Below are 144,179 nucleotides of genomic sequence, written 5' to 3'. Positions count from 1 at the left end.
ACATTGGAACAGCTGGGGACAGATCCACGACCTCTTATAAATCAGGCAAACTTACTTTTTCCAAGCGGAGCTATAGCCAGTTTTCCCTCACTGAGCATCTGGACTACTGTTTTTAAATTACCTGAGTGTAAATTAATGATGGAAGTGTGGAGCCATCCCCAAAAGACTATCGCCACTAAAGTAAAAACAAGTGTAATTGTCATAGAATCATAGAATCATAGAATCATAGAATCATAGAATCATTGAGGTTGGAAAAGACCTCTAAGATCATCGAGTCCAACCGTCAACCCAACACCACCAGGCCCACTAAACCATGTCCCTAAGCGCCTCATCTACATGTCTTTTAAATACCTCCAGGGATGGGGACTCAACCACTTCCCTGGGCAGCCTGTTCCAATGTTCAACCACTCTTTCAGTAAAGAAATTTTTCCTTACATCCAATCTAAACCTCCCCTGCCGCAACTTGAGGCCATTTCCTCTCGTCCTATTGCTTGTTACTTCGGAGAAAAGACTAACACCCACCTTGCTACAACCTCCTTTCAGGTAGTTGTAGAGAGCGATGAGGTCTCCCCTCAGCCTCCTTTTCTCCAGGCTAAACAACCCCAGTTCCCTCAGCCGCTCCTCATAAGACTTGTTCTCCAGACCCCTCACCAGCCTCGTTGCCCTTCTCTGGACACGCTCCAGCACCTCGACGTCCTTCTTGTAGTGAGGGGCCCAAAACTGAACACAGTATTCGAGGTGCGGCCTCAATCAATCTTGTCAGATTATTGTCCAACCTGTTCTTGAAATATTTCAGTCACTCTGCTAGGGAAGTGAGTAAAGTCTTCCAGAATCTGTCCAAAAGACTTTATCACCCATCTGCATACCATTAGCACTTGTATTAACTGAAGTGGCCTTTGAGTCAGATCCATAGATCCATTTATCAACTTCACAATACAATATGCCTCTTCAAAACTCCCCAGCACAAGTAATACCCTTCAACCTTTATTTACCAGGAGAACCAGGATGGCTCCCAGGGTTTGCAAGAGGGTTGAAAAGCAGAATACATCTAGTATGCAATATGGATGTGACTAAGATACTTTTGAGGGCACATAATATCAGTACAGATAGGGAGGGCACCATCGGAAATCTCCCCAGCACAGAATAAACAAATATTTGCTTTTTTTCCTAGCCATGTGATATTGTTGTCTCTCATCCTGTTGTGAGGCACTCCAGTTGTTGGTCTGCCACGTGCCCAGATCGTTCCTCCTTTTGTGTTTGTGATGTTCTGCTCCTGTGCAGTATTGTGCAGGTTTCTTCTTTGATTTTCAGCACACTAAATTTTGACCATTCTTCCCATTTAAAAAGATTAGTGCGAACTGTGATCCTTTTCACCGAAGTATTTGTGGCTGCCCACAAGTTTTTAAAGTATGATTTCTATTGTACTGTGCAAGTCATTATGGAAACATTAAATATAACTGGATACAGAAGACCCATGGCAGAATCGCATCCACTTGAGATACTTTCTTTGTTTGGTGGGGAATCACTGATAAGTAGATTTGAAACCAACTTTTTCAGCCAACCTTATCTACCTGACGGTGACTATACCAAGATTCTGCTTCCCTCTGAGAACGCCATGTGGACAATGACAAAGCTTTACTGCAGCTGAAATACAGCCTATCTTCTGTTTCTTCCTTCTATGCTACGTCTATTACCTATCAAAGAAATAAATTAGTTTGGTTTGAAGTGAGCTGTTCTCGACACACCCTTGTTGCCTGTTTTTAACACTTCATTATCTTTAGGGCACTTGACATGGATTGTTCAGTAATTCGTTCCAGGATTTTTATAGACTGAGTAGTTTATGATACTCGGCATCTTCACATCTTCCTTTCTCCCTCTTTAAAAGGCTTCTGCCCTTTCTCATTTTCTGGAGCCTCCTTTGTCCTCCCCAGGTTCCCACAGGCAATCACTAATATTTGGGAAAGTATCTTGGTTAGTTCCAAATCAGCTAGTTCAGCTACTTCCAAGTTTTGCTAGTTTTATCTAGAGTAATTTTCATCTAGCTTTGCCAGCTAGAACATAACTCACTTATCTAAATATGCTCTTTAACCTGCTTTTTCTGTGCTCTGTCTGGTACTCTTCTGTCCTTGTTAAACTATATTTTCTTCCAAGTGGCTGATTGCAATTTATCTTTCGTGTGTGTGTGTGTGTGAAGCCATGCTTGCTTTCTTCCTACACTATGCAATGGATCTACACATTGTTTTCCTCTTCTTTCTAATACATTCACAGCTACTTTTTTTTCTTGCCTTTTATGCCTCATGATAATTTAAATCTGTTTTCCACCTGAGGTTTTCTGATTTTTCCCTACTTGATCATGCTTGGAAATAATGCTTATAAAATAATATGCCTCTCAAGAGCGCTTGCTGTAGCAGTGGAAAACCTAACCTGAAGGCCAGGAAATACAAGTTTAAGTATTACTTAACTTGCAAAATAATGTTTCAAAAGCAATGAGAATTAAAGCGAATGGGAAACAGACTGCAATCATTGTTCAAAAAGAAAGTGACCTCTTCATCTCACTCAAAGCTGAAAACCAGTAGCTGTATATTATATGGCATTATGAACTAACTTGAAGATACTGGATAAAATATTTCTGGTTTTAGCCTTTGTCTTTTAATATAAGGAAATTACAGAAAAAATAGTGACTGATGTTATTAGGAAAACAGTGTTAAGTTTACAATATATTTTTTTTTTTCTATAGAAGATTATATTGTAGGTTTGACATAGGAATACTATAGCTGTATCATGAGATGGGTTGTGCTGATCATGTAACTGACCTAAAATATTTGAAAAGTGTCATATGTACTTCACAAATAGCTTCTGTGAATACTTATTGTCCCTTGTATGATCATGCACCTTTCTCTCTTCTGTTTAGAAGCCTAGGCTTTTCTAAAGAGGCTGTGTTTTCTTTTAAAAGCTGCCGTGATATGCCTTTGAGCATGTTTCATTTGCTGTTTTGACTGGCTTGACTTCTCACTTCGACAATGCAGCTGAATTACAAGTCTTGCATTAATTTTAATTCATCCGTTTGACAACATTAATAATAAAGAAGTCAGTCTTATCAGGGGTGAGGATCAAGGAGGATTAAGAAGCTGAAGCACGTGGGATAGAACAGAGCATGAATCAGGTCTGCCAGATGGAAAATGAAAAGATGAAGAGAGAGGAGTAGGGGGTGGCTCATGAAATAGAGGGGGATGAAATTGGGGAGCAGGGTACTGTGAAACTTCAGGCTTCGTGGGAATTCACAAGCTACCAGACTTGCCTTCAAACATCCCAGCCTTTTCTTAGAGGCACTATGAGTACAGGCACTGCAGTTCTGGTATTGATTACAATAGAGAAAGATGGCTACCATCGTTACTGTACTGCATGAAATTGGGAGCAGGTCACATGTGGCTGCTATGGTGAGATCACGCGATACGAGTCTGTGCTGGGGTTTGAATTGCTAAGTACTCCAGGATGCCTAGAGTAAAAAGGAGAGGAGGTTCAGACACAGGCTGCCTCATGACTCAGCTCCAAGCCCTTTCCCACCCATTCCACGGGGCAGTGGTGGGACAGCTGAAGGAAAAGATGCTTCACCTCCCACCTGTCACCACATCCTCCCCCGGGATCCCTCTGCCTGTTCTCTGGAGATACATACTGAGCTTATTGCCCTTGGCCACATGCAGATTATTTTAAGTGGCCTGAAGGAGCAGGAGAATTGCCTGCAGCAGATGGGTATCATACAAGCCAGGTCGAAGACTAGCTATGAATTTCTGGATGCTGACATTAACTTAAAATAGTGACTAAGTTGTTAGCATGTTACTATTCATACGGGAATTTTCAAAACACTGAAGGGCAGTTAGCGCCTAGTCCCCAGTGAATGTCAATGATGGCTAGACACCTGACACTCAGCTGCGCCTCCCTTCTGAATCGCTTACAGGGTTGACAGAAAATTAAATTAGGGAAGAGGTAGACTAAGGAGTGTTGCAGGGGTGAGTAGGAATAAAAAGGGGGAAGACAGGAACAGCAAAGCTTACCCACATCTTGGACTTAAAGGAGTAGTACATTGACAGGGATTGGCAATCAGCAGTGGGAAGTATGGGAGGCAGGAAAACAATTCTGCATGCATCTGTGGATAGAAGTAATTTTTTAAACAAAAGAGTATTTCATGTAATTGCAGGTTTCATGTGTTAAAATCAGTTGTTGCTTCATTAGAGTGTTTGCAGTGTGGCTGGTCAATTTGTAGATGCATATAGATATCCTTTGGAGTCCAAACAGCTTTTCTCTGACTTCTAGTGTTATGTTTAAAATAGCACGACGGCTGTTACTATAACATAGCTTTATCATGTGCACTATTTACGTCTGCCAAAATAAATGGGGATATAAAGGAAAGAGAGGGACGGTGGCTGACTGAGTAATGTTCAAACTGTCAAATTCCTTATGAACAAATTAGCTGATCCTAATCTAGTTGACATTGGGAAACCATCCAGGATTTTTTTTTTTATATGACTTTTTATTGGAACTGAAATAACTGCTTCCTTGGCTCTGATTACATCCTTCCTCACCACAGAGTGCTTGGTATGGCTAGCAGAGAGAAGTCTTATTCCTTGTCTTATGCATCCTGCCTGTGCATCAGTACAAAGGGTTTGGGTCTTCACTGAAGGCAGCTCAGAGAGGAAAGCCTACAGTAGGCTGATGTAGATGTGAGAATGCTAAAGCGTTGCTAGAAGGCTAAGCTAGAGCCGGGCCATTCCATCATACAACACCAGGCAGGATTTTGTCGTGATCTTTCTGAAATGGGTCCTTTCCTTTCCCATCTACTTGGAATAATTATGTGCTCATATTTTGTCCTCCTTGAATCTGTTGGAATCAAACCCCTGACAACAAATGCATAGAAGATAACTTCTGATGTGAAAGACTTCTGTTGTTGAGTTTTGTGGGTGAGCTGTGCCAGTTTTCAGTCGTCATGGGAAATATCTCGGTGTGCATATGATGTGCTTAAATGTGGTGCTTGGGAGAGCTCTTCAGAAGTCTGTTCTTCAAGTTTTGTTCCAGTTCCAGCAGGCTGGTCCACCAGCTCAGCTTTCTGGTTGAAGAATGAACAATTTGTTACTTCAAATACCTTTGGGTTATAGATTAAAAGTGAGGTTTGGCTAAGTATCAGTGGATGGTTGCTGGATGCTGGGGAACTAAAAGGCTACAACCAGAGGGAAGAGAAGGAATCTCACATCTTCTGTTCAGAAACAAAGACAGAGAAAAAAGGAAACCCTTGAAAGGGGAAAATTAAGAGTTACAGCAACCACATATTAGAGCTAATTGCCCGGACACTTTACGAAATTTGATTTCAGTGTGTGGGGAACTTAATTTGCTCTTGGCAATAGGGTAGAATGCTTAATTCAACTTAACAAAAATACGTTTTTTGAAAGAGGAAACAAGACTGACAGAATTCTGGCATGTCAACAAAAGGCAAGAATACAAAAAGAAAAGGATTAGTGAAAATGAAGATCAAGAAAGGATCAAAAATATATTGGCTAGAGTCCAGGAAACATTTGTTACATTTTATAAGCAACACTATTCTTCCCAAGTGTGTAGAACAGAGGAACTAGCTGATCTTTACCTAAAGCGATATTGGCCACCCTGCGTGCTAATGAACAGATGTCCCCATAGGAATCAGAAAAGCGTTGATCTCCATACTGTAACCGAAATGGCATAAACTGCCAGGTCCACATGCATTAAAAACAAATGGAAAATTCAGTAAGGACTTGCACAATTATATTGATTTATAAGTAAACAATAATGCCTAATACATTAAATATGACACAATAAACTGGTTTTACATTTAATAAAAGCTTTTCTTGTCTTCTACTTCTGTTTCTTACAACATAAGGACGTGAGCCACTCCATAAAATGACCAGGCAGCAGGCTTAAGAGAAGGAGAGTATTTTTTCCATGATGCTCAAGTGTATTGTGGCAAAACCAGTGCCATAGGATAGCAAGAAGGCCAAAATATAGATCAATTAAAAGAGGTCAGTCAAATCAGCATAGGATGGGTCCATCGGGAGGTTTCAGATTGAGAGACCCCTAAACTGCTGATTACTGACTGCTGATACATACCAGCATCACTCAATACTTGGCCTTGTTCCTTATATCCTCCCCTTAGCACTTTTGCTAGTGGCCAATGCAGATGTTGAATACTGAGCTAGATCAGTCTTCGGCCTGACCCAGTATGAATATTTTTACAGTCTACTCTTGCATTCCTATAACCTGATTGTATTTCTGCCATATTTTTCTAACAAACAGCTTAGCAAAAATTTACTCTTAGCTGCGATTCCCAGCTGAGACTTGGTAACCAAATATATAAGCATTCCTTTACGAAGTCAGACAGATTAGCTCAAATCAGGCTCAGAGTGGTTTAGTTAGTAGTTAGCCTCTTCGATATTGCACTGAAACGGACTAGGAGTGTTCACACGGTCAGCAATGATATGAGCAACAAATAACTCAAGACCAGCTTTTTTTTTCCATGTGGTTGCAATCACTGATGTATGCCTTGGAATAGAATAAAAATTCAGAGCAGAATTACTGGAATAATTATCTGACTATTGGCATTTCCCATCCAAAATTTTCATATTACCTACCTGTAATAAGATGCAGAATAAACAGACTGAAGAAATTCTCCCTGTGGTCTAAACTAGGAAGTGTATCATTTATTTTATTCAAATAATTTATCTGCAAAGCAGATTAAACTTGAATGACTTTCCAAAACTATTCAAAGCTATTCCAAAGCTGTATAATGTCACTTTTCAAGTGTTGCCTGCAAAATTTGTCTGGATACCTTGAGACTGCTGGGACTTTTTTTTACCATACCTAAATTCAGATCAAGTGAGGAAAGAAAAGGTTTAGGACACAAGACTGGGAACTGTCAAGAGGACTAATAATTATAGAGCTGAGTCTTTCACTGCTAAACTCTGTCCACATGGGCACTGCTGAATGTGTCAAATTACTTTGATTTAGCTAGACTCAAACAACCCACAACTGTCTCTTTCTGATATGGAAAAACATTTTTTTCTTCAGTTTATATTATGTCATTTGGAAAGGGATTCATGCTTGACTGGGAGGAACGTTCTCATACCTGACAGAACGTCCACTGAGCTATTTTTATCTGAGCAATGATACTGTGTAAGCAAGTGACTAAACACTCCTGCGTAAGTAAGGCACGAGTCACTAGAGGCCATGTCAGTAACCAAGAGACATAATCTGGTGGCATTCCAGTGGTCTACTAGCATGAGCTCTGGTCCCTTGGTCCAGTTCCTGGGAAATCACCACCACCACCGGAATTACAAGTAATTTACAGTCTGAGATGGTGCAGTCAAGATCTTGATGCTCCTCACTAGAAATGGCCTTCCAAGATACGAGGAGCAAGAAATACAAGCAATCTTGACCTACTACAGCCCACTAATACAGCTGTTTAGAGGCTTAAAAAGAAGAAAACTAAATTGCGGGCTTTTGATATGAAAAGCTGCCCAAGCCATATTTTTGCAAAAAAAAAGAAAAGTTTTTGGAAACAACTAGAGAATGTTATCAGAGTTTTAAAAAATGGCAGTGAATCATCAGAAGTCACTTGCAGTGACTCATACTGTGGTCAGAGTTTTCGTATGTCAAGCAGGTATTTTTCTCAAAGAATACCTTCTGGTGTTTCTTTTTTTATTTTCAGTTATTCAGGATATTACCTTGTATTTAGTCTTCTACAGCAGTCCATACTGCGAGCACATACGGTTCAGTCTGTCAGACTAGCTAATCGTGCAACGCTGTGTTCCGTACCCCTTTCAGTTCAGCTATTACAAGCTTTGAATAGTCAAAACAAGCAGAGCTGAACTCACCTTTGGATTACAGTGTTTTGAGAGAGAAATCTATGTGTAGGTACCCAAGAAAGAAAGACTCTGTTGCCGATTGCTGTAGGATGGGTCGTGTGGGCTTCTTCCCTTCCCAGGCCCTGAGTGCAGCTTCTCTGCCTCGTGCAACCTGGACCTAATCCAATGCCCACTGAAGCCCACTCACGTTTGACTTCACTGAGCTTTGGATCTGGATTCTCATGTAGCTTGTAGCAGCAATATTGTTCATTGACATTACCGCCTATAACATTGCCGGGAGGATTTTAGCTGTCTGCTGGAGCAATGGTAAAACTCTTTTAAGCAGAAGGATGCACTTGTGCTCCAGACTTCGTTCTTAGCTCCTGCCTTATTAACCACCTGTGCAATGGCAGTTCTTAGAGGTTCAACAGCAGCTAGGTGCGTAGGATTTCATTTTCCTGTAATGCATGATTTAGTGTGGTACCATGCTACTTCCTTCAGGATATAAGCCTAAAACCACTCCACCCCATTTTCAATAACACCTGTTAATTATTCGGCAGATTTTTTTATTTTGACTGTACTCAGTCTCTGGGGACGAGTCTTGCTGCTGATTTTAAAGATGATTTTCCATTTGGCTTGTTTTTTAATCTTCTGTATTGTACGTGACATGCTTATCTTTGGAATTTTTCATCATTTTAAATGTTAGTGCAGAATTGTACCTAATAAATGTCATCTATCAATGTTATTCCTTATACCTGCAGTCACATCTGGAAGATGTGAACATATATAATAAAAGGGCCAGAAGTTTCTCTGAACATTTCTTTAGAAATTAAAAATATATGTAAAAAGCATTTTTTAAAGTTGCTGTAGATATTTTTAAAGAAATTCATTACTGATTAATTTTAAGGTAATGACTTCATTTTAGAGTAAGTAATTGCTGGTTTGTTGATCTGGGGAGAAATATTCTTCACCAGTACAACAGTCTTTTACATAGGGGGCCTGGTCCTTTATGCAGGCTCAATTTAAAATCCATAGTGCAGTTTTGCAGTGAAATCCAAGGGTTTGCCGTAGGTGGAATAAGCACATCTTGGGGAACAGCTCCTGGGGCACCACAGCGTCTCTGCTGGATAGAGTGGCCGGGAGCACGGGCTAATCTGCAGCAGTGACCAGGCTGACTCCCCACTGCCCTTGTTAATGCTAATCTCGTTTACAGACCGTTTTGCCCTTTCTCTGACTCACCAAGGCTTGCACAGAGTGGCACGTGGCTGGACTTGAGGAAGCAGTCATTTTGATTCTTCTCTTCTGGCATACTAGAATAAAGCTCTGGAGGCACATATGAAACAGCGTGGTCTACGGATGTGTTATCTCTTTTCTGTTGTTTGACAGACTTTTGATCCCCTGCTGACTCATAAAAAAAGAGTTGGCAGAGAAGCCACGATGGACCATGTGCCCCACTGGTGATAGCAAGGAAAAAACAGTGTCTTGGACTGAAAGTTTGTTTCAGCTTTTGTTTCCGAAGATACCTTTCATTATCAGTCTTTGCTTTGAAACATATATTCTTACAATTAATTATGTTCAATTTTGGTCTTGTACTAATTTTGAAAGTCTTACTTTGGTAATTATATATATACAATATATTAAAATACTTCTGGGACAGTTATTCTTTTTTTAATTGGACTTGAGATTTTTGTCAGTAGTCTGGAGAAAATTGATAATGCTAATCAAACTGAAATGATAATCAAATTTTCTGGGTGCCTATATTACAAGTGCTGTAATTGTACATTGTATTTGTATATGCAAGTAAGCATTTGAATGTTTAGAATTGATGCATAAACATATCAACATATTCCTTAGCTATTTTGTACACATATTTAATTGCATTTAAAGATGCATTTGGGGTACTTCTTCATGCATATGCTTATTGAATAGCCTACTGCATGCTGAATATTTCTGATTGCAGGGAGGTTTTGTATGTGTGATTAATAGGTGGTTCCATAAGCAAAGGAATTGCTGGCTTCCTACAGATTTGAATCCTTTGTCCCTTAACCATTTCCACCACAACAGCCCCTGCTCAACAATAATTCCTTCAACACCTCCAGTGCGAAGGAGATGTTGATATCGTGGCTGACCTGGAGATATTGATGTGCTTGGTGGTCAGCCACTATGTGCAGGTTCATTGGCCAATGAGGCAAATATTTTTTGTAACTGCTGAGTTCTCCTTCCTTTTGCTCTACTGTAGTATTAATGTGGGATGCTATTCCACCTAGGATTTGGCTTCCAAGAAACACTAAGGATCATAATTATCATTAAGATACTTGTCACACTTTGAAATTTCTGGAAACTGGCCAGTGAAATCTGAAGGTATGGGCAGGAGACATACAAAGGAAGAGATAGACAGACCTCTGGACAGATAGCACAATCAAATCCTCATTTCCTTAGGAAATCAAGCTAAAAAATAAAGAGAAAATTTATGACATTTGACTTACAGTATCTACCCTAACTTTTCAACAACTCTAGGACTGTTTTCTCCCCAGACCCTGTGGTTGCCCTGGAACCCATGTCCTGAAACTAAGTTTTCACTGAAAAAGCAACAACTAAAACAACAAAGACAAAGTGTTGCACAGCTTTTCTGTTGCAAGCAAAACCTTCCACATAAAGAGCAGTAAATCAAGTTTTTTTCTACTTAGCCCTAGAGAAAGTCTGATGTAATAGAGTAGGGAAATCTTATAACCACGTGAAGATACGGGCTATAAATACATTATTCTCACATAGTGTTTCCTCTGGTCTAGCCAGAATGACCTATAATTCTCTTGGCTTGGATTCTTTTTACCTTGAAAATAATTTTCAAAACTTTTGGTGCTTTTGTATCTCCTTGGCCTAACTTTAGTCTTTCTTTTCTTTCTTTATTTTTTCTTTGCTTCTAGTATTCAAAGTCTCTTAGCACCTGTTGACTGTCTCATTTCCCACACTTTGTGTCATCATGTGATAACACCAGCTGAAGGGCTGCTTCTAAAACAACAACCACAAAGACAGACTGTGGTTTTGAAAAAGGCACATCTTGCACAGGGTGACATCCAACACTATCATGATGCCACCTGCATCTATGTTTGAAGTAGTCTCAAAAGTAATGTGAAGCATGTCTGACTTTGTATGAGTGTCAGAGGTCCAGTGTAGAACCTTAAAAAAAAATTAGCTGGCTTTAAAGAAGCTAGTTACTAGCTAGCAAAAAGGAACATATTTTAAGCACTGAAGTCAATTACCTCCATTAAGGCAATTTGAGGCCCTAGCCATATCCTCACATGCCATGACCCTTACTCCTTAGCTCTTTCCCAAAAACTACAGCCCCAAACTCTGTACCACATTCCCATCCTACCTTGGGATCCCAGTAGCAGCTGTATCCACAGAAGGTCTTTTTGCTTGGAGCTGCCCCTCGTGAACATCTTCTTTCCTAAGACCTCATTCCCTGCCTTCAGACATATTGAGTGAAGAAGGAAGTGACATCTCCTGCCTACCTGAGAAGAAAACTCACCACCGTCATGACAGAATTATGATTGGGCACCAACAGTCAAGAACTCCCTCCTTCCTCCCCAAACAGCCAGATAAAACTAGGATGGTATCAGTAGGTGTCTCTCAATGTTCAAGTACCTCAGCTTGAAGGGTTGGGTCTTCTCACATCATTACTTTTTACTAGAGGATATGACGCTTTTTGAAAGAATGGTGCTTCTAAAAAGACCCCCAAACCATGAGAAATACTGACAAAACCAAAAGATGCTCGGATGACTAAACACAAATTTCAAATACTATTATCACCCCCACATGAATGGGAACAATGGATGGTCTCCTCTGCCCACCTGAACCTGTGGAGAAAATTCAATGCCATAAAAATTAACACTATACTCAAATTCATACTGAAAGGTCATATACATAGTAAATCTTGATTTCCCCCCCTCACAGTCCAGAAATAAGGTTGATTTTAAGACAGCTTCAGAAGACAACTGTATAAAGTTGTGACCAGTTTGTCTCCTTCAGAGTCATTCACCTTCCCGTAAATGCTCAGGATTTTCAATTCTCAAAATGCTACTTTGTCATGTTATTACATTTACCATGATTCACGATCACGTGCAGCAAAGCTGTGACTGTTCCCTCACACGTTGTTTTCAGTTGGAGTAAAACCAACCTACCATCCGTCAGGATGGACAACACCTGTCCATTTCCTCAGCACGTACAGTCAGCTCAGCTAGCTGTTAGCCTGCTTTTAAGGATAGCTACCACATCACATATCCACTTGGGGGAACAAACAGGAAACAAAATACGCAAGAACTGGGATGCAGGTTGAAACTGTAAGAGCACACATCTCGGAGATCCTGAGGCCCCCAGACTGCAGTAGGGTGTACTAGATAAGTTTATTAGATACACAGTAGTCGATACAAAGAGAAGGGAGGAGTGAAGGGAGTATGTACACAAGGAGTGTGGCATAAATGACAGAGAAGTAAATTGCAGATGGAGAAACCTAAGAGAATGACTGCAAGCTTAGATAAAGGTCACAGAGCTTTGCTTACACTTGAAAATAAAACAGGGTAAGAGCTCATACTCATGCACCCTTCTGCAGTTGCTGATACTTTTACAGTTTTAGCACACTTCCAAGCATAACTTTGGCCCTCGCCAGCTAGCACTACTACCCTGGAAAATGTGTGGGTGTCGCTAAGTGGACAGCATGTTACATGAACCTTTCCCATTAGGAGGTCTGGATAAAATGAATCTGGGATGGGGTGGTGGGGATTTTCGGACCTGGATTCAAGCCATGTCATGTGTCTTCTGGGCCAAAGCAGTCTCCAGCCTGTTTTACTTAGAAGTATAAATGTAGCCCCAAAGACCTGCCGTAGAAAGGGAGGCAGAACAGAGTAGTCAGGGGTTTTTGGATGCAGGCCTTGACCTTTTTTTTCTGGCTTTGAAGCATTTACTCATGAGAGCAGGATAAAACAATACATCTAAAAGCCATGCACTAATTCAAATAAGAACTGATTCGCATAGTTTATGTAGGGGGGCAGATTATGTGATAACATTAGTCTCTTCTTGATTTATAATCTGTAAAACGATCAGTATTCCTGGACAAGACAGAAAAGAAAGTTGGTCAGAAAGGAACAATAAACTTGCAGTGAAACCATGTACAGGTAAGTTTCATTTGCGTGAAGATGATAGCTGCCTCAAGGTTAAAGGTAGTTCCATTATTACTGAATGTGGGAGCTAAGTAGAACATCAACAGGAACCTGTGTGTGGGTCATAAATGAACATAAAGTATTGTCTTCCAGCTCTCACTGGTGTTACCAGGAAAAGCCTCACAGTCTTTACTGGCTGTTGAATGAAGCATAATGAAGTGCAATATTTCTAGTTAAACAAATCACAGTATTATTCTTGATAGATTACTTTTTGTCTTTTGCATGCAGACCAGAGGTTTCATTCATCTTTTCGTAAATGTTTTCCTGCTTTTGTGGAGATTACTGTTTCATTTTGTGATTTTTTGAGGGGAGACATTTTGATTTTTCAGAATCAGGTGGGTTGTGAGAGCAGAGATGGAAATACTGAAATCACCTCATTTTTGTTTCTTAGTGGGAGGCCCACAGGGAAGAGCCAAAACAAGTTTCCTCAGCCCAGACAAGTTTAGCAAGATAGTGTGAGGTGAGGGCTGAAACATATATTCTCTGATCATCTGCAGGCCATGTATTTGATGAGCATAGAGCCCTTATTGTTGATGGCGTACAAATCCCCCAGGAATTGTCACACTAAAATTGCATAACCAACCACTCGGTGCTCAGTAGAACAAATTTACACTAATGAATGGGGACACTCTTTGAGGAATACTGTTACGTGAATTCTCACGTCCATGAATCAAACAATGGAAAAAAAAGTTTTTTGCATATAGCTAATGTTTTTTTGATTGATGGTGGCTTAGCTATAATACTTTATCAGAAGGGACTGTCATAATTCATGATTGCACCGTTAAGACGATGGTCTTTCTTACACAGCTGCCTGCAGATCACCCACGTCTGTCCCCCGCCCCCCCAGACAGACTGACACCTGAAGGCCAGCATCTGACCCTTGCTTCTTCCTGCGATCCCATCTGACTCTCCTGCCAGTGAGCCATGGCAATATTGTCATTCTACCTCCAACCACCTCGCCACTTGAAAGGCTGGGTGCTGGCTTCACTTCCTGGTTTTCCGGGCTAAGTTTAGTTCACGAGAGGCTGCTGAACTACAAACAGGTAACATGGAGCTGGGGCTCACCGCAGTCGTTAAGGGTGAAGCCAAGGTCACTGACAAACAGCAGGAAATCACCACCTGAAGGCACAAACTCCATTAATATAAGAGCTCTGCAACATTTGGGAATGTACCTGCAGCTGGTTATACTCACAGAGGATGGATGGATGGATGGATGGATGGATGGACGGATGGACAACGCGTTCCCCAGAATGAGCACAGCAGTCTGGCTTCCCTTGCTGCTCATGCCTTCCCACCCCCTGTGGAGGACCCCTAACTCCTACCAGCAGAAAGCCTAATAAAGAGTAACTATAAGCTAATATTTGCACACTGACAACTGAGATCTACATTCTGAAGCACACGCTTACTTTTCTCCACTCATCTGCTGAGCTGTGGTTATACAAGTCCCTCTGTACTTTGTTCTTCATTAGACATTTATCCCTCAAGTTAAGAAGGGAAACAGAGTAAATAGTAAACAACTATGTATGTACTACATAGAACTGGTAGAAATGATTGATTTTTAAGTAATGATTTAATCAGTTGGCTTTTAAAAGGTGATTATTTAAAGATTTGGAATCTTTATTATTACAAATGTCCCTTTTCCTTGAAGATTCAGTCATGAGGAAAATGGGTATAGAAGAATCCATTATTCCCTCCTTCCCTGGGGCTGCAATTATAATGTTAGGCCAGATAGTACCTATTACCTGCCTGCTTCCTGTTATTTTTGGAATGATCTTAAACAGGGTGAAAGTGCTTATTCAGGGTGTGGGAATAGGAAGGTTTTATTTCACCTCTCCGAATATAAACTCTGTATTGAGCCAGTATTTTACATGACAAGCTAAGGACCAAAATCCATTGAATTTTATGTGAATCTTACAATAATGTCAAATAAATTTGGAAGAGACCCTGAAATAACAAGAATACACATCCTGTGGGGATCTGGAGGAGATGTTGCATTATCATCCTCAGCAAATGCTGTACACCATTTGGCAGTGCTTGCAAACAGCACTTTTTTCACTTTCTTACCCTCACAAAGTATTTACTGTTCACACAGTTAAGGGTGTTAGGTCTGTGTTAGGCTCAGACTATAAATAATCACTTTGCTTATAACTTGAACAGATTCTTTGTTTGAGCATTCTCACGGAATAAAACCTTTTACATCAAAGCAACACGTTCATCCATTCACCAGCTAAAACAGTATAACTTTCTTCTCAACATTGCTGATGCAAAGAGATCACATTTAAACTATATTGAAAGTCTGTGTTTTACTTTTTGCTACTGATATAAAGCACTGTAAGAGACAACTTTAGCTTCCAATCAGAGAGACAGGATAGCATGAAGAATAGCAATCTGTTTGGGTAAAACTGAACGTAGACCTAGCTTTACAGATTTTGCCCTTACTGAAGGAAATATATGCAACGATTTTGACTTCCCTTAGTTATTATATTCCTTTCTTCATGTATACATCTTTCTCAAGGCTACATTTTTGCCCTCCATTCTCATTTGTTTGATTTTCCCCTGGTTATTTTCAGTAGAAAAACATCCCCAAAAGATTTCAAGAGCTCATTTTGTGCCTTGGAAGCTCGGAACCAGTGTGACTAATTAAGGCTTCTTTAACTTACATTGGTAAGTAATACAGTTTTCTACTATTTCACACATAGCTTGGGATTCTTCTCAGAATGAGTGCATGATGTAAAAGACAGGAAAATCAGTTCCTCTGGGTCTACACCTGAGCAGAATTTTCTTTAAAAAGATATGGTAGTTGCATCCAGGTTATGAAGCGGAAGTTTTAAATCCCGCAAATTTAATGTGCAGCCACATTAAAGGTGTCTGCAGATTCAAGAAATGATTCTCATTTGAACAACGTTAATTTATTTCAGGAGCTTACAGAAGTCATATAACTTGTACAAATGCAAAACTGCTGTAAGATTACAACTGGACATTCAATAGAATCATAGAATCATAGAATATCTCAAGTTGGAAGGGACCCATAAGGATCATCAAGGCTAACTCCCTGCTCCTCGCAGGACTACCTAAAACTAAACCATATGACTAAGAGCGTCGTCCAGACACTCCTCGAACTCTAACAGGCTTGGTGCCGTGACCACTTCCCTGGGGAGCCTGTTCCAGTGACCGACCACCCTCTCAGTGAGGAATACAGTGACAGTCTTTTGGTTGGTCATAAATACATATGTGTTTATACCCGTTTCTGAGATACCAATGTTGTGTGTCAGTCCTGGAGAAGAACCATGCTGTACCCAGTAGGGTAAAAATACAGAAAAAATAAAGATGATAATTTTTCCATAGAGCTTATAACCTGAGACAAGCATTTTTTCCGGTTGAGGAATAGTTACCTTTCAACATACAAGAAGTTTTTTTAAAAAATTGAAATCAATGGATCACAATCTCTTTTTCCTCTTCTTTTTGAGAGGTGATCATTTTTCTTGATATGTGCTCAAAGATAATGTGTCAAGTCTGCTTTAAAATACTGGAAAGTGTCATGTCTTTATTCCAAGGTGAAGGAAGTCTCGTACAAGCACACAGGATTTGCTAAGCCCCTATATTTTTGTAAACTGGCAGGCTCCCTCACCAGCCAGGGAAAAAAAATCCGGTACCACACCCAAGCCTCTTTAAGGCCCTTCCCTCAGGCACAGTTTATTATCTGAAATGAAAACTTTACCAAGGAGCACAACACAAGGTTATTTCCCCTGACTGAAGCTACCCCGAAGGGCCCCTACAACCAGCACTCAATGGATCCAGCTGAGTTTCTTGGTCCTTAGCAGGACCCACTTGATGCGTTCCCTTTTGGTCAAATAATGGCTCAGGACCGGCTAGTTCCAGTGCTCCTCTCCCACCTCCTCAGGCTCAAAGGGGCAGCCTTGGTTATTCGCCTCCTCTTTGCTATGTTTCACTTTTTTTTTTTTTTACTCAATCTTGTGTTTTCACAGATAACATCCATTGACATTTTCTCACTGCCTGAGAACATAGATAAGAAATTTTCTATACCTATTATTATCTTTTGTAGCTCAGCTCATGGTTCCTCTAGCAGTAATAGGGTGTCTCTCTAAAACAATTTACTCCACTGGAACTCGATGTACAATTTTGCAGTTTTGTTCTACCAAAATCCTCTCCTTTATATGTTTTGTTGGTCTGGTTAGTGTCAAATTAATTCATGAAAGCAAATGCAATTATCTCTATTGACTTTCATGAGGTTTGGACCAGGCCCCAAATTAATGTCTGTAAAAAGATGATCAGAATCTTTTAGTTGGACGGTATTAGTAGAATTCTGCTGTAGCATTTATTGAGAATGAAATGTGGATTTCCACATGAGCACAGCTGAATTAAAATCAAGTAGGAATAGGTTTTGTTTCTATTGCAAATAATGCTCTTACTGATCCTGCTTGTAACATTTCCAATAATTCTAAACTTCCTTTTAACAAAGTTAAGTGACCAATACAGAGTGCTAGCATTCCATCATAGCTGTAAATGACGATGTCAAATTTATGAAATCCAGCAAAGCACTGATGCATCTATCTAATGTTCTGCCAGAATAAGGTTTCTGAATGGCAAGTAGATAGTAAAATTTATTGCTATGGGGTTAAATTCATTCCTGATTAAATTTCATTGAAGTCACTTTTACGTGCCTTGCCAAATAAATTATACTGACTTAATTCATCCACTCTTAACACTGCTGAGTATCAATTATTAAACACTGAATAGAAGTAATTTCGTTAACTCCTGAATATCCTACCATCAACTTAAGTAACGTGGATAGACTGTGACTATTTCTATGAAATGCTTCAGACTCGAGGAATAGTTTCTGCCAAATAAAACAAGCTGTTCCACAAACAGCGAAGGGATGAAACCTGGATTCTTCTGCACTGTATCTGTTGTCCCCCAACTACCCTTCACAGCAGTAACCAGAGCTGTCTCTATGTCTCTGTGACACCATCATCAGGCCTATACTATGGCTAATGTGAAACTCTACATACACGCAGAACAAGAAACAGTTCAATTTTAGATGTTTTTCCATCTGAGGGAGCACTAATTTGAGTCCCTCTCTTGTATCTCGCCTATGAATTTTATGAAGATTGAAGGAATATATGAAAACTGTTTTTCCATAAGCCTTGCTTCTACAGAAGTTTGCGAAAAACCCCACCCAGATTACTGATGTAGAAGGAAAATTAACTTAATTCTTGATTTCCATGAGTGCAGAGCAAAGAGAGACTTCGTTGCTGCAGGGATCCACTCCATTCAAAGATGATGTAGTTGTTATCGTAAGTCATATGTGTTAGCCTCTTCAGAGGTTGTCTGCAGCAATGATTGGTGCAAGGTACACCTGATTCAGTATAAAGTCTTGTGGGAAATTATTTTATCCATAGCAGAGGGACAGAAAAAACCATTTCTTGCCATTGTGTCCATGCATGATTTGGGAAAAATGACTTTAATGCTAACTGAATTTGGCTTACACTGCAACATTGTTCTGTCTTTCAGGGAATTCATTGCATGGATATAAACATAAAAAATACGTGGACTTCAATGCAAACGTGAAAGTTCACCACACCTCCAATCAGCAACAAAATCACATAAAGCAATTATAATTTTAAGCATATTAAGCAAAATTTTATGTAGTCAACCTGTCCTCAGAGATAGCTTAGAAAATGAGACAATCATCTTTTCACAAGGGGAAACTTTGGAGGTAGCACAATGTTTAAATAGAACAGCTACAGCAGTTAAGCTTTTGACACCACTATTAAAATGTTGATTCATAAGGCCTAAGCCATGTTTGTTTTTATAAACAGTGCGGGTATGAAAATTGGGGAGATGAGTAAGATATCTCCAGTTAAACTGAAATCCTGCCATCGCCCACGAGGTAGCTGCTGCAGCACCCTAAGACCAAAAGCTTACACGTTCCTTTTTATAATATACGGTGTACAGACTAGGGAACTTTGGACTGGTGCTGTTTTTTTTAATTGGTGTTTCTCCTTTACACTTTGTGGCTAATGTTTTCCTATTATCAAGGTCTTGCATATTTTCAGCACCCACCCAACTCTGTGGTATTATATGTATTTTTTAAAGGTCTGAGTGACAAGTACATTGATATAAGTGAATCATCATTTTGCAGGCATAAAATTTTATCAGATTTGTTTTCAAGTAGATTTATACATTTAAGACAGTGCATCTGCCATACAAGATTAGCTCATGGAAGATAGAACATTTGTTCTAATAGCGAGCGATAGAATTTTATACTTTAAACACGTGAAGCAAACTAGATAGTAAATGAGCATCTTGTTAAGTAGTTCCTGGTTATCAGATAAAGTAAACAAAACTGAACTAAAAGCATATTACTGTGCAAGATTAGGCCAAGTTTCCACTCCCTGCCAGCGTCACTGCTTTATGCTCCAGCACTACATTTGACTCTGGGATACACAAAATATAACCAGATGACAAAGCAAGAAAAGCAAAATAAAAGAACATCTGAAGTGCATTATTTCCTGTGATTGCAGGATGAATTAGCAATACCTGCTATGGGATTCTTCAGTCTTTAGTACACGAGAATTGATTGAGAGATAAAGAGGGACTTGATCATTCCATGAAGAATTAGCCCTTTAAAGTGAAAATTTTTTGGGGAAGAAAACACAGACTTTAGTCAAAGACCAAAGTATAGTATCAGTCTGAATGAAGCCACGTTTCTTATTCATCTAATGATGCTCCCTGTCACACTTAATAATACCATAGATCTCTCTTCAGCCGGACATATCCCAATTGTACAGATTCAGTTCTGAGCCTCATGTGCAAATGAACGTGATTCAGGAAAACCTTGCAGGTAGCACACTTCCGAGAAAGGTGAGTAGAGAGGGTTTCCCTGACTCAGTGGCCACGCCATCCCTGCCATTAGGATGCCTGTAGTTCGCCCCTTCTGCATCACATAAAGGTAACCGAATCTCGGGCTGCCGACAGACCGCAGACGGCTGCACAGCCTTGCAACGTGGAGGCATGGCAATGCTCCATGCTCCATGGTACGGAGGGCAGCAGACTGTGCACACCACCAGTAAGGCTGTACTCCAAATGAGCCTAACGAACGCCGCGTAGCTGAGATTTCTCTTTCAGGATACCCCACGACTTGCCCAGACCCCATGTGTGAGTCTGCGCTTCAAATAAAATGGATACATATTCGCTGAGTTTGCCACAGCCTCAATTAATGTATGAATATCAAACGGTAATTCTTCTGGATGACTTCTGGAAGTCTGAATTTATTCTTCTGCTGGAAGTCTTTGTTGTGTTTTCCATGTGTTAGGCAATTCCCCCCTGCCCCCCTCTAGGACAGCTTTTTTTTTTTAGGTCAGTAACCAGAAAGGGCAAAAAATAAGTCTCTCAGAGACTAGCATATGAAGTTTTCTTGACAACATATTCGGTCTGTTCTGCCCAGCATATATAGTTGGGTTTGCCAAAGGCAGGTCCCAAAAATTTAAAAGTGCCAAACAGAGAAAACAAAATCAGAGTAATTCTAAGATAATGTTTAGAGTTTAACAAGCTGTCTTCCCAACAAACCAACTTTAATTATGTCTTCCACAAGCATACATGTGTCTGCATTTGTTTTTAATTTAAGGGCTATATGAAGAGATTAGTCGTGGAATGTCCCGGTCAGATTTGTATCATGAATTACTTTATCCAGAAAAGTGAGGGACTTTTCAAACTGTATTCGCCCTGCTTTGACATTTGTGTAATGTTTCTTAAAAGATATTTTCCAGTATCTAAGTTAGTTTTTTCTACAGAGGCAACAGAAAAAGATCCCGCTGGTGTTACTGGAAGCTTGACTGCATCCTTATGTTCAATAAATATACCTCACCACAGACATATTGGTGAAGACACAGTTTATGGTAGTAGCCAGGATCCATGACAAACTTTTTGAAGTCCTTGCTAAATTGATGTGTGTAATCATATACAACAGAATGCTGCCATTAGATATGTATGTGAGTCATTATAATATGCTTTAGCGCAGACATGTGCATCATATTCAACCGAGTCATAATGACAGCCTTCTGTTTTGTCTCTTCCTTATGTCTGCAGCTCCCATTAATTTATCCTGTCAGTCACCTGTAACAGTTAAAAGTAGATTGAATCACTAACATGAAGAGTTCCATACCTTGCAGAACTTTATATTGATTTTAATTACTTACTGTGATCAAGTATTCTTGTCATCTACACAAGTATCTAAACTGTTTGAATGCTGCTAAGTTTTTGGCCATGATCATTTCTTCCGGCAGTGAGTTTTACAGTCTAATTCTCTGCTGAATGAAAATTGTTTACTTTTATCGGTTTAAAATTTGCCTTCTTTCAATCTCAAGGAATTTCCTCTTTTACTATGAGGGGAAAAAACCAATGGCTATTTCTGAGCCATTCCCTAGTATATACTGTGGTCATGTCCCATATTATACATCTCCTCTGTAAGACAAATTCTTAATCCTTTTAATCTTTCTTCATGTAAGAAATTTCCCATGCCCCTGATGATTCTCATCGCTTATCTCACCCTGCATCAACAATATACTTCATAGACCAACTAGAAGTGAATGCCACTCCTTGTTGTAATCATACCTTATTTTTTTATTTGCACTCAGTGGTAAAAACAATTGACCAGGGATGTTCAGTGAGTGCTTCACAGTGGCTATAGCTACCATGCTCTTGGCAACCATGCTTGAATTTGAACTCTTGCTCTCGCAGCCGTGTGGTTCAAGGCGGTTCCCCTCCTTGCAGAGACTGAACTTCCCTTTCTGGGCCGACGTTTGGGTCATTGCAGATGAGAAGCAGTCTGAGAGCCAGCAGGGAGGCAGCAGGGTGACAGGGGAATTTGGGATTGAACCCAAAGCGTTTTGGGAAGTATAGATGTAGCTAAAGTCACTGAAATATTTTATTCCTTATTGTAACAGTAAGTTTACATATTTGTGAGGGACACAAATGTGGTGGACTTGGCAGTGTTAGGTTTACGGTTGGACTCGATAATCTTAAAGGTCTTTTCCAACCTAAATGATTCTATGATTCTATGTTAAACCATCCAAAAAGCAACCTTTCCAGATCAAATCGCCATTATATTACCATTTGCCACCAGCTGCCATCAAACTTAGCTAGATCCTGTTGAAATTGTGTAAGGTCTTGACTAACATAAATCACTAACTCACATGTGAAACTTGTTGTTCTGCAGACTGATCCATTCTCAAAGAAATAATAAATATATTTAACAAGCTCATTCATAGTGTGGAAAATTGGAGACACTTGCTATTTACCATATGTACAAAATGATCATTTATTAATACTCTTTGCTTTCTGGCTCCTAAATCAGCTTCTGATCTAGATGGTGTCATTTTAAACAAAACCAGACATGTTACAAACTGGCTGCAGTTCTTTTGATCTAGTCAGATCATTTATCAGCTGAAAAAGTGCTTAGTGACATTAATAATATCTATGTTTTAAAACTTAACACCCACACCGCATAGTGTAGTATAACATCTGGAAATATGCTGTTTTTTTCCCAGACCAGTTGCTTAACTTTGGTTTAAAAGGAAACAATATTGAAATAGACTGAATGTTTTTTAACTAAGAACTTTAAAACTACTAAAAAGCTGGGTAACTTCACTTTAAGAAGAAATAACATCATTCAAAAGACTTTCTGCTTAGTTACAAGAAGTTATTAAATATTTTATTCATTGATTCTTACTGTTACAAATAAAATTAGTAGTGCTGGGGCTGGGAGTGCCCAGGAGACTGCTGAAGAAAACAGGATTACCAGTAATGCTGCCACCTGGATTGAGACTGGTGGTCTTAGTTCACTTCATGCACACGCCTTAAAGTAATATACAATCTCAGCGGGCAGGAAGGAAATGAACGCTCATAGTGTTTACCAGAAGTGACCTGGTTAGTCATTCCTCGGTCAGAGCTGCTGGAGCCAGACTGACGAGCTTCTCTGGTGGTGCTTTAATTGCTGCTGAAGGAATAGTGTTTAGTTATAGACTGCTCTGCTATCAGATGAATACCTTTCGTCAACCTTGCATTCACTTACAAATAGCACTAACTGAGGTATAGCTAGGGCTTGAGGACTAAAGCTTATTATTTCTTGAACACCTTTCCCCAAAACGTTTACACAGGTCTCAGAGTTAAGGAAAGGCAAGGAATGATCACAGTGTATTTACGACCCTTTGAAGACACTGCTGTAATATGAAATAATTGCGCTTCTGTATGAAATTGTTGTTCTTGTTTTTTTTTCCTCAGGTCTTCATATGATATAACCTACTACACTCTAAATGAAGAAAAATAGCAGCCTTCCAAGTTCACTGTTAATGCCATGGAAAGACTACATAATGTATCATCTCCTACACTGGGCTTAGATCATCCTTATATTTTTACAACTATTATTTATTTTCTTCTTTTAAATACTAATTTCAAAATCTTGAAAACAATGTTACATTTGAATATCAAGCAAATGAGATGTGGGTCATATCTGTGGAGGCCACAGCCACTGAAAATCAAGAGCGATAACATAATAAATGTGAACATAAAATTCAAACATGAAAAAATGATTATTTGATAAGCAGCTGGATATTTGTGTAAAAAGCATGAATCGGAAGGATAAAAGAAACATCTTTGCAATAGGATGGCCATGTTTGAAATGAGAAATGTCACTACTTAGAGAAAAAATGCTAAATTTACATGATTAAGATTTACTGGAGCTTTTAACATTTGAAAAATGTATGAAAAAAGTAATTTTGGAGGCTGCAAAAAGTGCCATTTCTAAGGTGAAGCTGCCTGGAGGCAGGCTGGCAGGGCGCTGTCAGGGTTGTAGTGCTACAGTGTCTTAAGTTACTTCAGTAAAGGCTCAGATAGCACATGCTGGAATCAGGTTTTGAATTTAGAAGTGTGTCCCCCTGGCCGTGTAATATTAAATCATAATGTATGATAGCAATTCTTCGCTTCTGTATCTTTGACCCATATCAGGAGATTGGGACAGATAAAGATCAACGCAACTTTTGTCAAACCTCTGCTGTAGAGAACATTTGGGTCACTGAAGGCCAACAGGACACCAGCATTAATTAGAAATCTTTGTTTCCAATTCTATTTTAATCTTAGAACCATATGAAAGATATTATATAGATGCTAAGTTTGTGCAGCTGCATGTGCCGTTCTGTACAAATTAGTTAGAAATATGCAAATAACATAAGGAAACAATCTGCACATTTGCATACAATTTGTATATGAACACAAACTTTGGCTTGTGTTTAACACACCCTGCCTCCAGCGGTGACCAGGAAGGATGTGGAGTCGCAGATAGTGACAGTTTTGGCATGTGGGCCAGGATGAGACAATAGTTAGGTGGCAGTTACAAAACCAGGGTATGTGCGTTTGTAGGGATGCGTGGCTACGCGGTGGGATATCGGAGGACACCCGGGGCATGCAGGTGGCTGCAGGAGGCTGGATTTCTGGTGTCGTCAAGACCGGATAAAAAGACGGTAAATAAAGTATAAAAGGCCTTAAAGATGGAGACATCTGACTTGAGAAATATTGATGGGATCGTCTGCCTAGCAGCTCCTGAGCATGTAAATGAATGCAGGTATCTGGGGAACAACTGGGCAGGAGGATGTCGAAGCAGCTGAGCCTGTCAGAGCTGGAGCTCAGCAGGGAGCACTGGTGGGGCCTGTGAACTGGGATCTCTCTCCCATCTCCCTCTGCCACCGAAGCTTACAGCCTTCTCTGCTTGCCCTTCTCTCTCTGACCCAGCAAGAGGAGCAGCTGTAGGGACGTTCCTTGATTACCTGGTCCCTCGGTGCTGCAACAGCCCTTGCAGGCTGAAGCTCGGTTTTAGATGGTGCCTACAGTAATGTGCCAATGAAGTCAAATCAAGACCTCCGTGGAGCCTAATGCTTTGACGTTTTGCTGCTTAACAGTGCCAACAGCAATGCTAATTCATACAGTTTGCGTTTAACTACAGCCGGCCCATTTAATCCCAGCCGCTAGTCAGTCACTGGGTTGTAATGGCTTCTGGTCACCACCAAGCCAGGTCTGTTTGACCTGTTTCAGATCCAGAACTGAAAAGAACTTGTAGTTAATTTGAAAGCCTTTCAAACTCTGCTCCTGTGGTGGTACACAAATATGGAAACGGTATTTTGAGAGCATGTCTAAATGAGTACACCCTTCAGTGAACCTAGGCCAACCCAAAATGCTACGTTGTCATCAGCGATATAACTGTTTCGAATAATCTTAAATATGCTTGCTTACATACGTGCACATACGGCTGCAGCAGTTTATCACATTTTGAGGTGCGAGTAATGATGCAGCAACGAGGGTTACACTTCAAATCCCAAGCCTGCACTTGACCGTAAGGTCAGACTCATGGCACCGCCGGCAGCGCGGTGGCTGGACGCCGGCACTCTCAGCGTCGGCTGCAGCACCGCGAGGACGGGGGTCTTCCCCCGTCGGGGGGCGGCCGAGGCGTACAGGCGTTACCGCTCGCTGGGCCGGGCCTGAGCACGCCGCCACCGGAGGCTGCGCAGAGAGACCTCCCAGCGCGCGGTGCCGCAGCGGCTGTTCCCTCACGGTCCCCGAGGGAGGCCGAGGCCGAGGCCGAGGGCGCAGGGCGAGGTGAGGGGCGCGTGCCCCGCGCCGACCGGCCTCCCCAGCCCCTCGGCCGGGCCGGGCCGGGCCGGGCGGCGCGAGGCCAGCGCCCGCCGCTGACGTGGACAACGGCCCGGCGCAGGGGCGGAGCGCGGCTTAGGGAGCCGCCCACCCTGGCTCCGCGCGACCGGCCGACCGGGAAGCGGCCGGGCGAGACGGGACACGCCGCGCATGCGCGACGAGGGCGGAAGGGTGCCCGCCGCGCCTGCGCAGGGGGATTCCGCCAGGCCCGCCGGACACCAACATGGCGCCCTAGGTCCGCCGCGCCAGCGCCACCGCGGGCGAGCGAGGCGGCCGCCGCTGCCATCATGTCCCGGCACAGGAACGTCCGTGGCTATAACTACGACGAAGGTAGTGGCGAGCAGGAGCCGGCGGCAGAGCTGCGGGGGCCGCCCCGGACGCTGCCCCAACCGCCGGTCCCTTCGCGCCCCTACCGGCCCGCACCCCTTCCCCCGGCGGGCCCTTCCGCTCCGCGAGGGCGCGCGGCGGTGTCGGCGGGCGGGAGGGTGTGCCCGGGCCCGCACGGGTGGCGGGGAAGGCGCGGGGGGCTGTCAAGGGCGGTGGGAGGGGAGAAGCAGCCCCCTCCCCTCCGCGGGGGTTGGACGAGGCTCCGTGCGAGGCCTCGCCCCGCCCTTCCCCCCCTGCCCCCCCCCGGCCCCGGCGCGTTTCCCGCCCGAGTGGCGGGTCGGGCGCACGTGGCTGCGCTGCCGCCGCCGCTGCTGCCCTTCAGGGCCATCCCCTGCTGCCGGGGCCTCCCGGGAGCTTTCGCACGGGGAAAGCGCGGCTCTGGCGCGCAGGCCAAGCCGTGGCAGGGTTTACCCGCGTTGCCTTAAGCTGCCGAAGCTGACTGCTTTTCGGGTGGGTGGGAGTGACTTGAAAACCAGCCTCAGTAGAATTGAACCCGCCCTTCTTTAGTCTTGTAAGGCTTAAAAGTTTGTGTTCCCGGTCTTAACTCCAGCAAATCGTTGCTGGTGTTCAGCCATAGATAGATAAGTGGCAACAGCCATTCCTCGTAGAAGAAATGTAGTTCCTGAAGATGGAGTTGAGCATCTAAGGAAGAACCTGTTTTTCAGACACCTTTCTGTCATATTTTACTTAAGCTTGCATGGAATGAACAAGCTCTTGTGTAAGAACTCGTCTCCTATCTGCAGTACTGCAGCTTTCTTTGTGCCCTGTCCCATTAACTTAGGCAAACTGTAAATTGCACCCTTTTTTCTCAAAGGTTTTGTTTGTGTTGGCTTGGGCTGTGGAAAAATGCACACACTTCCAGTTGATACTGGTATTTTAAAGAACCCTTTGGTATGAGAGCAGCTATTTTGTTGCCTCACTTTGTCAGATTATATAAAAAAATTGCAAGAAATACTTCTGCTTGTCTCTGGTCTTTTGCTGTTGAGTGAACAGATGCAATATGTATATATTATAGTAGCACAAATTGGGTTTTGCACTGTGATCTTGGAATTTTTGGGGAAGTCATGTAAATCCATGTGTGCCCTGACATCTGTGTGGCCTACCTTGCAAGTTTTACTAGTGCAAATTTACCTAATATAGGCAAAATCTTAGACTGGATTGGGGATTTTACTGCTTGATTCTTTCATCCTCTAGAGATCTTTTTCATCACAGACTGGTTGAAATGTTGATTTCAGCTGAATCTGTCATCTGTGAAATTGGGTGCCCAATCTGTAGAATTCATTTCAGTGTTTGTACACTCACTAGAATCTCTTCTAATGAGGTTGCTGAGATACATAATAATTTGCTGTAGCCATATGAGGCTTAAGTTGCTATTGCTATTTGAAACTTTACTGTTGCATTACATGACAGGTTTAATTAGAAGTGTGTATATGTGTGGTCTTTATACTTACACCATATGCTACTTTTGTAGTCGCATACAATCATTTCTGTCCCAAATGAAGTACACTTTTGTGTCTTTTTTTTTTTACTTAATATAATGCCGTATGTTCTTTTTATGCCACTTACGATTCTGTAATGCTTTGTCTGGCCCAATTATTTGTCTCCTTTCTAGAGTAAATATTTGCAGTGTTTTTTGGTCTCCTTTCATAGGAAGGCTTCTGAGGCCTTAGATCTTGTGGCCTTTATTTGACCATATTCTATTTCTGCTCTCTCCTTTTTGAGGTATTGTGATCAGAACTGAATGTCATATTCCAGTTGAGAGTATGTTGGTGATACAGCTGTTACTGTGGATGCTTCTGTGGCTTCTACTCTGTTCTGTAATTTCTGTCATTTTTTAATAATTATTTTTATGGTCGATGCAAGCTGAGCCGTTTTCACTGAGGTGTCTTTTAGTCTAGAAATTAAACCCGTATGGGATATACAAGTGATTCAAGTAATGCGCACTGACAAGACTTACCTTGATTTCACTTATTACTAACTGAATGTTAACCATTCACACAAGTCATCTTGGAGTTCTCCTTGACACTCTCCAAGTATTGGCCAAACTACAAAAAGTGTACTTACCTTGAAAAAAATGTATATGTCTTCTCTAGACTTTTTAGAGATTAATTGGTCCTAGCATGGAACCAGGAGACAGTGTCCCCTTTTCAACATGGTCAAAAAGTAGGTAACAATATGCTCTTTTTTTAAAGACAAAACAATCAAAACAAGCCTATAATATGTTTTCTTTATCCCGTGATACTTAGTTTCCAAAGTAGATTCCTGGGTTTTCACTAAACTTTTCATACCCTTGTGCCAGCCCTTTTAGCTACTGCTTTTGGTTGGCATTTTTTTGAAAATTACAGTGAATTATAGAGTTAAGTTTATTTTGAGATAAATTAACCTTTCATGTCCCGAATTCTGAGCCTTTTATAGATGGATACAGTGTCTGTAATGTCCCAGTTCTGTGGTCTGTAAGTTGATATGAGTGCAGATTTTTTTTAGCTGTTAGCTGCTTTTTCCTCTCACTCTTTTAAAACAACAAAGAATACGTGTTATTTGTGAAACTGCCAAGTGTATGCAATACATCTTTAAAAATAGTTCATTACTTTTTTTCATGTATTTCATTATTACTTAGTGAAAATTACAAATTTATTTTCAAGATTTACATAATACTAGGATTTTTTTTGGGAGTGTGTGTGTAGATAATTTACTTTCTCTTTGTGTTTCCTGATAACTGATTCCTGATACCTTTTTTTAATGGGGAAAGTATATGGCTATGTTTAAGTAACTGTATAAGATTCTTGCTTTTTGGCTGAAACAATTTTGCATATTCAAAGGGAATCGTGAATTGTGTTTTTGCCTTCCTGAACCTGAGCTGAAAGCTAGATGGCCATGAGGATAGACCAGAGAAGAAAACTGAGAAGTAGATAGGTATGGAGTAGAAATGCTGATCCTGAGTTGTCGGAGTAGAGATTGTAATTGAACTGTCTGTGGTTAAGATATTGAGAGGTCAAGCAGAAATATCAAGAGAAGTGCCATGGGTAAAGATTTGTGGAACTGTAGAAAGTTGGGTTTGGACTGTGAGGGCAGCCTTCTAAAGGAGATGCTGAAGGAGGAGGTGTGAAGCATGGCAGCTCTTGAAAATTTTCAGCTTTCCTAATGAATAAAATATTAAATGTTAAAATTCTGTTATTGTAACTTAGAATTTCTTACCTAGGTAAATAAACAGTATTTAACTGCACTTCTGGAATACTAGAGATGCGTAATTTCTTAAAACCTTGTGTAAAAACTACCCTTTGAATTATAATATTAAGTATTTAGAAATTGTGCAGACTAATTTTACTGTTTCTGCTTCATAGATTTTGAAGATGATGATGTGTATGGCCAATCAGTAGAAGATGATTATTGCATTTCTCCTTCAACAGGTTAGTTCAAATGATTACGTATAAGCATTGTCCATTGATTCCTGCTGTGATATTTATTTCTAGAATAAAACAATATTTAAAAGCTAGTGAAACTTTTGAAAAGTGCCTAGCAGCCATAATCCTGTTAAAGTCAGTTAGGTAGTGTTAGGCATTGTTATGCTTTTGGAAGTCACATTAGACAACTGGGCACATCTTCAGTCATACAAGTATATTATCTCGGATGGTCAGAATGTATTTGATAATGTAAAAATCTGGTTTATGGGAATGCGTTGATAGTCTTGAAACATTTGGTATCTTTTAAAATTGTTGGTAGGATCTAGCTGGGCTTAACAGTTGTGATTCTGCACCTGGTAGGTGATGTCTTTTACACAAGTTTAAGTAAATGTGGGGTAAGGAGTCTTACTGTGGGATGCAGCACTGGTCATCGCTGGCTTCTGTTGTCATACAAGGTCATGTGGAGGTAATAGGCCTTCAGGCATTTATAATGTTGCAAAGTAGGTATAAAAAATAGTAGGTATAAAAATAGTGATGCTGTGTGCTCAGGTAAGACATAATTGGAGTGGCTCAGCCCAGCTGAATTCAGCCCATTAGGTTGTGTTCTCCAGTCAAATCTCTGGCAAGATTATCAGTTTAGGGTTTCCCCAGATTTGGTGGCAGTGTTTCTAGAGCTGAGTAGGCCCTGAAAATAGTATGGCTGATGTTGATGTGAAGCTGTGCTACTGCAGGTAACTAGGCTGGATCTAAATGTACTGTGCCTGTGATGTAGTCTGTGACCTCTGGCCGCAGGTGCTTGAGTTAATTAGGCCTTTAAAAATCTGTTCCTCTGTCATCCTGTTGATTTTAGATAAGCAAATCTAGGTGTGTATTTTTATTATTTGTAGTCACATTCCCTGATTTAAATTCAGATTGTCTTGCATTCAATTTCCAAGTTTAATTGCTAGAATTTCTCAGACCTTTTCTAAGAATTAAGGTAGCCTTGTATTTTGTGATGAAAATGTGCAATGTGTTTACTTTTTAATCAAGTATAAACTGCTAAATTGCAAAACTAATCCCTGTTTGTGCACAGCATTTTTCCTAAGAATTCTTTTTACGTAAGCTTCATTTATAAAATAATCTGATCTAGATTGTATAGCAATCTCTTAATAGTTGCTTCAGTTATGGTGAATGAATATGAAATGGTATGCATTTGGGAAACAGTTGCTAAGGCTATACTACTTAACTTCTGGATATGCATATACTTTCAGTATATATTTCAGAGCTGGGGAGAATATTAAATAACATAAGGAAATTTGTTTACATTATACTTTGTACATTTCTGAGAGTATGTAATGACTGGGGCTCATGTTCAGCAAGAAGTTTTATCTGTATATGCCTTAATGTGTTGCTAAATCAGAGTGGAATTAAGCACTTGTTTAAAGTTTTGTGTGAATATACATTTTGACTCAGGGGCTGTATTTCTAATGAAATTCCTAGAAGAGAAGAATGTGTTCAACTCCATTACATTGTTACCAGTAGTTTGACAGTGCCATACTGTAAAAGCAACATTATTTTCATGCTAATTTTTTTTCACTTGTAACTGAGGTAAAAAAAATAATTGTGGAGTAAGATTCTGAAGACACTAGGTCATAGATGGTAATTCGGTATAGAAAATACTATTTTTCAAACCTGGAGTATATTCTTTTGTTTGAATGCTGAACTTTGCAGAATTATTGCATTACATGAATACAAGGATATTGCCCAGCCTGTGGTTTCACTGTGATGATGACTAGCATGAGCTGCTGTATGCTCTGTACAGTCTTCAGGTAGTAGTCATTATACAGTAGTGTCCCATCACCCCCCAAAACCACTGGAACAGGTCAGCATCCCAACTTTTTTTCCCTTTGGATATGTTTTGTTTTTAAAGGAGGAAAAAAGATTCGACTTTTTTTTTTTTTAATACTTTGTTTTTTACCTAATGCAGCAGCTCAATTTATCTACTCCAGACGAGACAAACCAGCAACATTTGCTGAGCCATTAGAAGAAGAATATGGCTATGAAGGTACAGATGATACTGCTGATTATTTTACATCCAATCATCAGTTGACTGAAGTTGATAGAGGTAATTATAGAAAATAAGTAATTCTCAGAACAATCTCTTATGAATTAAGGGCTTATTAAAATAGTCTTAAATTAATGTTACTCGATTTACACTACTCACAATTCTGTAATCTTGTAGAATAACACCCTTCATGAGCATAGCTTCAGTGGTGATTCTTCAAGTTCATAACTACCTTATGTATACTACTTGTAACTTGGTTGCATGCCTTGAAATATGTTCTTAGTTTCTTATTAGGAATAATGAGATTTGATACGAAATTCAGACATAAGAACAGCTGTACTGGCTCAGGCCAAGCATCCATATAGCTCAGGGTCTTGACTCCGCAAATGAATGCTTAGGGAAGAGTATTAGAAAAACTATTTGTAGAATGATCTTTTGCTTGTATTGCATTCCAAATTACAGCAATTAGCAGTATTTGAGAGGTTTTCAGTCACACATCTCCTTGAAACAGTAGCCAATATCTTTAGATACCTGTATCCTCTACAGTCTTTTCTTACCCTGTTTTGAATTCATTAGACTTTGGCTTCCATTCAGTCCTGCAGCCATGAGTTCCACGTTATAAGCCGAGTTCTGAGCTGTGTAGTTAGGGAAAAAATACTTGCTTTTGTTTTTTAAACTTGCTGCCTGATAGTTTAATTACATGCTTTGTGAAAAAGATTCACAAATCTTTTTCCTAACTATTAGTAGTTAACTTAGTTTTTAATGTTTTGGAAATAATCAGGGTTATTTTTAAAATGTTGATAAGCTTAAAGTGTGTTGGTGAATGAATAGACAATAAAATGCATGAATGAATTTTGCTATTTAAAACAAGTTGCAGAAAATTCAGAAACAATCTAAAGTCCATGTTAAGTAAATTGGTAGAAGCTATGCTAATGCATAGACATATGGGTAAATATGGTAAATTGGGGTGTAATATACATGTTTTCACAGCAGGAAATAATGCTGTAGAGGGCAATTTGAAAGAATTAGCCAGTATGTGGATACAGGTGACCTAGACAATATGGTACCCTGGCTTTTCAGAATGCTTTTGACAGACTCGATCAGTTAAGAATTGATATTGGAACAAGAAGGAAAGTAATATTCTGGACTAAAAAAAGATGGAAAAGAAACCTAGAAATAACCATTTCTACTGTGAAAACAGCAGCGGTCCTACAAGACCTGTTATGTTTGGTATAGCGTGCAGTGTTGGCCATTAATACAAAATTATTGATTGTAGTCAATCTGGCTGGAAAGAGTTTGGCAAGATTGTCCTTGTTGAGCGTTGGATAATAAAATGTCCAACCAGCACATTGTGTGCCAGTACTTGTTTTGCAGAGCCAATGTCTGGGGAACATTGACTTGATTACAGATGGAGGGTGCTGATTTAAGCAACCTTGAGGAAGTTGGAATTCTGTGGTGTTGAATTCCTTTAGCAAAGTTCTTCAAACATCACCATCTTTAAGGAGGTGTTCAAATAAAGAATCCGTAGTCGTCTTCCTGTTGTTCAGTTCCTGTTTTCTAAAATCTGAACTGGCAGAAACTGTGATATTCAGGAAGATTTTCTTCTCTTCTCTTGTGTTGGTATATCTGATTAGCATACTACTTCCAGTGAGTGGCAGCCTGGTGAATTTCCAGTCTCTTGTTGTGCAGCAGGTCAAAACTTAAGAAACTTATCTTAGTCAAGGCTTATACGAGTTGCAGAAATATGCTCCAAAGAAAATTGATTGCCAAAAAATGTATTACAGTTTTAGGAAAGGTAAAGATTGCAGGTAGTTTCAAACCTGGCGTGTTGATCCAGAGTTTTCAATTGATAAGGCCTGAGGCCCCTGAAAATGCTGTTTTACTTTGGGTGTTAATTATAGCATCTGTAAACACTTAAAATGTGCTGTTTAATGGGATTCCATGTTGACTTACTAAATTACTTTGGATAATTTTGAAGGTGATTATTTGTATTTCTTCTCTGCAGTGAAGATAGTTAATCTTACAACATCAAAGTATTTCAATATTGAGCTTTATAAACTAATAAATAGTAGTCAGTGATATGTTCCTTGTAGCAATATCTGAAATTAGTCAAATATTCTGCAGGGTTTGGGAGCGAAGTTTATCATGGCAATAAGTGAGATTGAAATTAATTTCTAAAGGTTTTATCTCTTACTATGATATTTTTCTCCTGTTTTTGTTAATCAGATGTGTGGTGCTAGTGGTTAGGCCGCTTAAGACAGTTTTTTGTGCGGCTTGTAACAGTAATATGTCTCTTTTAGCCCGTCTTAATTCATGCCTTGATCAAATGAGAGAAGTTTTGGCAGAGTCTGTACCAGAGCAAACAATGGTGCAAGCGGTACTGGATAGTAAATTTGATGTACAGAAGGCTTTGGATCTTGTGCTTTCACAAGGCAGTAAGCAAAATGTGAAGACCAAGAATGAGGATGCTGTGGTTGTAGGAAAGACGACAAAAGGTATATTTCTATTTAATTGTTTACATTCAAGATGATTCATTTCTATGTACAGTTTAATTTTGGCTTTACAAGCTATGAAGATGCTTGTTATTGCATTAGTCATTTATTAGAAAATTAAAGAAGACCGATTTACTCTTCTATTTCTGTGTTCTAAAAACATTTAAAGGAAACAGTAGCTTTTCTTGAGCTAGAAGTCAAAATAAAACCTTAGCGTCTGCTTAAATTCAAACTGCAACCATCTGCAGTTCACAGTAAATTTCTGATTTCTAATATATGACTTAACTGAATGAATACATGTCCTAAAAGTTGGACAACATCTTTAAGTTTTATGCACTTCCATTATTTGTTTGGTGAACCGACATCTCCCATCCCCAATACCTCCCTTTTTTTGGTAGTGCCTGTACAGTAACTTTCATATTTTGATTTATGCTTAAATCTTCGTAATGTTTACTGGCATTCTTTGCTGATTCTTAAAGTTTCTTAGGTATTTCAGTAGATACCTGTGATTTAATTGTAGAACATTGCATGTCTTTGGATAACACTTAGTAATTAAATGCCTTTTCATGTTTCTTCTTGATTTTTTTGTTGCTGCTGTCTACTTTAAAAAAAAAAAAATGGATATTTCGTTGTGACTGCACTTCCATCTGAAAATTATTGGCTATTGTAAGGTAAGGAGACTTACTTTGTTGCCCAGAAATGCGTATTGATACAGACAGTTTCTCTTGTGCAGTAGAAAATGTTGCTGACAACACCAATCAACCTGGGTTTGGAAACTTGACACTTAAAAGTGGTTCAGCTTGTTACTCTTTAATTACAAATGACAAAATGCTCCTTAATGCTGAAAAATCCAATATACCTACATCAGAAAGGAAAGGATTGAAATCCTCTTCACTTGTTCTGTCATCTTCTTTCAGTGATGATTTGTGTAAAGGATCGTTTTGTGAACCTGTGAATAAACAGGCAGAGAATCAACTACCAGAAAGTGCTAATGCAGTAAGTTCGATTCCTGGCAGTGAAGATGTTTACTTTAGCATAGGAAGTAACCCATCTGGAAATTCTTCCTTTAAGAAGTTGAAATGCAAGGAAACACGGGACTTGAAATCCTTGCTGAGGCAGACTGTGGTTTGTGATTCTCTGAGTCCTGAAGACAGCATTTCTTTTGTTTCCTCAAATACTTCTGATTGTAATAGTAATACAAATTTTTACAGTCCTCCGTGTTTAACAAGTGCTTTAGGAAAACTGGCTCTTGATAATGAAGTCAGTCATACTGTAAATAGAAAGAATGAACTTCTTGAAGATTTTTCTTCACTTGTGCAAAGTAGAAAACAACAAAGCCCCTCTTCAGACATGGCTGCTTTGCCAGTGTTAAGGTCTGGAAGTACATCATTGGCTGACTTACTTCAGGAGCACCAGGAAAGCAGTGCTAGCCACTGTTATTCTTTGGCTGATCTTTATAGCCAGTCAACAGCAAGTCTCACTGATAAGAAATTGGGAACCTCACCATTATCACAACTAGTAAGTCAACCCCAAACTTCAGGTGGGATGCCAGAGCTAACAGGATCTTTGTCTTCTCTAGCCCTCTCTAAAGTTTCTCCACTAAAGGAAGTTGAGAATTTATCACTCTCGGATTTAATAGCAGAGACTATTGAAGTAGATAAAACTCAACAAAGGACAGACGTCCCCATGCTGAATGTAGCTGAATCGAGGCCCTCTAAAAGAACCAGCATTGATTTAAGTGTCCTTGTGAAAAATGCAGGTGTATCTGCAGAAGAAAATGTGGTAGGACAGTCAAATATCTTAAGCCCCGAAACTAAACTTTTAAAAGAAAAACAAGGAAAATGTTCTGGTTTTGCCAAAACAAATAAAAAACCCAAAAGAGGGCTTACTCCTAAGAGGCAGGATTTGTCCCTTTCATGGATGAAGGCACTGCGTGCAAGACCTTCAGCTTTTGCTTTAACCTTGTGTCTCCGTTATCCTCCAAAAGGTTATAAGCGGCGCACAATTGGTATGCATAAAGCTTTCCTATACAGTAGACAAGTACAAGATGTAAAACCCAAGGAAACTGGTCCTATAATAGCCATAACGCCATTTGACTTCAAATCAGCATCTCCTGATGATATTGTCAAAGCTAACCAAAAAAGAGCTTTTACAAGAGAGTAGTGCAAAAAAAAAAAGAATCAGTGTTTGTATCTTGGTATATTAAAAACCCTCTAATTATATAGGACCTATTTATAATCCAGAATTGAATTTTTTTATTTTTTTAATTGACATATTACAGTTCTCACTGTTTGGTAACAAATTTGTATGTGAACTTTTAACCTGTTGCACTGAATATCTTTATTTTTGCCTAATTTTCACTGACAATTTAACATTTTTAACTTTTGCAAAGTCTTGAACTTTAGATATTGCATGTACAAAATTCTATAAACACCATTAGACTTCTTGAAACACCTCTTTAGGTGTTGAAGATACAGTTCATTGGGAAGAACACTGAATTATTATTTTGTAAAGCAATTTAGTTTTGCTATGTGGTGCATAGTTTGGGGAGCGGAAACCTCAGTTTATATTACGACTGTTTTATTAAATGTTCTTGAAGTTAGGCTTTCTGATAAGGTATGTTATTAAACTGCCAGTCTTGTAATTGGTATTTTCCAGTCAATGTCACTATTCTCTTCTATCTTTATACTGATTACAATATTACAACAGAAATATCTTTAGTTTTTAAAAGCCTCGCTAACCTCAGGTTTTTGACAGTTTTAGTTGTGATAGGACATATATAGTTCTTGATGGGACCAAATTTGTAGGGGAGCAAGCAATTAAAATTGTGTGCCCCCCCCCCCTGTTTATTCTCTAATCAGCTGTCAAAATGTGATATTCAGAATTTTAAAGTAGCTATTTTGTAGGTATATACATGTTGGATGTATTTCATGAGAAGTTTCACTAGGATTCTATGGTTTATTCTCAAGTCTTTCAGAAAAGTATTGGAATAACAGTTTTTTCAACTTTAGCATGAGAGCCTTTGCTCAATGGAAAAAAAAAAAAATCAGGCAAAGCATAAGTGCTGTTTGTGTCTGCCTCTTGTCTGTTTTGAAGAAAGCTTCCTTTAGTAATGGAAATATATTATCTTCTACTGTTTGCACCCATTGCTGTTACTTTGAATCTTTATATGGAAGATCAGAATCAGGACATTCTGGAGTTATTTTTTTTTAGCTGATAATTACCAGATTCTGGTGCCCCTGTTAGCCAAATTAGTACCTGCATGTATGTTTCAACTTTCCTTTTAGTACACATTACTACTTTTAATATATTTCCAGTGTCAATGTCAGTATTTTAGGTCCTGAACAGCAATAAGTGCAATAAAGGTACTGCTGCAACTAGAAAAATACGTTTGTTCATATACTGCCATACACTTCTTCATGCTAAACTTGGCAGCTAGTATGGAACAGTAGATATAATTTTCATCTAGTTTTAATCTAATTTTTGTTGAGCATGTTGCATCAAAAAGAAGACAAAAACTTTAAGTTTATTCCTGACTTCAGGTTGCACTACAATTTTGTTACTAAATAAAAATAAAACATGTTCCAGTGCTCTCAGGTACAAATTTCATGTTCTGTATATTTTTGCTTGTTTGTCTAGTTGATGCTATTATCATTTAGGACTATGAGCAGTGTGACTTCTGACCTCTTGAATGAAATTAATGTTTCTTACCCTTACTAATAAAAGTTTTATATAATGACAGTGCTGCAGTGTTTATGTTCTAGTCGACATGTTAATCTAGCCACCTGTATCCTTACCTATTCTGAGTGCCTTAAAGCATTGAAGTGTAAATAATACAATACAGTGTGCATACTATGATCTGATAAGTTCGTGAGCAGGAGCATAATTGATTTATTTCCTCAGAAGACTTCCTATAGAAGTCTGGCTGACGCTGATTGTATACTGGTTGTTTTATTAATTAGTCTTAATAGCAAATTCTGCTTTTTGAACACTTAGAAATGCTTTTCAGTGATCAGTTTCTGTGTAGCAAGTCCAAATATTAACTTCCCACTGCTTGAAAGTCCAAGTCTGTTTTTCCCACTGAGGCAAAATGTCCTATTCAGAGCGTTTATAATTAAAGTTCAGTTTTCCCCGAAATTGTATGTATCTTCTAGTACAGAAATTCTAATTTTTAAAAGTAAAATATTGTACAAAGATTGGCATCGTCATGCCGGGTATATTGTTAGGTGGTTTTGCTTTCTTACATTCCAAGTACTCTTGAGACCCTAATTAATGTAGGTAGAGATTTCCAATACATAAAGTTTTTTTAAATTTTCATTGAATAGCTTCATTTTTCCCTTATTCTTGTTGAACTTCTCTTTGGTTTTGGTCTGTTTTCTTATTCCCCTGGCTGCTTTTCTTTGCATAAAAATTCCTAGCATTTTTAATAATTTTAGAGCCTGAACTGGACATACACCTAAATATATGTCCTGTGGATTCCATTGGAAAGTATGTACAAGTAGTAGGTGGCAACGTGTAGTACCTGGAGCTCAGTTTTGCCATAGGTTTCATGCAGATTAAACTTCGAATAAGTGACTGAAGCCAAAGGGCATCAGCGTTATATGTTTATCGCAGATCTTACTGTGGGATTGATACCTTAGTAAACAACTTTGGATCTTGTTAGGTAGCTAGATTTTCATATGTAAATACTTTTTCATTTGCATTTGTCTCAGTGTTGTTAGTGATCTTGAAGAAGCAATACATGCTGTTCAGTTTATAAGGAGTAGGGGAGGGATTTTTCTTCAGTTTGCAATCCTGAATCCTGAAGTGAGTGTTGAACTAGTACAAACCTGCAGGCTGAACACTGCAGAGGTGCTTAAGTGATGGATAAACCTGAATTCCAATTAATTTTCAGCAGAGATTTTTTTATTTCCATGCTTGGAAAATTTTACAGTTTTGTTTTTATAAACAAAAGGTAATGTGTTACTCTATTTGCTTTTTAAACAAAACAGGTATTTTAATAATTTCCTTAATTATTCCTTAATTTCCTTACTGAGAACCAGGTTTGCGTCATTAGTGACAGGTTTAATTGTCTTAGAATACTGCATGATGATATGGTATATGGCATTTTTGTGTAAGTAGTCTGTGTTTGGCCTTTGCACTGAAGTGTTTCTGCCTAATGAATGTTCGAATTCTCGTTAACTATATCTGTCTATTTTATGCTTAACACAGTGAGCTTATTTTATTGATGTATATATAAAAATTCCCTCCCCCCCATTTTGCAGCTAGTGTGTATCTGTCTAATACGGGTTAATTGTGTTATTTGTTTTGGAATTCACATATTAAAATTGCAAAGTACTTGTGTTTGTGTTTGCATATGGAGATAAAAAAGATAATATTAAACTATATAGACATACTACTTCTGGTATTCAGACTGTATACTTCTAAGGTATTTTGTACATGAAATTTATTTTGCACATAATTAAGTGGCTGCTGAATATTTTTAATATAAAATTGCCTTGTGGACATTGCTTGGACCACCATTGCGGACATTGTACCTAAATAAAATGCATATTCTTAAAGGATTGACTTAATTACAATTTCTTGTTAACTTAACTGTTAGAAATAGTGTTGTGATTGAATGTTCTATAATGATTGTATCTATTGTGGAAACAGGCTCCGGTTCTTGTCTAGGTTTGTATGGGCATACTTCTTTCCATGGAAGATTCCTTTGGAGAAAGTAAGGCAAAACCTGGCATCTACTAGCGTGTCTTCACATACCATCTTGAGGCTCCAGTTTGCTTTTCGTTAGAAATGGGTTTGTAAAGCTTCTTTTTAGATCATTTTGATAGACTTCTTAAACCTTATTTGGATCTTAAAAAGGAAAGGATATCAGTGAAGTAAGAAAAAAGCAACTGTCTAAAGTTAGTTCTCAAGCTCTTTGTTACAGTAGAAATTAGAGCTACTACAGTTGATTTCTTAAAATCAACATTCTTAAAATGTCTCTAAACACCTGTTCCATTTTTCTCTTTTAGATTTCCTTTTTCTAGCTGATTTCTGTCTGAACTTGTTTTGGGAAACCAGGGCAAATTGAAAGTCTAAGTATGAGAAGAGTATGAAAATAACAACCCCCATTGGGATATCAAAACTGATAGATGCTGTGTACCCTTTGGGATGTGATTTAACTAATTATATTTAGCTGTTTTTTAATTACAACAGAAAACACTTTTGAGAAAAGTATAGAATGTTAGAAGCATAAGCTTCAGATCTAAAAAAACCCATGGGATTAAAACTTCACATGCCTGGTTTTAACTTTTTATTCAGAAATAACTATATGAGTAATTTCTCGTTGAATTCTTCAGACAGTTCTCAGGATCTTAAGCTTCAGAGGCAGCAAGCTACTTGAATTTCTGGAATTGTTGCACGGTGGTACTTCAAAATCTTATTTCTAAGAGACTAAGTGGTGTAGTGAGGTAGTCTTTGCAATTTTGTGTTTTGCCCTATTTCCTCTAATCGTGTCATTCAACTACATTTTTCAGTAATCAACAATTTCTGAAAATCTACACTTATGCAAAAAGTTAAAGAGCAACTACTACTACTGCAAAAATGAATAGCTATACAAAATATTTGTATGAAGATAGGATATAGGTTGTCTTTATGAAATGTATATAGTTTATTACAGTACCCTTATACAAGGGCAGTAGTTTAGGGTTATACAATCATTCACATCTCTTTCAAATCTAAAGTGCTCACCTTTTCAAAGTTGTTAAAGCATTTTTGATTAAATGTTGATTATGAATTGTGGTTGGGAGAAGAAAAAAACCCAAAAATTTCATCACACTGTAATTCATGCAATAAAAATAAACTTCCTAAAGTGCTGAAAGGGGATGCTTTCCTGCTTTTTTGTTTCTTTGGCAATTGAGTTGAATTTTTATGGATAACTTACAGCCTTTTTTGGTTTGTGTGAAGTGTAGACAGCTGATAAACTCTTAAGTAGATTTTATGTTTAATTCACTATGTCTAGACTGCTATTTAGATGATGAGGAAATGTCATTAGTCCAAGTTATCTATACTTCTGTGTGTGCTAATGGTTTTGACCTTACAGGATTTTCTGTGGGGAAGTAAGAGAAACTTCTTTTGTGAAACTGGTGTGTTTGGTCTGCACTAGAAGACAATGTGATGAAACAAACATCAAAGCCAGTGGTCATTATTTATTTATTTCTTGAAGCAAGCTCTTTTGGTCTTCCCAAATTGCTGTCTTAATGCAATTCAGTCGGAATGTGTCTCTATTTTAGTATTGCTGTACTATTCAGCCAGTTGCTCCTTTATGCAGACTGTTTGTTGAAGTACACATTTTTTCCAAAAGTAAAAGCTAATTGCAGTTTGTAATTTTAGGTGATTTTTGAGATGAATGATTCTTATGAAATGGTTCATGGGTTTCTGGTGTCTATGTCATCATGGAAGTGTTCTTTATCTGGTTTGTGTACATGTTACATTGCATACTTAAAAATGGCCCATTAAAAACAATTGTCAGTGACTTCTGGGATATGTCAGTGGTTTGTTGGTCAAATAATTGATTTGGATGCGTAGTGTTGGTAGGATTCCTTTAGAAAATAATTCATTGCCCTTCTCTACCACTTTCTGGTAATAAAATGACCGGAAGATGACTAGAACCCATAAAATGGTTGTAGACTGCAGAGGTTAAAATGATATATTTTGAAAGAACTCATGAACAATTTGTTAAGAATTACAGACTTATGAAGACATAGTGAAAATTGTCTTACTCTTTTTATAATGAGAGTATGGAGATTTTAGAGAAGAGTTTCTTGTGAAGTATTTACTCATCATGTCAATGTATGGAGGTAATAGCTGATGAAGATGGACATTATTTTAATATCTCAATTGGCTATTTTGAGTCTTCTTGTCCATAAAATCAAAGAAGGAAATGTTAATATAAACCTCTTTAACTGGTGATGTATGTTCGTGACATATGTAGCATTTCTCAGGCGTCCTTTGCTTGATCTCAGCAGTGGGTATTAGTGATGTTCAGAAATTGCAATTTGAAATACACTATTGCAATAACTTTGCTTTCACTATAGTCAAGAGAAGCAAGAATTTTTGTTTGGTGAAATTTAGCTAATTTGTATGGGTTCTCTGAGAAACAATTCTTAAAGTTCAAATTTCTTAAAAATGTTTATGTAAAAATGGTACCCTCTGAGTCAAAAGGATCTGCATTCTCTGCATATTCATTTCATTTCTGCTTGCTTTTTCTGGCTAAACTACATTTCCATTTCTTTTTGCCCGTGTTAGTATTGCAGAGCAAATACAGATACTAGTGAGTGAGCTAGATTCTGTTCCATTTCAGGCACCATTAACGGAATTGTTAACCACTTTATGACACTAAGATTTTTGGTTTTAGTGATGTACAAGCAAGAAGGAGGTCAGATGTCTGTAAATGTGCAGTCCTTGCAGGAAATTAAAACTACTATGAACTGAGCATATTTAGTTTGATTGTTGTTGGGGTAGCAAGGAATCTAGTCTTTTTTCAGTGAAGTCATTCTCGTAGTTGAGATATCTTTGTGGGGGCACTGGCTATTTTGTGTTATGGTGATTTCTCAGGAACAGCACCAAGAACAGGGCCTTTATAGGGCTATATATATAAATATTTAATAAGAAACAATCTTCACAGTAAAGAGTCAAAATTGAAAGTAAGGCACAGGAAGTTGAAAAGCCTTACTCATGATATGCCAGATAATCTAGGAATAGAGCACAGGTCTCAAGCTCAAGTCTAGTTTTCTAAATATTGGACTATACTGCTTTGCTTGCAGCTCTTAATAAAGAACCAGACATTTCTTCACTGGCATTTATTTTTGATTTATGATTTTTATTAATACTGCATGTATTCAGGTTTTTGACGTGGCTATTAAGACAATGTGGGCGGTTTCAAGAATACAAGCCACAAGTAAAATTAGTAGGTGCTTAGCTTGCATTTTGTTTATGTTGTTTATCTTTCAATTTTCTAGAATTCTTTTTTTGCCTCTCCTGTATAAATATCTTCCTTCATTTTTGCTTTACACCAGTAACAAATAAACAAAAATCCTGCAAACGTTACCAGAATGTGACTTAATGTAATTAGCTTTTTCTTTTCGCTCGGTTGAATGCAGCAAGGTTTGGTTTTGGTTCAGAATGACGGGCGTTTCTCAGTCCATGGACAAATTTTTTTGTCTTCTGTCTTTTTATGCTACAGATGGACACTGTGATAGCAGTTGCTGCCTAGTGCAAAGTGTCAGAATGCAGATTATTGTGCTTTAACATAACTTTTATCACTTCTGCTTTGTGGTTAATGGACAAGTGAAGTTGGGAGTCTTAAATGAAAAAACAAACAAACTGATATTTTTGGATTTTATTTATAGGGAGAATTCCAAAGAAATTCTGGAGGAGCAAACATTCTGAAGTCTAATGGTGATGTACGATATATTTTCATTAGCTTAAAGTCCCTCAGGTTTTACTTCCATTTATCATACTAGGCTCTAATGCTTTGATTTTGCACATTTGAAAATCCATTATTTTTACCCGGGTAGCTCAGAAGAAATTTTTGTCCCCAACTTCAATTGGCTGTGCTAACTTTTCAGTAACATGACAGTTCTCACATGCCTGCTGTAGTGATGAGAGCCCATTATACTTAATGATACTCAGATATTGTATGTATTCAGTCTGTGACAAAGAGAAGGTGTTCTTTACTGAGTGGAAATGTTTGAAATCTGACATGACTGATGATATAGTTGTATCTTAAATCATGGAAAGTAATGAGAATTTAAGACTTCCTTGTTTTGTGTAAGAAAAATATATACACAGACTTTGAGAAGTTACTGAATCTTGACACTGAGGTACTGTGTGGGTTTTAGAAAGGAAGTGGCTTATTTCAGGGAAAAATGTGTCACCAGCAATGAAAAGCTTTTTAAAATCCTTTGAGATACCTTTTTGAGATCCTCCTCATACACACTGTACACCTACACTGGAAAAAGTGACACTCCAGGCTTTTTCTGAGTTTTCTTTTATGGTCCTTCAACACTAGTTTGGTTTACTTTTTTTCGGACAAAGCGTAAACCAATACAAAGTCAATCATTTTCATAGCTGAGTACATCATGTATGAAAGTTGGGTATTTTGCTTGGAAGCTAAGAGAGCTTAGATAAAACTGCAAATGATTGTGTCCGGTTTAGAACTTTGGGATTCCAGAAGAACCAGAGATCCTGAGGAAACAGTAGCTCTGCTTGTTCTTACACTGGCCTTCTATTTCAGTCCCTTCGGGTCATGGTAAAGATCAGCCATCAGTTGGTTTTCTCTGTGTCCTTAGAAGGTAAAGTGAAGAATTTACTAAGTTCTCAGATGTGATTGTTGGAGTGCCAGGAAAGTATGGTTGGAGTCACATTTATTTTTTTTTAAATCCTGTTAAGTTTTAGAGATGAATGGTTGCTGCTGTAGTGCTGTTGTATATTAATTTAAACATTGTAAGTCCTACCTGAAGTTTGCACTTGACTACTCAAAGCAAGGCTGTTGACAAGGCTAAGACAGGAGTATTTCGCAGGTGTAAACCAATGCAATTCAGCTCTAGAAACTAGTAAGACTTCTAAACATTAGAAGTAGAGGCCTATCAAATCCAAAACTGTGGGAGCAAAAGGAACAGTTTAAAATATATCAGTTACTGATGAAAAGGAGCTTGAATGCTAATAGGAAACACATGTAAAAATTCAGAAATGAAGTTAAAAGGTGAAAGCCAGGAAGGTGTAAAAATGCAAGCTTAAAACACAAAATTGCTTTACAATGTCTGTTTATGCTAGGTGTCTTTCACTACAAATACTATTGTTCCTTCCCTGTAAAATTTGTGTTATCAGTACCTACTTTATCTCTGTACTGTCTTCTGGATGTGTTTCTGCAGTAACATACTTTTCTTTTTTTAATTCTGTGTGATTCAGTATTGTTATAAAACATACTAGTTGCATACTCCAGTGTATTATGCCACATATATGCCAACAGAAAGGCCAGCCACCCACTACTTGTGTGCCTCGATTTGCACCGAAACTGATTTGTTCTTGGGTGACAAAATATTATCCATTTTTCATCATCTCAGCTTCCGTGTTCTTTCACAAAACTAGCATTTCAGTCTTCAGAGTGGACAGTTACAAATGCTTAAAGTCCCAGGTTCCTCCCTTCTATTAGACTTGTGACATTTGAAATGGCCATTACACTTAAAACTCATGAGTTTACTGTCAGAATCCCTGGTAGAAATTCATGCTTAAAATGCCAAAAGCTTGCAAAACTAGGTAACTTTTATATGGAAAATACCTGTGTGTGCAGAAGCTGTGATGCCCAATTGGCAGAGACATGGAAGAGCTTTGACTGGTTGTTGCTTCAATTCTTCCTCCATATTTTTACTGCATGTAAAAGCTCAGCCTAAATGGAAATTTTATATCTAATTAATTCCAAAATATGAGTTGAGTTGTTTTGGGTACTCCTTGTTTGAGTCCTTGTTACCACTTGTTGTGGTTTTAGAATCACATTTTCCTATTTTTAATTTTCCTCTTCCCTATTGCTGACCCACATAAACAGGAAAATGACTAACTTTGCTTGTCAACTAGGCAAGATGGTGAAACTGCGTATACACCAAGTGCTATGCTTAAGTTGGAAAAAGGAGGAAAAGTGCCACTTAAAGATTTTTAAGTAAACATTTTTCAAGGCAAAAATGTGATTTGAATTGTATGCTTTAACACTATTTTTCTGATATATACGTGAACAAACCATTGTAAGGTTGTGGATGCTATCTGTGTGCTTGCAGGTACTACTGTAAATGTGAAGTGTCTAACTACTCTTTCACTGCATCAAGGAAGAGGAAGACATTAAGCAATGAACTCGAGTCCATGCAAGTTCCTCTCTGAAGTCATGATAGAGTGAAATGCACTGCTTCAGACCAGCAAATGAACTTTTCCTGGCATTCATCTGTATCTGATAAATCTTGCAAAGCCTATTTAAAACTATAGGTTATATTTTACTATATTCAGTTTTTCTTCTAAACTCAGATACGCAGCTTTTTATAAATCAGTTCGTGTCTCTGATTTTGGCAATGAAGAGTAGGGCCTCCAATGCTATGTTTCACATCACATCTATACATAGGTTGTTCCAAATATAGGTCCCCCTTATTCAGATTGTGGTGATGTTCAGTCTCCATTTTTTCTAGACTTAATTAAGCAAGTTCATCTTTGATAACTCTGGAATTCTGCAATGTTTGGCTGGCGCCAGAGGAGTTCATAGGAAAATGTGGAATAGTTAAAGAAATTTTCAGAGTAATAATATACCTAAATAATGCAAGTGTAGATAAGTAATGCAGATAATGTAAAACATACTGCAATTAAAAAGGGAGAACTTAACTATGTAAGTGAATACATTTCTGATGCTGAAGGGTGGGGCAATTTTTATAAACTTTTCCTAAATTTTAATGCAGAACAGATTTTTTTTTTTAATGTATTTTGTGCTTCTCAAATATGGATGTCAAGTGGCTTACTTTTACCTTGCTTGCTTCAGCTTGACCAGTATCTCCACTTCTTGCAATGGTTTCTCTGATAAATACAATTAGATCTTAATATTAGGATTGTATATCAGTTAGCTACTGAAAGCCCTACTGTCAGCTTAATCATCTAATTAGTGTTAGATTCACTAAATCCCTAACAATGACCATTGTTGCTGGTAGCATCCATAATGGGTTTCTTATGGAATGATGTTTTCCTGTGTATAATCTGTTATAGCTTAAGTGTTTTTACAAACAATGTGGTGTACAGTGGTGGTCCAGGAAAATTGCCTTCGCGGCTTTTCGGATAGCTTAAGATTTGTCTCTAAAATTGTTGTAATAGATGTGTGAACTTGTTTGCCTTTTTTTTTCTGCTAATACGTTGTTTTTAATACTGCAGAAGTTCTGGACTGCATGTAAATTCAGTACGCTTGGTCAGCCTACTGCACTGATGCAGCTTGAGTTTGTTTTGCAAGTTAGATTCAGAGTCTTTAGCAGTTTCACACCTAGGTTTCAAAGATTCTGTGTTTGTAAATGTGTTGCCACTAAGACATTTAAATAACAAAGAATGCTAAAGCTAAAGCTTTTCTTTCTCCATATTCTTTGTATTTTTTAATAGCCATTGCTTCCTCTGCATTTTTGCCCTTCTTCAAATGTACCCAATATATGAACAGGGCAAGATAGCAGTGTGCCAAATTAATTCTGTTCATTTAGGAAATGAACAGGGTACCTTCAATTAGAATTAAAGGAAGCAGCAAAACTAGATGTCGAAGCCTGTTGGTATTACAGAGAAGACAAACAAAATTTGACAAAAATGAACTAGAAGAAAATTACGTGGCAATAAAGTATGCCTTAGTAGTTTCAAACTGCTTTATCTAACAGCTTGCATCTCAAGCTGTGCTTTGAGAATGTGGTCATCCTCTTCTAGGGATGTATGTAGTTATTATTTGTCTTTTGTTAAAGACAGCTGCTGTTGAGTAGGTTTGTGTGTGATGTATTGAACTTTCATCTGTGTAGCACTGAGGACAAAACTGAGATTGTACTCTTTCTTCCAAATGGCAGGAGTTGCTGAAGTTTAGGAGGTACATACAGAAAAAAGTCCTTTACAGCACAGGAATATCTGGAAAGTGTACCACCAAGAGCTGCTAGTGGTGATGTAGCTAGCTATATCAGAAAAGCTGAGCTTTGAATCCCAGTAGTAAGATAAAATAAAATGCTGGTTTTCTAGAATAATTATGACCAGTCAAGGTCTCTTCCAGTAGAGAGCAGTCACATACGGAATAACACATCTTCATATACCCCATTGTTATAGACATAGTACCAAAAACTGGTAGATAAGAACGTGCCCAGACTTTAAGCCTCATTTCCCTTTGTTTTTCTTCTGACATTCCACCATGAGTGGAAAACAGCATTAAGGAGAGGAGTAAGACTCTGGATGATCATACGAAGACGTTCTGATTTTAAGTGGTATCCAATATAAGAAGTAGGGAGAGCACACTGCTAAATAATAGCACATTGTAAAACATAATCTTTAATACTGAATTTGTAGGTTGCAAGTATATTGTAGAAATGTTTTGTTTGATGGTGCACCTACAGCCTTTGGTTTCATGATGTAAGAACACATTGAAAACAAAATTCAGCTAGAAAGAGGAAATCTTAAGTGTTTTCTCCTGGTGTTACCTTTTTAAAATTGATGTTGAATGTCTACAGAATACTTAAACTGTCCCATCTACATAGAAATAATTTATAAATGTAATTTCATTTTAATTGTCTTAAGCTGAATTGGATATAAGAAAAAGGGTTAAAACTTTAAGTGGTGTTTCTGAGATTTCTGTTGAAGAATTCCGATCCTGCAGTTAATTTTTTTTAAAAAGCTACTTATTATTTTGTAATTGAGGAATAATGGGAAATTGATCTAATGGCATAAAACACCACCCCTTAATCTGAAATCTTGGAATAGTAAAGGAGTGGAAGAGCAGGTACTCGATCAATATTAGTCTCTAATTTGGAGGAAAAAAACAAAGGAAAAACAGCACCTTTTTAATTATTTTGCTTGGTTTTGATAAGCGTATGTGTTTTGCTTCATTATTTTACATTTGGTCTTAGTAAAACAAGTACTATAAAAGGTGTATGTTCACTCAGCAAATTTCCTTTGAACAGATTGTGTGAAATGTTTAACTTTACCTCATTTACATGTGCAAAGGAGAACAATGCGTTTTTAATGCCTTTTGTTTCCAACTTGTCCTTTCTTAACATTTATTCTTTCTGATACATTAAAAATGATAAAAATCTGAACGTTTAACATTTTTCTTTTCCAAGTAATTGGTCAGGTGGCTTTTAAATGTATGTATTAAACTGTTTAAGATTCACAGCTTTTTAAAATAAACTCAGTTAATGTATCACTTAACTTTTTACAAGGTTGTACATTTCTAGTAGCTGCTTAAGTTTTGGATATTAAGGGACTGGTTGGAATAGCAAAAGAGGTAGGATTTTCAAGTTACGGTACCTTTGAGCTATGCTGTTTTTTAAAACCTGTAAAATATAATATCTTCTACTCTATCCTCCATCTTTTAATACAGCTCTTATGTAATCAGGGGCTTATCAGCTGCTAGGTCTGGAAGTTCTTCTATAGTTTGCGCTTGTCGGCTATCAGAGGTACCTTTTGCATCATTCCATCAGCTGAATGTTCATGTGAGTAGTTCATGTGAGCAGACATCTCGTTTTTTTTTCTTTGAAATTTTATTTACAATAGTTAGCTACTTATCTTAAGTAGATGCATCCATGTGCACAGCTACAAATACTTGCTCTGAAAAAAATTTCCGTTGTCTTGGTGGCACATGGACAGACACTGTTCTGCTAGACTGCCTTAAAAAGTGAGAGCACTTACTATGTGTAACATGCTATTCAAGCTATTTCACTGCTTATTCTTGTTCCTTCGGAAGCTTTTTTTCCATCCAGAGTAAAAGGTGTTGCTTATTCACTGAGCTGGAGGCCTCGCATAGAACACGATCGTTTCTGCAAAGCGGGCAAGCTTGTACAATGTCAGTCTTGTGTTTTACGGGTTTCATCTTCATTGGAGCCTCCCTTCCAGCATCATTATTTCCATTCTGGTGAATGCTGTCAGCTTTTTCCTTGTCAGTTTCCTCAATTTATTAGAATTGCTCACGGTCAAGAAAGCACTAAACATTGTTTTGTGACAATTTGGAAAATGACTGTGTCTAATTTCTTTGGTTAAAATAATATCTTTTAATGATTTTTATTTTGGTATTTATAATAGCACAATAGTTTTCACCGTATCACAGGTTTGGTTTTTTTGGTCAGCAACGACTTTTTGGTTGTGTTCTTGTAACTAATTGTAATTTTCAATATGGAGAGTTGCTGTACTCTTTGGTACATTGTTTTTTATAAGAATATTTACGGTTCATGTAGAAAAAGTTCTGTAACTTTGTCTTTGTACCTTAGTATCTTTTTCTTCAGTAGCAATTTTCTGTCTTAATGGAAGCAGAGCAATTGCCTGAAGCAGTTCTTGTTGAGTTCAAGTCTCTGCTATGGTTATGGACTGTAGAATTTAACTAGCATTTAAGTATTTGTACCAAAAATGCAAGATAGGTCTGCTTTGAGTTACGTATATGAATAAATACTGAACATCCCCCACAAAGATGGTTGTCTTTCAACCGAGGCTCATGCCCAAAGCCAATTAGTAGTCTATAGTGAAATAATTTTTAACTGGAAGATTGTAGCTTGCCAAAGTGCAAAAAAAACCCCCAAAAAAACCCAAACCCCAAAAAACTGTCAAGAGTCTGAACTCCTACTGTGCTCTGGATGATATACATATCATCTACAGTTTCTGTTGGTTACAGTAGGGACTTTATACCTAGTTTTACCGGATCCCGGAGAAGTGCCCTAACTACTGGCTTGGGAAGATGTTTCCACCTCTACTGAGTAGGGGGTGGTGGGCATGGCGAGGATGATCAAGAAGTCAATGTTGTCACGATGCAAAGTAAAAACCCTTGAAATAGAAACACGCATAATCTTTTCAGTCCCATTTCTGTTGGCAATCCCATACCACCATTCCTACCGTCTTTACCTTTAGTGAAATTGTAATGCATACTGTCATTTCCTTTCATCTTTGTTACAGGTAAAGCTTTCAAAATTGGAGTATTTGGCTAACTTTTTGTAAAATATGTAATGTCTATCTTTTGGGTTTTTTTAAGAAAAAACCCACAAACTGAAAGGGGACATCTCTGAGGATTTGCTGTTCAATTACCATAACCTTGCAAGCAGAAATGCGAAAGTCAATGTCAATAAGTGAATCGGTCTCCCTTGTACTCATGAACAATTCCTATGTTTTGTTATTAAATGCATTTGTGTTTCAATTTACTGTAAGGGGTGTGTGTGTATACATAGTGTTTTCAATAATTGCTGTACTGCTGGACCCTGATTTTTTTTTTTCTCCTTTAAAACTGTACTCAATCTGTTGAGCATTTTTGATTCTTTGCAATCATGTCTTACATAAGTTCCTAAACCGCTTTTTTCAGTAGCTGATAAATTATTGATATATGATGAGGTTATTCTTTTGGTCCTCTGAAGCCACAAATCTTCCACTCTGAAATGTACCCTATGCTGACATTGCAATCTGCACTGCCATCCCTGAAATCATGGAGGGGCATCAAGTAAATGTATTTTTCTTATAGAGGGCTAATATTGCAGATAAATAAAAAAGTGAATGTGTGGACAAGTAAAAACTTGCAGATTTGACTGACTTTCAAGAAAAAAAAGGATTAATTCTCCCACAGATATGTCAGCTTCCTGGCCCAGTCAGGGTCAAGTGTGGTTGTAACGTCACCAGCAGAGTGGGAGAGTTGAGAATTCAGAGAACCTAAATTAAATTAAATAAGGTTTTAGCTAATCTGACCTTGAAATTTTCGCTACACTAAAAGTTTGCAAAATACAATTTTCCGGAACTTATAAAAGGTGAAAATACTTGCAGTTTCAACATACTTAATTGTGCAGGATTAGTAAATACGTTTTGTCTTCTGCAAGTTTAAAAGGCCACCTCATTAAGTTTCTGGAGAAAGTTTGCAGAATGGTTGTCAAAGAGTTGAACAGATGTAAGATGATTTTATTTTTTCTATACTGTCAGTTTGCTGGTACGCTTTTCTTGTTCACTATTCTTACATTTAAACTTCTGTTTTGTACTGAAGTAATTTTGGTGCATAAATAGAAGTTGTGGATCAGGAAAGCTTTCTTTTGTAAAATGCCTTGCACTCCTGTAATACAATCAACGGGAATGTACTTGCCTAGATAACGTCAATGTATAAAAGGCATGATGTTGTTTCTGAATTGCCTGGATGATGTGCAGGCAAACAGCACCATCCTCTGGCATTATAATATTAGTTAAGAATTAAACCTGAAATTGCTGTCTGTTATTTTTGGAAATTCAATATAATTGTAATAGAATGTACATATTGTACTTTCAGTTTTACATACTCATTTTGGGCCAAGGTTTTAACAGAAATTCTGGTAATTTGCATGGACTCTGTGTATTCTGTTCAATTAAGTGACTGGCTGAAGGGGATATCTTTTTAGGGTTATCCTGCCCATAGTGCTGACTCTGCTCTTTATATGACCATTTATGGTAGGAAGTTGCACTTCAGAAATACCAGACTGAGCTTTTTCTGAATCTCAGTGAAAGACAATTCACAGTCATTTAAGAAAAATTCGTTGAATTAGAAAACACCACCAACGACTTATGGTTGTGTATTTGTGGGAGAGTAAAGGTGCTGTTACAGAACAACTGCAAATGTCTAATAAATTATTTTTACAGCAGATCGTAGCTTCAGTTACGGATTGAGAAGGGGCATTGTTGGCATTGCTAGAGTGCAAAGAATACACCTCCCACAAATAAGGTTTCAGTAGTTACAGGATGAGTTATACTGAGTTACGATTATGTGAAAGACTGGATTTTAGTCCATTTAACTGTAAGCAGTAGGCATGAGAAATACCGCAGGGACATTCTTGTCAAAAACTTGACGGATGAGAAAGTCGCTGTTTTGATTGTTGTGAATTCCTATTGGACCTTTACACGTTTACGTATCAGAAACATCAAAAGGAGGCAGCTGATGTTTGTGTAATCTCTTGTGTAATCCCCCAGTCCGCCTTTCTGTACAGCAGATCTCCGTTCTTTTACACGGGAGGTGTTGGCTTAGTGAAACTGGAAATCTTGAGACTTTTACTCCACTAACAGTGCCTTTCTTTCCCCTAATATATTAACTGTGAATGTAAATCAGACCAATTATCCGTGTTTGTGGAAAGACTATACCAATGGTCTACATACAGAACGGAGCTATGCATTCCTTTGTTGAATTGTGTTGCTTAAACGTAACATCTTAGAGATAGATGCTTACTGGAATGTCGTATTAAGCATCCAGAAATTGAGACATACAAGTTTAATTTGCTAAAACAGTGAATGCTCACAGTTGTAACAGAGGTCAGTAGGAAGTTTTATATAAAAATATATATTATACCGTTCTCTGAGACACTAGGTTTTTCTGGGACATCAGGTACTCTAAAGTAAATGAACACCATTCAGTGTAATAAAGGATCACAGAGAAAAAATAGCTTTAAATAGGTGGCATTAATTTTTGTGGTGGACTATTTGAATACATGTAATTTGAAAAAGTCCTGATGGCCAGAAAAGTTCATGGGAAGGTGTTTGTTTCAGGTAAGAACAGCAAGAGAAAGCAGCAGTTGCTGACTGCTGTATTCTGTGCCATTTGTCTTTAGTCGGGGAGGAAGTGTTGAAGTGGCAAGAGAAATGGTGAAACTTCAGAAATTTTGGCCAAGTTCCAGGCAGGAAAGAAAATGTGTTATTGTCTTGTTATAACACATTCCACCCCATCCACTTCAGCCTGATCTAATGTCAGTGTCTGTGTCCTTCTCATCCTCTAATTTATTTAGTCATGTTCAGGTTTTTTTGTTTAATTCCCATTTGTCCCTAAACACAACATTTCCTCATGTCATTCCGAGTTTTTCATTGCCGTTCCATTTTTTCCACTTTGTCGTTCCAAACCCCTTATCTAGCCATTCCCAGTTTCCTACCTGTTTTCCCGTCACTGGCCATGATTATTTTCCATGTTCACTTTTTTCCACCCATAGTTTGCGTTCATTTTCAGTTCTGATCCTCTTCTGCTCTCTTTGTTCACCTTTAGCTCCGCATGTAACTTGTCACTGACTATGTGGCCTCTTGCTTTCTCCCTCTCCTTACACGCAGTTTTTTCCTCAAGTTGTTAACTAACATTGTCAAATTTTTTGTGGTCACTGTAGCTCTCATTTCACCTTCTCTGCTTTATTGATTTTCATTCTTGTCTGTCCTTGATAATCTGCTTGTCTTGCTGCTTGCCAGTGTTGACTATATTGTTGGTTTCTTCACTTGCCCCCCAGTTTTGTTCACTTTTTATGATTATCCGAGGCAGATTCACACCTCCAGTTTACTGATGTGGTAAGAAACTACAGAGACCACAGGAGAGGTGGGATTTGCTCTCAGGTGACACAACCTAGTCCAGCCTGGTCAAAAACAGCCACAGCAGCTACATATTGAATGTTGATGAAGTATTTGGGGGATTTAGTTGTTAAAACTTAAGCCATAAGAGCATGTACAAGCTGTTTTCTGAGGCCAAATGGAGTGGATTTTCAGGAGGTGAAAAGATCACTTGAAGGATTTAATTTATGCAAATAATATTTTCTTCAGGTGCCATTTTTGAAAATAAACCGTTCTGTCTCATCTTTTCTCTTCCAGTTTCCCTGTTCTCTCTGTCTGGAAGGGGAAAAAAAAGTCAGCCCCAGGCAGGTACCTCACTTGAACAAATTAATTTTTGGGCTAAAGAGTACAACTTGCTGAAAGTTGCAAGCATTGAAAGTAAAGCCTGAGCAATGAGAAGTGCCAGCTAACTGTAATAGGCGAGGCTGCCAGCCCTTCTGACTGTGCCTACTGCACATCCAGTTGTTGCAGCTGCATGTAGCAAAGCAAACTGTTTCTGGAATTTCAGTCTTGGGGTAGCAAGTTGTTGTGCTGTTTGTGTGTTGTGGGCCACAGAGAACTGGCCCATGTTGGAGATACTCAGGTATATCAATAGCCTGCTGTGTCCCTCCTCCCTCCTGCTGTATCAAACCTTATAAACAAAACAAAAAATTCCTGTAGTTGGGTGCAAGTAGACATTTTTATTTTCAGCATTTTTAAGTGCAAATGCCTACTCCCAGCTTCATGAAAAAAAAAAAAAGTCATATTCGCCATCTGAAACTTTGCAGAGAAGGTAATAGTTATAACAACAAGACAAAATTACCTGGAAAACCCCTGACTGTGGTTTCTATTAGGAAATAACCTTTCTTTTAAAAAGAAAAAGTTCAGTGTTCTTGTTTGGAGAATTGTTTTCAGTAGTATCTTTAGAATGGCTGTGTCTCAGCACTGGGGGGGTGACTTAGCAAGTTGCCTTTTCTATTATTTTGAACTGTTGCATTATTTTCATAAGTACTGTGGATGTTCGGTACCATCCATTTGTATATTGTGGTTCATAGTAGTATAATGTCATGTGTTTTCCTAGAAATGAGTATTTTGAACTGGTATAATTTAAATACTAAAGTAACATTTTATCTTGAAATTTTTTTCACATGTGGCATTTTTATTAGAGCTAGGTGGTGTTTCTTTGCTATCAGAGGTGCTCCTTTGAGGGCTATTTATGTTTCTAGGATCATAAGAGTGTGAGAGACTTTTCTAAATAATTTAATTTTTCCTTTCCCAGTTATCCTATGTTGCTTTATATATTTGCATAAGAAAGAATTTCTGTATGTTGAACTTACTTCTCACACGTGCAGCAGATTAGTCACTGATCTGTTACATCCAAAGAAATTTAAATGATGGGCTATAGGGATGAGTGCATGGCAAATTATATGCAGGCAGAATGTTTTAAAGGTTAACGAACTGTGTAAATTTAGGAAATCTGGGGTGTTCTAAGTTCAATAGTCATGTTATGTACTGGTAGGACATGGCTGAGAGTCCTGGACTTCTGGTATTCCCAGCACTGTGATGTGTTGATAGAATACTAATACTTAGTACCATTGCCACTGAAGATCCAGTGTGCTCTGTGGCACAGCTAACTAAACTGTGCTGCAAGTTGCCACCATGTCCTACAGCATTTTGTAGAATTTGAGTGTCAAATAATTCAGTTGAATTATAAAAAAAAAAAAAAAAAATATATTTTTAAGTTTTAAATCATAGCACGGCATATAGGAGGGGAAGTGTTATCTTGATAGAGGCCTCAGTTATTAAATCTGCTTTTCAGACGGAACTGTCTTGTCTGTGCCTGTGTTGTTACTAATACACTCAATAGTTGCACTGCCAGTAGTGTATGCAAAAATTTTTTTTTTTAACCAGTGAGTCACGAAACAGACTTGGAACAAGCTCATGACATGGTGCACAAAAACAGTGCACTGTCTTTTTTCTTTTATGCAGTTGGTGGCTGTTGCTGTATAATCGGTAGACAAAGGTGTAAGTGGCTTGCTTGTGGTTATATAGAAAGTCTGTAGCAGAGTAAGGGATGCAAACTATCTTCTAGATCAGAAGGCATGGTGTTACATGTGTATTTTTGCATGGCAGTGCTGGTTTAGACAGCTCTAGGAGGACCTGCTTAAGTAAATTCTATTAAATGTCAATAGCATCTAGGCTCCCCAGCCCCGTTCAAAACTGAAATAGTATGCAGCCGCCTTCTTTAAGGGCTCATACCACTTCTGAATATAGAAGAATCAATATAAACCAAGTAAAAATTTCAAAAGCATGTGAACGACTTAAAGCTATAAAGAAAAAGAAACTGCAGTCCTGCCACAGTTAATTGGCACATAGTTCCCTTGGAGGTGCATTCCTTTGCCACTGCTGATATACCGCTTGTAGTTGTTTTGTGTGTAGACATGGATTTATTTAAATGGGATTGCCATCTGAAAAAGCATGGACTCAAGACATGCCTAACATGTTGACATTCTTCCTTTCTTTTTCTTCAAGCTGAATTCAGGCATATTAAAAATTCTTGTTCATCTTAGAAGCAGGCTTCTCTGTGCAATGGTGTAGTTGAGCTTAAAGTTTCAGTGCCATTATACAATTTCATGAGGGGGAGACAAATTGGGAGGAGAAACCTCTGTGTATAGGAATCAAACGGTGTCATTTTGTTTCTATTGTTGAAAAGGTATGGCCATCTGAACTAAGCCAGTGTGGTTTTAAATACCCAGTGCTAGTATGCATTTCTCCAAATATGCCAATATCCCTGCTTCACTTGGTATCAACATGTCTTTCTTGAGATGGTGGTTGTTTAACAGACTCCTGTTGTTTTTATGCGCCTCTAAACTACTTGGGAACAGAGTAGACTGACGATCAGCTCTTCCAAGTACTGAAACATAACTTCCATGCCTCCAACAGAATTAGAGAAAAGACCAATTTTTGTCTTCCTGTTACTTTCATTGTAAGTACATAAACAAACAAAAACTGAAAAAAAGAACTTCTCAAGCCTGTTATGTATGATAAAGAAGCCAAAATAATCTTTTGGTTTGTTTGTTTAAATCTTTTACAGGTACTCCTTACAACCATTTTTACAAAGGAAATCCAAAATCTGGGGAGTTGCTTATAGTAAAGGAAGATGGTTGACTATATCCATACAGTTTTGCTATTCCAGCTTGAACACCTAGAGAGACTGTTTTCATTTTTAAAGGCTGTCCCTATGTTTTTTTTTGCTTCCTGCATATATATGTGTCTGTCCTGTTTATCAGTCTGCAAATACTCTATTGTGCCATCAGATTTTGGGGTTGTACTTTTTAGTAATTTTGAAGTTACAGCAGGCGTCATTTGATTTAGTCAAAAAGTATTACTAAGGGCTTTTAAGTCAGAAGACCAACTGGCAGTCACAGGGAATGTAAAAGCAAAGAGAAAAATAATAAAGGGAAGAGGGCTTTGATTATCAAGCTGTCACACACTGCCATAGTTGCACTGGAGTAACGTCAGTGCAGGTCTGTCTGTTCCCTTTGGTATTAGGCTCATCCTAGTCTAATACTGAAACAAGGTGCATCGGTGCATGTTTTGTTTTGTAATAGTGTTTGACTGGTAGCTATAGTACGCTTTAGTCTAGGTATTCTGATGTCAGTGCAGTCTAAATACCAAATATCTGTCTGAAAACTACTTAGCTTAAAATAGGCTAGAAGTTTTGGTTTTTAAACATTCTGAATTGTGAGAACTATCATGCTGACAGGCCTTTACACTTTTATAATTTATGAATGTATACTCTCTGCTTTCATGGAAGGAAAAGTTCTTTAATTTTCCTAGTGTTAAGTTAGTGAATTGCCAGAATTTTTATGGAGTGTCTTCACTAAAATCTCTTGCTCTGCAGTTTGACATCATTGGCCAATCGGTGCATTTACTTTCATGTGATCCACTCTTATTTTTGCTTTTTGCAATGCTAGAGTAAGTGAAATGTAGCAAGGAGATATTGGGGCTTCTTTAGGAGTTTATGAAGGATGTATCTGTCTCTGTTTTATTTTATGTGTACTCCTGATTTAGGAAACATATTGTCATTGAATTACTTAGGCATGTGTTTAAGAATGTCCAAATGGCAGTAAGCATGAAGAACTTCATGAAGCCTTTCTTGGCAAAAACTTATATATCCTTTATATCCTTTCCCTCCAGAGGTTAGTTTTCCTCACAGCTGCTCTTGCCCTAATCAGATTGGGATTACTGCTCCAGTACTTCTTCCAGGCTTGTAGTGCACTTCAGTTGCCATAGGATACCCTGCTTGTTGATTAAGAAGTGTTTTAAGAATTGTATCAGCATTGTGCATTGACTTCCTTTTAGTTCCAAGGTGCAGTTTAAGGATTTGCATATGATCTGTTAAGTGCTGAATAGCTTTGCCTTTGCCTGCTAAAGCAGATAAGAATTTATCGTGCAGTTTTCTCTGGTGCCTTATAGATTAGATAATAAAGTATACTCCTTTTCCGGCCTTGTGTCCTTTGTAATGAAGCCCATAATTACTAATGTTTAATGGTGCCTGCAGTCCACAAAAGACAGACTTGATCCTTATCTCAGATGTGCTGCTTGATGTTATTGTACTTGGTTATAAGAACATTGAAGTCAGAAAATTATATTTGATGCTTCTGTCAGTAGTGTTACTAACAATTCTTGCGTTGTCTTTGCATCTATTTGAATGCCACCATTCCAGGATTATCTTCTATGGTTTGGTTTGTCTTTATATGATCCTGGTCTGCTTCCTCGCTCCACCTATGCTGAAGTATTAGTGCTTTATAAAAATAAATAAATAAAGGAAAAAACCACCCAAACTGTCAGTGCTGTCGATGGACAATTACTTTACTTTCTCTTGCTCTTTGTAATTTTATTTTTGTATCTTCTTTCAACTTCTGGTGTTTCATAATCTCTAGTTTTAAATTTCTGTGTTTTCTGTGTCAAACAGTTGATTCATTGAATGTATTTTGTCTCCTTGTACATTTAACTTTGGATCAGTGTCAAACACCCCAACAGTATTTGTACAGAGTGAAGCTTAATTTCTAAATTGATTAGAGAAGATGTATTTTGTAAAACCTTTCACTTTTCTTTCTGGATCATATGTAGCAAATATTACTAATAGGTTGCAAGTTATTTTCAAGTTATATGATATGAATTGTTATCTCAGTTTCTTTCAACTAATCTCATTTCAATTTTTGTGTGTGTCTTTTTGTAATTATTAGTTCCTAGCAGCCAGATTTCAAACATGGTATTTTCTGAGAATTAACTGTAATTAAGCTTTCAAATGACATGTAAAGCATTCATGTTTAAATGGCCGTTGAAAGTGATGGCTGCTTGAAAATTGTTAGAATTGAAGTGGGCAAAAAACATACCAAGTTGGCAACAAAAGTAATGCAATTTTTACTGTAACTCAAGTGATTAACTACTTATTAAAAAAATGCTGTAGGTGATCTATGTAGGAGCTTGAAGATAAAACAGAATCTTTGTGCTTAACTAGTAGTCCTTGTCCAGTGATCTGGGAATTTTATATTCTGAATCTTTACTATTTGTTTGTCAGTTACATAATTTGTGATTATTGTAAACCATGATTTGTGCTGTTGCCTTTATTTCTCTTACTGTTTTTCCTTGTTTACAGTGTACTTGGTATGCAACTGTTAATAATACACATACAGACTACTTCTTCCAGAGATCTCCAGGTGGCATATAAATAAAATGATTATCAGCAGATAAGACAAATGAGGGAGATGAAGACCAATCATCAGTTAAATAAGAATGTCTCAATCTATAGTGTGATTGTTTAGAAAAAGTTGCACAACAGCTTTTTTGGTATGCTATTATAGACACGCCTGTGGTATTCTTTTTCCTTACCTGAAATCTTCAGGAGCCTTGACCACAACTTTATATATAACCTGCAAAGCAATATGATACTATGGTTTTAAAGGTGTAGCTGTCATACTTCAGAACACAATAAAGAGTTAACGTAAATGAGTAGGACCAAATGACTCTAACAGTTCATCTTACAGTAGTAATCTAAAATACTTAAATGATTAACTTGTTATTCAAAATAAGTATTCACTTGACTCTGACTATCCGAGTTGGTCTATTACTGGAAGAGTAATGGCATTTTTCTAGTTTTCAGATACATCTGTAGGTGAAGATTGTTTAAAACTTGCAGCTTAATTCTGAATTGAGGTTATTATTTTGCTTTCCTGTGTGTATAATGTCCTTCAGAACACAAGGTACAGCCGCTGTCACTCACACTGTAAAGCTGGAAGTCTTTTTCCTTGAAGGGAGAAGGGATCCTAACATATTAAAGAGGGAATTGTGGAAAGAAAAGAGCTAGTTTACTTCTTTTATTTAAACTCCCCCTCCCCAGAGTAAATAATTTTTTTTTTAACAGCTTGACAAGAAACTAATAGCACTGTAGTGCTATTAGTTGTGAAACTGTAGTTTCACAAAATTAAGAATGAACCTTACTGTAACTGTGTTTTCACTTAAGTTATGGTAAAAATTGATACCTTTAAAGTAATTAAGTTACTCAACTCTGGTAATTATTTCTAAATAACCTTTAAATTAGCTAGCTTTTGGGTATTGGTTGGCTACTTCGGCGTAAGTCAGTACGAGACAACTCTGTTTCCAGGTTTCAGGGAAGGCCTGGTAGCCCACACGTAGCTTACGCTGCTGCTAGCGGTACCTGAGGTAGACATATTTTTTTACCTTACAATAGCCTTGAGGCTCAACAATGTTAAGGCAAAAGAAAAACTCTAAATAAGCATTAACCTAATCAGCTAGTGAGCAGCTGCAAAGCGTTTCTTCATCCTCATATTGCATGAAATGCTTCTGGCATCCTGCAGAACTGCTGTGAGTAAAGCTCTTGAATGGTGTAGGTGTCACGTGACTGCTTGGAGATACAGATGAGATTTTCACAATAAATATAACTGTAGATTATTTTGAATAAATATGTAATATATGTAAGTAAGACACTGAAGTGTGAGAATTTGTCATCACAGACTGGTATCTTTGGGTTGAAGAGAAGTAATGTAATTTGTTAAACTTTATATTTAACACCTGTTAGTCACAACCTTAAGTTCAAACTTACTTTTTGTCTATTACTAGGAAAAACAAGGGATTCCCAGTCAGCCAGAATGGAATCTGAAATTGTGCCAAAAGTTACCAAAATGACAGTGTCTGGAAAGAAACAGTCTATGGGATTTGAAGTTCCATGGTAAGCCAAGCCCTCGTACATCAAGGTACATCAGCAACTCTTCTTTCAGACTGATGCACCTGTAGCAAGTTTTCTTCTTCTTTTTTTTCTATTTTTTACAGCAGTTTTAGTGTCGCTCTCCAGAACTAACCATCTCAGCTTCTTGTTTGACTCAGAATTACTTTCAGAAGATGGTACCTCACGTTTTGAGTTTAACAAATCCTTTCACTATGAATAGTGCAGAGAGATATCAGCTAGTCAGATTATTTAAACATCCGCTTCATAGAATACTGAACTTTCTTGGGGTTCGTTTATTTTAAATTTAGTTCTCTAAGTGGAATTATGAAATCAATAAATCTTAACTGTAATTGCTTGTTCTTCAAAGGCAGTAATACATTTAAGAATAATTTATGGGGAAAACAATCACTTACAGCTAAACTTTGCCTTCCTCTGCAGCTTTTATTAACTTTAACAGGTGTCCAGGGTACAACTGTTGTAGAGAAGAAATCGGTCCTGCTCATGCTTTAGCTAAATTAGAGTGGTTGAGCAGTAGTTCTAATTTTATCCTGACTTGGAACTGTTGGGGGGATGTCTCATGAGAGCATGAAAACAGACATCTGGATCAGAGTTTACCTACAACAGTAGCCAGCAGTGAATACTTAAAGAAATACATAAGGACAGAGCATGTGTGTTGGGAATACAGTCTGTGAAATACCATTACATGTATGAGGTTCAACAAGGCCAAGTGCCGGGTCCTGCACTTTGGCCACAACAACCCCATGCAGCGCTACAGGCTTGGGGAAGAGTGGCTGGAAAGCTGCCCGGCAGAGAAGGACCTGGGGGTGCTGGTCGACAGCCGGCTGAACATGAGCCGGCAGTGTGCCCAGGCGGCCAAGAAGGCCAATGTTATCCTGGCCTGTATCAGAAATAGTGTGGCCAGCAGGAGTAGGGAAGTGATGGTGCCCCTGTACTCGGCCCTGGTGAGGCCGCACCTCGAATACTGTGTTCAGGTTTGGGCCCCTCACTACAAGAAGGACGTTGAGGTGCTGGAGCGTGTCCAGAGAAGGTCAACGAGGCTGGTGAGGGGTCTGGAGAACAAGTCTTCTGAGGAGCGGCTGAGGGAACTGGGGTTGTTTAGCCTGGAGAAAAGGAGGCTGAGGGGAGACCTCATCGCTCTCTACAACTACCTGAAAGGAGGTTGTAGCGAGGTGGGTGTTGGTCTTTTCTCTGAAGTAACAAGCGATAGGACGAGAGGAAATGGCCTCAAGTTGCGCCAGGGGAGGTTTAGATTGGACGTGAGGAAAAATTTCTTTACTGAAAGAGTGGTTAAACGTTGGAACAGGCTGCCCAGGGAAGTGGTGGAGTCCCCATCCCTGGAGGTATTTAAAAGACGTGTAGATGAGGCGCTTAGGGACATGGTTTAGTGGGCCTGGTGGTGTTGGGTTGACGGTTGGACTCGATGATCTTAGAGGTCTTTTCCAACCTCAATGATTCTATGATTCTATGATTCTATGTAGTGTTCTGTGGCTCCCCACCATTCCCCCCCCCCCCCCCCCCCCCCCCCCCCCCCGATTTGGCTGTTTCTATTAGGAATGGTTAATGGATTTTTCTTACTTGGATGTGCTTATTATGTTTTTGAACCCAATCTTGTAATAGCCACCTAGTCTGTAGCAAGAAATTCCATAGTTCATCCGCAGGAAAAAAATTTGCAAGCGTAAGCAGTGCCAACATCCCCACCTCATCCAGCAATTTTTGTAGTTCTGATCTGGAAAGCATTTTTGGGAGTAAGAGGGCAGCATGGTCTTTATTTTACAGTATCTTGTGCATGTTTGATAACTGAGTGGAAAGCAAGTAGTTACATCTACTTAGTCTCTTAAGCACATTTAATACAAGGTGTGAAGCTGATGTCATTATTCCCTTTATACTGCTAAATGCCATTGCTAAGAGACATCACTTTCATTCAGCTACTTAGATGCAATAAGCTCCAAATGAAAAATTGCTGGGCCTTTCAAAATCCTCCTTCTGTGCTGTTTGAGATTTGTGATACATAAAAGGGAACATAGTCTTTTCTTTTCCCCTTGCCTCTACTAATCAGTGGCTCTGGGTGTGACAGCTGGACTTGATCACAAAATTCCTATCAATGTCATGGCACCTTCATCTCTGGTGTTTCTACTACATTTCTTGTAAGTTGGAGTTTTTCATGGGGACTTTTGTGGATTAAATTAATTTGGATAGAAGTTTATAAAAACTTCTATCCAAATTAATTTAATTTCACTCATCTTAAGTGAGTGAAAAAGATCTGCCAGCTAGTCCTGGATAGCCGAGAAGGACTTGGGGGTACTGGTGGATGAAAAGCTGGACAGGAGCCAGCAATGTGCGCTCGCAGCCCAGAAGGCCAATCGTATCCTGGGCTGCATCAAAAGCAGCGTGGCCAGCAGGTCGAGGGAGGTGATTCTGCCCCTCTCCTCTGCTCTGGTGAGACCCCACCGGGAGTACTGCGTCCAGCTCTGGAGCCTTCAGTAGACGAAAGACACGGACCTGTTGGAGCGGGTCCAGAGGAGGGCCATGAAAATGATCAGGGGGATGGAACACCTCTCCTATGAGGAAAGGCTGAGAGGGTTGGGGTTGTTCAGCCTAGAGAAGAGAAGGCTTTGGGAAGACCTTCTTGCAGCCTCTCAGTACTTAAAGGGGGCTTATAAAAAAGATGGCGGCAAACTTTTGAGCAGGGCCTGTTGTGACAGGACAAGGGGGAATGGCTTTAAACTAAAGGGGGGCAGATTTAGACTAGGTAGAAGGAAGACACTTTTTACGCTGAGGGTGGTGAAGCACTGGCACAGGTTGCCCACAAGAGAGGTGGTGGATGCCCCATCCCTGGAAACATTCAAGGTCAGGTTGGACGGGGCCCTGAGCAACCTGATCTAGTTGAAGATGTCCCTGCCCACAGCAGGGGGGTTGGACTAGATGACCTTTAGAGGTCCCTTCCAACCCAAACTATTCTATGATTCTATGATTTTATGACTCAGTCTCTGAGGAAAGATGGTTGGCTCTAACATGGTTCTCAGCCACTCTGCTTCTCTTCAGGGACCCTGAAATAGTTTGTATCATGCTTGCTTCCAGTTCAGTGACATACTGTTTTTTGTGACAGAAAAAATTAAGCCTGCAGGACCTGCTGGTAATCCCTTTAGCTAAATCCTCAATATTGTGAAGATGTTTTCTAATTCACCCCACTTATTTAGTGGTACTGCTGAAATACTAATTGAGAACAAGCCTCTTCTGCTGTAGAAATTGGATGCGCGTTAGGCATTTAACTTTAAGTGGGAGGAGTAGGTAAGAAGTGGAGCGATTTGTAAAAGAGCATGAGATCTGGAGCACAGCCAATCAATGAATATGGAAGAAAGTGCAATTTAAATAGTGAAGTTATCTGCATGTCTAAAGACCCCTGCTTCAAGGAGTCCATGATGGCCTCCTTTCTTCTTTTGTCCTACAGGCCACTGTGGAGGCACTGCTAAGGCACTAGGACCTTGATGTGAAGAATGGGGGAGGAGACCTTGACTGTATTTGCATCATATTTTTCCTTCTCTGCTGTAGGACAGTGGCATTTGCTCTCCTGATTCTTTTCCTAACAGTTGGAGCTTGACTAGCTCCTTTCCACAGTCTCTACATAAAGTTTGCTAGATACATTGTGGTTAGCTGAAGCACTAGCATTGTCTTGCAAGCTTGTGATGACTTTGTACGCATCCATTTCTAAACTTGAAAAACAAAGCAAAACATGAACCCCTGGCTGAACTCCATGAGTATCAGAGTTGGGTTTTTTCCTTCTGCAGTTATCTTCTGGATTATTGACAGCATAAGGATGAGTTGTCAGGGAACAGAATGAATCTGTGTTCATTAACACCTAAGAAAGGCTCGTTCTTTTGACTCTTTTCAGACCCTTTTTGTTATTGTTGCATTGATAAACGTACTGCAGAGGGTTTATAATAATACAGATTTCTAAGTACATAGTTTATATCACTGACCAAAACCAGTGTTATAAATTATTCATAGCAGTTTGGATTCTAAAACACCTGTAACTGTGCCCCCTGCTCTCACCCCCAAATATTTGTATGATGTTGGTGCAGACACCATTAGAAGGTGATTGTATAGTATGTATGAACTAGTTCTTTGTTGTCACCTTTTATGGGATCTTAAAGGTAGTTCATGGACCATGTTTTTAAAACCAGTGGCCTAGCATTAGCAAAAACAACCATTCTTTGACTAGCTATTTAGTCTTCATGATTCAATCTTGTTATGAGGTATGACCTCATAATGATAAATGAATCTTATTTAAAATGAATGGATTATTAGAAGTCATGAATTGCTTTGAGCATTGATTGCCTTTGTTGCTGGGTATTCTTAGTGGGATTGTCTACAGAAAATGGAGTTTGCTCACTTCTGACAAACTGTTTATCTGATGCTCTAGCAAAACTGTTTACCAGGCCTTTTCTTCCTGTTAAGTCATGAAGGAAGCCAGAAGAAGTTGTGAGCAAAAAAGGGTGATTATTTTAACCAGCCTGACCAATGTTGTGTAATTAATAATTGTGAAAGGGGAAATAAATGTAGACATTCCTGTAATGACTGTAAGTACTCCGAAAGAGTCGGTTGTATAAAAATAATTCATTAAGCGCCCAGACTAGAAGATTGAAAATAATGTTTAAAAGCTAAATTATGCAGAGTTAATCTTCAGCAGATAAGCTTTCAGGTTCTTCTTTGAATGCATGGTAGTATGAACCTTTCAACAGTTGTGTGATATGGTGTGTCTTCTAACATGTCTTATAACAACATATGTTGTATTTGTTAATTTTCCCCAGAAAACAGTGATGTAACCATAACATTTTACTCAGTTTACTCTTGTGGTCCTTGTTGGCAGGACAACATAGGAAGTTTCTGACTGGCAGTTTTAATTTTGACTAAATGTTGGTCCTTGACAGGCTTTTGCATGTCTGCTGATTTCCTAACAAAAAGCTGTGGTAAGCTCTTCTGACATCTGTGCCTGAATTGCTGGCGGTCAAGCTTTCTTGAGTACATGACCTCAGTGCACATACAAGGTACTTAACGGTTCTGTCCTTCCAAAGAAGTCAAGAGTTGCTTAATCAATGGCTCCAAGTTTGGGTAAGGATGAGGGGGAAGGCCAACGAGGCAGATATCCTGCTGGGAGTCTGTTATAGACCACCCAACCAGGATGAAGAGGCGGATGAAGCGTTCTGCAAGCGGCTGGCAGAAGTCTCTCAATCGCTAGCCCTTGTTCTCGTGGGGGACTTCAACTTCCCGGACGTCTGCTGGAAATACAACACGGCAGAGAGGAAGCAGTCTAGGAGGTTCCTGGAGTGTGTGGAAGACAACTTCCTGACACAGCTGGTAAGTGAGCCTACCAGGGGAGGAGCCTCGCTCGACCTGCTGTTTACTAACAGAGAAGGACTGGTGGGAGATGTGGTGGTCGGAGGCCGTCTTGGGCTTAGCGACCATGAAATGGTGGAATTCTCCATTCTTGGTGAAGTAAGGAGGGGGGCCAGCAAAACTGCAACCATGGACTTCCGGAGGGCGGACTTTGGCCTGTTCAGGACGCTGGTTGAGAGAGTCCCTTGGGAGACAGTCCTGAAGGGCAAAGGGGTCCCGGAAGGCTGGACGTTCTTCAAGAAGGAAGTCTTAAAGGTGCAGGAGCAGGCTGTCCCCATACGCCGTAAGAAGAACGGGCAGGGAAGACGACCGGCCTGGCTGAACGGGGAGCTCTTGCTGGGACTCAGGAAAAAAAGGAGAGTTTACCACTTGTGGAAGAAGGGGCAGGCAACTTCAAGAAGAATCTCGTTAGGTCATGCAGAGAAGAAATGAGAAAGGCAAAAGCCCAGCTAGAACGCAATCTGGCCGCTGTCGTTAAAGACAACAAAAAAAGTTTTTACAAATATATTAATGACAAGAAGAGAGCCAGGGAGAATCTCCATTCTTTATTGGATGCGGGGGGGAACATTGTCACCGAGGATGAGGAAAAGGCTGAGGTACTCAATGCCTTCTTTGCCTCAGTCTTTAACAGGCAGACCAGTTATCCTCAGGGTACTCGGCCCCCCGAGCTGGAAGACGGGGACGGCGAGCAGGATGAACCCCCCGTAATCCAAGAGGAAGCAGTCAATGACCTGCTATGCCACCTGGACACTCACAAGTCTATGGGGCCGGATGGGATCCATCCGAGAGTGCTGAGGGAGCTGGCGGAGGTGCTCGCCAAGCTGCTCTCCATCATTTATCAGCAGTCCTGGTTAACGGGGGAGGTCCCGGACGACTGGAGGCTTGCCAGTGTGACGCCCATCTACAAGAAGGGCCGGAAGGAGGATCCGGGGAACTACAGGCCTGTCAGCCTGACCTCGGTGCCGGGGAAGATTATGGAGCGGTTCATCTTGAGGGCGCTCACAAGGCATGAGCGGGACAACCAGGGGATCCGGCCTAGCCAGCATGGGTTCATGAGAGGCAGGTCCTGCTTGACCAACCTGATCTCCTTCTATGACCAGGTGACCCGCCTAGTGGATGAAGGAAAGGCTGTGGATGTGGTCTACCTGGACTTCAGTAAGGCCTTTGACACTGTTTCCCACAGCATTCTCCTAGAGAAGCTGGCGGTTCACGGCTTAGACAGGTGTACTCTGCTCTGGGTCAAAAACTGGCTGGACGGCCGGGCCCAGAGAGTTGTGGTGAATGGAGTTCAATCCAGCTGGCGGTCGGTCACGAGCGGTGTTCCCCAGGGCTCAGTTTTGGGGCCAGTCTTCTTCAATATCTTTATCAATGATCTGGATGAGGGGATCGAGTGCACCCTCAGTAAGTTTGCAGATGACACCAAGTTGGGCGGGAGTGTTGATCTGCTCGAGGGTAGGAAGGCTCTGCAGAGGGACCTGGACAGGCTGGATCGATGGGCTGAGGCCAACTGTATGAGGTTCAACAAGGCCAAGTGCCGGGTCCTGCACTTTGGCCACAACAACCCCATGCAGCGCTACAGGCTTGGGGAAGAGTGGCTGGAAAGCTGCCCGGCAGAAAAGGACCTGGGGGTGCTGGTTGACAGCTGGCTGAACATGAGCCGGCAGTGTGCCCAGGCGGCCAAGAAGGCCAATGGCATCCTGGCCTGTATCAGAAATAGTGTGGCCAGCAGGAGTAGGGAAGTGATGGTGCCCCTGTACTCGGCCCTGGTGAGGCCGCACCTCGAATACTGTGTTCAGTTTTGGGCCCCTCACTACAAGAAGGACGTTGAGGTGCTGGAGCGTGTCCAGAGAAGGTCAACGAAGCTGGTGAAGGGTCTGGAGAACAAGTCTTCTGAGGAGCGGCTGAGGGAACTGGGGTTGTTTAGCCTGGAGAAAAGGAGGCTGAGGGGAGACCTCATCACTCTCTACAACTACCTGAAAGGAGGTTGTAGCGAGGTGGGTGTTGGTCTTTTCTCTGAAGTAACAAGCGATAGGACGAGAGGAAATGGCCTCAAGTTGCGCCAGGGGAGGTTTAGATTGGATGTGAGGAAAAATTTCTTTACTGAAAGAGTGGTGAAACATTGGAACAGGCTGCCCAGGGAAGTGGTTGAGTCCCCATCCCTGGAGGTATTTAAAAGACGCGTAGATGAGGCGCTTAGGGACATGGTTTAGTGGGCCTGGTGGTGTTGGGTTGATGGTTGGACTCGATGATCTTAGAGGTGTCTTCCAACCTTAATGATTCTATGATTCTAAGTTAGCGGCTAGCAGTGATGTGGCAGTCAGGCACAGATGTTGGCAAACTGAGACTGCTTTTGGTAGTTCCATCAAGTTCTCATACAAAGACGCAAACAATTGGTTAGGAAGTTCTCTTCCTCCAAATATAATTTTTTTCTTGATACGATGGTTCAGCATAACTCAGACCGAGTTGGAACTTTGCTTCTGAAGATGCTTGCTAATGCAATTGACTTGTTTATAGCCTCAGCTGCCTGCACTAGCGACGTACTAGGTACTAGTATGCTATCCTATATGTTCTGTCTTCTGACAGAAATTTTAATTTCAATAATTTTGAAAAGTCTCAGTGGAAAAGGCTTACTGAAAAGCATTTTCAATGTCATTCATTTTTTCATTGACTGTTAGAGATGAAGCTCCTTAGCACTTTTCTGAGCTGCTATCAAGCTTTAAGTAAACTACTCATCTGGTTGCCATGACGAATAACTAATTGTCAGGGTCTTATTGCTGCATCTCTCTTCATGTACTTCCATGGGACTGGAATTGTACATTTCATCTGCCCATCTTCCTGTTTAGGTACGTAGTAATAAACTCACTCTCCCTTTCCCCGACTTTGGTCAGCAAAAAGCTGAATTATCTCATCAGAGATGCTCTGTAAGTAGATAGTACACTCTATCCATTCTGATGTTTCTCCTCTGAAATGGCAGGTCTCAGTTTATCATGGCACAGGTTGTGTTCAGGTTTCCAAAACATGGTGATACCTGAAACCTGTAAAACTCTAAATGGAGCAGTGTACTGACTGTTCAAATATTGCATTCTTGAAAAAGTAGCAAGGCTTAATGTTATGATGGCTGGAGTCATGTTTCACTCACTATTGCACTTGTATCTAGCACTTTTTCTTTGCACCACCCAAAATAAAAACTATTTGGCAGCCTTAAGCAGTGGTAGTCACAATAAAAGCTACTTAGAATTGAGAGAGTAGTTATTTTATCTGGCAATAACCGTGATTCTTTCAGGTGCTGTAATTAGTTTAAATTCTACCACTCAGCATCTGTCCTGTTTTTTGGAATCCTTACTGACATAGGCTTTGGCCTGCAAAAAGATCGGAGCATCTGGGATTAGGAAAAAAAATCATTACCTAGCTAAACAAAATAGAGTTTAGAAGCTTACAAATAACCTGTCTTTCAAAATACATTTTTGTCTTTTAATAGGCTTGATGTGACAGGCTTTGAATATATTTTGGAAAGCTATAGAAAAACATGAGAGTTATGGTTTTGGGTCACATTACTTGCAGCTTCATCTAAATATCTTCCTTTCAATTTTTTTTCATTTTTGAAAACTTGGTTTGGGAAGAAATGCAGACATTGAAAAGAAAACTGTTGCCAACTGTGAACGCTGCTTTGATATGGCTTCTTACACAATTACTTCTCTCCAGAACTTCGAATACGAGAATTTAAAGGAAGAAAATTTGATACCAATACCATATTTGCATTACAGTGTGACCTTTGCATATTGGCACTAGTCATAGTACTTAATTGTGAAAGTGCTAGATGTTATGCTGGCACTGAACTGAAGTTTATCTGAAAAAGGGGAAAAAGATGGAAGAGAGACATCTTGCTGAAAGATGTCTAATGCAAATTAATTGTAAATATATGAGGCTCTCAATACATGATTCACGCAAAAATGATCTGGTGTACTTTATATCATTCAGATGATTTTAAATTTGTTATTAAAATGTGTAAAAAGCTTTGTCACCGCAATTCTCTGCATAATTGCCTTCTATCAACTTGATTGTTTTCAGTCAATTTTTATGAAGTAAAATGTCCCTGAAGAGACATTGCAGAAAATAATTGTTCTGCTATTCCAAAGTAGATTTTCAGTTGAACTTAATGTACTATTTAAGGAATTTTAAAAAAATAGAGCCTTCTGTTCAGCCTTATAGAAATGCACTAATCTTTTCCAGTAAAAGAAAGCACAAATAACTGTAATGACTATTTTTCTGTGAAATAGTTCATGTGTAATCACCTTGCTCCATAGCTACATCTAAAGCAATGATGATCCACTGACTTTTGGAATTTAGGGAATCAAGTGTATCTCTGTACTGTAGTAAAAAAAAAACCCGAGTGGTCACATTTCTGCTTTAAGGTCTCACAGTCGAGAGGAAAAACTTGGCTTTGGGCCTTATGGAAAAGGTGTCAAAATCAATCAGTCTGCTGGAATACTGATTACATAGGTGTGTTCTGAAACTGAGGGGAAAAAGGGAGACCTATAAAATGTCCCGAGTTGCTCAGTGCTATAATGAGAGGCTAATTTTGCGTTCAGTCTGAACATTTCCTAGATTTAATTTTTTAGATCATAACTCTTGAGCTGCTTTGTTCAGTAGACTAACATGCTTGAACTATATTGTTTCCCGAGATACATGTAATGGAAAGGGACTAATACAATGCAAATACTCCTACGCAGACAGAAAATGAGAAGTAATGTCAAATAAAAGCAGACATGTCACGATGTGGGATTCTGAAGTACTAAAATCAGTCATTTTGTTTATGGAAGTTGAAAAGAGGAAAACTGGGAAGTTAATTGTGGTATGTAAACAGAAAGTGGAGAGTGAAAAATTCACACTGGATGTGGAGACACTTCAGTCTGAGAGCCTGCATGAATCTGTTCCATAGAAAGCAGCCCGCACCATGGTGGTACTGCATTGGAAAGGATTTCCAATTTTCCAGGGGAAGAAGCCTCTTCTCCTTGGATAAAGTTTTAAATACAGTATTTTGTAGGTATTTTCAATATACTGTAATGGTCAGTGGTTTGTATATTGAAGTTTGCTGTGATACAATGTTGTCACACCTGTAATAACCACTCCTGTTCCTGTCTTGCTGCTTACGTTAATGCCTCACCATGGAGCTGTGTCAGGCAGTAAGAAAGGTTTTGCTCTCTTGAAGATGTTACTTAGCGTTTGTTTTTAGTGGTCATCTTCGCCATACCAGGTGAAGAATCATATTATATGTTCTCAGAACGCTTGTGTAAATTAGGAAAATATTCTCATTTACAAATCAGGAAGAAAAAGAGTGAAAGAGTGGAAGAGAATAATATATTTAGGATTATTTACTATTAGGATTAGTATGGTGATCTGTGGGAGAAGAGGGTGTTAGAGAAGGGGAGCTGGGGAATCCAAATCTCCGTAGTCCTAGATGCCTTGTTCTATGCATAAAACAAATTTTCTCAGTATTGATAAATGTAACTCATCTATTATGGCTCTATAGGAGCATTGCACCTTAAATTGCAGCTCAGATATGCTTAGTATCTGCTCTTTATGCTATATTGCTGTTCTCGCAATAGAACATCACTACGTTCAGCTGCAATACTTGTAGTGTATGTGGAAGCTGTTTAGGATCGATGCTTCAAAGTTGACTTGGGCTCTTACTTCAGAGGCGACCAGCTCTCTGTAGTTGTTCCGCACAACTGTCCTTTCCCTCCCTGTTAAAAGAAGTGGCTGTGGGAAGCTTTTGTTTATCTGTTTCATGTATTTTACAAGATTATTTCTTATCTTGCTTTTGTACATAGTGCTTTTCAGACAAGATGTTCAGAGCTGGTATCTGTGCAGTTTGTATCCAGCTGCTTATCACTTCTACCTTAATGGGCTTATCACATACTCTTTGTCTGGGGCTTACGTGATAGCAAAGGGAAAACTCAATTTCTCTCCTATGTTTCTACAGCTTCTTTGTCATTTGCATTCCTTGTGTTTTCTTTTTTCCCCTAGTGTGATTGCTGAAGAAAATGGCCATGCTAACACACCTCAGAAAGGACTGTTAACTGAAGATGCCAGTGTAGCTTCTGGGGTACTTGAGGCAGTCTCACAATCTACTCTTTCACCCCAAGTAGCGCAAGTTTCAGAAGAGCAGAATACGGTGCCGACTCCAGTAAAAAAGTCAAGCAAGACAAAACCACAAATAAATGTGAAAGCAGAGTTGGAGAAGAGACAAGGAGGAAAGCAACTACTTAATTTGGTGGTAATAGGTAATACTGTTAAATTACAGTTTTGACAAACACAGAGATTAAAAACTGTGTTGATTGAATCTGGAAATACAGAAGCAAAACTCTTCTCTCTAGGGAAGGGAAATCTCATAAAATTTTCAGTTGTATCTGCTTGACTGTTATTCTTTGGAGGGAGTACATTCAGATGTCCTTGACTAGGACAGTGAGGTTGACTTAGCTTCCTTTTGACAGTATAGTAAAATGTACTTTGGTTTGGTTTCATTCATGCAGTGTGTTCTTTTTAGTATGAATTTGGAGGTGCTGTATGGCGGTCATGCTAACTGACTTTCAATAAACTGTCTCTCTGTATCTCTATGTTAACAGGATTGTGGAATTCTATGGATTGCATAAGCATTATTAGTGCATGTGATTTTCATGTGTGTTAGTATATTTCTTCTTGTACTATATTTAAAATGCATAAATTAATAAAATTGATATAGTATTTATTTCCCTCCATAGGACATGTTGATGCAGGTAAAAGTACTTTAATGGGTCATCTGCTCTACCTTTTGGGAAATGTGAACAAAAGAACTATGCACAAATACGAACAGGAATCTAAGAAGGCTGGCAAAGCTTCGTTTGCCTATGCATGGGTCTTGGATGAAACTGGTGAAGAAAGAGAAAGGTAGAAATATCTTTTAATGGGAATTACCTTTTTTCCCTGAAAGAACAGCATTTGTTAGGAAATATCAATCAACTAATAATGCTTTGGTAGAAATATTCTAAATGTTTAAAGACATTTACTCAATACTTATTAGCAAATATTTGTCTATATAAGTACATTTTATCAAAAGAAAAAAATAATATCCTCGTTTGGTTGTAAGAAATGTGAATGAGAAGTCGAGTATTTCTTCACGTATTTCTGTGCTGTGGAGTGCAGTGTAGGACTACAATGGGGAATGCTTCTAGTAGCCAAGTTAGTTCATTTAAAGCTGCCTTACTGGTTTATTGCTGCTAAATTTCTCTCAGTTTGGTTATCGTTGTATGGGAAAGCTCTAGGTTAAATTTTTCTTTGAAAGGGTATCAGAATTATAAACTAAGCACTGAAATGTCAGTTCATCACATGTGACTTACATTGCGTTCAATATAAAATCTATAAATTAATTAAATTATATTTGTATTCTTTATAAACTGCCTTTAATTAACTTGAAATACAAAATTTAAAATTCAATTTTATCACATTGAAAAAGTATGTAATGGGAAAGCAGTGAAGCTAATTTAAAAAAAAAATCTGCAAGAGCTTTTAAGAACACTGTATAGGAAGCTAAAGACACGATATTCTGTGTTCACAAAATAATAAAAAAAGGCATTTTCTTATGTGTTTATATTTTTACAATCATTTGTCACCCATGGTTTCATAGCATATAAACTCTTCCGGTTGGAAAGATAACCTTCACAATGTAAACTGATGCTGAAGAACATGGAGTAAGGCAGTCCCTATCGAGTGTGTAACTTCTTGTTTTTGAAGGCAGATACACTTTTGCAGTGTCCCTGTATATAGCTAAACTTTTGCCTATGTGAGTCCTTTCCTTTACGAAGTGCACATACAAACCTGAGGGGGGGTGTGTCTGTTGAGGGGGTGCAGGTACGGGGAAGGGGGGGAACAATCCCGAAGTGACCAAACACAAATTTTAAAAGTAGCCGTATGTCAGTTAAGGCTGATTATATTGTAGTGGTAGTGTTGTCATGACATGATAGTCTAAGGGTGTAAAAGAGGAAAAGCTGATGGGGGAAAGGTCTTTCTCTTAATCCCCATAGATGTAGCTGGGTGTAAAATGGACAAACTTTGAAGATCAATTCCTTTCACAGATCTGTAATAGAATAATTAAACACCATATTAAGTATGTTATTTTATTAATACAAACTACCTTTGATAGGATGTAATTAACATGTGAAACCAGAAATAGAGACAAGTATTTATTGCCTGCAAAGAGTAAAATGTTAACAGAAAGTAAAGTTTGTGGAATAATTGTCATGAGCCTTAAAAGCCCTTGGTCTATGATTTTTTAGCATGCAACAGTTGTGCATTTAGGTTCCAGACTTCTCTTCAGAAGATAAATTGTAATTATTAAGGGAAGAGTTTTCTGAACTGGTATTTTTGATTGGTTCTGTTTTCTCTTTACTTTGAGTTTTGTATTTTTAAAGAAAAACTTTCTGGAGCCATCTGTAAATGTTTGGGGTTTTGGGGGGGTTATTTTGTTTTTTTTTTTTGTCATTGGAAGTAGCATATTTTAAGTATCTGTGCTAATGTGAGAAGTTTTGTCCCTTGAAAGTGCCTGTCTGTCTTCATTGTCTATAAAAGGAGATGCAGATGACTAACCCAGATACAGACACGTGCATGACAGGTGTTTGCATTTGATCAGATGAATCCTATCCTATGTGCTGTGCAGAACCTGTGGTTGGTAGTGAGGTGTGGAACTGAGTCAAAGCACTGCGATCCCTCCATGATAATCAGTAGTTGTGCATGTGGATCTTTGCAAATGTGTAACTGTATTCCTATAGTCCCATACCTTCTATTTTTTTTTATTCTTGGCTGTGTTTCTGTTACTCTATGATGCCTTTTTCTGAAGAGCAAAGTATTAAAAGTAGGATTAGTAATGATTTAAATAAGCAGTACAATTTTCACGTTCTCACTGTGCTTGTTGGGACAGAGTCTATGGGTGCATGGAGTTAGTACTGTGAATGCTGAGTGTTTGTTTCTTCATGACTAGAGTTACTGAAAGGCAGCGCTAGAGGTCTGCTTTTCCAGCAAGCAGGTTTCTTTCAATTTTTTAGTGCAGTCTAAATCAAATGAAAGCTATGAAGTGTATAATTTTGTGATTGTGTTTTTAATAGCTTACTTTATATCTCTTTGAAGCTTTCAAAGCAATTTTAATGGTGCGTTGCGTGTATGCTTTGTTTAAGGGGAGTGACAATGGATGTGGGTATGACCAAATTCGAGACAAAGACTAAAGTAATTACACTGATGGATGCTCCAGGCCACAAAGACTTCATTCCAAATATGATCACAGGAGCTGCACAGGTAGAGATGGTCTAAAACTCTTTTTCGAATAGCATTATTATTTATAACTTTTTCTTAAATGGGTTTTCTTCTTTTAAAATCTAAGATGAAATAGAATCATTGATGTTGCTAAGATATCTTTGAGGTTTTCATGAGTTTTCTAAACTTAAAGAATATGTTTGTTTAACTTTAAAGGCAGTTGCTTTTCTTTTTTTGGGATGTTAACTTTTTGGAGGAGAGTTTTGTTAGGGAAGTAATTTGAATACTGAGTTGCAGTTTGATAAAATCAGAGTTGAGCTTTGAAAGCTATTCAAATGTGGCATATGTCTACTCCAGAAGTTCTGTGAAAGTAGTCTTGGAGGTAAAGTTTTTAAGTGGTTTTGAGCTTAAAGAGAAAAGATTTGGAGAGGTCAAACAAAAGGCATTCTTCTATCTAACAATGTATTTTATATGGGATGAGAAAACAACATAGATGATAAACTTTATGCAGAATGCATCTGTGTTGTCAGTAGGATATTCGCAGAAACTACGTGCCACTTACTTTAGGTAAAGTCAAAAGTATTGGGTGCTACCCATTGAATTCAGTATGGCGCTTACCTTTCTCATATAGGTTAGTTATTTAATTTATGGAAATAATAAATTGGGGGGGGGGGGAATAAGATGTGTTTACGTGACATAAAATGTGTGAATTTTTTTCCACTTAAAGGCACCCTTTTTTAAATAGTAGAATTGATTCTCCAAAATAGAGGTGTAATCAAAGATTTTTTTTTTTTTTTTCCAAAGCTAAGCTACTGTGTAGAGGTTTTTGCTTTGTGCATGTCATTACAGCCTGAAATGTGAGTTTTATCTTAAGATCTCAGTAAGGATGGGTACTGTTAGTATGATTTTACAAATAGAGAACTATACTGTAGGAAGACTGGTTTGCCCCATATTCTGCTCTAGCTCTGAAGCAGGGCCTGGGTAAGAATTCAGACCTTGTGACCCAGTGGTTAGGCTGCAGAATAGTCAGAAGTTTGCAAATTACGGTATAGAGCTTGTACAGTCATCTATATTGTGGAGCATATGTTGTAGGAAGTTCAGGAGTTTTAAAATTAGAAATGGATCTTTAGTTTCAGAACAGTGGAAAATGTTGACTCAGGCACGCCATTTTCTTTACAACTTTAATTTAAATTGGTTTGTCTTTTGGGGGAAAAGTAATACAGGCAGAAATGTTAAGAGAAGACTTGCAGATCCACCAGCAGTTTTATCAGTTCAGCAGAAGATGGGGCTGGCCAAATAAGACTTGGTGGCTCTGTGTTCCCTCAGCTCTCAGAATGGTGAGGGGCTGGTCTATTCTGAAGCCTGTTAAGGAATCACTGAAACTTTGCAAGTTTCTGTTGCCTATTAGAGTAGGCTCAGCGCTGAAGTAATGGGTGGAAGAAAGCAAATGTGGAAATGGCTCTGATGCCTTTTTATTGTGGAGAATTCTGTTAGGAGGTGAATCCCCAACTGCCTTTATGCAAAATGCAAATCAGCCTTATCAGGGCCAGGATCTGGCCTTTGATACATATGGTTAATTCACGTAAGTCCCGAGGTACGTTTTTTATAATTTAGAAAATACAGGGTGTCCTTTTCTTGAGGGAGAAGTTCACCGCAGTGCACTTCTGAGGCTGAGAGCTGTCGGGAAATTCATCCCTCGTCCTTTCCCAGTTCTCGCACTTGCACTGTCTCTGTATGAGCTGTGGGGATTTCACGCCTAGGACAAGGCGAGGGGAATTCAGAGCCAGGACAGTGTGCTGTCTCTGTTCCTTCTCCTGGCATCCTGAAGCATAAGCATGTAAGGAAAGGGAGAAAGTACCACTTTTTCTCCTCTCTCTTTCCATTATGTCCATCTCATGAGTCCTATGAAATTGTCTTACATCTGCCTCTTGACAGCAGTACCTTTATTGTTCACATCTGTTGCCATTGCTTGGTACGTGATGATGGTCTAACTGGCTGTTACTTACCAAAGCAGGAAGAGTAGAAGAAATATTAGCAGCATTTAAGGCTAATAGCAAAATCTGTGGTTTTTCTCTGTGCTTACATGGTGACCTTTGTGCAGTGCTGTAGACTCTGTGATACCTGTATGCTCTTAATGCTGTGGCAGAGAGTTTGCCTAGATGATAAAATAGGCTGCTTCATCTTTTCCACCTTGTGATTTTGGCATGCTCCAGTGTGTTGAGTGGACTGTGAAGCATCCACATCCAACATGCAGTCGACCGGTTCTTAGTCATACCTGTTCTTAAGCTTTTGGAGCACGGGGCTGCTTTTGTTTAGTTGAGATCTGTGCAGCACATCCATAGGGGGTAGTTTGAAGAGGACAGGTTCCCAAAACCAAGAGTTGGCTTGTGTTTAACAGAAAATGGTGGTTTATGACATGAGATGACATAATGCCATAATATCTCACCGAAGTGGGCATGACAGATAGGACTGAGCAGTTTCAATTACATTTGAAGCACATCAGGATTCCTCCCGTGTAAAGTACATTTTGTGTGAAATGTTGCTGATTGACATATTTACCCAGATTCTTTCCACCTCTTAACCACTTTTGATTGTATTTTTTTTTAATCTAGGCTGATGTGGCTATTTTGGTTGTGGATGCTAGCAGAGGAGAGTTTGAAGCAGGATTTGAGACAGGTGGACAAACTCGAGAACATGGATTATTAGTGCGCTCTCTTGGAGTGACACAGCTAGCTGTTGCAGTCAATAAAATGGACCAGGTACATGTTTAATTTTTTCATTTAATTGAAGAGCTTCCATCTAGGATTGTGAACCCTAAGTTTAAGGATCAATATTGTGAAACTAATGATAAAGTATTGTTTCTTTCTTTGATACTCATCTCTGTCTCTTGTGTTTAGACTTTATAATACTTTTCTTTTTATTTATGGGTATATTTTCAAAGCACACAGAAGAATTGTTTTGGTACTAAAATGAGTAGGGGTCCCTCTTGTACTTGTGAAAATCTCACATAAGCAGTTAACCGAGTGGCATCTGCAAGGGCATCTTGGTGGTCGTTCAGGTCAAGACCCCAGGAGCTTTATTTAAACCTGTAAGGTGTGTTAAATATTACTAGTTGTGTTTTAGATTATTACTGTGTTGTATATATTCTTGCTGAACCTGCATTTTGTGTAAACTTAAAAAAACCAACAAGGGTGCTCTTCAAGGACAAATCAAACTAAAGGGGCTTGCAAGTTAAGTGGTGTGTTGTTTGCTATCAGTAATTGTTAATGTGTATGCTTTTATGTATTCAACTATGAATCCATCTGGAAATCTCATATTTATAAATTCATTGGGTGCTGTGTGTGAAGAACACCTGCTGGTACTACAGAGTTGATGACATGCAGTTCTATGTTCGAGTCATGGTTAAAAATCTACAATTTTGTTATCATAATCTGTTTTCTATTCTAGGTCAATTGGCAACAGGAAAGATTTCAGGAAATTACAAGTAAGCTCGGCCAATTTCTTAAACAAGCTGGCTTTAAGGTAATGTAAATTTCTGAGGTCTTTGTTTCTTTGTTCAGGCATTTGGGTAGCATGAGCTTTTCTTACAGTCAGGTTATTTTATGTCACTTTCCTGCTACTACTATGTGCACATAGTATAGCAGATTCCTTTTCTTATTGGTAGGATGTACATTGAGCCTTGGATAAGGTTAGTCAGTTCTTTAATACTCTTTCTGTCATCATCTTTGTTGAGATCCGTTGAATCTTTGGGGTGCTCGCCTAATTTGTAGTTTCTTGGGGTTGTCTACAAAGCAGAACAGACGAAGGATGACCTATCTTAATGTTCAGGGATTACATGAATGACAGCAGAGAGTTTTATACCAGAGCAGGTGTCAGTGTGGATTATGAACTCATAAGAACACTCTGCATTTGCGATTCTTGACTGTTCTTCTCACGTTTCCTCGGTTCCAACTACTGTCCATTTGGGCTGGCTGCAGCCTTCCTGAAATCCCTGTGCATTAACCAGCAATTTAAAACGAAGTTTTGCCTGTCAGATACGGAACTGGAGTTTGTTACCTGAACTCGGTTTCTAGTTGTTAATGTTGCTATCATCATGTTTAAATATCTCCAACTCTTTGTTGGAGCACTGTGATCAGGCAAGAGGTAAACAAAAAAGAAATGGATCCACCGAGTAATCTGCCTTCTCCAGGGGAAATACAAACGTGCCAACTGTTCTTTTATAGCTTAGATGCGTAACATTGAAAAAATGCACCTCTTGCTTCTGCTAGAAGATCCTGTTATTAATGTATGCTTAACTTCTGGTTGTTTTCTTAATTAGGAATCAGATGTGGCTTATATCCCAACGAGTGGCCTTGGTGGTGAAAATCTGGTCACAAGGGGTCAGTCAAGTGACCTCACACAGTGGTATAAAGGAAAGTGTTTGTTAGAGCAAATTGGTGAGCGCGATTTTCCTCATTTAAAAACTAATATATCTTAGTCCTGTGTATGTAAAATCTTTTATTTTTGGGGGAAATGTGGGACAAAGTCTTTGGAATGCAATATCGTTGATTTACCCCTAAGTGAGAAGTTGTTGAGAGAGTTATTGAATACAGAAATTCTAAAAGGTCTTATCAATTTATTTGCAGATTCTTTCAAGCCACCACAGAGATCAGTGGATAAACCATTTAGGTTGTGTGTTGCTGATGTTTTTAAAGGTTGGTTGTTTTTATAATATTTTCACCATCATTTCACCGATATTTAACACAAGTGTTGAAAAATGATGTAAAAATAAGACTTAAAGTAGGAGCTTTATGTGTATCAGTAGTCTTGAACAGGAAAAGTAAGTTTTCAAGCACTGTTCTTTGTCGAATTTTAGATAGTACCGCTGATGGAGAAACACACTGGAAAAGAAATTGAGGAACATCTGCATGACCAGCTAATTGGCTATGTAATGAGTTGATGGTTCTGTGGGACAGAATTTGGGAGTTTCTCTTTCCCAAATTGGTTCTTGTTGCCTAAATGAATGTTTCTCGAACTTTTTACGAGGGTGACTGTAGGCTCTTTTACCTTCCAATCCTAGATTTTAAAAAAGTTTGACTTCTTCCTTTTATTTTCATTGTTGTAGCTGTAAATAATGATAAATTCCTTCATTTTCCTATAAAAATCTGGGGGGGTGAGTTGGAAAAAGAAGGTGGTGGTGAGACTGTAATAACCAGCTGAGGATTTAATGAAAGGCAGCTAGCTATTCCCTAGCACTAATAGAGATACGGACAGCAAGAAACTATAACCAGTTCTTACTCCCATTGTCTGGAGAAAATAGACTTCCTTGAGCCCTTAAGGTTTTCCTGGTAAACTTGGTATTTTTTTCAGTTAAATGCATTTACATTTACAGGTAATTTAGAAGAAATAAGGTTTGTAACACTCATCCCATTTGAAATGTTCCGTAGGTCCCTTGAGAAATGTTGCAAACTAAATGACAGCATGATTTGAAATGTAAATATTTTATTGAAATTCATATTTTAAAAGAAATTTTACTTTATATATAGGGTCTTTATAGGGGAAGTACAAACAAACCAGATCAAAATATTGATTGTAATTGGAAAAATCAGTTTTGTGCAATTTTCATGTGTGTCTTTGAGAAAGCACTAGATGCTGTACATGCCCTGAGTTAGCTGACTTAAGGTACTGAAGCCATAACGATGAGTATTGAAACCTTGCGTGAGAATTTACCCTAGTGTGTTACCACTAGTTTTGTCATCTAGGCCGTCACTGTATTTATTTATTTTTTCTAATTTTGTGAGCTGTGGGAAAGTGTGTTAGGATTATTGATTGAGATCTTTCAAAATATTATCAGAACTTTTTTGTTGCAATAATAATTTTTGTGTTGAGCTAAGTTTCACAAAATGAGCAATTTTGACTAAATCTGTTCTGTGGAAAAGTCTGATTTTTTTGCTAAAGTATGCAAAAAAATAATGGCTTTGGAAGGAACTCAATTTACATATACAGGGTTTATCACTAAATGTGGCCTTTTAGGTGTTTTTTAGGCTATTTTTTTCTTACCTTGTGATCTCAAAACTTAATTAACTTGGATGCCACCAGAGGAAGTAGCTGCAGGTACGAGTACATGAAGCAACAGTTCTCAGCTCTATTCCAGTGCCTGTGCATGCTCAGGAGGAGCTGTCCATAGAAGTGTGTTAAAAGTGAGAGTGTTGAGTGTATTCTTACGTAGTTTGGAAAACCCCTTTTTTTATTAAGGTTACCCACACATATGATTCATCTACCTCAGCCTGATTTTAGCTGTTGTCCTCCATACCCCTCCTAATATTCTCTCCAGGCAAACTATCTCCTGATCCAAGAGGTCCCTGGAAATTCCTTCACCGCTGCATCAGTCCCCACTTACCATATTATGATGCTGTCTAGGGTATGACTTGATCTGACTTTAGAAAAGCCTTGTCCAGCAGCCAAATCCTGAGGACGAAGAACATGTCCTGGCAGAACCCGAGTACCACGATACACAGAAATCAGGCCATTTTTTATGCCCTGATTCTGTCCCCCACTGTCCATTTTGTACTTGCATTGATTTCATGGGGAGCTGAAGGAACTTGACACTTTGCAGGAAGCAATCAGCATGGGAGAGGACGAAGCTTCAAACACCACACTGGTTTACCAAGCCAGAGCTGGTGATGATGTAGAAAAAAAAAAAAAAAGAAATGGTTCTTGATTGTGCTTGGGAGAGGTTGGGAACCTGGAACCAGTTCGTGTTTCTGGGTGCCTGCAAGTGCTTGCAGAGCCAGTTTCAGGTTCTTTTTTGTACCATATTAAGGTGGTATTTGTACCATGACTTGGGGATTCTTTTTCTAGCAAGTATCTGCTTCTCCGGTTTTCTGTTCTTTTGACATCCGATGTCATCTGTTAATTGACTGCATTCATCTCATTTGCTGGAATGAATAGAGGAAAATTAGCCTGCAGGTATACTGGTAATATTTTTCCAGCTAGATAGATGGAAGCATTCATCAATAACGGTGATGAACGCAAAAGAGCAAGTTGGTAGTATGTGACCTCAGGATTTGAGGTCAATTTGCTCTTTTGAATTCAGCTTTAAATTAAGTTTTTAATCTAATGTGACACACAAAATACTAAGATGCTTGCTTATCACTGAATTCTGATGTTCAGCAAAAGGTATATTTGTTGTTTGTATGGATACTGAAAATGTCATCGTAGAATCACTTCAGAGGATTCTTTTTAAACACACCTGCAAACACATGCTAAAGAGATGAGGCGTTTCTTAAGGTGTATGTGCATAAATGTGCACATGTAGCACATGTATTGAAAATAAGTGACATTCAAATAATGAACAGAGTATTAGGACATTGAAGAAGGAAAACTTTGCAGATCTTTTATTCAGAAATACTTAAGTCATCCACAATTATAATAGCTCCTCATATTAAATGGGACTAAATCAATCTTTAACTTTCCAGGAGTAAAAGTAATATGTAGGCAAAGCATGTAGGATTCTGACTCAGTTAAACAGTAAATGGCATAGGAATTTGCACCTGTATGTGTGAGAATTTTTGAGAGGTCTGTGGTATGTTTTTCTATCTAATTGTAGTGAGAAAGTGCTGAATTAAATAAAATTGTTAGAAATTAAGGGGCTTAATCTAATATTGAAAAACTAAAAAAATATTTCTTCATGTACCTACATTTGTTTAAAGAACGATATTTCTCCTTTAGTTCTGAAAAACATAAGATCTAGAGGTTTTGAATTTAATGTTTCATTTTCATTATGATGCACAGCTGGCTAACTTGCAAGTACTGAACACTCTACTGGAGGGAAAAACCCCCTGTCTTTGTTATATTAAAAACTTATCTATGCATTGCTGAAGGGCTAACTTGTGATGGGAAATTGACCTTATTATGAAGTTTTTTAAAATTATTACTGTGTTTATTACAGACCAAGGATCAGGATTTTGTGTGACTGGTAAAATAGAAGCAGGCTATATTCAAGTTGGAGAACGACTTCTGGCAATGCCTCCCAATGAAACTTGCACTGCAAAAGGTACAGTCTTCAGAAGCGTGTTTACTTTCAGGTCAATACTGGGCTAGAAGCAGTTACTGAAATGGTAACAGACTGTCAAACTGATACTAACTGTCAAACATAAAATGTGAAAGCATAAAACGAATTTCTTTAGATGTGACTGTGTCTGTATAAATATGCCTATGAAGAGTATGTGAAATCTTGCATGTTTTTTTTTTTTTTTACCTTTTTTTACCATATCAGATATTCCAAATGTTACAGCCTCATGACTTTTGACACTGCTTTATGAAGAACCTGTAAAAACATCTGAGTTCCAGCAATGTCTATAAAAATATGTAGTATAGGAATCATTAATATTCAGCTTTGCTGTGGAGTGTTACTGCTGTTAGGAAGTGTGAGGATATTGAACAACCTTTAGAAATTAATCTTATGAATTAGATGTGAAAAAGCTTGAGAATTAAGTCTGCTGTTTGATGTTAATGAGATTTGTCACTGATCCTTTCATAATATACAAACTTTCAAGATATAATTCTCCTGAGCAACTACAAAAGAGAAGAAAATTGGATTTAAATTTCAATACATTTGATTTCTGAAAAGAGGAATAGCTAAGTCAAGACATTAAATGTTTAGCTGTTTCCTGATTAAGCTTGCTGTCTTTGTACTGCGGAGTTTTTTGTTTCATATGCAAACAGAAAGATAAAATTACGATTTTCCTCCATTGACCAATGAGTAAAAAATTAAGCCCTCAGAATAAATGAATAGGTTTCTGTATCTAACCGTTTAGCCTGAATTCAGCAATGTGTTGGTTCGACTGTCCTGTTCTATTCCAGAACCAGCTCGTTCAGTGCTAATTTGGGAAGCTCTTCAATGTGCCTGTTTATACGGTTGTATGCACATTGTTCGCGTGCACAGGAATGTTACAATAATGTGGATGAACATGGGTATCAGAGCACTGTAGTCACCCCTCTGTTTTGGGAGTGGAGGAAGTAGCATGGAAAAAGATGTATTTTGTCTGAGTATCCCCAATGGTACAATTCTATGATTTTTCTTTTGTACTACCTCTCATATGGCTGAAATGCAGGTGAAGGTTGGGGGTATTAGTTCATTAAGCATGTATTATTTATATTTAATGTAAAGAAGAGATAATTTATCATAGAATATTTACTGAAGGTAGTGTGCACATGAGGATTCCAGTTTTTCATTTCAAGAGGCTGAGTTTCACTTACTCTGTGAGAATGACATGTATACGTGAAATAATTATCAACACTGCTTAAAAAACAGTACTTAACATGCTTGTAGTTGAATGACGCTTTCTGGCATGATTTTGACAAGTGGTTTTGGGAACAGATTTGCAAATCAATAAATACAATCTGTGGCAAAATAGAACTAGATCCTATAAATGTACGCAGTATTTATAAAAAGTGGGGTTTTTTTCTTTCCTTCTTGGTGTCCACCAGAAACCTCAGAATGTTAAGTCAGGAGCAGTTAGTTTTATCCTCACCCACCAGCCAGGTTGTCTTTTAAAGCGATTAAAATACATCAAAATCAGAATAAAATTACTTTTAAAGATGCTTTCTAATAGACGCGATGTTGTGAACGAAATGCATCAGTTACGCTTTTTTTATGAAAGAGTCAGCAAACCCACTTAAGGTAAATGAAAGTTGACATAGTACCATTAAAGTATATGAAAGATGCGGTCTAGGGTGTGCGTGTGCCTCAAAGGATGGGTGGGGCAGATACGGAGATGTTAGTACTACGGCATTTTCAGGACTGCGTCATCTGCGCTGTGTGACAAGTGCCAGGTCCCCTCCTCTGGCTTAAATAAAGCCATGTTATTGTGCAGGGTGGGGTGAGAGACTAGTGAGTCCTCACCAAGGGGAAAAAAAAGCTTCCTCAGTCTTCTCAGTTAAAAAGCTTTTACTCTCAACCCATTCATACTGAAAATTGATGAGTAATGGTTGATGAAGCACAAATGGCCCAAACAGAGCTGTTTGTTTGTAGCTCAGAACCTAGGTACTTCACTGTGAGGTTCTGTTCTTACTCATTTCCAGGAATCATACTGCATGATGAACCAGTTGATTGGGCTGCAGCAGGAGATCACGTTAGTCTCACTTTGACCGGCATGGATATCATCAAAATCAAGTGAGCAAAACTGGGTTTCAGTCTAAGTAACGGTTTGTTTTTAATGAAAAGCTTTATAACTATTACACTTAACAATCAGCGGTTTACTTGAAGAATGATGTGGCTACCAGGATATTTAAAACCGAAGTGATGCCTATCACCTGGCTTGCATGTACAAACGTTGGAAACATCTGCTACACGTACAACGGCAACCTCAGAAGAATACTGTTAGTTTTCATACTTCGCCCTAGTGCTGACACTGGTGACCTTCAAAGCCTTTTTCCTTAAGACTTGTCCTTGGACATTTTAATTGCTGAATTAAGTAAATCCTTATTGCTAAATAAAACATTTTTTTTTTTAAGAGCTTATTGAATCATAAATCATTCTAACAAAACACATCCAAACAACTGCCATTGCGTACCAGTAAGTAAATCTGGACGAGTGGAATTGATAGAAACTGTTTCTTCAACACATGTAGCTGCTTGTAACATTTGTTTTGGTAAATGTTTTGCTGACCCTTTTTTGGGGGGTCTGATACATTCAGTGAGATGCAGCTAATCCCTTTGTGTCTATTTCAGTCTATAGGTTTCATGCTAAGTGTTAGCTTCAAGCTCTTATGTAAGTGACAGTTGTTGTTCAGGCTAGAAAATTGGATCCATAATTTGTTCAGCTTTTTTACGTTCCAGTTGGACTTCAGACGGTAAGCTTTCAAGCTACTGTTTGAAGAACTCCTTGCATTGATAGTTTTGCAAATTTATGCTCTGCTTTTAAGGGAAAAGTACAGGCTTTTCTGTATTGCCATTTCATAATGGGGTGTGATTCTCTGTGGTAAATGGGACGGAGGAAGTCTTGTTCTACTTGTTGAATGAAGGCTTGAGTCAATTCGTTACCTTGATGTCATTCATCTTCTGGAGATACGTTAGATTTGTCAAGAAAAGGTACGAAGCTTTTAAGTCCTCTTGATATTGATGGAATTTGATTACATCTAATGTATACGTTTAATCATGCTGGTTTTTCTCTTCAGTCATGTTTTTCTGGGTGGGATTAATTTTCCTTTCATTTTAGATGGCTAAAACTAGCCACTGTGAAAAAGCTGTGTCTAGTCTACCTTATTCACTTGTAACGAGCAGCAGCTTTCTTGTGACTCCACGTAGAGTTTTTTGGAAATGAATGCTGCTGAAAGCTTAAATTTTGAGAGTCCTGATCACGATGTTCCTTTGTCCACAAAATAGTTGAGTTACAGGGAGCAGCACTGCAATTTTGGGCACCCTGCAGTATTTTATGCTATTGATCTGGAACAATTAATCTCTGAATGAAAGTCTAATTCTTCAAAGTACCTACGCACAGGAAGCAGTGACATTTTTAGAAACTGATTAGCAATGGACGTAATTGTTCACTGAACTAGACAGACCTCTTCATGCATACCCACAAAATACTGTAGATATTGTCTAGGAATTAATTTCGTTACAGGCTTTAATACAGTGTTCCCGATTTACACACACACACACCCACACCCCGGTTATATTATATATTTTTTATATATATATTTACACACACAACAAAGTGGTGTTGTCTTTGCTTTGCTTGTCTTACATATTTATCTTTTTCCAGTGCAGTGATTAACATTTCTATGTCAAGATATGTATCAGTTTCTTTTGTTCTCCTCTCTTGTAGTGTTGGCTGTGTATTTTGTGATCCCAAGGAACCCATTAAAGTTTGCACTCGTTTCAGAGCTCGGGTTCTCATCTTCAATATTGAGGTTCCAATCACTAAAGGATTTCCTGTAAGTCTCTGTGAAAGTTCCTCTGTTCATTACAGGTTGCTCAGGGCTTTTCCTCTCCATGTTTGATCCCTCTGAATATGAGAGGCATTTAGTGTCCAGAAGTGGTTCTGTCTCTCCAGAGGAAACAGATTCTGCTGTAATTTGAAGAGGACGTAAGGGGCTATTGTGGCAGCTTATGCATATTCTTGCTGGCTTTTAATACATAGCTGAACCATTTCAGAGAACATGAGTTCCACCACAGTCAGGCTAGGCTGTCCTTTAGAAAGCTCACGCCTTGTAGGAGTATAATGAGGCACTTAGTTGTAAGATACCTTTTCAAATAAATAAAACATCAGTTCATGCTACAGAACTGCACTGAAGTGGCAAAAGCAAAACACTTAAGGATGAAAAATGTATTTATGATGAATTAATACATGACCTTTGTGTCATATCTGTAGAGATCACAAAGTTTAGGAACTAGGAACAGTTTCTGAATGTAAGGCAGAGACTCCTGTAGGAGAAGTTTTATAAGCATTTGTTTAAAAAAATCAGTCTTAAAAGAAGTTGATGTTTTCAAGTATTAACACCTCTGATTTCTGATGACTGTAGAATGTTTAATAACTGAAAAAAATATTTTTAGGTGCTTTTACACTATCAAACCGTAAGTGAACCTGCTACTATTAGAAGACTGTTGAGTGTCCTGCACAAAAGCACTGGTGAAGTGACAAAGAAAAAACCTAAGTAAGTGTTTTGAATAGTTAATAATCACTCAAGCAATGAGCTGATTTTTGATTAATATACGGTATATTAAGCAGGTTCTATTGTGAAGCAATAATGTGTTTATATTAGTTGGTTTCATGTTTAGATTTCAGAGTGCTTTACAAAGTGAAAAACCTCTTGCTTACTTGATAAATGCTGAGTACCTGAGGAGTAAAATTACTTGCCTACGGTTGCTTGCAGAATTGGGAGTGAATCCTAGATCACCAGCCCCGCACTTAAAGGATTGGTTTTGTTTTGTTTTTTTACATTATCTCTTTTCTTCCTGTAATAGCATGGGATCCTTGGTATAATTTTGGAGATGGGTTACTGTCTAAAATAAACTCGACTAGACAGTGGGTCAGAGAAAAAGAGATTTAGGTAGTCTTTCCATACAAGTTAAACTATGGGAACATCCCTCTATATAAAGCTGTGTTTGGGTAGAAATGCTATTTGATACATACAATGTTATCAGAATAATCCTTTTCCAGAAATTGCATGGCTGAAACTGTTGCTGAAAGGTAATGGGAAGAAAAATCATGACTTCTACAGAGCAATGAATTGGCTCTTTAGTCGTTGGGTTTGAAACGAGACTTGATTTCTACTAGACATGAAAAAAACAGGTATTAATGAGATAATTAACTTCAAAACAATTTGCTAAATGTTGTGATGGAAGCTCTTCTCTAGAAGTTTTTAAAGAAAACTCAGATGCCTTTTTGAAAGATATGCTCCAAGCAAATGAGTTTTCAGTCTGGTGGCTTGGGTTGTACTTGAAATCAAGCTTGATCATTATACTTTTGGCTTTTTAAGTTGATTTTTTTTTCCATTTATTCACTGTTCTCTTTTTCATTTATGCATGCATATATTTATAATAGAGTTTTCTGCTTAATTACCTGCAGGTTCTTGACTAAAGGACAGAATGCTTTAATAGAACTACAAACTCAAAGACCTGTTGCTCTAGAGTTGTATAAAGATTTTAAAGAGCTTGGGAGGTTTATGTTACGCTACAGTGGTTCCACTATTGCTGCAGGAGTTGTCACAGAGGTATGGCATTTTTGTAACAGACTTCCTATACCGTAAAGGAACAGTGTTAACTTTCACATAGCATTTAGTTTTTATGGTTAAGGCCTGTTTTACACCCTTTGGCCTAAAAAGTGAATTTATTCTGCTGAAAAAGAGACGGTGCTCGAGCAAGATGTGAGGAAAACTTGTCGTGGTTCTGTTCAATTTATTAGGAGCGAAAATTACTCTATTCAGAATTTTTGAATGTTGTGCATTTTTCCCCCCCTCTCGAGGGTTATTATTACAAAATAACCCTTCACTACTTTAACATACATCAGTCTTTCTGAAATCTAATTGTCTGTATAAATATACTGAAAGTAGTTTGTAAATAAGAAGTGTTGGCCATTTTTACTGTGGCTAGTTTGGGTCTCAGATCTTTTTCTGTTAGCATTACAGACAATTGTACATTTGATTCTTACCGATGCCTATAGACATTTTCTGATTCTGAGTAAGTGAGAGGAAGCAAAGGCTGTGGGGCTAAGTATAAATGTTTTGCCTTCTATTAGGAGCAAAAAATATGAATGTCCCTCTATCTGTCACTTTAAAAAACCTTGCTATGATTTTTGGATTAGAATTTAAGTTCTAATTCTAGGCCTGAGGGAGAGTAATTCAGTCACATTAACCAAGTTCTGGTACTGAGACTTAAAGCTGGGTCACTGAACGTCAAAACTTGGAACTAGAGCGTGAGAATTTCTGGCTTGTGTGTGTAGGAATGGTGTGCTAGGTTTGTCAGAGGCTCTGGGCCTTATGGAGCTTTAATGCTCTTATCAGTCTGTCTGGTCTTAAGTAGGATCCAGAATTAGGGCTTTAATCTTGCACCCATTTTTCACTAAATTTAACTTGAAGTGAATGGGGTCCTATTTAGATCTATGATGCCCGATGTTTGTAGAATTGGGGACTAAATATATCTTTGACTGTTATTTGGGAATTACTATTTTAGTGCTTGTGACCTTGTTCCAGAGAACTTCAGAGCAAAAGGAATTATTTTTTTCCACAGCTAACTATATCATGTTGAAAAAAGCCGTGATCGTTTTACATTTAGTACTTCATTTTTCACCATAGGGTTTTTTTTCTATTTGCTGATATTTTTAGATTAAAGAATGACAGTGGTGCCAGAACTTCCACCGTCCAACCAAAATGCAATCAGATATCCAAACTTCTGTTTAAGAATCCAGTTACTTCAGTTGAAGGAACAAGTGCAATTAATTGGGGAGATAATGAGTTAAATCGTGTGAGACGTCTGGGGAGCCCTTCATCAGTCTCTCCCACTGCAGAACAAGATGCCAACTGACAAGGAACTGCTAATATTGCACTTCTCGATCTCAAGAATCTCATGTGTTTCTCCATGTGGAATTTAGCCCTTAGAGAGCTTGATGGAAAAATCTTAGAAAGTTGAATTAGAGAAAAAGATGATGAATCATCATGAAACAAACTCCTTACTTCCAGACATAAAATTGTTTACATATTTTCTTTGATTTGCTTTTTTGCTGCACATTAATTCAGTAAAGTAACTTTATTGGTCTAATATATTTTTAGGTTTGAGTTGAATGCATATTCAGGGGAAGGAAAGAACTATTTACTTTGGTTTCAAGAGAATGGCATGTAGTATTATCCTGGGATTGTTTTCCCTGTCCCAAAATTTATTTAAGAAAAGTTTTCCTTTGCTGTGTAGTGGAAGCTGTGCCAACATTGGTTAATTTTATTTTTTAAACTGTAAGAATAATAAAATAACTTTGTCTGAGCATAATTTGTCTCCCTCATCTTCTGTTGTTTAAACACTTCTAAATTGTGTTAAATCATTCTTTACTTTCCATAACTCAGAAGTTTCAGAGTAAACTTATGAGTTAAAATGTGAAACTGGCATGCGTCTTGTCGTTCTGTGGAAATAATTTCAGTTTTTCTCACGTTACTCAGTGCAGCTACTGCGCATACACATCTCTTCCATCCAGACTTAGCGCTCTTTTGAACAAAAGCTGGCAGTTTAATCTTGGCATGTATGCTAAAGCCAGATTGTTGTGCTTACTCAAGCCTGTAACTCCTTCCTGCTTTTCAGTAACAGGGCAGGCGAAACCTCCCAAATGAAAAGAGGGTCCTTCTGCCACCTCTAGCATAAGCTCAGGACAGACACACTTTACTACAGCTTGGAAGATTTTTTTTTTCAGTAGGAAGTGTGAGAGGAGCTGAGGTATTTCAGGACCCGTACGCGAGTGTGGGGTGGAGACAACTCTACTTTGACCATAGTTGGTAGTGTGGGGAAGGCACGAAAGTACTCGGTCCAGAGCGTCAGTCACTGGGGTTAACTGAAGTAAAGCTGTGCCCTGTGTAGTGAAGAACACAAAAAGCCTATGAGCGTTATTTAGTTCAAAGTCATGTGCAGTTCATACCTACTCTTCCCACGTGCCTTTTTTGGTAGGTAACTTTTTTTGTACTACATGCTTTAGCCCCAATTCAGCAGGTACCTGCACTTGACCACATAGATAAATTGTACTGTTGACTGCGTGCACGTTTGTAGAAGTATCAGCAATGCTTTATGTGGAAATGACTTTTGTAAAATCTTATTAATCTGAAATATCTGAAAACTGTTATTGCCAAAACTGAAGCTTATGAATTAGCACTATTTGTTATGTCTTTTTATAGTCCAGAAATTGCATTTAAATACTTAGCAGTTTCAACATGCCAGCTGTGAAGGTTTCAGCGCACTTGTTGGATTCCAGAGATTCGTACTGCCAAGCTCCTGTGTTGAACTGGTTCCACTTGAACTTGCCTTCAAACCTTGAAAATGTTTAGGTTGCTTTTAAGTCGGGACAGCTGAAGTGCTACAGGCAGAAGAATGTGGCTTCAGTTTGAAGACTTAAGTAAATTCCTTGCTGTTTGTGGACAAGGAAGTGTGGTATGGGATGAACCTCTGATAACCCTTCTCAGACATGGTTGCATTAAATTTTGAGACTCAGTATTCTGTGATGACAGAAAAGCTACTGCATGCTTTCCCAGTTTGTAGTTTGGGAGAGCCAGAGGTATTACCTAACCCAGTTTCAACATGACTGCACTACCTTTCAGCACTGATTTGAACTCTGCCCAGAGGCACCAGTTGGTTGATGCATAAATGATCTGTTGTTGTGCAACAAACGTATCACCTTTATTCGATCAAAATATGTTTGCATGTTGATCCACAAGAAATTTGATGGCTTGGCAGTGGTCTGGGGTGCGAAAACTTTCTGAACTGCTGATTGAGATATTCACAATCTCCTGGTGACAATGTACTGCTCTCCAATATGGATGTAGTGTTCTGAATATCTCTCGAGTGCAAGGAGGTGGCGTGCAATCTTAGAGCAATTTGATAAACTAAGCATTCTCTCTTGGAGAAAAATGTCTTTTACACAGCTCTTACTGGGCAGTTTGGGTTCTTCGGAAGTTAAAGAAAAAACTAATTATATGTAACAGGCTTCTCTACAGTAAGGTGGCTTCCGCTGGAATACCTATGGAAGGGAAAGCATGAAAGCCGGTGTCTTGCTTCTTTTTTAAAAACTGGATTTCTGACAACATACAACAGAGCGTACCAGGTAGGATTGTGCTTCTCAACTGTTTTGAATTGAAGGGCCACTTGGCTGCTTGTATTGTTTGATGTTTGGGGATATTGGTGGAAAAAAGAGAGTTTCTTATGTTTAAAGTCTTTTGCTTTGGCAGAAGCATTGCTTTTGGGGTTACAAGGAAAAGTATTGATGATGACTTTAAAGGTCCCTTCCAACCCAAACTTTCCTATGATTCTATGACAAAGGAGTGAACATGAGCTGCAGACATGCTAGTCCAAGTGTCTTTTCTCTGTGTCTACTGACGGTAAGGAGCAGATCCCTGGCTAGGTGTTTGGGTCTTAAATTATTTTGTAAAGTTGTTGCAAAATGTCTTCAGACTGTAGCTTGAAAAACTGGTATAGGGAGAAATTTCCCTGTCAAACCATTCTTTTTCTCCCCTTCTTCAGTACTTTATTTCCTATAGACAGAGAGGGGCTGTTTTCTAGCAACTAAGCTGATCCTGCCTCCCTGCTTCAACTCCTAGAAAAGAACCAGGTGTCACAGAAATAGTAATTTTTCCCCCTTTCCTCTTTCCTGCTGTTGTTACCAGGGTTCGTTCCCACTTGTGAGCAAGCGGTGCAGGGAAGACAGAGAGAGAGGGGGAGGAGTTCAGCCTCGCTGTGAAAATACATACAGACCTACTAATCTAAATTGATGCCTCGTAGAAATAAATCACAGATGAAGCAAGTGGCTAACGATGGCTCACTCAAAGGCTCTCTTAGTGCTGGAAAACTTTATAGGTGGCAAATTTGTTACTTGTTCCTCCTATATAGACTCCTATAATCCATCCACCGGAGATGTCTATTGCAGGGTGCCAGACAGTGGCAAAGAAGAGGTGAGTACTATCCAAATGTACAAAGTGAAAACGTTAAATGCACATAACATTAATATTTTGAGTGGGAGAGGCTGAAGGTGAGAGAACAGAAAAATGCTGAAGACTTTAATGCTTAAATGAGTAAGTTCTTGATTATATTGTAGTGCTGTGTAGTCTATTGCTGTGGCAGCGAATACTGTTGTTCTTTTTTTTACATTTTGCTGTTAGAAAGTTACAGGCTGGATCCTAGGCTGGTGTAAATCAGCAAATCTTCAGTAACTTCAGTGGAGCTCCTTCAGCTCACATGGGAGATGTCTTGTACATGAGTTAACAATAATGCTCAGACTGGCTCTAAATATAAACAGTCTGTAAGAGAGAAAAAGGTTTATTGATCTCCTCTGTAAATAAATTTAGAGGCACCGTATACAACTAAATGTGTTCTCCCTTAGTGTCTTGATGATTTGCAGTTGTTATTTAAAAGGATACTTGGCTTGCTGACTCTTCCCTGAAGATGGTAAAAAGCTTCCAAACCTCTCTGGTTTTGGTATTAGCAGTTGGATATTAAGTGGAGGTGATGAAGTGGCTGCAGTGAGTGTACGTTTCCTTATAACGTAGCCTGTCCTCTGCATCAGTGTAATGTTTCCTAGTCCTGTGCTCTCTAGTGGGATGAATGTTTCCTGGTACCTTATACGTGTTCAGGGGTGGATGGGCAAAGTAACATTCATCTGGGGAGCTGCAGTTTCATTGATGCTACTATATAAGGGACCTACAAGTGTGTGTCCAACATAATACTTCAGATTTACTGAAGAGAAATGACTGGAAAAGCTTGGATAACGCAAAGGGCTTGGAAAATATTGACAAGTAGTGTACAGTATTTTCAAAACTTTTTTTAAAACAAACTGCTACTGTGTGTAGCTGTTCCCTTCACTTGCATTTCTATCCTGTTGACATCTTTTCTCTTTGCTTCTCTCAGCAGAAACCTTTGCACTGTAATTTCAACAGGGTAAATATTTGCTAGGTGCTGATGACCAAGGGTTAAAGAGTAACAGGTTGGGTTTGCTAGAATACATCTGTGTAAGTTCATTCCAACCCTAGTTGTGCCTGAAAAGACTTCTCTTCGATGTGCAGATGCAAATCTTCCTGTTCATTCATTTGCAAAATCATTAAAATGAGAGAGATGTGAGAATGCCAGAACAGCCTAACACAAGTAGGCTGCTGGCCATTCTGGAGGTATAGTTCAAATATAGTAAAGAGCAATGGCTTTTCTCTTTCAGCTTTCTGAGTTAGTGGTTGTGTGTAGCAGCAGGAACCCGGTTTAAACACCTGTAAAGTCATCGAGTGCTTTACTCCTGCCTTTAGACAACTATACAAGAAGGTTGGGCTCTGCAGAGCTGGCATCCGCTGGTGACTGATGGAATATGCTGCAGGGGAAAATGCAATCACGTACTACTTAGAGGGTATCTAGAGATATCAAAATAAGCATCTAGACCCAGGTTCAACAAAGAACTCGGGACGCTGGTTTCTAACAAGGCTCAATGTCCAGTTGGATTTTTTCTTGGTTAATTTTAGTGGAAGGTTAGAAGGCAGAATGGAGACAGAGAGCGAATCTGTTGCTGACCCTGGAATTTAACACCAGGTCAGCTGCAGTGGCCATTTCAGCCAGTTTCCGCCAAAAACACCAAATGTTTTTTTTCCAGGGGTTAATTTGTTCCCCAGCTAGATGTCTTAAATTCCAAATAGCAGCACCAAAGCAAGCTGAACAGGTGCCCTGTATCTCTGAAAGACAGGCTGCTGAGTGCTAATTAGTCCTGGCAAATATCTCCGTTAAAAAAAAATCTCTCTTTAAAGAACCTTGCTCCTGTGCATCATCCCCTGGGAAAGCAAACATGTCCTAGGGCAGTTTTGGGTATCTTGGTATCAACCTTTTATGACAGGCCTGGACTGTGTGTTCTTTCTCTGTGTCTGTCTTACGCAGAAGGGGAAAGCAGAAGGAAGTGTTTCAGACACATGAGTTCATAGTTGAATTCTTATGCATGTTTTCTCTGTGGCTCAACTTTCTTTGCTTTTTGCTAGTCAAACTAAGTAACCGCTTAACCTTTGTACGCTCTCTTCTTCTGTACAAATCTCTCTCCTTCTTTTCCTCCTCCTTTTTTTTAGATCAATCTACTGCCAATTCATTCCTTCCTTTGCTAATTTTCTCATCTGCTGTCTGTGAAAATGCAACATCTTCTTCCTTCTTCTAAACCCACTGGAGGGTTAAAAATGTAGATAGCCTTAACTTCACATCAGCCCTCTCTTGAAGCATGCAGCACCTGGTGGAAAATGCCACAGAGGAGAGGACAGATGAGAAGCAGCACCACAATGGCACCTAATGATGGGAGGGTGGAAGAACAAGTTAATTAGTAAAGGTGGTATGGTTTCACAGAGGGTGAACCTTTTCAGGGTGGTGTGCCATCCACACCTGACTCACTCAAGAAGCTGCAGTTCCCCTTTCCCAGGCCTGCTTTGGCCCTGCTCCAGCTGTTCGGTGGCTGACAGCTTGCCACCGTCGGCACCTGAGCAGTAGGTTGTCAAACTACAGTCGAAAGAGTAGAGTCTAGGTTTCTGAGCTTGGCCAGTGGTCTGTGTGACCTTGTGCGAGTTGGTTTATTTCCCACCTTGGCTTCTGTCCCAGTATTGTTCTGGCCCTCAAACTCTGGTCCTTACTTTTAGGGAGACCATAAATTCTGATGAGCATGGAGGGGAAGGTTTTTCACCTATTGTGCCCTCGTTAGTAAAACATCATTGGAGTGTCCATAAATTATTTTGTGATGGTTTTTATAACACCCATCATGATGTGAAGGAACAAATTTGGAACTCAGTTTTGTGGAATTGGTGGAAAGGAGCCTTCAGTGACTGCACGGGAACCAGCAATATGGCAACATTAGGAGAGGTCAGAATGATCTGATTAATATTACATCAGCATCCTCCTAGTCATTGACTTTGGCAGATTTCCAAGAGCTGAAGAAATTTATGAGCAAAAATCATGGGAAACCAGCTAAGACAGCTTTGGCTAAAAGCCCACCTTGATGTGTATATTAGACATTGGAAGCAATAAAGAAGTGATAGACACGAAGCAAAAATCAGGAAATAGGGCAGTTAATTAAAATATGGATGGATGTTGGTAACCATCTTTAGTAATCTGATAAGACTGGTAAACATCAAGAAGGAACTGCTTATAAATCAGTAGATGCAGGTAACTTCCATTTTAGAGCCCAGGGGAATGATTGATGGGAGAGAGAGCTTTCTGGTGAATTTTAATCCTTTGAAGCCTAGTCTGCTTCAGAAGAGTGCTGGTAATCTGGTAATGCTGGTAATCTGCCACTATTCAGAAAGGTCCATGCAGCAGTTATATACATCTCGGGCAAAATACTGACAAGACTGGTATGCATCTAGATAAATACATATAATGATCTTTCATATCTGTAGACTTCATTAGGTATCTGATGAGAGAACTGACTAAACCCCAAGAGTTTAGAAAGGAGCTGCTCTTTTTGTTTTGTTTTTTTCTGTGAGGGCGTTAATGAGTTTCTAGTTGTGATCAGGTAAGATTAAAAATTTTCTCTGTCTATTCTGTAAACATATTCTTAGTCCTTGCTTGAACCAGCCAGGGGAAAGGGAAGAGGAAATCAAAGGCTAGCAGGGCATACAGTCTGTTCCTTCCCCAACCTCTTACTTTCATCATTGCCCGGTGTGGCTGAAGTCCTGTGTTGCAAGGACTGTAGACATTTAGACTGAGGCTGCATTTGCTCTGGGAGATTCTTGCACTTTCCCCCATGAGAAACAAGGTTCTGCATGGGTTCAGCCCTTGCTGGTGCCACTTGACCGGTCCGGCATTTCCTCCAGGCCTGGAGGGTTGCCCACAAATCGCTGGAATTTAGAGAAAAGCAAGAGTTACAGTGACAGTTTCTTTTCTAGATACTCTATTTCAATAACACTTCTTGAGTTATGGGATAGTGTCCTGAGGAGAGGAAAATGGAGAAGCTATCAATAGTCACAACTCTGAAGAGATGCAGTCTTCCCAACGTGATCTGGATTATTAGCTTCTCAAATATGAATTAATCTGCTGATTGTTTGATATTCTTTCTAAGGCCTTTCATTAACATTCACCATCCCTCTTTTGCTTTTTTAGGTGGAAGCTGCTGTCAAAGCTGCCAAAGATGCCTTCTCAATTTGGTCCTCAAAAAGTCCATTGGAAAGATCTCGGATCCTGAACAAATTGGCAGACCTGATTGAACATGACTTGGAAGCATTTGCACAAGCAGAGTCAAAGGATCAGGGTAAAATTTGGAACTGTAGACCTCCAAAATATAGTGTGTCTTGCTGAATATTGAAATGGAGGATATGGTCCAAATTTTTACTATGGTATGAACTGTTGGAGCAAATCGGAGTTGATGTGCATGAACTTTGCAGAAGTCACTGATTTTGGATTCCTGGGGCATTCTTGCTTTTCAGAATTGCTGACTTTGACTTCAGTTGTTAGATATTTGGAATGCAATAGTACAGGGGAGCTGTTGTCATTGACTATGGTTGCACTGTGCTGGGGATTACTTGAGCGCAGGACAAAAGACATTTCCCAAAAAACATGCAAATCAGCTTTCAGAGCAGAGTTTAAAGCACTGTTTCTGCCCATGATAACACAGCAATGTGCTTGTTTTTGTTTCAGGAAAAACTATTACGTTTGCTCGAACAGTGGACATCCCTCGGGCTGTGTACAACTTCCGATTCTTTGCCTCTTCCATCCTTCATCAAACAACAGAGTGCACTGAGATGGCAACCATGGGCTGCGTGCATTACACCTCGAGGGCACCTGTGGGAGTTGGTATGGTGCTCCTGAAATGCTGAAAAGCTTGACAAAGTGTCTGCCTCAGCAGTGGCTCAACAAAGAAAAAGGATTTTTCAAAAGCATTTAGTGTCTCTGGATCATGTGCTAAACACGACTAGTCTGCTAAAGCATGAGCAGCTTTATATAAAATCAGTTATGCTACTTCATGGTAAAAAGAATGCTTACGTGCTTTAAAAAGCACCTGTTTTAACCTGGTAGCTCTCATCCTCAAAATATCTCGTGTTTTGTACGCGTGTGCCTGCGTGGGTAAGTGTGTGTTACTGCTGTGGATCAGTGAGGCGTTCAGAAGCGGTGAGCTGCAGTTCCTGCCGGGAGAGCTGGATCCTCCTCGCCTTTGGGGGAGCAGCAGCAGCTTGCAGCGTGACATTTCAGCCTGTGACTGGAACGCACACGGGTGGCTAAACCCCTTTTAGCTGGGGAATTGCTGAACTCAGCCACTAGATGCTGCTAATGCTTCAGAAATAAAGTGGCTGTGCTGCGCTGACGAGTAATGGAGTCGTAACGATTCCATTATTAGGTGTTTTATCTAAATACATATGGATGTTCCACATTCACACTTGAATTATTTAAAAAATAAAATTGGCTAACCTAGAGGACCTGTTTAAAAGTTTTTGTGAGCGGTGGAGAACATGAGTACTTCTGGTAAAGTTACTCTCATAAGGAAAAGTCACTGCTGCATCTGCTCCGTGAAACAGTGAGAAATCTTGTGGCTTCTGTGAGCAATCACACCTAACAATTACAGACTGTTTTTCAGTTTCCTATAAATATGTAAGGTGAAAGTATACCCAAAGGCAATTACTGAAAAAAATCTGGTCATTCAGCAATTTGTGGAAACAGCAGTTTGTACAGTGATAAACTTTGGCACTCAGAAGATAGGCTAAAATTTATCAGGAAAATATGCACTGTATGTTATGCATGCTCTTTCTTGTATTAAAATTGGGGGGAAAAAAAAAAAAAGAGCTCTAAAGAGCAAGAGAAAGCAAGAGTGATCTGAGCTAACACACATTACCTTAACTTGCTGTTGGCTAACAGGGAATATTACTACAGACCAGTTGATGTGCATAGTTTTTATGGCTAACCTTGCATTAACGTTCCTAGAAAACAGTGAAAAGCTGCTGTGAATATAAGATTCTGCCCTGAAGATTCAGCAAAACTTATTCAGAGAATTTGGCTGATCACCCTTAGGATAATTTGCACAAATATTTTAAAATTATCTGCCTCTGAGAAATGTTTCTAGCTGCAAATTTGTTGTACAGTTGTCTGGAAATAAAAGCCATAGCCAAATTCCCTTCATAAATCTGAATTGGTGTATAACTGCTTGAGGTTAGAGAATCGAGTTTTGTCTTCCAGCAGACTGAACGCCTGTCTTTTGTGGGTTTGCTTTGTAGCTGGTTTAATCAGTCCCTGGAATTTGCCACTATATTTGTTGACCTGGAAAATAGCTCCTGCCATTGCATGTGGAAATACTGTGGTTGCCAAGCCAAGTGAGATGACATCTGTCACGGCTTGGATGATGTGCAAACTCTTGGAGAAAGCAGGTAAGTCCCGTAGCGTGCCAGGGAGGGGGAATGGGGTGGGAATGCTTGCCTGTGTGCACCATTTTTTTTTGTGGCAGAAATCAGAAAGCGCTCAAAGAATTTGGGAAATACTGTTTGCTGCAGCTGAATGTTGCACTGGAGAACAAAAAGCTCTCCCTGTCCTCATACTATCCCATCGCCCCACCCCAGCTATTGCCCAGTTTTTTCCACTGTCGTCTCATGAAAAGTCTTCCTGTGCCTCCTTTCCCCCTCTTGCACTCCACTTAAGGGTGTCCTAAGTCTGTAGTCCCAGCAGAGGAACCATGAGGGTATAAGAGAGTGAGAATCAGCTCTTGGTGGCTGTGTTGTGGCTGTATTTGGTGCACTATTAAGAAAAACTGGGAGGGCAACTGCTTCTTCCCTGGATGATTGACAGCTGAAGTCTCTGATGATGGAGGTCAGGCAAGCTTGACTGATCAGTGGAATTGGTTTTCTCTTTTAACCCATGACCCCCAGAGTTATTAAACATCATGCATTTCAGCTACTACGTAAGTTAAGTGTCAGTCTGTCACCCTAGAGCTACTGGTAATTTTCTAAGTTCAGAGACGAATCACAGTGACATGAAACCTGCAGAGCAAGGGAAAGGGTACGATGACTGTGTGCCTTTCTTCCCATCAGGAGTACCCCACGGGGTGGTGAACGTGGTGTTTGGAACGGGCGCCAAGGCGGGAGAAGCCCTCGTTTGCCATCCTGACGTGCCTCTGATCTCCTTCACGGGAAGCACGCTGACGGCCCAGCGGATCACAGAGAAAAGTGCTCCACACTGCAAACGGCTTTCGCTGGAACTGGGAGGCAAAAACCCCGCGATCATCTTTGACGATGCCGACTTGACCCAGTGCATCCCCATGACCCTGAGGTCCAGCTTTGCCAACCAGGTGCCTTCCACCTCTGTAGCGTATAAACCCTGTTTGCAGCAGGAGGTGTGCATGTGTCTGAGAGTGTGTGTGCGCGCGCAGGCACGTGTACATACCTTTGGATCCAAATCCTAAATTCTCGAGGTCTGTTTCAAGATTCTGTGTTGTAGGCAAACTGTAAATAGAAAAATATGAAAAATTTTTCATTATTCCACAAGCAGGGAAACAAAATAATAACGGGCTCTTCCTAGTACTCTCCATCAGAAAATAACAAGGTATCATTATCCCTCTCAAAATAGATATATTGCTTATCCTTCCAGAAAGCAGCTGTTTTTAAATCCCACCCTGCAAGTAAGTGGGAAGCTTGCTAATTTGCTGGAATTAAATTGGGAGACTCACCCCAAAAGTCTATCAATGTTCCTCTTCCCTCATCATCACCCTCAGGAGAGATCACCAAAGGCATGCAACTGCATCAGGGCAAATGTTCAGAAAAATAGCTTGGTGTCAGAAAGGAATAATCAAGAAATAAAGACAGAGATCATTCAGAATTGGAAATCACATTTCCTATGAAAAATGTTGGAGAAGACAACATGTAATCAATGAGAAATCAAATTTATTTGCATTAGTAAGTGACTGTACAATCCTGTTATTGCTGTTTTGTCTTTTTCTTCTCTTTTCTTTTTTAATCTGGGAAAAATCCTACTTTGTAGTGTTGGAGAATATAGTATGCACTCCTGAGGATGCAGGGACACAAGTCTCATTCTGGCATGTGACTCTAAATACTCGTCAATAGTACAATGTAATATGAGCTAATGTTGTTGTTTTTCTTGTGTGTTTCTTTTTGTTAGGGTGAGATCTGTCTCTGCACCTCCAGGATCTTTGTTCAGAGGGGCATATACAGTGAGTTTTTGAAGAGATTTGTGGCAGAGGCTAAGAAGTGGAAGGTTGGGAACCCCTCAGATCCTACAGTCGACGTGGGAGCACTAATAAGTGAAGAGCATCTGGAAAAGGTGTTGTTACATGGAGTTTATATGATCTCATCTCATCTTTTAGAGGGCTATGAAAGGTGATTTCAGAGGTGTATGGAAAGGACCATGTCGTCTCCAAGATTAGCTCTGAGGGATGATGATTCAAAGCCATTATAAGATATCTTTTTGATAAAGTTTCTGTTGCCTGTGGCCTGGGATCATGTGGTTACTCCAGAAAAATCAGCTCCATGGGGAAACTAATTTAAAATGACAAACAATTTTTTTTTCCCATTTGAAGTGAAATAATTCAAAATGCGTAAATCTAAATCCTGAATTTATACCAACCAATCTTAGAGTTCAGCAACATTCTCATGGATTTTAATATTGCATTTGCTGAGATCGCTTATTTGCCTAGTTAACAAGGTAAACAAGTAGTTAACAAGGTAAACAAGTAGCTAACAAGGTAAAAGTTTTATTTTTATATCACTCTTTGGCAAATTCTGGGGAGTACAAGACACAGTTTCCTAGGACTGCTTGCAGTAATTTGGAATTGTGTATGTGTAGAGGGAAGCTGAGATGGTGCACAGTTAAACACAGTCTGCTTTAGTGGCTTATATGAAATGAATTTTTACAGTGTCAGACAGAGTTCAGGAGAGCAGATGCTCACATCCCAAAACTATCTGACACAATCAGCATAAGCAAGAAGCAGACCGAAAACCGCAGAGTGAGAGAGAAAGCCAAGCCTTTGTCATGCTTCCTGACGCCTCAGCAGGTTCTCCAGGCCTGTTCAGAAGTAGAGTGGCAGAAACACCCACTTCCTGAGGTCCTCAGTCTGTGGCACCACTGAGGACTTCCGAGTCTAACCTACCAAGGTGGTTAAAAGAAGAAAAAGAGAAAGAAGCCCGGTGGTATCTCTGGTGTTTCTGTGGGGAGAGAAACCAGGCAATGATTTCAGAACAGCAGAAGTAGATCAATAGCATGTTCTATGTGTTCAAGGTAGCATATGATAGCAGCAGCCATGGAAACAGCTTTAATTATTTATTGATGAGATTTTCTGTAGCATTCATGGCTTCATCATCCTAGTGGCACGTAAACATTTAACAAGCCTGCCTGTGAAGTAGGAAAATATTACTTCCAGTAAATGAGTGAACCATGGCATGGAATACGTGGCAAACTGCCCAAGCTCTTGGAAGAAGGGAGGGAGGCTCTGGGACCACTTGTGTTTTCACCAGGGGCCCTACCCTTTTGAGAACACTTAGCGAGGAGGGCCAGTGGTGTTGCCTGCTAGGCTAGTAAGTGTTTGGAGAGAGAGAGATTGTTTTACAGCAAGAAATACCCAGCCTTACTTTTACAGAAACATAACAACAAAAGCTAGGGAATGACCTCTGTTTTTAGGAGGGAAGTAAAGGCAGCGTGATCCAGTTGGAGATATTCAGGGGCTCCTGTTGATGTGCCCAGACTGGAGAGGTGGACCCTCAGGATTTGGTGTCCTTTAGCAGTGACATTTTCCTGCTGCTTCCCCAGGTAAGGAGCTATGTGAAGAAAGCCCAAGCTGAAGGAGCCAGAGTCCTCTGCGGAGAGGGAGTGGATTCCTTGACTCTCCCAGCTGGCAACCAGAAAGGCTATTTCATGTTGCCCACAGTTATTGCCGAAGTCAAGGATGAATCTTGTTGCATGCAAGAAGAGATCTTTGGTCCTGTGACATGTGTGGTAGCATTTGATACAGAAGAAGAAGTGATCAAAAGAGCCAACAGTGTGAAATACGGCTTGGCAGCCACTGTGTGGTCCAGCAATGTGGGACGTGTTCATCGGGTGGCACAAAGACTACAGGCTGGATTGGTGTGGACCAACTGCTGGCTTGTTAGAGATCTGAACTTGCCATTTGGTGGGATGAAAGCCTCAGGCATAGGAAGGGAGGGAGCAAAGGATTCCTACGAGTTCTTCACTGAGGTCAAAACCATCACAATAAAGCACTGACATATGTCAACAGAAGTATTTTGGGGTAAAATAAATGACAGTAATTTGAGTTACCATAAATGGCTTTCTGGAACACAGGCTGCTATTGTGGCCATCTTTTGAACTTTGGTCAAGTAATATCAATGACAGCTGAAAACAGTCATCCCAAATGCTAATGTTGAATTCAGCCTTTCATGTTAAATGAGAAAGATCAGCGCGGACTCCACAATCAACCCAGCCCAAGCCAGATGACTTACTTATCTTATGGATCCTAAAGCTTTTTGAGTATTCCTGTCTCAAAAATCTCTCCCTCTAAGGCAGACTGGAGAAAGGATGATACATGACTGTACCTATGGTTGGTGAATTACCTTGAGGGACAAAGTGGCAAGCATGTTGTGAGGCTGATATTGTAAAAAAAAAAAAAAATCATCAGCCTGTTTCCACTATGTGCTGGTTTTGGCTGGGGTAGAGTTAATTTTCTTTATAGTAGCTAGTATGGGGCTGTGCTTTGGATTTGTGCTGAAAACAGTGTTGCTAATACAGGGATGTTTTCGTTATTGCTGAGCAGGGTTTACACAGCATCAAGGCCTTTTCTGCTTCTCACCCCACCCCACCAGCGAGTAGGCTGGGGGTGCACAAGAAGTTGGGAGGGGACACAGCTGGGACAGCTGACCCCAACTGACTAAAGGGATATTCCACACCGTATGACGTCATGCTCAGCATATAAAGCTGGGGGAAGAAAGAGGAACGGGGGATGTTTGGAGTGATGGCGTTTGTCTTCCCAAGTAACAGTTAGGCATGATGGAGCCCTGCTTTCCTGGAGATGGCTGAACACCTGCCTGCCGATGGGAAGCAGTGAATGAATTCCTTGTTTTGCTTTGCTTGCATGTGCAGCTTTTGCTTTAGCTATTAAACTGTCTTTATCTCAACCCACGAGTTTTCTCACTTTTACCCTTCCAATTGTCTCCCCCGTCCCACTGGGGGGGAGTGAGCGAGTGGCTGTGTGGGGCTTAGTTGCCGGCTGGGGTTAAACCACGACACACTATAAGCAGCACGTTCCACATACCAATCCATATTGCACTTCACTGGTACCAGACAAGGACTAATGCTGCAGCACACTAAATGCCTAAGGCAGTATCTTTAATCTATTGAGTGGTATTAAACCATGGGGTTGTGAAATTCTCATGATACACAGAGACAATAAACGTTTTAATTATAACCTGTTTTATGGTATGCAGCTGAATCATCCTAAGACTTGTTCTCCATTTTGAAATTACAGCCTTTTGTCACTTTTAGGCCTCAGTTTTTCACATCCCCGCACAAAGATTTGGCTGCATCACAGACAGTGTCATTCTTCATTAATAAAGACTGGAAGTGACTCCTAAGAGAACTAACTGTTGGAAATGTTAGCCACCAAAATGTAAAACCACTAACAACTTTCCCTCATTCATTTACAGGGCTTTTTTTTAATCAGGTATCTCACAAACTTGTTCACATTCCACAAAAAGAGAAATAAAGTTGGATACACATTCCCCCCCCCCCCTCCCTGAGATGGCTCTGTTGCTATTGAATTTTTACAGCAGCCCTTCATGATTTGTTTTTCAAGTTTTGAGCTGAATTTCACAGTAAACAAAGCTGCATGGAGTTTCATAAATGCCTGTATTCTGAAAAGAGCTAATGAGTTGTTGGAATACTTTTTCAGGGCTGTTGGGGAAAAAAAAGACACCTCTAAAATAGAAAAAGACTAATGAAAAATTATTACTGATGAGACGTGAAAGAATGGAGTAGCAAATGGCTCTGCTACTCCTCTGCACACCAAAAAGAAAATACAGAAGAGATTTGGGTTAATAGAAAATGCAATTTTATTTTTTGTGCCGTTTATGATGTTTTTAGGGGTGTGGAGCTATGATATGCAGGGCTGTAATACCTTGTAAAACTGATGTAGACAGTCTAGACGAGTCTCTAGACCTTGAACACTAATCCATACTTTTATTTCGATATTTCTAATTAAGATAGGTTTTTGCATAGTGTACCTTTCAAGAGTATATTTTCCAGAGAGGATTTTTTTTTTCCTTCCAGAGTTTGGCCAAGCTAATGCTGGGATTTGCACTTTTCTTAGCAAAAATAAAAATGCCAACAGGGCGTTTTAAATTACGGCTGCAGAAAGGCAGTCTTTTCTCTCTCTTTAAGTGCTTTTTGGTGAGAGGAGTCACTGGAATAAATAATGGTGGTGGTATCCTCACCTTGTGAGAGTCATGCCAGGGACTGCTCTAGAGGTCTTAGAGTGGGGGATGGATCCCACCTCTCCCCTTCCAGATGTCACTCCAGAGTGAGTTGCTTACCAGGAGCATTTGATACGTGTCCTGAATTGGCTGAAAAGCTGATTTTCTCTTTCAGAAGACTTTTTGAAAATAGCTTGTACCCCAGAGCTGGGGCCCGAGTGTGTGGCGAACCTTGAAATCTTTGGATCCAGCCTGGTTGCGGGGCAGACCTACCAGGCAGGCTGGGAACCTGGTCATCTGATGGGTTTGGAACAAGTGCCCCCAGCTGGAGATGAGTTAAGGAAATACATAAAAATGGTAGGCTTAGTGAATTGATGTATTCTGAAGAAGCACAAACATTTTGTTTTATTTTAAAACTCTGTCTAGGTCTATTCGTGACCATATGGTGGCAGCAGAACACCTGCATTGGTTTTTTTTATCCCCCAGTCACTCATTTTGCTGGGAGGGGGATGAACAACTATTATCAGTACATGTTTCATTCTGCCTATTTATTTATTTATTTATTTATTTTTAAAATCGTGTTTGAAAGAGCAAAAGAACCCAAAAGCTGTGAAATGCTTCATTAGTTTGGGGGGGCAGGCATTTTTAGCAACAGCAGATGGGATATTACACAATTAGTAGACTTGGATGGGTTCCTTTTCCCACCTGGATTTGGTCTAGGTTCAGTTTTAATGAGCTGAATTTTCTTTCAGGTGTTGATTTTGGCTTGGTGTTAGATGTGATGGGAGATTTCTCTATATATTTCATGTACAGGAGATAAAGGCCTGTGTGTCATCTATGTGTTTCTGGCCCAAGATATCCAAGGTATTCTATAGAGAGGTGGAGTAGTAGGTGGGGAGGGGACAGAGCTCTGCAGGACCCCCATTTGAGGGGTATGGAGATGGCAGCTCCATGTCCGGCATATAGCTCTGAGAGTTTCTCAGAGGTGAACTCTTGGGGTGCCCCATTTGGTCATCCCTGTGTCCAGCACCTCAGAGAGGTAAGGGAGGTCTGCCGGTGCTAATGATTTTGGGCAGGAGGGAGAGCCCATGTGAAGATACAAAATATCGTCCCTCTCTGCATTTTCCATCTGTAATGGACTCCTTCCTTTTCCAGTTAAGGTGCAGTTCAAGTGCATCGCTTTTTCTGCTATTTCTTGCCCTTTTAGATGAGTAGAGATTCACATATGTATATATACACATGGGTGGCTGGGTGGGTGTTACCTGGTGGAGAGATTTCTTTTCCTGCCTGTAGTAATGGGTAATTTTTGGATTTCACATGCCCACCTCCAGCCTCAGGTCCTAGCCCACAAGACAGCTGCTGGTGCTCGTGGCCGTGAAGCAGGTGACATGAGAGAGGTTACCTGCCTGTACCAGGGGCCGTCTGTGGGGACACTGAATTCTCCGACATACCAAATGCTATGAACTTTTCCATATTTTCTTTATTTAGACTGACTTCCAGTATAGCAATGTGCGTGGATAATTGTCTCTCATCTTACAGACGAAGCAGTCCAAGAACTTTTTCCTGCAGACGATGAAGGTGCCTGTTGCAGCTGGATTTTCTGCTCTCAGTCCCAGTGCGCAGCGAAGAGGATATCCTGGGGGACGAGGCAGGCTGATCCAAGGCATCAGGCTGACGGCTCTCGTGGAGCGCTCTGGGCTACGCGACCTGGAATTTTCCAACCCGGCAGCAAAGCTTTTTTTTTTTGTAGACTGCCCTGGCTTGTGCATGAAATCATGTGGCTATTGTGGAGATTTGTTTGACTACTGTTACGTAAAGCCTGAAGGGTTGCTCCATCTGTTAATTCTTACAGATGGAGCGAGTACAGTTCTGTTTAACACCAGAAGATGATCTCACTGGTGTGAGATGATTACTTTACATGGGTAGGTAGTAATAGGTTTGCCATACTTTACAGCTCTCAATTGGCATAGGGTTATTTTTGTTCTATTTCAGATCTCTTCTTAGCATGTTTTTATCTGTATCCAGCTATTGTATAATGCTTGAAAGCAGCTTTGCTTAGGGAGACTCTGGGCGTACTTCGGAGTGGAGACACATCAGTTCTAATGTTTATATTCAAATCAAGCTACATCCCTGTTCCCACAGCGTTTGTAACTCAGGCAAAACAAGAAGTATTTGTAAAACTCCCAGGGATGAAAACAGACTTGACTTTTTGGGTCAAAGAAAGTTGCATGTCTAACTAAACTTAAATGTGCAGAACTAGAATGTAAGCTAGGCTAGTTTTAAAACCTTAGCTTTGAATTTCCAAACTTCAGAAAGCTATACCTTAAGATTCGGCTTCACAGGTAGTCAGATCTCTTATTGCAAAGACTTTCCTCTTACAACAACAACAACAGAAAAAAGAAAAAAAAAAAAGGGTGGTGGGATCCTGAGGGAACTGTGAGGACTTTCCTGTCAGGCTTGTCCTCAGGGCTGAGGTATCAGTTTTTGCTCACTCTGGAAGGATGTTCGCTCAACACCTGTCTCAGCTCTAGAACGGATGCCATCTGAAGTGTCCGAGTACTTGACTTCAGGCTTCTTATTAAGCCTATGGATTTTCTGTGTGGTGAGAGACTGGAAAACGAAAATTGAATGAAATTTTCCTAGGCTGGAGGAAGACCTGGGTTCCACACTTCACCCTAGTTAGTAGTTAAGTATGCTGTAGAAAGCTAAATGTAGTGAATAGAGGAGACCCAGAACAGTTGCAGGAAATCTGGTGACTGGGCCATTTTCTTCATTGAATTCTGTTCCCCTCCTTTCCGAGCATTTGTTTTTGCACTTGGAGGATGATGCTTGTACTTAAGAGGCCTCAATGCACTAACTTTGTTGTTCTAGAATATATGAAATCCCTATTGGTAACACTTGTACTCTAGATGAAGAGTGGTGTATAATGAGAAAAAGAGGGAAATCCTGCAGTATTATAACTGGGTAATGCAGCTGAAAGCTAGTTATGCATCCAGAAACTGTATGTATATGGTGCTTCATCCTGAAAAGAAGCAGTTGAAAAGGATTTGGAAATCATGAGGGAAAGCACAATCAGTATGAGAATACCAGCTCAGCCAAACCAGCCCAACAGAGTAGAACTCAGCATGAGCTCTGCTACGTCATTGCAATTAGCGGGGGAGCCAGCATGATCCTGGAGAGGATAAGCAGAAGTGTGCTGAAATTGCAAATAATCTTTACCTTTGTATGTAGTATTACTGTCATGTTGTGCATCTACTTCTGATGTCTTTTAAAGGATGTGAAGGGAGGACAATGATTCCCAATTTTGAAAAAAGTCCTTCTAGTGTGGGACTTAGACCTTGGACCACGTGTTGCGACATCCTTTGGCTTCAGAAGCACCTGCTTTACTAAGACAACTGGTGTGTGTGTACGTGTGCTCAGATGCAGGGAAGCAATTACAGGGGTTAGTGATGAGTCCGAAGGGGCAGATGTACACTACTGGGCTGGTATTTCAAAGAGCAAGTTTTGTCTCCTGAAACACAGGAGGTGGTAGAGTACACCTGACAGATGTCCTCTCTGTTGGGTAAGTTAACCATGGCGCAACCTGGCTTATAGTGTTTGCCTCTGGCACCAGGTGTCCTTAATCATTTCCTAGAAGATACAAATGCTCCCACAGAAGAGAGCATAAGTGTCCTGAATGGGCTATGGCCTGTGGTTTAAAGCATGCTTTTTACGGAAAGGGGGAGATGCAGAGTTGTGACCTGTCAGGTGGATCAGGCCAAGGTTTCTCACCTGGTTGTGACCACTCAGTCTTTGTCCTGGGCTTTGGGAAGATGTGCTGGACCTCACAGTTCAGCTCAGGTGAGGGCAGGGATGCCTGGTCCAAGGAGCCTGCTGGGAGATGAGTAGGTGAGAGACAGATGCTAAACCACGGTCGACACTGAGGCATAAGTACTCGTGCAATTTCACCATAGCATGCGGGGCCTTTGCACAGTTATGTGCAAGATGAAATAAGAACATTTCCCTGTGTATGAGAGGTGTTGTGGAGTGCTCAGATACGATAACGATGGGGCCTATATAAGTCCCCAAAAGAGCAAAAGGCTTCTTTCAGAGTAATGCTAATGAGAGCTATCTCCTGGTTTCAGAGAAATGCAAATAATTATAGATTATTTATTGTGGAGAAGTAAGGACACACATTCATTCACAGAGTGCTAAACTTGTCCAATTAACTCTGAGCTCCTGAAATAATAATGAAAAGATTATGCTACCATTTTAGTAATTGAATTTTCTCCTCCTTTGGGAACCGTGCATATTAAAGTGAGGCTTTACCCTCGGATTTCTTGTTTGTCTTCAAGTTTGGCTGACTCAACACAAAAGTCAGGCAAAAGACACTTTTTCTGCAGCTGTAAAATAGCATTTTCAAGGGTTGATTTTTAAAAAAAAAAAGAAGAAAAAAAGGAACATTTTCTAGTCTTGTCTTAATTTTTTAAAATGGATTTGTTTACACTTACTTGGCTTGAGTGAATTAACTGTGTTTACCTGCTGAAAATGCAAGCTTTTGTCTTCAGGAGGAACGCCAAAATGTTTGTTGGTGGAAATAGCAGAATGTCAGTCTGGGATTCTGTTTGGGATTCTTGTGCTAAAATATCCATGTTTTCACATGAGTACTTGTTAGCTGAAAATAGATAATTTCAGTCCTGCTTAATGGCTGTATTTCAGTCACCCTTTTCCAAGGAGACACTGGAGCCAGTTTTCCATGTAGAGGACATTGAGTAGCTATGATAAGATAGTCTTAGAAGTTTCATTAGGAAATCACCTCCTTCCTGTGCTGTTCTGCTCCCAGAACTGCACTAAGCTTTTTGAGGATGGAAACGATACTTTTGTAGCCCATAATTATATTCCTACAGTTAATCATTTTTTGTCAGAGCTGTCAGTTTTGCCTCTTCAAATGCATAGTGTGGAGGGGTTTTTTTGATCATCCAATGTGTCTCTGGACTTTGTGGCTTTGAGTCTTATGGAACAGGGGTGAAAACCGGCATCCTGCAACAGCCATGTGCACAAGAGTTTGTTGGCGATTCAAAGAGAAATTTGCTGTTACAGCACTGTGAGATTCTTCTAAATCAGTTGACCCCTGCAAGGAGCTTCAGGCTGCTTCCTCTGTTGGTGATATGTTTTGAAACCTTTGCTTTGTGTTTAAAAAATAAATATGTGTATGTGTGTATGTGCATAACTATTCAGATAGGTAGTTTCCATAGTGTGGTGCTCCAGTAAGAAGGGCAAGCTGAGCTATTGATCCATGTGCGTCCAAAGAAAATCTCACTCTGGTCTGAGACCTTGCCTTCCTGTTCAGTTTCTTTCCATGAGCAGTCTAAAAGAAAAACAGTTTTTCAGATTCCTGAGCTCTTTACAGCACAACCTGCTATTTATTTGTAGTGCTTAACACCGTAGACTCATCTAAATAATAAAATTCCCTTATTTTAAGAACAAGGGTCCAGGGGAGGTCACGTTCCTCTCAGCTGATACAAACCAATGTCTACTTTTGATCATCAGCTGATGGTTTGGTCCTGGTTTTGCTGTCATCTTGCCTAGGACTCACTTTTCTTTTCCTCCCAGGGTCTGATCAATACTGCTTTTCCCCAGTGGGGTTAGAACAATATTTACCAAAGCACCTCATGCTTCTTCACCTGAGAGATGTGGCTTTTCACCACTGGTGGAGAAAAGTCATTCCTCCAGTCATTCTTCCTGAGGTTTGGCTGGGTTATTGCAGTTTATGGAGTTTGGATGTGAAGACGATAATGTTCTGTCCAAGGACAAAATTCAGCAAGAGGTGCATTTCTGTCTGATTTTTAAATATGCTTAATCTTTCTTTCCTTCCTAATTAATATTTGGAAATGAACTTTCATGCACTCAGATTCACTTGTTGTTTTGCTCCTAGATACCATTTCTCATTAGTGTTAGTCAGTGATATGAATTATTTAATGAACATACTGTGCTTCAGAAACAGCATTTTTAGCTGGGCTGCTATGTACTTGGACAGACACAAAAAAGATCACTTTTTGAGGAAGCTGTCAGAAATCTCCTGTATTCTAAACATCAAAAACATGAGCCCTGAATGTTGAAGAAAATGTCATAGTGTTCCAGCAATATTTACTCTAATGTCTCATTTGAGTCACCTGTCAAAAATAGGTAGTGAAATGACATCTCCAACTGAGATACAGCTTGGAAATGCCAGTATCTAAACAATCCCTGAGGCTCCAAGTAAAACTTTGATGAATAATCCCATGATTGGACAATTTTTCTGGCATACATTTTCTGTGCAACATCAATCTGCCTTTTTTTTATACCAGAAAAGATGGATTCTGGTTATCTCTTCTTAGCACTTCATTCAGAGGTCTTCCCATCTTCAAAGCAGTATATGAACTTTAGCTAATTAAGCCTCTTTGCACATCTTAGATGTGGAAGTGTGAAGCATTTTTCATTTTGCTGCTGGGGCAATTTATGTACAGAATATACTCTAATACCTGCAAGATATTTTCTTCAAAGGGAGTTGAGGGTGTTTTTGTCCTTGCGCAGTCATATTCTGAAGGGCTTGAATAACCTTGCCAGAGAAGAAATTCGCTTTGGAGGGGGGAGGCAGAAGGTTCCTGGATGAAATTTTCTTGCTTATTCCTTTCTTTCGGTTGTAATGTTGTTTATGTGGTCTCCAAGCATCCTGGAAAATGCTCACTGCTGAAACTCAAGGAAGAAGGTGTTGGCTGGTGTGTACTCTGGCTGCTGGGTATCTCGTAGGGATGAGTTGGAGCAGAGCTGAGGTAGGAAAAGTAAGAATGAAAGCTTTCAGTACGCATTACCGGGAGGTCAGACTGCTTTAATTCAGGCAGGCAGTCTGGGTAGTTCTTATTTCACTGTAGGTTGACTCTTGTAAATCCATTTATATACCTCTAAATCATAAAGAAAACTTAAAGTAACAGTAGGTGGTATTTATACCACAAGAGAATTCATAGATGTAAAGAAGTCAGAATATAAGCGAGAACTACACTCAGGTGAAGCTCAGAAAAGAAAAAAATAAAAAAGGTTTTACAGGTGTTGTTGACTTTTGTCTTTGGGAGCACTCAAATCATGTGCCTGAACAAAGAAAAAAAGCAACTGCTGACTCTCATTCATAGGCACAAGTCTACAGCAATATTCTGAGCAATACTAAATTTTTATTTGGATTTCACTGCCGTTAGCAGTGTAGGAGCTTAACCTATTTTGGTTTAAGGAAGCAGCCATTAGGGGCTGGACTTGCACTACATGGAACTGCTATTGGGATGCTCTCAGATTTTGGCAGCTCTTGAAAAAGCTCTGTTCCTTGAAGCTAAGTCAGATCATTTTTGTGATTAGTTCACAGCATTATTTCTCTTCGCATGTGCAGTCTACTTAGCTGTTCTCTGGGTTAAATTTAAGGAATGTGATCACTCAAAGCAGTGATCATGCACGGACTAAGCCCTGCATGGTCAGAGCAGAAGCATTAGGCATGCTAAATCAGGGTTGTGCTGTCTTATCTAAACTGGAAGTTGTCCAGGATTTTGCAAACCTCATGTGAAATCTGTTTTCTTTTTCTCTGTGTCCCTGAACAATTTGCCATGCTTTGAATAGCTACAGGTCTAACTTTGAACGGAGAGCCTGCAGATCTCCTTACAAAACACCTGACATCTGAAACAGCAGGAATGGGAGTAACTCTTATTTGTCTGTAGGGGACTGGTCCATACTTGTTAATGGAAAAGCGTGAATAAGGAAAGCGCTCTCTAGTCCTAGGGAAGGACATTGAATGCTGCATTTTGTTCTTCCAACATAAATGGATGTGTCTCTACTGCCAGGGGCAGCTCTGCTCTGGATGGGGGAGCACGGCTGTGGAGCTCAGACCAGCCCGTTCTCGTTACTTTGCTTCGGGTCATCACAATAGGAAGTTTGGCCAAGCGCAGTTTAAATCTGCAGCTCCAGCTCTTGACTTTCCACTTAGAGCTACAATTCTTCCCTGGAGTGGGATGGGGGCAAAGGTAAAGAGACAGTCATTAGACTGTGTGACCAAAGTATTGTTTAAAGGTGACCGTATATCCCAGGTCAGCAGCTGTCTCATTTTCCCCCTTTCCCTCCACAAGCCCCCCAGAAGGTTACTACAGTTCATGTTCTTAGACAGCAGTCATGCAGAGCGGCACTGCACCCTTTCCTCAGGATGTGTCCCGTGCAGTCTAATCTCTATAAAGACCACGTCCTGAACTGAGAGGTTAGGGTCACGTTGCCACACATGGAAACGAGAAACCTTTCTCTACGCTTCTTGTAAACGTCAAGTCTAAGTGATGAGCCCTGTGAAAAGGTGAGGGGAATCTCCCCACCCTATCCATGGACCTTTTGGCACCGCATTGTGCGGCATGAAACATGCTCCGCCTTGGGTGATAAAAGGAGTGCTGCTATTTCTGCCTTTTGGCACGGCCGGCTCCCTGCCTCAGGTTCACGGTGATAAAAAGGCTGTGAGCTGCTCGTATGGAGCGGCCACGGCGGCGGCTGCACTTTGTCCCTTGGTGGCAAGGCACGGCTTGCCGTGCGGGAATGAGGAGTGGCTCCGGGTGGAAACAACCTATTCATGACACATCCCCACCTATTCTGGAGCAGAAATATGGGCAGGGTCAGACACTCTTTCTTCAACAAACACTCTCATTACCTTGAAATTAGTTTCCAAAGGGGCATTGCTCTTGCTCTGTGTAATTTAAAATGATGGCTCTGTCCTATTTTTAGGGTGGTGCTTTCTTTCTACTGTAAAATGTTTGCATTGTGGTTATTTAGACTTGGTTCCTCCACCGCCCCTGATTCTGAGGAAACTGTAGGGAAGTTGTGAAGAAATGCTGGTGAAATTAATAGCCCAAGAGACGTAAATTTCCTCCTCCACAAATGAAGGCAGGTCAGGCAATAACTTCTGCAGTAGGACCTCAGCTCTGCCCTGTTCGGACTGAAAAGAAGAAACTCATTCTCAGCGTGCACAGAAACCACCAGCTAAGGTGCCGGCAGCCGTGTTATTGCCGAGGGTTGGATCCAACTCATTCACTTCGTGCTGCTCATCAAAAAGGCATCGGGCAGCACCAGCTTTTGAGCTACGGCACTAACTTGATCCAGGACTGAACCAATAACCCAGCTAACAAAAGGCCCTGCCGTTTATGGCTGGCTCTGAGGTATCTGGGAAAGTGCAACAAAAATGTTGTTGCTGCGAGGAGAAGCAGGTGTGTGTACAGACTCCCCCGCCCCCCCAATCATCCTGCACAGAAGGATTGCACTAGGGTCTTTGTAGTCTCCCTTCTGATAATGAATCTGTTTTAACCCCTGAAGTTGCAGCATATCTTTTGCTCGATACAGTGGTTAACCGCTGAGGGGTGTATATAAACACATGTACTCGTCCTTAAATCCCATTATCTGGCAATTCTCTACAATAGCCTGGACCTCATTTCATGCTGCTTTTGCTCCTATTAGGGGTCAGAGGGAGCAACTAGGCATGTAAACAAAGTCCCCAATTTTTTTCCACCCCACTGAGGAGCTCCCTGAGAGCACAAGCCTGCCATACAAGCATTCTTTTCTTGTAAGCCAGCTGGAAAGCAGTAAATATTCCAGTTCCCTCCCTATAAACCCATCATATTTTTTTCTTATTCTGTCCCTGTACACCTCCAGTCACCATCTGGGGTGACAGGAGTTTGATCCACAGCTGGTACATCTGGGCAGACCTTCATTGGTTTACACTGGTTAGTGGTTTGACCCCGTTCCTTGGGGTAGTTCAGAAGGAATTCTACCAGGACAAAAATACACCGCAGTCTGTTTTAATGCCCTCGCACAGTCACTTGTGTCTGCAAGCACCTGTGAAGCTGAGTAGACTTATAGGGCCAGATTTACCAAAGGCTTTAGACGGACAAGGCAAGACTTTAGTGCTACTTAGTGACTTCTCGTGTTGCAGTTTCCCAAGCCCCTGCTTAGCCACCACATAAATCTGCCACCCTCTCTGCATTTAGCATCAAAATGTTCCAGGTCCCTCAAACTTTTCAAGTGTGTGTCTAGAAGCATCACTACTTCTGCCTCGTGCTAACCTCAACAGCAATTGGGTGGGAGGGGGGCATGAATGTCCATGATAAAGCTTTATTTTTCATACATTCCCTAAAGGTAAAATGTGACAGAGTGGGAGAGCTGGGTACACAAAACTCTTGTTTTTTTACTTCCAGGACAGCTGTCCAATTTATCTAATGGAACACAAAAGCAGTTTTTACTAGAAATGCCTGCAGTCGTTGGAGTAGGAACCCAGACTGGCTCTTCCCTGGAGCTGAGTGGTTGCATTCACTTTCTCTGGCCTATTTATCCATGCCCAGCACTATGGATTTTGCTTTGCATCTAAAAATTTGGAGTTACTATGCCTAGATTGCATGGGGCTGTCGGTTTTCACATGGCTTCTTGAATGTTTTTAAAAGGTTAAAGCCGAGGGGAGAAAATGGTGTCATTATCGAGGGAAAGGAAGATCACACTTTTCCTATCACTCTGTATCTGATTGCCTGCTCTCTCCTTCCTCTGTCCTGCCCAGACTATGAATAGGGAGTTCGGAGGTGTTTCCTGCAGGCCAGCTGCAGTATTGTTGCTGGAAAGTCTCAGTTACAAGTGGAGAACACGGGCTGGATCAAAAGTGATGAGTTACTGGTGACTGATCTCAGCTGATGGGGGGAAAAAATGACTCCTCGGTGAACTGGGCTAGTTCCCAAAAAAAGAATCCATCACTTTGGAAAAGAGATTAATGGAGTATATCCAGCAGCTCTGCTGGCCAGTGGACAGCAGTTTGCACTGCAGCCACCGGATGAGGCGTTGCGTTGTGTCATCGTGTGATTATTTATATCTTCCGTTGACTAGCACATTTGTTTCCCTGCAGCAGAGTGTATGTATGATTTGCTATTTTTTATTCTTTATGAAGTTCTAAATATAAAGCAGCCCTGAAGGGTGTGTAGAGCTATAGTGCTGATTGATTTGGATGGGATGGGAGGAGGCTGAGGAACTCCCCCTGTCCGCAGAGGTCTCCTCTTCTTCTCAGTGTTCACAGACTTCTGAGCCAAGCAATGAATTTTCCGTTCTGCCTGGTTGCTGTTTATTTGAGGAACAGTTTGCCTTAGTCTGCAGAATTAAGACCATTTGATATCTCTTCCCTCAAGCACCACAAAGAATTTTACCAATAAAATCATTTGCAGTGTTGTGTGTGTTCATGATTTTTGCTAGAGCAAGCATATATTCTGATAGTTATAAGCTTCTTTGGCAACACATGGCAAGGAGGACTAAGTTTGTGGGGTGTTTTAGCAGTGTTGAACTGCAAAGCAAAATCCTCTTGAACCAAAGCTGTTGATAGCTATAGAAAACTTACCTGACTGATCATTTATATTAGGAAAGTTGTCTCAGTTCTTTCCCTCCTTTTGATAAGGTTTTTTTCAGTCTCGATGAAGTTATATTTCAGTCTTGTAGTAATTTAAGTTTTAGAAGTACAAAATGATTGGTTACATATGTATAAACCTAATGTTTATATCAATTGAAAAGAGAATGGATGAAACAGTTCTGCTACTTCTGCAAAAGCTGATTAATATCAAAACAAAAAGGAACATCAAGTTCTCATACTGGGTCCTGTATAACCATTTAAAAGTGTGGAAGGTGTATGGCTGGAGGGCCTCCCTAGTTTTGAGCAGGAGACCCAGGGTTTGTGACAAATGCTTTCCTGAGGCTTTCCTATGTGCCTGTCAGAGATGGTTTCCCAGCAAGTAATTCTCTAGTGTTCCTCTGGACGAGGAGGAGATACTGGTTTCCACCTCAGAGCCTGCTGATCTTTATCACAGGGGTCTGTGTCCAGTGTTAAAGACAGGGAAAGACTTCAAAAATGTTTTAAAAACATAAATAAGAATTTAAAAGAAGTAGTTACCTGAAGCTCACCAACTTCTTGAAACAGATTTTGGTTCTGATATTCAAAACCTTTGTTCTCAGCTTTTTACCACGTTAACACGGTAAAAATGAAAATAACAGGACAGTTATTCCTGTCTGCTTTACCTTTGCCTCTGCAAGTTTGAAATACCGAACAGCGAAAGGACAAAGCACTGAAAAGCTAGCAGGAAATTTCCTCCTGTGAGGGACACTTGTCCCTAAGGTTTTACATTGGTATTAGACCAGATCCAGATGTGATATACTTTGAAACATCAAATCTTTGGAAATTTGCCTGAAATTGATGTGAACCTGTGCCTGTCAAAATGTTCAGGCACCTCTAGTGGCAGATTATAATTCTATTATATTCTTTTTTTCAGCTTCCACTGGCTATGCTGAGATTTAAACTAGTGTCATTTAAGTGGAAATGTATATAACGTTTACAGTTTTATAAGACCTGACTCTAACATTATGAATTGGACCATAGACATCAGGCTTTACAAAACACAGTTTGGTTGAAGTAAGGCAAGCTCAGTTACTGTGCATGAAGAAACACAGCGATATGAAAGATGTGGGGAAAAGCAATAAATGTTTTATCAGCTGAAAACAGGAAAAATCTAGGTGATACGATTGATTTTATGAGAAACTGTTTTTGACAAGTCCAAAAATAGGTAGCAGAGCCAAAAGAATTTTCCACCCATGTGTTCCTATTTCAGAGCTAGCTTAGTTAAGCAGAGTTAAAGTGGCTTTTTGGATCCACTGTGAGGTAGCACTTATGAACACTGTTCAGTCTTCATGGATCTTCATTTAATAATCAAAACACACTGCCTTTCACCACAAGTTCTATGCTACTGATTGTTGCCATAGCAGCTACATTGTATTGGGGGGAAAAAAAGTCTGTATACTGAGTTATCCACAGATTTATTTTTAAACAAAATTCTGACTGACCTCAGAGGACAACTTGCATGCTTAAATCTAAGTATATGCTTAAATATCTTATCAGAGTCGAGCAACTCTCAGAGATATTATTATGCCTGAAGACAAAATCTTAAATTTAGCTGAGTGGAAGTGCCTCTTTAATAGTCTGTTGAGGCAGTAGGCAATGGAAACCCTAATCTGGCATTCAAAGTTAATAACCTGAAGTTAATGCTTGCTTATTTCAGAATTATATTATATTTAGAAACAGTGGAAAATAAGGAGCTTTGCTAGAGTAGAAATATAGGACACAATTGCCAAATAATGTGAGAAATAGTGAAGTTATTGCACTACTCGAGCAAGAGCATTACTGTAGTATTCAGTGGAAGTTGTCCTTGCTGTGGACATATGAGTGGCTTCACCCATGATAAGTCAAGCTGTCATGAGTCAAAGACATTGACAGTTGAAAGTGATTAAACCGTCCCAGATACCCTTGGTGAATTAGTGGCCATTGCCTCACACTTCCAAATACCTGTTTCCTAGTACGCAGGCTACTCGTGTGTGGTCAAATGTTTTAAGGCGATTCATTCATGCCTTGAGCCTGGGCTTTTGATATCCATAGCTTCAGGTGTGTCTCACTGCGTCTTAGTCTTGTCTTCATGCTGAGCCTGATAGACTTTCCCTTTTTATCTCCTGGCCTATGAGTGTGTCTTCTTGCTGCTTAGTTTACTCACATTCAACATTCGTCTTCAGAAGTGGGTTAAACAAGAAAATGCCCTTGTTACTTCTGGGATAAGAGTGTCCGCACATGGAGCGTTAAATATAATCACGGCTACACGTGATGCTCTGTGGCATCCGTGCAACTAGGCATACTGCATCCCCTTTACCTCTGAACAGAGTTGATTTCTACCCAGCAAGGGTAGGCTGGTCCTTGCCAATAAGTAAGTTGCCTTAAAACCAATGTTGTACTGACTACCTTGCCCTTCATGCTAAATAGAAGGGACACTGAAATGCTCCTGTATGCAATGAAAGCTGCCTGCAGATGTATGAAGGGGCAGCCCCGCTTTTTGGGAGGTGATGGGTAAGGGACTTCCCCCGGGACGTGATGCAAATGCAGAAGTAAAGGTACCTGTTGGAGGGTGCTGGTTGTGTCGGTAGGAGTCAGGCATCCTGGAGACAAAGTGAGAAAGTGCGAGCTGATCCCGTTCCCACTGAGGCTGCTGGGAGACTTGTTAACTGATTTCAGCAAGGGCAGTCATGCTGGGTGACAGCGTGTATCTAGGAAGAAAAACCAGATCTGCCAGCCAGTTTCTGAATTCTATCAAAAGTCCAATAAATAGGAATTAATTTCTAAAATGGTGGTTGGAATATCTGCTGTGATTTAATTTAATAATTTGGAGATATGCAAAGCACCCTACAAATTATAATGAACTAATTATCCAGCAGACGTCTAGGGAGAGAAAAATATGATCTCTGTGTTACAGACAGGGGAAACTGGGGCACAGAGAAGATCAAAGATTTAGCTAGGCCCTTTGGTTCCATTTTTAATTAATACACTTACCATGTACAACATTAGCCAGTTAAAAAAAGAAAGTTGTGTGGAACTGTTAGCTACAGAACTCAGAGAAATTGGTTTATTAAGCAGAGGTATATGAAGGATGTACTGATCTCCAAACCTTCCATCAGTGGATTTCAAACATGGTGCAGGGGCATCAAATCAGCTTATTTTTCTCCTGGCTAATATTTTTTTCCACCCTGCTACACTACTCAGGTGCCAAGGTAATGAGGTGACGATACTGTTATTGCTACAAAACCCAGAATGGAACAGAGCAAAGAAACCAGTATGGGTACAAAAAATATCTTGAAATTGCCATGCGTTACATTAAAATCCATTAGCTTAACAATCTTGAATGCCACCTTTTTGGGCTTTACAGCATAATTCCACCATCTTTAGCTTAGTACCTCCTGATTTGCACTAGTGTGTATGAAATCGGGCTGTACTTGTAATTTGATTCTGTGTTTGCAGTTGGAAGGAAGCTCATTTTTTCTAGGCTGGAATTTTAATATCAGAGGCTCAGAGAGCAATAGGGCTTGAAGAACCTCGTGAACTTGTCTAGGCTTTGCTTCTGCTTCAGGCCAAAGTAATTATACCTGTATGTTTATGAAATTTGTCCTTAAAAACCTCTGATGGTGGAGAGTCCACAGCCTCTCAGGCACTCTATTCCAGTATTGCTTCCTGCGCTGCTAGAATGTTTTTTTCTAGCATCCAACCTGAATTGTCCTAACTGCAAATGAAGGACATTACATCTTCCTCCCATCCATGATGGACAGGAAGATCTCATTATGTCTCTGCTCTTTTCACTAGCTTTTTATGTATTGCTAGATTATTTTACCCCGTGCAAGTCTTCCTCGTATGTCATACTTTCTGGATCTCTCTAGTTGTTCACTGCTTTCACTGGATTTCTTCACATACTTGAGAAGGTGACACTCAATCCTGGCTACAGTATCCAAGTGGGAGCTCGCCAGGACAGAACAGGCCAAAGGACTGCTTCCTGTGCCTCATGGAATTTGAGAATTACATGTTAGTGCTGAACAAAGATCAGCTTTGAAGTATTACAGCCTTCGGGATCTGCTCCTCTACCGTTCGAGAAGCCTTTTCCCCATTGTTTTCAATAGACCTTCTCAGACTCTGTATGACCATGATGTTATTATGGCCCAATATGCAAACTATAGTTTCAGGGAAGTATTTCCAGTTAAAGGAAAAACATGTTAGCAATGGGAAAAGGTAAATGCTGCATCAGTGAGGAAAAACTAGCTCAAACACAAATGTGCAGAAGCTCCTATTTGGTTCTGCATCAGGAATTTGACTTCTGTTAGGATATATTGCTATTTATCACTGAAAGAATACGGGAGAACAGTTACCGGTAATCGTTTCACAAATATGTTCCTTCTTCACCAGCACTCTCTTTACAGTGATGAGAGAGAAAAATCATGTCCCTGTGGGAGACCCCCCCATCCCCAGTATTAGGTTAATCCCGAAGTCCTCACACAGACAGTAAAAATGCATCAACCTTGCTGGAACATTTTCCTCAGACGCAGGCTTTCCGTTTGTAAGGAGTCCTTCTTCCTCCATTTACTCTGGTGCTGTATTAGCAAGTCTTAGCAATGCATGAGTTCAGTGCTTTGACTTTCAACATGAAACGTGGCTGTGAAAGTGATAATGAATGGTACTACTAGTGTTCTTGAATATTCTTAATGGTTTTAAAGGTAATATATTGCTCAATGTTCAGTATTTTAGTGCTCTCCAATCAATTTTTATCTCTAAACATGAAAATATTCCTTTTTTGTGCCACTCACGAAATTGTTCACATGGATATTATTTGCTCCTCTAAAGATGAATTTTCAGTTTGTGTTCAGTTGTCAGGAAATTTCTGTTACCAATTTTTGGTTTTATAGTGTTATTAGACAAGCCATGATAGAGATGGTGCTATTTGGAACAGTGCATTCAGCACAACTGAGCAAAAATAAAACAAACAGTCCTGTGCTGATCGTGATTGGTTCCAAGCCTGTTGCAGCCTCTGATTCCTGAGGAATGGCAGTGCCTCCCTTCATATGCTGGTTGCATGCTGAGCACATCTTTGTCGTGGGATGCAGTGACTGGCAGAACCAGTTCTCCCCAACATCTTCTGTTATTTAAGGCTGAAAACCTATAAGGAACGTCTAGTTTGCGATTTCTTGAATTCCAAGTAGGTAGGAACACCCTGGTTAAAGGTACATACTTTACCTTAAGCTATTATTTTATATATATCAGATGTATCTAGTATATCTGGTTATCTATATATTATATGTATCAGGTAACTACTCTGGATTTGCCAGTGGAACCACTCATTTGCCATAGAAGGCACAGCTGCCTGCCAGCCTTCGAACTGGCTTAGGACCTCGAGGTCCTCATTGCTATTTGGGTATCTTATTCCCTTGGGTGACTGGCTTTTGATTCTGGTCCTTATTTTCCCCATCTGCAAAAGAAGACGATATTCTTAACTTCCCTCATCTCAAAGGCAGAGCCTTGTGCCCTCTATTCTTTTGCTCTGGTCCCTCTTAGGCACCTTGGGCTTTCTTTGTGGGAGAACGGGGAACAGGGGAAGCAGACAGGCAGAGGAAACGGAAGGGAATGATGTACTTCTGGGTCATACCTCACAGCAAGGACTGGACATAGCCAGAGAGTGCATTTGGATGTGGGAGCCAAGCAGCACCCCTGTGCCTCATGTGCCCAGGGAAACATAGGGTCACCACGGTCTATGGTGGGCAAGGAGCTGTATTTGGCACTCCTAAATGCCAGGCTGGTTGGCTAGTCTTCCTCTCACTCATCTTCCTCTCAGTTAGTAATAAAGGAGATGAAACATAGATTTGCTGGTGAGGGAAAGGTAGTAGTCCCATATCAGCACCTGCTGACACAGCGGACACACATGGTGGTCATGTGCTGATGTTGAGACCGTGCAACTGCACCCCAGTCCCCACCTGTATGTGCTGCCTGCAGCAGGCTCCTGGCCTGGGGCAGCTATGCAGCAATACAAACGGATGGTTTCCTTCAGGCCAGATGGAAGCAGAAACAGAAATATGTGGGATTTCCTGGCACCCAACCCAGTGCTTAGCTCATGGGAACGTGTGGCTTCTGGAAGACACCCACACCAACACCTGAATCTCAGTTCACAAGGATGGGGATAAATCAGCTGTTGAGTAACTACCAGCATCCAGAGACCACTGTACGTTCGTGAAGCCTTCTGTGTTGAGAAATTATGTTTTCACTTTTCTTTAAAAAAAAAGGTTCCTTCCCATTTTTGTAGTTTTTCATACCTTTGAAATAAATCTTTTGGATTTAGCTATATTTAGCTATATGTAGTTGAGACAGATAAGCTCCAGTGTTGCAAAGCTCATGGTAAAAATCAGGATAGCTGGAAATATTTGATATTTTTCTCCAGAACTTTGGAATCATACAGTAATGTCTTAGTCACTGTTTTCATTAAATTAAAAAAAAAAAAAAAGAACGAGCAAACCTGTTCTCATGACTGGTCAGAAAAACCTGAGAACATGAACAAATTGAACACCAAGGGACCAGGGGTCTAGAAATCAGAGTAAGAGCGTGGACACCACTCACTGAAAAAGTTTGCATTTTCAAACCCAGCTGACAGCGTGAGGGGCAGAGGGTGGGAGATGGGAGGGGAGGAAAGAGGGTCCTTTTAACTGCTTTGGGGTGGCCATGCTCCTTCTGACACTGAGCTGCAGCTTTTCTTTAGGCTTGCTCAGGCACCAGCTTGTAACAGTGTTGACGTGTCCCTGCCTCCTGGGAGCTGTTATTTAGCGCAGCAGCAGCTAATTAAACCCCGGGAAGCAAAGTGCTGGTTAAGTGAACCTCAGCTACATCTGCCGAGGCTGTGCTGCCTGTCACACGGGCCTTGGGGACCCTTAAAACTGGAGCGTCATTACGTGCTGGCTTGCCTGAAGCTGGCGAGCCGATGGGGAGACCCATTGCCCACCGGCTTGCCCAGGGCCTGCCGCCGCATTGGCACCCTGGGTCCCCGTCCCCGCAGAGGGTGGTGGAGGTGGCGATGGCTTTCAACCCAAACCTCCCCGGCAGCTATTGCCTGCGAGAGGGAAGCCTCTTCACACCCGCACCCTGTTATGGGAACAGGCTGCCTGCCAGAATCCCTCCCCTGCCACGAGGTGTAATTTAGGGTTTTTTTAACCTGGAGATGTAATTTGGTGGGTTTTTCTTTTTTCCTTGAAGGAAGGACTCACTAGATGGCACTGCATCACCGCAGGACAAGCCACCTCCCTCTGTCTCTAGAATGGATGGAAGACATTGCCTACCTCTTTTTTTTCAGCTGTCTGCTTTCAATCTTTACCAGGGGAAAAAAAAGGGGGAAAATAAACCCCCAAACAAAACCTGGGTCTGTGTTAATAAAATGTGCTTTAGCACGGTTTCCCTCTCTACCTTCAGGAGTGCTAGCCCCAAAACATTTGCCTGTGGGACCTTCTGATTAGAATAATACACTTCACATGATTTTTGTGCTTTGTTCTTTTAGCCTGTTTCTCTACCTGCTAGCGCCAATGCAACAGACTCACAAGGCTCAGTGGAAAAAAGTGGGATTGGATGTTGAATTTAAGACTAAACTCCCTCAAATGCGGGTGATGTTTGGGAATGCTGGTCCCCAGCTAGGCTTCTAAGTTCTTAAACCAAGTGAAAATAATAATAAATGGATGTGCTTAGCTACATGCACATAAATGGCGAATCGAGAGCCCTCCACTGACACATGAGTATAGACGGCATTGTTCACCGAGCCACGGTTTCAATATATTACTGTTTATGTGCTGCTAATATCCTTAATCAGAGGCTTGACCAAAATTACCTTCAGCCACCAAGCTTGCAAAATTGGGTTGTTTCATGACTACAGAGTTGACTGCAACAGTTCAACATTTCTATACCTAGTTGGGATCCATAAATTCACAGTTTGGCAGAAAAAGAGAATAAACTGTTGAAAAAAAAAATTAAAAATGCATGAAATGTTTACTTTGATCTGAAACCCTAATGAAAAGGTTTTGGTCATTTCCTATCTGCTCAATGAACCTTAATATACTAGTATTTCTTTCTTCAAGAAACATTGTCTGTCAAGTAGTAGCACTTGGAAAGTGTTTGAGCTCTTCTTCGCAATCTCAGAGAATCAGTCTTATCATTGTGCCGTTCTCAGTAGTAGCTGCTGCAGCTGCAGCACAATTACAGAGGGCAGAAATCTCATTGTTGGGAGAGAGACCAACCTATTTACAAAATCTGTGAGAAATTGCACTGCACACGAAAATGTGATTTTTGGCTTAATGCTGCTTTAATCCATTTTTGTGTTGCAAGACCATTACGATGAAAAGTATTTGAGTTTTAAAAGTGAAAGTCTTAAAAGGAAAGGTGCCGCAGCTGTGTCCAATTTCCTCTCTTTTCTTATTAAAGGGGTTGGTTAGGCTAGAGCTGCAGCCTACTGATAATGAAAGATGATAGATTAGCTTTGTCAGATAATTCATGTTTGCCAGCAGCCACTGGACATAGATTTTCATAATTATTTCATTATATTTCCCCCTTAAATTCACAAACAGATGTTTATTTCTGTGAGATCTTGTTGCAATTGGAGGGTGTGATACTTCTGTATGCTTCAATCTCTCCATGGCAACTGTAAACGGGTCAAGAACCGGAGCAGCTTGGCACACAGCAGCTATGGGAAGGCAGCTGCAGGAGCCTGCGCTCACAGCGCTCTGCGTTATCCTCACCTGGAGCTCCCATGCATGATGCTTCCCAGGACAGTACTGAGTACTGCAACCAAGAGGTATTGTGGAAAAAGTTTCTTGGTGGTCACTAAACTTCAAGCACCCCCTGGATCTGCTATAGGTTTTATTAGAGGCTACCCGTTCAGACATCTGGTGTTGCACAGACCCATGCTTCAGGTCCACGTGATTGTTGCAGGTACCTTATAGTGCTTTCCCATACCAGTACAGAGCTTGTTTCAAGCCACGTTCCAGACCCATGACCAAGAGAGCCTGGGCTAAGGCAGTCTGAGGAAAGTGCTTGGGGGAAAGAGAGGATGGTTGTGAGACTGTCATATTGTGTGCAAGAGATGGAGGAGAGCTACAGGCACAATGAATACAGGCTCTTCTCAGTTGCAAAGTAAACTCATTTTCAGAACGTTGGGATGCAGGGAGAACTCACTGAGGATAGAGACATGCAGAGAAGCGGCAGCAAGGAGGGCTGTCTGGGTACCTTGGCGCAGGGGTACCTTGGCATTAGGTAACCCCATTTGGATCCCACATTATATGGCTTGTGAGGCTACCTACCTTCCATGTGGATAAGCAATTACATGGTCTGAAGTTAACATGATCCAGTGCTGCAACTAAAATGGACAAGATGAAACAAGAATCAGAAATGACCCGACTTTGCAATATTGCGAGAGTAATTCTAGACTGATTGTTGAGGGAGAAAACCCAGACATGTTTAGCCATAAAATTATAGTAGTGCTAGACAGATGAAATGGAGGCATGCATTAGGGTTTTGTAATAGGGACACTGAGGGTGATTCTCAAAGCCAAAATACAATTTACATTTCTGAACATCTGCCTGTGGAAACTGGGGTGGGGAACTCTAAACCTAATCTCTGGTGCCTGCAAGTCTTGTTACAGGATCTTTTCATTCCCACAGCAGTCTTGATCATTCAGTGGTGGGAATGGAGTCATCTTTCTTCTCTGCTGATCTGTGACATGAGGTGTTACATTTTCTGAATAGCATCTATTGTGCAATAGGTTCATAAAATGCAAAGAAATTCTTCTGAACAACCATTTCAATTGCTGGAGTAAGAAGCAGCCTTGTCATTATGCTCTCCCTTAATACTCGTGTCTGCTAGGGAAACTGATGTCCAGTCAGTAGTCCACATGAATTGAATCTTGGTCAGATACACATCTGCTAGGAAGAAGAGAGACTGATTATTACTGCATTGAGGTACAAGTGAGCTTCTATTCACCATTTGGGGAAAAAAAACCCTGAACCAATGGCAATCACAGACCTGATGGAGCTATTAATACACAACCTTCACCTGGAGAAATAATATTTTTGTCTCTGTGGCCATGCGTACATAAGCAAGTCATTCTGTGTGAAAGGAGCAGATCAGTAGACTGGGGCAGATGGATCACTATCTAGTATATCAAAATTGTTAATGGTTTGGGTATTTTACTCTGGACTAGATTTAATCTTGTCCCCTGATATCCCCATCTCACACACGGTTTGACGCTGTCTGAAGGACAAGTCACTGATTTTGCCACTTATTGTCACCATTATGGACTGGGGTGAGTTTGGTGCCTAGGTGGATAGAGGAGAGCTTTTGGATGAGTTTCCTCCTCAGAGAATCTAGTTTGAATGTGCTAAAACCACCCTGCAAACCCAACTGACAGGTGGTAAATTGGGATGGTCAGGGTTTCACTTCAACGCTGAACCAAAAGGGCAGTATGGACATGACCTGGCAAACACAACAAGAGCAGGTTGTTGGGGTCAAACGCTTCTGGTGTCTAAGTGGAGACTGTTTTGTTCTCCACTCATTAAAAACTCAGCAGGGAACTAGTTCTTTTGTCTGCAATATTGTCTAAATGATCACTTAGCTCACCATGGCAGTTAATCTTTTTTTCTTTCTAAAATACATGTCATGACACAATTGTTAGATCATTTGCCCTCAGGATGTTCTTCATACTGTTTTTCTAACCTGTTAGCACAAAAACCCCTTCTCTTTTGAGTCTCTAAAACACATAAGTGAACTTAACTGAGTCATACATGCTCTCTTGTTCTTCAGCATCATGCAGTGATTAGAGTTATTCTTTAATTTAAGGACAGCTAATGACCATTACTTCAAATGCATACATTCCCTTCGGGTGCTGAACCTGAGATACATGGAAGCTGATTTTGGAGGGGTGTGGAGCAGTACCAAAGCCATTCAAATCACCGAAGCAGTACTGCTTTAGCACTTCTGAATATTGTTGACTACTCTAAATTGAGCATCTTTGTTTTTTAAAAATTTAGATCTGTAAATGAAGAAATGTCTCTTGATTTTATTCAGCAAATCTCACCATCACACAGTCTGTGGCTGTCTGGGTTTAATTAAATTAACTTGTGTCATTGTTAGTGGCGGAAAAGGAGAAAATGAACAGCTGGTAAAGAGATCAATGTTGTTATTTTCAGTTCAGGGTCACTTTAGCCCAAGAGCTTCTTGGATCACTACCTTTCCACATATAAAGCTATATATAGCTGAAAGGTGCCTTAAGATGGCAATTTCTTCACTACTTCCTCTTAACTAGCACGGCCTCTCCCAGTGTAGGATCAAACAACCTGGAACTTGGTGATTTTTATCCTTTATATACTTAGTCTTGTCTCCAGTATAATTCGGAGCATCTCAGAGGTGGCCCCTGTGCTGTAGTCCAGGGCAGCATGTAAAGTAGAGACCTGAAATTGGAATTGAGAGCATGGGTTAGATAGATGGGGGATAAATGGGAGCTCTTGGTTTGCTGATTTCTGTCCCTTGCCACCACAGACCACCATGTTGTAATTGTTTTCACAGACTGTTCAGCCTTTATCTTAAGCCTAGCTAAATTTCTTCTCCCTAATTTCTGCTGAGTAATTTGAATTTTCCAGGACCTTGTTGGTCTGCTGGTTAGATACCTTCTGTTTTCCAGATTCAATTTATTCAAAGCCATTTGTTCTTCGGCAGCACAATTCATTAGTTTAATTTTTTTTTTTCCCTAGCCTTTATTTTGCTAGGCTAAAATAAACTGAATTCTTCTTGTCTCCATTCATGAAGAAGGTTTTCCATTCACCTAATTAATTTCGTGCTCCCCACCCCCAACCCTGAAATCCCTTTTGATGCAGAGTAGATTTTGTTGAATGTAGGTTGCTGGAATTGTATACGGCATTGTAGTGTCTTGTGCAAGATATTAACACATCTTTTTTTTTTAAATAGTTTCATTTATGCTGCTGAGGACTGCTTTTGTTTTTGGCATAGGTGTTAAGATCATCCCATGATTAACTACAACCTAGGTCTTTTATTTTGTCAGCTGTTTCCAAATGTTGCTTCCTCACTGTGCAAGATTGTGATTATTTTATTAGTTTTGTATGTATTTGTTCTATTACTTACCCAGTTTCTGTTTCTCTAGTCTTCAAGAGCACTCAGTCTCTCTGTGATGATATTCTGGTCCTCTTCCCCATTAGCAGTGCTTCCCTGGTTTGTCAGCAGTGCGTCCCAGCTTTGTCAGCCATGAATTTCATTACACTATTCTTATTTTTTGGTATCAAGATCAGTGATAAAAATAGTAAGGAAAGATTTGTTCAAAGACCATGGGCTGAACTAGTGACTAAGGCATGTTTGCTGAAAGGGCACATTGCTGGCTCATAATCAACATACCATCACCTCTCTGTGTGGCCCCCCCCGCCCCTTTTTCTTTTCTGCCAAGCTGTTTTCCAGCCAGGCAGTCCCCAGCCTGTGCTGGTGCCTGGGGTTGTTCCTCCCCAGGTGCAGGGCTTTGTGTTTTTCTGTTGGCCCATTTCTCCAGCCTGTTGAGGTCCCTCTGAATGACAGCACGACCCTCTGGCATATCAGCCACTCCTCCCAGTTTGGTGTCATCAGCAAACTTGCTAGGAGTGCACTCAGTCTCATCATCCAGGTCATTAATGAAGATGTTAAACGGTGTTGGGCCCAGTGTCAAACCCTGGGGTGCACCGCTAGTGACTGGCCTTCAACTAGACTTTGTGCTGCTTATTGCCACCCTTAATCATGATGACTTTTTTAGATAGTCAGAGAAAAACAATCAGGTTAGTCTAGTTTGATGTGCGCTTGCCAAATACAAGTTGCACTTCATCCAGGTTTGGTTTCACCTCTCCATCTTTAAGAGGTTTCTGATTGGAAATAGATTCCAGGACCTGTACCTTGATAAGACAAATGCGGTGAAGTTCATAGGTGTGTTAGAGGAAGAAATCTGTACTTGTGGGTAGGAGGGAACGCTAGGAGGCTACTGTCGCATCAGATCTGTGGAATATGGTTCAGCCGATAATCTGTAGGGACTTTCTGGAAATTTTTTTTGGCCAGTATTGTCAGCAATAATAAAATTTCAAATAAAAAGCTTTTCTGAGCCTGCAACTTAGCTTGCTAATCCCTACCTTTGGAATTGGGATTGCTTCTGAGGAGAAGGAGTGTAGTTTTCATTATAGAAGGAATCTGCAGCGTAGAATATATATAGTTGGATTGCGTGAGGATACGAAACCTTCCTCTAGCTTTTCTACGCTTATTTCCATTCCACATAAAAGGCTTTGCAATAGATATCAAACAAACATAATATCTCTTGTCTGCTTGGGGAAATTTAACATAAAAGCATCTGTAAGAAGGAAATGACATAAAAATGAGATGACAGAAGTAATGGAGATTTAGATGAGGAGAAATCAGCTCTCATTATGAGGTAATAAGATTGCTTATCTGGCTGTGTGGTAGAACAGAGTTCATCAATGAGAATTCTGTTGGTGGAGCTAGATAATGGAACGAACATAATTTTCTTGCCTTTGGAGCTGGTAATTTCTATCCTTAGTGAGTGTATTGCTCATGTGTTTCCAAACATTATGCGTGTCACAAATACTATACGTACGGAATTCAGCAGAGCAAGCATGATGGATGTGAACATAAAGAAAATCAAAGTCCCTTCAGTTTAATGAATTACGTCCAGACCGAAAAAGAAAGCAGATGATCTGGGGATCAGAAAAGCAAATCTTCAGCAATAGTTTGTGGCAATGATATATCCTGAGATGCAGGATACTTTAAGCATTGATTTCTACTGAAGTCAGGGCTAAGAGCTGCCCGTTTAACTAGGCCAAAATACATCTAAGTATTTGTGGGATGGGGGCCCAGCTTTTCTTCAGTGATACCAAATCCTCATATTGTCCATTACAGGTCAATGGAAAAAAGTATATGTATTTTTGATAACTTCTCTTCCTTGGCATCATTTCCAGTATACACATCTATTGTTTTTTTAATTTCCTTTTTACTGCAAATGATAACTCTGCATTTATAGACCTGGAAGCTACCCTGCAGTACTTGCTCGGCAGTCCAGTCTCAGTGCAAAAGTACCATGTCAGTAAGCAACATACCTCAGAGGAAGCATGGGACAGATACCCTGTTCTCTGAGCTGCTCTGGCTCCTGCTGGTCCCATGGGTGCACTTTAGGGTGTTGGTTCTGACACTAAATGGGTTGGGAGCGGAGCTACGTTTCCAAAGCTGAGCTCTTCTCTTGATTCCTCTTCCTATAAAAGAAAAGGTAGGGGAGAGTGGGCAGGGAGTTGTCTGCCATAATCTCTTTGTTCTGAAATTCATTTTCTACTCTGTTTGACCCAGGCTGAACTTGATGGAAATAGGGTTTCCAGGCTTGGTTGTTTGTGAACCACTACTCAAGGCAGCAGCAGTTGCTAGCTTTCAGGGCAGGTTGCATGTCCCTGCTTGCTTCCCAAACCAGGACTCCGCTCCCACCCATCTTCCTGTCCCAACCTTAAACTCCTTGCTTCCTTCTACACACCCTTCTTAAGCAACAGTTCACTCCCTGGCTCCTATTTCCTCCCCTTCCTTTCCTATCTGCCAAAATAAGGACTCCAATCCTACCCCTCTTCCTTCTTAATTGTTCTTCTCCTTTCACCTCAGGGGTAAACATGATCTAGCCTTTCTTCCATCCTAATCCAATGCTCTCTACCTCATTCTGCCAGGTTCCTGCAGTTTGCATTGGAATTACAGGCATGGTTGTGTTGGATGCTAATTGTATCAACTCCTGATTGCCCTCTGGGAACCATGAGGGATTTATCCAGCAGCTCCTGTGGAAACCTCCATGCAGCCGTTGTCAAGAACTGCTGCTGCCACCTGCCCCACACATTATCCTGGAAAAGTTTTCCATACCCTCGTGCCATACAGACCATGGATTGGGAGCCTCAGATCTTGACATCTGTTATGGGGGACTGCCAAGTAAACTGAAGGACTGGGTTTTTAGATGTGACAGGTGTATGTTGTGGAGTGTCTGCATATGCTAAGAAAGAATATACACTTGGTTAGAGAGAAGGGAAGGAGGGTTTGTACATAAGTTGCAGGAATGTGAACTGGGCATCCATAGTATTTTAGTTTTGTCCTATAATTTCCAACATTATATCCATTTTATGCATAAAGCATGAACTTCTGCTTAAAATTAACTGTCTGGGAGCATGAAAAAACTTGTCACTAAAGCCAATTTAATATTTTACAGGTGTATGAATCAGAGGCTTGAAGTGATCTTTTTCTGTCAGCAGCAACCTTTACGATAGCTGCTCTCCAATTTTCACAATACAGGTTTTTTTTTCCTTTCTGAAATATTTGAAGAATGGTGTTTCTAAAAGATATCAAGTAGCTGGCTCCTAATTTCAGTGGCAATTGTGCATCTAACTTGTGCATCTTACTTAGACTGGTTTGAGAAAGTCAACCCCATTGAAGAAAAAAACAAACAAACAAACCCCATGAATAAAGTGTCTAGATGTTCAGTATAGTCTCATCCACATGTGAAAAACTTGCCATGCTTTCTATTTAGGCTATGCTTAGAATGGGTCAATTAAACAATCAGTTGGCATTTAAATAAGCAGTTAATCAGTTGTGAGATCCCTGTTGATTCTGTTATGTTAGTATGCTCTTTATAGCCACTGCCTATGCCCACATGTAAAGCTTACTGCTAATGTGCTTCTAACGCTCAGGAGGCACGCTTCTCTGATCAGTCAATCTTTTACAAACAAAGCAGTGTGTGTCATGCAGAAAACTGATTGAAACCTGTGGCCTGTTGTGGCATGAGACTCAATGCACAAGCTTTCAGATGTGCTAGTAAAGCATGCCCAAATAGCAGGGAAACGTGATTTTTCAGATCAATCTTTGTAAAAGCCCCATCAGTATGTATTCACAGAACTAATCATAAAGAGAATGTGTCTGCGCCTGGAATGGTTATTTATAGCCATGTCTGAGAGGTAAGCAGCATCATTTTGAACAGCTTTGAAAGAAAGAAGGTTTGGGAGAGGCTGTCTAAGAGTTCAAGCTGGGTGATGCAGGCACCTGGGGTCATGTACAAGACACTGACCTAGGAGCAAGTTACTTGAAGCTCACCTCTTCTCTGTGCCATTGTACTCCTGAAAGATGGGAGACACATCTCTTCCTGCTCTTAGCTTTCCTTTTTCTTCATTAGCATTGTCTATTTAGACTGTAGCATCTTTGGGACAGAGAGGTTCAGGTCCAATCCATCAAGATTACCTAAGATCTCAGGTGACTTTCAGAGGGGCAGGTCTTCTTTTCATCAGCTGTATCTTTCTAGACTGAATATAAAGAGAATCTAACTTAGATGACAAGTCAATAACAGTCAATATTCAAGTTTGCTTGAACTGTATAGTCAGTTGCTATGTGTGGAGTATACTGCAGCTGGACTCTCCAAGGACATCTGTGACAAATGATCACTATGCCAAGAAGTGTCACTGTCTTACCCCCTAGGATATATATTGGCTTTACTTTATTTTAGCCTACTTCTGATTAAAGGTCTTAGACAATATAAATATATTTATCCAAGAGCCATCTGGACATAGTCTTGGGCAGCTGGCTCTAGGTGACCCTCCTTGAGCAGGGGGTTTGGACAAGATGACATCCAGAGGTCCCATCCAATCTCAACCATCTTGTGATTCTGTGAAATACAACAGGAAATTAGAGAAGAGCATGCAGAAGGGGAAAAAGAAAGAGAAAACCTATAAGTGTTGTGGGATAGCTAGAAGCAGTTGCTGCTTGCTCATGAAGATGTTTGCTTCAATGTGAATGCAAAAACCTTTGGGGTTTGTTCAGATTGAGCTGTGATGTAGCTCCGTGAAATGTGGTGAAGTGGCAATGGAGGTGAACGCAGTCCGTTTTGCCTTTGGGTAGAAAAGATGTGGGCAGCAGCTTGGGCCTTTAATAATTGAGTATATTGGTACAGAAGTGAAATCCCTCCCTTTCAGCCATATGCTTGCCCTTTATTTATGTCCTTTGTGAGCCTGACACTGAAAGTCAGAAAACATTATCTTACTCTAGCAATACATGCCTTAACGGTAGCTGAAGGTGAAAATTGCTTTTTGCAATTTTTAATCTGTGTTAGTCTAGTATAAAAATCGATGGTACCTAACCACCAGCTGGGACAATTTCCACTCCTTTGGATTAATCTAACCAGTTAATTTCCTTACTCACTTTTTATGCCTTCCAAATTATTTAATGCTTACAGCCACCTCCCATTTTAGAAGTTGTTTGGCCAAGCCAAACACATTTAATGATTTTAATCTTTCTGTATAAATCAGTCTCTCATACTGTATACTCTGAGGTTATATCAGTTGGAGGAGGTGAAGGAAGCTAATGTCATGGATTAATATTCCCACCCCATGTGTGCTCATCTTGTTGCCAGATGGTCAGGAGAAGAGATTTTGAACATATTCCTGGATAAAAAGAGTCCTGGTTGCTCAGGACAGGAATGCTTCTTATCTCCTTTCAAAAATCTATACGGCCCAGCAGTGAGGATCGTCCAGGGGCTGGAACACCAGAATTTATGAGCAAATTCAGGAATGCCTGAATTTATGGCCCTGCTTCACCTTCGACCACCTTTTTCCTATTACTATTGGCAAACCGCTCAGGGCTAGACCCTCAGAGGTGCTTGCACTCAGGTTTTCTCCTCAGCACTGCAAGACCTGACTCCTTCATGGTCACTCCAAGCACTGAGTTTAAAGTGCAGGTTTCCTGTGCCATGTGCAGGCAGAAGCAGCCACCCGCAGAGAGGCAACTATGAGCAAAATGCACAGGAAAGTTTTAGGCACCATCTTAACAGGCCTCGTCAGAGGTGAATACTTATTTTACAGGATTCTTATCTGTCGACACTTTTTCCTGAAGTGGTTTAATTGCTCAAATGCAGAGGTGTGGTATTGAACCATATTCATGAGTAGCTGCCGAGTGGCACTGAAAACGTCCAAGATGACTGAGAAAGGAATTCAATTCTTTCCTTTGCTTAATTGGGAGCAAAGACTCGAGGTCTTCCTCATCCTGGGGACGTGCTGTAGCCATGGGTAATGTCTCCCTGCCCCTTTGTTGGGAGGATATCCCTCTGCCCTTGGACTTTTGGCTGCTCAGGGCTTAGCTCTGGTGTAATCGCTGGGAACTGCCAGGGCAAGAATTGTGCCTTAGAGGCATCCCCAGAGACCCGTGGCCCTGGTAGTTTGGTGAAAGCTCGAGTGAGTGCCAGTGGTACCCAGGGCACATGTGGGGTTAGGTGGCTGCTGAGCAGCAATCTCCAGCCTTTCCCTGCTGCCTGCGCCAGGGACTTGGGTGTGCAACTCGGCAAAGGGCACGAGCGGGCGAGGGACTGGTTCCCTGCAGCAGCTCACCCGACAGATGGGGATAACAGTGCTTTGCTGTCTCTCAGGGGTGCTGTAAGGATAAATAGATTATAAGATTGCGCAGTGCTCAGAGGTGTGCGATGGGGGCTTTAGAAGAAGTTAAGATCAATAAACTGTCAGCAGTACAACAAAAGGTCTCCTCCAGTTTATGAACTGCAATATTAATGCTATCTTGAAAATAGCATCTACCTCTTCCTAATGGAAATGATCAAAATAAATTTCGTTTTGCAGTTTTTGGAAAGGAAGCATTTCTGTCTAGCTAAAACTGATTTTTTTTTTTTAATAGTGAACTTGTGTTCAAATGCTGGGATTTTAAAACTTTAATTTCTTTTTTTTTTTTTTGGGGGGGGGGGGGGAACAGACAACAAAAAGAAGTCAGAATTGGCCGGTTCAAAAAACCAATATTTTTTTTCCACACTGGTATTCCTTTATAATATGGGAAATTCACTTGAAATGTTCATTGTTCATTTGATGCCACCCGACAAATCAGTAGGAGCTGGCTTAAGAACTTTGGTTTGTGTCTTTCAGTTTTACATCTTAACAACTGATGTGAGGAGAACTACTACAATCCTCAGAAGACTTACCAGGAGGCTTGTGGTCACTCTGTTTTATACAGTGATGCTGTTATTAAGCAAATGATTTTTATTGTGTCATAGCTGTATGTGTAGTAACGGTTAAAATCCTTTCTTGATTCCAGAATGGTAACTTCTATTTCCTATTCTTCTCTTTCAGTTTTATATCAACACCTGAGAACAGAAATTAAAGTAATAATAATAATAAATAAAAATAGCGCAAAGTGCATAGTTAGATAAAGTTGCCAATTTTTGATTAAGATCAAAATCTGGACTACTCCTTTTCCCTGGTGTAATCTAAAAGCAATTAAGAATGCTGAAGCCCTCCCTGTTTTTCCCAGTGCTCTCCCTTGTGACATTTATTTATTCTAATTCTCAGGGCCTCAAAGACTTGTGTTTGTTCTCTGTCACTCATTAGCATGTGTGGGATTGGAATCTGTGGGATTTCTCTGTTTAAAACCACAATGTTTTCTTCTCCAAAGATGTCAAGCTCACAAAATTGTTGATTTATTTTAACGGCATATGTTGAAGTAGATGAATGATGAACATTACTCCTCTCTTTTCAGATTAAGGATCAATTACACGGACGTCACTTATGTGCTCTACATTTGCTCTGTTTCATTTGTGGTGCCCAAGCACAGTATGGCTTTCATTTACTGGCTCTCTGCTGGTAGGGCACTGGGTAATGTACTTTTCATGGCACAAGTCAAATTCTATTTAACTTGTTCATTTTAACCCTGAGGTGACATCTTCAAACACTTCTCATTCTCATTCTGGTTCTTTCAACAGCATGTCTAACAAACAGAGCTCGTTTGCCTCAAGAGTGCATGGCATGACTGTGCAGTTCTATTTTGCCCAGCATATTGCTCATCGCATTTTAATCTAGAGAAGCAGAAATTGTCTACTCAGATCTTTGTAACAAAGATAACACTGGTGTGAGGCAAAATGAGAAGTGTGCTCAATTTTTGTCCTACGCTGTCTTGGGAGGTAACTTGCTTCCAAGTAGAAAGCTTCTTCCTTTCTATGTATTGTAGCGTCTCTGTTATTTGTAGCAACATAGTTTGTTCTGAAAACTAAAATACAGACCTGAGAAAGTGAAATCTAATGTAAAATAAGTTGAGCTGATCATCTGGGCTACCTTTGTATAAGACTATATGAGGAAAACGGACAGAGAAGGAAAAATTGATAGGGAACTGGTAGCTGAGGCTCTCTCTTAGGCCCCAAAATCAATGGCAAGGAGCCTGAAAGCTTGAGACCTGGTGGGTGAGTTAGTGCTAGTTACGGTAAAATGCCCCAGAAGCTGAGATGCTGGAATCTCTTATACCTTTAGGTACCCCAAAGGAAAAGTGGCAGGATGAATTCTGGACAAACTCCTGTCTTTCACTACAATTTGGCCAAAACTTCTTGGTTTTGACCAGTCAATAGTTTCCAATGAAAATCTGTTTTGTTGGGAAATTCCCCAGCAAGCGTAATAAGATCCATATTGAATTGTTGACATGATAACCTATAAACCAGTAACAGCCCATTGCTCAAGTGGCTAAAGAGACTGAGAACATCTAGAAAAATCTGCATCAAACTCTGCTGTTCATTTGATGTACAGGCTGAAGAATGCCAATGTTGTTGTTAAAGACTTGCTGACTCCATCGAACGCAGTCCTGTTGAATGATTCTGCCCAAATGTCTTCATAGTCCTTCCTGTTGCTTTCTGTTTGTTTTTAATTACACAAACTCTTACATGAAGACAGAATGGGTTTTTGCCCATGAGTTCATCTGCTTCTCTGTTTGGTCGCTGGCTGAACTCCTAGTCCCCCGTGACATCATTGTATTCCTCATTTCAGCTGTCACCCACTGGGATCAGAGCGTCTTTTATTTGTCCTCTCTGGATCGGATGGGTGGAAGAGTGCTACGGTCCTTCTTCAGAGCCTGATTTCTAACTGAAGTGACATCCTCTCTCATGCCTAACTCTGGAGCCCCTGGAAATAAATGCCAGGTGGGGTGCCAGTCACAGCAGTAGCTGTAATGGCCAATGATTCGTAACCTGTCAATTAATAATGTGAGGGGCTAAACAAGTTTCATCTGTCTCTGTGTGAATATCCTTCACAGTATAGTGGGCCAGGTGAGGAGAAACCACAGGATAGGCAGGCAGAATTAACTCTGAAAAGAAAGTCCTGAAAATTAGGACAGCAGGGGTGTAAAGCCAATGAGTGATCCTCAGGAATAAGAATGAAAGGACAGGATATGTTTTTTTCTTACAAAGCTGAAACTAATTTCATGTACATGAAATGACCTTGACTTGCATAACCCTATATATATTATATGTATATATAATATGGGTATGTATGTAGCAGAGGTTCACATTCAAATATTGCAGGTACTGTTAGTAGAGCCTAACTGTTAAAAAGAAGGAGATTCAAAGGATTTAATAATCAGATTATTTATGTCTAGTTTCTTCCTTCCCTGACCAGGCAGGAAGAAGTGCCAGTTTAAGGAATATTAAAAAGATGCACAGAGATCTAAGCTATCTTTCCCATAATATCTTAATTTTAGTAGTAAAGCACCTGGGACTTGCAGAGTCCTGTAAGACATGCTAAGAAGCTCCTTAGTTCCTGCATGGCAGAGACCTGGAGCTGCCTAAGGAACTCCCCAGTAAACTGGCTGTGTGTAAAAATAAAAATAAATAAAAAAAAAATCTGATACCAGATAAGTCAGCTTATTGCAGCTTTTTTTTTTTTTTTCCCCCTGGTGACTTCCCTGGGTGCATAAGAGATTGAGAAAGAAGCATGAACTTAAACCCTGACTAGATCTATATCTTTTCAAGGAGCAGATGGCCATAGCTTTGCCTCCTCTTGCCTCTGCACCTTGGACCTGGGCAATGTTTGGGGATGCTGCAGTTTAGAGCAGAAGTCTCTGTTATTTCAGGCCTGCAATGTGATTTTCAGTTGTGTAACTCCAGAAAAGGAGAGATTTTGGGGTATCACAGGTGCCAAATTAACTTTCCAAGAGACAGAAAATAAGGCAGCAGCTGTGTTACCACAACTGCAACACAACTGGTGACTTGGAAGTCACTGGTACGAAAGAATGTGGAGGTTTTAAAACTCACTTCTTGAGTCACACAGCATATGGTGCTCAGAAGAGCTTAAGAGGTTAAGAGCTACCCAAACAAAATATTCACTGTCCAGTAGCCCTGGAGCTCATTACCCATAAATACTACAGGGATTACAGGTATGCCGAGGACGCAAAGGAGATGAAATGTACTTCTACCTTCAGAAGGGGAAGGAATGTAATAGCATTCATTCCTTTCGTGGATAATACTGCTATTTAGGAAGTCCTGAAGTACATGATGTCTTTGCTGATTAAATTTCCTGTGTAAGCAAAATGTTCATAAAGTTACATAACTGCATTTTTCTTCCTACCTCATTGCTGGCAGCAGCAGTACAGGTTTCTGGAGCGCTGCAAGCCTTGCTTTGCCTCCATTTCTAGGTGGCCTAATAGTGAGGAGGAAAGAGTGGAAGGAGAGCAGGGAAACAGAGAGAGAGAGAGTGATGCTGTTGCAATAAATCCTTCGTTCAGCCTGTGTAACTCATGTACTTCCTGCCTTCCTCTTGCATCCCTTAAGACATCTAGGCTCCCTGTGGCCTGATGCTTACCACCTTAGGTCATTACCGCAATCCTGACCCAACAAAGTGATTGAAGTAATTTCCCTTTTTATCTCTGGTGAACTGAGCTGAGAAACCAGGACCATCTCCCCCACTGGGCTTGAGCCTGCTAGACAGCTCTTTCCCTCCCGCTTATGCCACAGTCTCTTTTCCCATACTGTGGGGCCCCTTTTCCATAATGTAACTTTTAGTGGATTGGTGAGTAAAGAGTGTCAAGTTGCGAGACAGACGTTTGTCCGGAGGATGTCAGACAGGCATCCTCTGCATCATTTTCTGCAAGCAGTTCAACAGAAACAATTGTGTTGGGGAGCGTTTTGGGCATGTCCTCTAAGAGAAAAATTATAGGGGGTAATTTTGCTGCCTCTAGACTGGCTTATCTGACTTTTGTATCCCTTTGTGGTAGAGCAGGCCTTTGCCCTGTTTTTTTAGTCAATTTAAAGAGTGAGTCAGGCCAAGTAGAGTCTATTTCAAAGTTTCCATATTAATTATTATGAGTCAAAGTAAAAATGAATATAAGATTAGTTGTTTTGCTTAAGTAGCACTGTCCAATCTGATTAATAAGTACCCTTCTGCTGACCTCAAAATATGTTGTAAAACTTCTTCAAGATAAGGACCGAAAAACGTACCAAGACACTTCTGCTGCTCTTGTATTTGTTTATTGTACTTCTGCTCCAGTTTCCTTTGCTGCCAATGGCTTTTAAATACAAATGAGCAAACTGTGGACCAAATTAAAGGAAAGAAAAAAAGGGGTTTTTTTAAAGAAAATGGTGGGAGCTCAGCAGTGGAGTGTATATGAAATCAAAGTTTTATTGTGTACAGTTTTGTAATACAGAGAATCCCTCCCAACAGGTGGATCGTTGCCCTGCTGTGTATAGAGAGGCAGTGTCCTCATGGCTGAACCCCTTAAGAGATCCAGTGCACTCGGATAAGAGAGCTTAAAACATCCTGTGCAGGGTTTAAAAAGTGAAGCCCAAAAGCTGTTAGCACCAGGGAACATTCAATCTGGAAATTAAGAAAGGGAAAGGAAGTCACATGAGGAGAGGAGACACTTAAAAAGACTCTAAAAACACCTTTGGTTTTCATCAGTGTTCTGTTAACTATTATCTTGCATTTTTGAGTTGCTTGGTATGGGGTGATGCAAATCTGCCTCATGGCTCAGGGAGCAGCATGGAGTGACAAGCTCAGCACATGCTGGCCGTTAATTCTGAGTGAAAGGTAGAGATACAAGCCATGCTGCAAGCCTTTTGCCCCAAGAATCAAGAAAAGATGCTCTTTTGTCCCATTCTGCCTCTTCAGGAATCGGCAGCAGCCCCCTTTCAGACGGTGCATGATGGAAGGGTCAATCTCCTCCTCTTCAGTCTAAGCCTTTCTCTGTAGTGCCATTTGTCTCATTTTTGGCAGCGATCAGCAGTTTTGCTCAGTGTACGTGGGACACTTGCTGCAGACAATTTACAAACATCAGGGGAAAGAAGGGAGTTGGCGGTGTTTTTTAATTCCCATAAGCTCTTCTTTTTTTGTTGTTTATAATGAGTAGCTGAAAAACAAAATGGGTGTTCTATTTCCTGATGAGTGCAAATATTTGTCCAAAATAACTTAAATTGTTTATTAACGTGAATCCATTTGAACATTTCTTTTTTTTAGGCACCATGTGAAAGCTCTTATTTCTTCCATGATGGATATTTGTCACCGGGTCATGTGAATGTTTTGGCGAACCAAAGGATGGATTGTTCTGTTTTGCTTGCTTGGATTGTGAAATAAGAATATCCGTAACATGACAGGGCATGAAAGAGCCTGAAATGAATTAAGGCTGTGCTTTAATGAATGGGCTTTTCATTTAGCGGATTCTTTATAAACAACTGCGGTAAATCCACTTTCAGTAAATCCAAAGGATGGTTGACACATACATTTCATATGGGTGGGTACTAGCAGACTAGAACTGATGATACATCATTCCAGACGGACCATTTTTTACCAGATGAGTGTTCTAGCTATTGTATTTCAACTGGACAAACTGCTCTGGTGTAGAGCCAATACAGTATGTACTGTGTTTAATCTGATCATCTCAGCTCAAAACCTGGACAGATTAGGACATTCTCAAGCTGGATACTCCAGGAATCATCCGATGAACGTGGATCTCTCAGCCTTCACTGTAAAGAGGGCAGGTTTCTACCTGCTGAATTATTTGCTAAGTTGAGCTGAAGGTAGCTGAGCCAGTGGATATTCCATGCTGAAGGTGGAAGAACTGAGCAGGCATATACAAGTAAAACATGTGATAGTGCTCAGTGCTTCATTCAAAGCTGTGTATTTATTCAGATGAGGAGTCCCTCTAGGCAAATGTTGCACCTGGCTGTCTTTCAAATTTTGAGCCATAAACGAAGATAACACCTACAATCCATCCTTAAGAGAAAATTAAAGGGATCTATATCCAAACGTGAGTATGATGGAAAATGTTGTGACTGTGCATTTGTTGCAAGTATTTGAAAACACTGAGTTTTGCCAAGACAATTGTGCCAGAAAATGCAGGTCATTAGAAAGCAAGAGCTGTAAGGAAGTGCAGGCAATACATTAGATCATTTTGCTTTGATGATCTTTTCAGTAAGTACAGCAGTTGAGGGTAGACATACTATTTGTTCCTTAAGGGCTTACTAACCCACTTGAACCAGAACCTGCTGTACATCTAGCCATCTAATTTCTCATGATGATGTAGGCTTATGCCACTTTTTGCTTTCAGAGGTGTCTTGAAGAGTGCCAGTGTCCATGTGCCAGTTTGCACAGGAAGAGTACAAGGTGACTGACACTCGCTGTGTGCTCCTGTTCACATCAGAGAATACTGGAGCTGAACCCTATAATCACAACCCCAAATAAACATCTGGAACATTGCCAACAGGTTCCTCGGAAAGTCACGTACATCCAGTGCTAGTCTAGAGAAATGTTTTTGTGGGATATGTGGCATGAACACTGCTAATGATATCTGTGCCCCTCGCCTGTGGCCACTTTTTATTGTTGAAAGTACTAGTGTGATTTTCAGTCCTTGGTGGTCCCTTTGTGTTAGATTTTGCATTAACCTGCTGTTAGGCATCTAGTTCCAGCTACAGACACTGACGCATACCCGTAGAAACACCTCCTACTGCTCGGTGAGGCAACGGACTGCGAACAAACTTACTGTCATCAATCAAAATGATTTCACAAACTTGTTCCTGACTTTTGTTGACCCTATGTTTTCAGAGTTGAGAATGCAAAACGCAAGTTCTGTAGCTCAGGGCTGAAAGTGTGGACCAGATAAGAAATACTGTTCCTGTGCACTCACATATAAGGGTATAATTACAACCAGATCGCTGGTGTGACTAGTTAGAGAGGTAAAATGTAAAATCCTTGCATGTGTAAGCATAAACTCCATCTTTGCAGATCTT

At 40.0% G+C, this 144,179-nt stretch overlaps 3 protein-coding genes across 4 annotated transcripts; all 3 read left to right on the top strand.

Moving 5' to 3' along the window:
* The first annotated feature begins 25,996 nt into the window (after positions 1 to 25,996).
* On the top strand, positions 25,997 to 91,591 carry HBS1L (HBS1 like translational GTPase). Of its 2 annotated transcripts, none has more exons than XM_076333660.1 (18): positions 25,997 to 26,128; positions 29,527 to 29,592; positions 31,553 to 31,630; positions 33,931 to 34,125; positions 61,327 to 61,435; positions 72,875 to 73,131; positions 73,609 to 73,774; positions 76,054 to 76,171; positions 78,742 to 78,888; positions 79,577 to 79,651; positions 80,448 to 80,565; positions 80,755 to 80,823; positions 84,060 to 84,164; positions 86,195 to 86,285; positions 87,939 to 88,047; positions 88,667 to 88,767; positions 89,682 to 89,826; positions 90,937 to 91,591. In XM_076333660.1, exons 1-18 carry the CDS (start codon positions 26,086 to 26,088, stop codon positions 90,946 to 90,948), a joined length of 2,004 nt encoding a protein of 667 aa, XP_076189775.1. In that variant the 5' UTR covers positions 25,997 to 26,085; the 3' UTR covers positions 90,949 to 91,591. The 2 variants fall into 2 exon arrangements, with proteins under 2 accessions (XP_076189775.1, XP_076189774.1); XM_076333659.1 differs by having other exon boundaries at positions 31,553 to 31,690.
* LOC143158125 (uncharacterized) lies at positions 35,086 to 37,858 on the top strand. The gene has a single exon (XM_076333661.1). The coding sequence runs from the start codon at positions 35,473 to 35,475 to the stop codon at positions 36,283 to 36,285; it is 813 nt and encodes a 270-aa protein (XP_076189776.1). The 5' UTR covers positions 35,086 to 35,472; the 3' UTR covers positions 36,286 to 37,858.
* Positions 91,592 to 94,059: 2,468 nt separating the features above from the next.
* On the top strand, positions 94,060 to 105,396 carry ALDH8A1 (aldehyde dehydrogenase 8 family member A1). Its single transcript, XM_076333658.1, has 7 exons — positions 94,060 to 94,248; positions 98,399 to 98,546; positions 98,933 to 99,088; positions 100,501 to 100,650; positions 101,308 to 101,564; positions 102,392 to 102,553; positions 104,036 to 105,396. The coding sequence occupies exons 1-7, from the start codon at positions 94,111 to 94,113 to the stop codon at positions 104,486 to 104,488; spliced, it is 1,464 nt and encodes a 487-aa protein (XP_076189773.1). The 5' UTR covers positions 94,060 to 94,110; the 3' UTR covers positions 104,489 to 105,396.
* Positions 105,397 to 144,179: the final 38,783 nt, after the last annotated feature.

The sequence above is a fragment of the Aptenodytes patagonicus genome, chromosome 3, assembly GCF_965638725.1.
Source record: "Aptenodytes patagonicus chromosome 3, bAptPat1.pri.cur, whole genome shotgun sequence".
Classification (NCBI taxonomy): Eukaryota; Metazoa; Chordata; class Aves; order Sphenisciformes; family Spheniscidae; genus Aptenodytes; species Aptenodytes patagonicus.
The sequence above is the reverse complement of the archived record's forward strand: the minus strand, read 5'-3'. Positions and strand labels throughout refer to the sequence as shown.

Coding starts and splice junctions, on each gene's coding strand:
- HBS1L (XM_076333659.1), top strand. CDS start 26,086: ATGTCCCGGCACAGGAACGTCCGTGGCTATAACTACGACGAAG. Junction 29,593..31,552: donor TTGCATTTCTCCTTCAACAG/GTTAGTTCAAAT, acceptor TACCTAATGCAG/CAGCTCAATTTATCTACTCC. Junction 73,775..76,053: donor ACTGGTGAAGAAAGAGAAAG/GTAGAAATATCT, acceptor GCTTTGTTTAAG/GGGAGTGACAATGGATGTGG.
- LOC143158125 (XM_076333661.1), top strand. CDS start 35,473: ATGGCTGCTTTGCCAGTGTTAAGGTCTGGAAGTACATCATTGGCTGAC.
- ALDH8A1 (XM_076333658.1), top strand. CDS start 94,111: ATGGCTCACTCAAAGGCTCTCTTAGTGCTGGAAAACTTTATAGGTGGC. Junction 98,547..98,932: donor AGCAGAGTCAAAGGATCAGG/GTAAAATTTGGA, acceptor TTTTTGTTTCAG/GAAAAACTATTACGTTTGCT. Junction 101,565..102,391: donor GGTCCAGCTTTGCCAACCAG/GTGCCTTCCACC, acceptor TCTTTTTGTTAG/GGTGAGATCTGTCTCTGCAC.